Raw genomic sequence first — 144,179 nt, 5'->3', positions numbered from 1 at the left:
AAATGTCAGGTTAGAGTATGACTGTTTGTCATCAAATTTCAGATTAGTGTATGACTGTTTGTCATTAAATGTCAGATTACAGTATGACTGTTTGTCATCAAATGTCAGATTACAGTATGACTGTTTGCCATCAAATGTCAGATTACAGTATGACTGTTTGTCATCAAATGTCAGATTACAGTATGACTGTTTGTCATCAATTGTCAGATTAGAGTATGACTGTTTGTCATCAAATGTCAGGTTAGAGTATGACTGTTTGTCATCAAATGTCAGATAAGGGATTAACTGGGCAAAGTTTGAGGGTCAATTTAATCACAGATTACGATCTTAATCACCTGAACTTTGCTCACATTGAGTCAGATTCGTCAGATTATAATCTGAAATCCCCCCTGACAGATTAAAAATTTGGCGGCAAATCCTGAGTAATCTGAGTTTTAGTACCTTTTTGCGCAAAAACACAGGTTTCGTCATATTACAATCTGATGAAATGTAATCAAATGTCAGAGTTGATTGATGAGGGGCGGGCAGATTAAAACCTGAGGAAAACCTGTCAAAACTCAGATTAGACAAGGTTTTGTCACTACTTGTCAGATTTAAAAACTACTAGGGTGTACATATAAACAGATTTTCCCTAGTAGCAACATAAGGACAGTGATAATGCACCCAAAGAATAAAGAATATTTACCTTATACCATTTTGCCCCTCAATTTATCGGTATGGCTTGGACACAAAAATTTTTTTTTCAAGTATGGCTACGAAACCGATTTATATCCGGTGGACTAGAACAGGACCTCAGCCATACTTGTATAGCAGCAAATTCAACAACTCATAAAAATATTACCAGTTTTGTCAGTCCTGGACTCCTGCCCTTCGGGATTAACAAAACAGTATTTAATTTTATAATTTTTAATTTTGATATCCGCGGCAAGCTGTCTATAATACTATGCAATAAATAACTATTCTACACTGCACTGTCTTAAAATATTAAGTAGTAAGGTTTTTTTGTACCCAAAGATCTCATAAAAAATTTAATTGATTGAATTCTCTATTTTCGAGAAACTTTTTAAAAGTCCTATTAGGATTTTTATAAAGCAGCTTATAGTGTCTAATATAGAATTACATCATACAATACAAATGACCAATAATAGGCCAGTATACATTGTAATTGGCCAATGGTAAAATTTATATCATTGGTCATTTGTATTGTATGGTGTCATTCAGGCACTTTAAGCGGCTTCGGTTTTGATGCGAGTAAAAGTAACATTTTAAGGCAAACAAAATTCCTTTTAGATGCAATATCCACATCCCTGCCCTAACTCCTTTGTAGAGGAGGCATCGTACACACCGCCTAGCGCACATATTTTGTCCTGAAAAGCTACTACACTACTTTTTTAGGACGCATGAATGCATTAAAGAAAAAAAAATATCTTTCTTCCAGTCTTACAACTTCCTCGGGACAACTAAGAACATGGAGGATAACGAAGAGTATGAATATTATACAGACGAGGAGGATCATAATAATGTAGCAGTGACAGATGATGATCAGCCTGTAACAAAGGCCTGGCGAGTAAAGTTTGATGCTGAACTGGATTTTGATTCTGGCCGCGAGTCTTTGACAGAATCTTCGTCTTGTGACGAGTCTGAAAATGTGAGACAAAGCACAGATCTACACTTTGCTGTTCTTAAGAATGATATACTCAAGGTGAATTCTTTGCTTGATGCTCGCTACGACCCAAATGCTCAGGATGAAAATGGCATGACTCCATTGCATATTGCCTGCAGGGATAATCTTCAACATCTTGTGCTTATTTTGTTGGCACGGGGCGGGGATGGTTCTGTGGTGGATGACAGCAGACGCTCTCCACTTCACTATGCTGTACAAGGTGGAGTTACTAAGATTGTCCAAAGCTTGCTGGATTATGATATCTACATGGAGGGAAAGGATAGGCTCGGACAAACAGTACTCCACCATGCGGCCCTTAATGAACTATCTGCCACAATGAATTTATTATTGGCTAGAAGAAAAATGTATGGCACGGAGGAAGATTTGATTAGATTTACAAATATTCAAAACAGGGACAAACAAACAGCTCTGCACATAGCAGCGGAGCATGGCTGTTGTGATTGTGTCAAAATATTGCTCAAGTATAAGTGCAATCTTGATCTAGCAGATATTGATGGAAAAACAGCCATGCACCTGGCCTGTGGCTCAAACATTCCTTCAGTCACAGAAATGCAATCAATCAATGTTATTTCAAACCTCCTAAACAAGGGTTGCAGCCTGACGGCTAAGGACGAGAACGGCTACACACCATTGTTGAGCTCAGCTGTTGCTGGCCGGGCCGACACAGCCAGGATTCTTTTGCAAGAGTCAGCCGAGATGCTAGCTAGAGATCCACAGGGGTTAACAGCTATGCATGTAGCAGCTAGATTAAATCACACTAAATTTATCAAAATGCTGTGCAAAGCTAGCTTTCCTGTTGATATTAGAGATCACAAAGGATTAACTTCCTTGCACCACGCTATTGCTTCTGACTCATTGGATGCTGTAAAGGCTTTGGTTGAGTGTGGTGCAGATATAACAGCCGAGGATAGTGACGGCAGAAAATACACAGAATTTGCTTGTTTTCTAGAAAAGCAAAATATTCTCATATGGCTGGCTAAAAAGTTTCCAGATCTTTACCTGAATGACCAAACACAGGAAAATATTGTTCACTACCTGGCCGGTCAGGATGGAACCTGTTCCATCCTGCAGGAGTTATTCAGCTCAGGTTATTATAGTGTAGATTCTCGAGATGCTACTCATCAGACACCACTCCACTACGCAGCTATCAGCAACAAAGGAGAATTATTCCAGTTTCTTGTAGATGTTGCAGGGGGCGATATTGATGCCAGAGACAATGTTGGTGCAACCCCACTTCATTTTGCTGTTCGCTGGGGCAGCGAATCCATCGTTAAATTTATCCTGCGAAAGAAGGGTGCCAAGGCGGCAAGTGTTCTAAATCTTGGAGACCGTTTAGGCAGAACTCCAATACATTATGCTGCCACTCAGAAGACAGGCCAGAGTTTGATTAGCAACCTGTTGCGGGCAGGCGCGGCCATTGATCACGTGGACAACAGCGGGATGACTCCGCTGCACCTGGCCGCAAGGTTTGGCAACATCAGCCTTGTTAGGATTCTTATTGACGAGGGTGCCAACACTGGGGTGAAGGACAGACAGGGAATGAGCCCCGTGGACCATGCCAGGGAAAAGGATTGCAGTGTTATTCTGGGGATGCTTAGCAAATCAGGAGCAAAAGAATGTTCGAACAGAGTAAATTGTTAGTTCTTAAATATTAACATTAACATAGAAAAACTAACATCCTAACATTAATCTAACAAACAGCCTATTTCATCGTTTTTTTTATATAAATGCAATATTTGTTTTATATTATAAACTTGTTATAAATTGTAATTAATATTGTATATTTTATCCCATAGTATTTTAGACAGTTTTCCACGGTGGGGAAAATTAAGAATTATTAGATTAATTCATCTCGGTTTGTTAGCCAACAAATCAGGCATTTCTTTGATTTTTGTCTTTTTTTTCGTAGAAAATTGTGTATAATACGATACATGTTTTTCTGTATGGCTCATATTCGGTTTTAATCCGGTGAAAATAAATCGATTGAAAGCCATGCTGGAAAACCCAATTATTACATTGCCTAACATACAGAACTTAATAATGCTTTTATTTTGTATTACATTTATTTATTATATAAGTTATGTAACAATAAAAAATATTTTTTTTATAGAAATTGTTTTCTTTGTTAAATTGAAGAAAATATTTTCCACGTCTGTTGAAAATGATAAGGAAATGTTTAATATTTGTCAGGGAGGAGATTTAATAATATCAAACTTAAGTTTGTCATTTTTTAAACGCGAAGCTTTTCTATAATAAGGCTCGGTCTGTTCATCAGTCCGAAACGGTTAGCTCTTTTCGTTTGTTTAGATATGTTAGAATTGTCGTATTTAAACTTTGCATAATGATTCTTATAACAGTTAGGTATGATTTAGAAAGCGAAGCAACTCTATAATCAATACTAGAATGCCCGTACGTCATTTTTAAACATGTTAATATATAAACTTTGTGAGTTAAGTGTCATTGTTCGTTTGAACATTGTTTCAGAGCTTCGCTTTTATGGATATTGTCATCCTTAAATAAATATAAAAATATAATTAAGAACGGGGGGGAAATATCAATTTGTCATCTATTGATCTATCCCCGATTGCTTGAGAATTAGTGGAATAACCAATATTTGGAGGGGACACTGGGGTGTTTATTACACTAGTCCCCAAAGTTTTATATTATCGTTTTCTTATTCGTTGGCTTAACAACTTTGGAGACTTTTACTGAATTTTGATTTGTTGATTTATTAAGTTAAGTGTCCAAACGTTTCAACCTCCAATTTTAATCTACAGAAAAGGGTAATTTGGTGTATCATCATTGGGTATGTATGTACATCAATTTACCGGCCATTGTCTCATCCCTTCAGATTCCTGGGAACAACCAATATTTTGAATGTATTGAAATATATTCTTCACTTGGATTTAAATGGATTTAATTCCGTGGTCAATTATTTACTAAATTGCGCATTAATAGATTTTTAAGGAAAAATGAGAATATGTAAAAAGTGAAGCTTTCTAAAATTAGGGTGTATCTGTTGGTATATTATGGATTCCTTTAATCTAAAATCTAGGAAAATTAGAATCGATTTTACACCTTACATGATGAATAGGATCCCTGTATACTCTAACAAGGATGACAACATCCATAAAAGCGAAGCTCTGAAACGATATGACAGACGAACATTAACTTTTGTTGAGTGTCAGAACTGAATATACAAAATATGAAAATAAAAGGTTTGACAAAATTATACGTAAATTTGTTGCAAAACTTGTTAAATACAGAGTTCTGTTTAAGGACATACTGACATTTTTAATGCTTGATTATAGAGATGCTTCGCTCATAATATTGTACCTTATTGTAATAGGAATCAGTAATCAAAAAATCAGATCGATCGGATGATTTTATCACATAAAAAATTGTTATTAAAAAAGTACAAAAGTCAACATGTTTAAAATGGACGTACAGACATTCTGGTAACGATTATAGAGTTGCTACGCTTTTTAAGTCGTACCTAGCTACTACAGGAATCACCATGCAAAGTTTGAAATCGATAGGACAATTTTAATATGCCTAAATTAACCAATAAAAGCTAACTATCTCGGACGGACGTACGGGCCGACCCTAATTATAGAAAAGCTTCGCTTTTAAAACATAGCAACTCTACAATCATAAGTGTAACATCTCTGTATTTTTGTACTATAAATTTATACGTCTAGATTTTTGTAGACAGACAGACAGACAAAAACACTTATAAAGTACTTTCTGGTAAGACCCTTATTTTTGCCTGGTAAGGCCCCTAACAATCGATCAGGGGGTTCAACCTCATTTATCATTTTTTTCATGGGGAGGTTGGGGTTACAAAATTGTAAGGAAAAGCAAAAGGGAGTGATAAATGCTGTATGAGTGTGCACGCCATGGTTTCTACTTAATATGTGGAGTTAAGCTAACTAAAAAAGACGTGACATATGATTCTAAAACTTATAATCTGGTTTAGATATTGTATAAAGTTTAATATCATGACTCGGCAGCCAAGCGTCTGCCGCCTGTAAGCCTCAGGGAAATCAACCTTTAACTGTTTTAAAAATCGGCTAGAAGTCTAAACATAACTTCAATATGGTAGTTCCTCTTTTCAAAAAAATTTAAGCATCCAAACGGGTTAAAATTTGTGGCTTAGTCCTGGCTGACGAGCGGCGAAGAGCGTCCAAGCTTTTTCATTCGGCTTAAAAATTCTAAATTCTAAATTTTGCACCCCCAAATTCATTTGGGGGTAGGGTAATTTTTATACCATATAAGCAAGGACGTCCAAGCCTTAACGTAATCACCCCTTCACCCCCCCCCCCCCATTGGACGTCCTTGCCGAGCCCTGGTTAATTTGTCTACGTAAGAGATGTATGATATGTTATCTGAAGAGTCTCTCTCTCTCTTCTGAGATGTCAGGAATTACTCAAGTACCACTCTTTGTAATTAGAGAAGAATTATATATTATTTTTATTCAAATTACATATATACATGTTTTATTTGATTTTTTATTATACTAGCGGCTTCGCCCCTAGCCTCTAGGGGCTTTGCCCCAAGAGGTAATTAGAAAGTACCCCCACTAAGGTGCCCCCACTACTTTCTAATTAAACAAGGATGACAACATCCATAAAAGCGAAGCACTGAAACGGTAGGACAAACGGACCTTAACACTTGTATAGTATCTGTACTGAAAAATCGGAACATAAATGTAAATATGTCGAATCAAAATTGTAGGTAAATTTGTTGAAAAAACTTCTTAAAAACAGGATAATGTTTATGGACATACACTTTTTTGGACTTGATTATAGAGTTACTTCGCTTATAATATTGTTCTTTGTTGTCCCAGGAATCAATATACCAAAAATCAGATCAAACGGATAATTAAAACACTTGAAAATTTGTTGTTAAAAAAGTAGAAAAATCAACATGTTTAAAATGGACGTATGGACATTCTGGTAATGATTATAGAGTTGCTACGCTTTCTAAATCGTACCCAACTACTACAGGAATCATCATGCAAAGTTTGAAATCGATAGGACAATTCTAACATGCCTAAATTAACGAATAAAAGCTATCTATCTCGGACGGACGTACGGACGGACGGACGGACGGACGGACGTACGGACGGACGGACCGACCCTAATTATAGAAAAGCTTCGCTTTTAAAAATAAAAATGGGGAGTGATTTTTTTTGCTTTTGGGGGGGTTGGGGGTGTCCCACCCCCCAAGAAAATAGCCTAAAACCACCACAGGACCAGTAGGTATATACCCTTAAGAGTAGAATCCGATCGGTTCAGTGGTTACTGAGATCTTAAGGGACAGACAGACGGACAGACGGTCAGACGGACAGACATCAAGCTACTTTGTATTATAGATTTTAAGAACCACGCAAAAAGCTTTGGATGCCGATTATATTTTTGGATCATAAGGGATAAAAAAAAAAAAATTCAAATGTAAGCTAAAATGCTTTCAATATTGAACAAAAATTAACAGTTTGGAATGACTCTTTGTTAACAAGCGTTTAATCGATTCTAAAATACCTAAATTTACGATGAAATATATCCGTTACAGACGGACACACAACATATGTAGAAAGGATCAGCCTCAAATAGCTTTAAGAGGCTGGAATGCAGCACGAGACCTTACTTATTTTTGTACCTCCAAACATCTTACTTAATGATGTTCTTCATGATCAAATGGTCAAACGCTCTTTAGGCAACCATGCAACCCTTTGATTGCATTGTCTTTGTCTGAAATTTCTATGTTTGCATGGTAATGAGATGCGCCTTTATTAGTCTAAGGCATTCAAACTGCTCTAACTATTTATGTCACGCACCTACCACAGCAGTGGTTGGAACTGGAACGTCTTTAGCTATGACGCGGTTTTGGACAAAGATTTGAACCTGACACCTTCATGACAGCGAAAGGATGCGCTACTTGTTATTCCATATAGTCGCGGGTTATTCCGAAAAGATTAGATATCAAAAGGAAAATATTATATCCTATATTATAAAGTGGTAAGTTTTTTTTGTCTGAAGCGAAGGATCTTACTAACCTTTGATATGGTTCTCCTTTACAGTGGAGCTTCTTATAGGTTTAAGATGGTCTTTTTTTATAAATAGGTCTTGGTATGGTTTTATGCTATTTTCTGTCCTTCTATAATCCTTTGAATATAGAGCCCCTATATGCTAGAGGCGCATCCGCTAGTCTGTAATACAAAGTAGAACGGTGTCTGTCTGTCTGAAGCTTAAGATCTCAGTAACCACTGTGTGTCTTAACCTCTTTTCGAGGAAGCTTTGAGTTTATCAAGTTCGAAATTAATTCCTTATCATTATCCTAAACTAAGCGCAAATGTCGTCTTTTTTGACTTTCCTTTCATAAAGTGACGCGGCATGGATTGTTTATATATTTTGATGCGCACGTTCGTTACTTTTGAATGAGATATGAGTGTGTGAAGATTTCGGAGAACAAAATTGGGCCTATCATTGGTCTCATAGTGCGTGAACGACCCTAGTATACCAGGGATTTGAAACCATAAGAACTTTAGGTAGAATTTGTTAATTTTATTAAGAAGAATGGTGTATAGGACGATTATATGTAGTTTTAAAAAGGCTTTAGCCAGCTAAACATGAAACTTAATAATGATTAATATATGTTTTAGTATTTTTTATGTGCCTTTATTTTTGCATTTAACAATGATTTATTAAACCAAATAATTTTCCTTTAAAGCCAAAGTTTCCAAAGATTCTTAACCGTAGAGAAAAATGATTTTTAAAAAGCAATTAAGATTACGTGGTTATAAATAACTGGAATTATGAACTAATTGATTTTGTAATTTCAGGACTTTGAAATAATTTCATCAATAAATCTATATTCAAACCTGCTGTTGAAACTTGATGGTTCCTGGTATTGGGGGTTTGTATGTTCGCCAACAGATCTCGAGAACTTCCCGCTAATTCGGAAGTCATACTCAACCAAAGTGTCATGGTTGAGACAATTTCAAAGTATCTGATGAATAGGCGTTAGCATTCATCAAGAGATCAATAGCATCCAGTGAATTATTGATGCAATAAACTGTGACAATTTTTTTTGTGAAATAAGTACCTAGTGAATCAATATGCCACTAACCAAAAAGCAGAAAATTGAGCGAGCTATCGCTATTGGCAGTGAAAGGCTAGAGGTGTTTGACGAACAGTTAAAAGTGTTTTATGACAATCTAAAAGCCTGCCAAAGTTTTAGTTCATGTGAAAATGTGAATGTAAAATCAATTCGTGACATTTTTAGTGAGGTCAAGGACCAATCTGACCTAATAAAAAGTCTAAAACCTGCCGTGGAGACTAGTGAGCTGCGCGAGTTCAAGCGTGATTTGGATGAAGCTAGTGAGCAGAAAACTGTTGCAGATAAAGTTTATGCGTCGTTGGAGCAGTGTACAAAAATTCTGTACTGGCTTGACAATGATTCAGACGACGCGAGGTCAAGCACTGTCGCCAGGAACCTCGACGTCATTGAGAAGGTGAAGATGGACATGGGAGTGCTTAAAATTTCCGTGGAGTTGCGCCAAGAAGTACGTGATATGTACCGAAGGCTTAGAGAGATGGAACGTCGTTCATCTAACTTGGATGAGAGTGGGACACCTGCCATGCTCTCCAGAAGTATGTCTGCCGTGGATATTCGGAGTTCCAACCCGCAGTATGGGCGCTGGGACAACAATTTGCTGCCGTCTTTCGACGGTACTGACACGGATTACCCAAACTTTAAACAGGTCTTTAAGGATCTATGCTCTGGATACGGATTTGCTGACCAGAGGTTAAGTCTGATGCTGTGTATGGAGAAGGTGATAACCAACCCGGAACTACGCAAGCAAGTGTCAGCGATTAGAGATCATAATGAACAATGGTCGTTTCTCGATCAGATGTTTTTATCAAACACTCGCCGGTTCATGAGGATTTTAACTAAGCTGAACAAGATGAAACCTGTGGATAAACCTGTGGACGTGGTTAGCGCAATTGCTACCCTCAAGAGCATGATGCAGGAGGTAGAAGCCATCGTTGGTTCTGCAGCTAAGGATTACAACCACCTAACTCTTATTCATATTTTCAAAGACAAGTGCCCTGAAAATTTGAGAGAGAAAATTATGATGGAGCTAGGTAGCATGAACCAACCAAACATCCAGAAGATTGTAGAACTGCTGGAGAGGACCAGGGGAGCATTGTTGGCCGGTGATATGTCCTATGACACTAGCGCCGGCAAGAGAAATCGTGACAGAGCTGCCGCCGCGCAAGTATCTGGCCGCAGCGACAATAAGAATGGAAAGGCTGGAAAGGACAAGGCTTCCAAGTGGAACAGTGCATGTCCTGTGGAGAGCTGCAAGGAGAAACACCCAATTTTCCGTTGCCTCACGTTTAAGAAGATGGATGTGGTTGACCGAAAGAAAGTTGTCCAGCAGAAGAAGTTATGTGAACTCTGCCTGTGTGACGGCCATGCTGCTGACAAGTGTAATAAATCGGATAAGCTTGGTGTTTGTGGCACCAATAATTGCGACAGATATCATTCTAGGTTGCTCCATGAGGCTAGTGCTGGTGTGAATACAGTCTACAAGTCAAGTTCTGCACCCAGCCCCTGCACCTTCTTACTTCAGTTAGTTCCTGTTGTAGCACCTGGCGGCGGCACCTGCCACGCCACTGTCATGTTTGACTCTGGTGCAAATTTGCCGCTTGTGTCTGAGAAGTTATCCAACAAGTTGAAGCTGAAATCTACCGGCAGATATACAACTATTTCTGTAGCTGACGGCAGTGAGTCTTCCTGCCGCAATGTTGTGTTTTATCTGAAGGATAGGGACGGTAATTTGAGGGAGTTTGAGGCAGCTGTCATGCCTACCCTCGGCGGGGCCAACGAGATAAGCTCGGTCCACCCCGAAACTGCCGCCGAGATATTTAAAATGCCGCCAGAAAGATTTACATATATTAGTGGAGGCTTAGATATCATCATTGGAAATACACATCCTGACGTGTTTCCATCAACCTACCAGAAAGTGGGCCAGTCTATGTTGTGGCGAACCATTTTTGGTAGTGGTTTTATCTGTACGAGTGCTGACGGTGGAGCTGGAGATCAAAAGTCGGCATATAAGGCTGTCAGTGTCAGTGGAGGCACCTTGCCAGACTTTCTGACGTCTGAATCGTTTGGCGTACAGCCGCAGGCACTTTGTCCAGGATGTACTGCCTGTCAAGAGTGCAAGGCTATGGCCGACGGCACTACCTGGGACCAGCGTGAGAGGCAGAGGATAATTGAGGCAGGTTTAACACTAGACTTGCAGTCCAACAAGTGGACAGGTCAATATGCTTATATTGAAGATCCTCACACTTTACCCTACAATGAGAGTTTAGCCCGCAAAATTGCTGAAAAGGATCGTGCCAAGATGGTCAAGGAAGGTACCTATGGAATGTATGTGGAGGTATTCAACGACGCCATATCCAGAGGCGTGTTTAAAAAAGCCACGCCTGAAGAATTGCAGTATGAAGGGCCTAAGTCTTGTTCATCAATAGTGGTTGCTTTCAAGGAGGATTCAAGTTCCACACCCATGAGATTGTGTGCAAATAGTTCTCTGACGTTCAAAGGTACCAGTTTTAATAACATAATGCTGGGAGGTCCGCCGCCAATGCAGAAGATTTTTTATCATTTGTTGCTTTTCCGCGGTTACAAGGTTGGTTTAACCGCGGATATTTCCAAGTTTTATAACTCCATCCTGGCCACAGAGTTCGACAGCCAGATGAAGAGAGTTTTATTTTCCCCGACGCCAGACGGTCCACTTGAAATTTACCTGACTAAGGTTGTGAATTTTGGCGAGTTGGCTGCGGGAAATTTGGCAGTTACAGCCCTGAAGTTGACGTCCCGCCTGTTCGGCGGAAAGAGTGAAGCAGAGGTCAAGGAGATGTATGGAGAGGGGCAGATAAACGGTAGTGAAATTGTTGCTAAGCCTGAATTATGGAAGGAGCCACAAATACCTACCTACCCTGAGGAAGATTTCAAGTTACCTCAGATTCCAGTTGCAGTCAAGCTTGAAAAGCACAGCTTCATAGATGACGTTATTTCGGGAGCAGGATCGAAGCCAGAAGCCAAGGAGATGATGAAAGAGGCCGACAGAATTATCGGCAAAGGTAGTTTTTCCTTCAAACAAGTCATTTATTCTGGAGATGATTGCCAACCAACCAAGGTTCTCGGGCTGATATGGAAGCCAGCCACCGATGTGTTATCCATCGCCACAAGAGTCAACCAAGATGGTAAAGTCAAGGGAAAGAAGGTGAAAGAGGATGCTGATTTGTACAACCTCCAGGACGCCTTGGACGAGAATCTGACAAAGAAGATGGTCCACAGGTTCGCCGCCCAGACCTTCGACCCGATCGGGCTTTGCAGCCCTATTCTGTTGAGAATTAAACTTGTCCTGCGGAAAACATGTTTGCTGAATTTGGGCTGGCAAGATTTCATTCCAAAAAGTCTACGGGATGAACTTGTTAAGTCGCTGGAGGACAGAGCTGAGGTCGCTAAATTGGAGTTTGACCGCTGTGTGGTCCCGGAGGAACCAACTGGCCTTCCATCCTTGATGATGTTTTCGGATGGGTCATCAGAGGCTTATGCATGTATGGCATATTTGAGGTGGCCAACTAGACAAGGATTTGAAACGTTTCTGCTAGCCACCAAGTCAAGAGTTGCGCCGGTCAAGTGTGAATCAATTCCACGCCTTGAATTGATGGGTTGCCAGATGTCCACAAGGTTGTCAAAGTCCATCAGAGATGCCCTGCCCTTTGATGTTATCAGAGTGATGTACTTTACTGATTCATCGTGTGTTTTATCACAAATAGTTTCCAACAGTGCTATGTTGAACACATTTAATTCTCATCGCATTGGAGAAATTCAATCTGCAACCAACAAGGATGACTGGAGGTGGGTCCCGGGGACACACAATGTTGCAGATTTGGGCACCAGAAGCACCTGCAAGGTATCAGATTTGGGACCAGGTTCCAGGTACAGATTGGGCCCAGAATGGTTGCGCCAGGATGAAAGTGCGTGGCCGGTGAAAACTGCCGAACAAGTCAAGCAGGATTTACCACCAGAGGAGTTGAATACCAAAATGGTTAAGTTATGTTCAATGAAAGTTGCCGGAGAAGCCGCTGAAGATGTCTTTAGGTTTAAGCACAGGAGATCATTTGGACAGGCCAAACGTATTATGGCAGCTGTCCTGCAAGTAGCGAACACCTGGTTGAAGAAGCTAAAGAGCAGACAAGAAGGTAAGACTACAGCCGCTGGTAGTCATGTAGCAGCCGCAGATTCTGTGTACAAGCCGTCTTTGTACAATTTTATGGCGGCGGCGGAACTTTTCATTGTGTCATGTAGCCAACAGGATGAGTGGATAAATGACGCTAAAGGCAATTATGCGTCATTGAATCCATTAGTGCATGAAGTATCATTGACCTGGCCTGTCGTTGGTCCCGGAGGAAATTATGTGACCAGGGAGATGAGAATTCTTAAAATGGTTGGTCGTGGAGAGCCCGTCATTGACGCCATTACTGGTGGCCGTAAAATGATATTTGAAGACATGCCAGGTTTAATAATTTTGGAGCCTGGTAATTGGTTAGCTGCTGTTTTTATGAGAGAAGCGCATGTTGAGCTTCACTCTGGTGTCCGTGGAACTTTAGCTGAGAGCCGCCGTTGGTGCTGGATTGTGAAGGCAAGGAGGTTGTCCATCATGGAAGTGAAGAAGTGTTGGCCCTGCAGTGTTGAGAGGGCCAAGGAATGTCGTACTACCATGAAGGATGTGTTACCTGACAAGTTGGTCCCGAGCAGGCCTTTTGAAGCTGTGCAAGTCGACCTGATGGGTCCGCTGGTTGCGAGGAGAGCTGCCGCCAAAACGAGGAGTCAGACAGCAACGAAGAAAGTGTGGGTGTTCGTGGTGGTCTGCAGGTTCTCAGGGGCGTTATGGTTAGATGCCTTGGAAAAGTATGATACCAGCAGTATCCTGTTGTCCCTGCGCAAGTTGGAGGCTGTTCATTGTCTGCCGAAGGTTATAGTAAGCGACATGGGCACACAATTATCCGGTGCTCGCAAGGTTTTAGAGCAGAAGTTGGGCAGCCAGGTAGAGTTTTCTTGGTCTCAGATCCCGGCCCGAGCCCACCATTTCATTGGGCAAGCTGAGAAAATGGTGGGATTAACCAAGAGATTGCTGTCCAAGAAGTTGGTGAATAGTTCTGTTAATTTCAACGAGCTCCTGGTGCTGTTGGCAGAGGTTAGCAAGTTGATGAATAGCAGACCATTGACGATAGAAGCTGCGAACGACGTGGAGAATTGGCGGCTGATTACCCCTGGCCAGCTGCTGGGAAATGTTGACCGCCAGCCGTTGTGCAATGTGGCGATGAAACCGGAGGACCAAATTTCCTCCAGGTTGATGTTGTTAGAAGATTTGTCTGCCCAGTTTTGGACTGCCTACCGCCAGGAGATCCTACCGAAGATATTACGGATGTCCAAGTGGAAGGATGAGATGGCGGAGCCACTAGCCGACGGAGATATAGTTCTGGTTACGAGTACCAATCCGCTGATGAGATGTTTGCGGATGGGCCGAGTGACGAGGATTGAGGATGGGAGAAAGACTGCAAGAGTCTTGTTCAGGCTGTCAGATAAATCTCCCCTGGAAGAACATGCTGTATCAGTCAGGCAGTTGTTAAAAATTATGATTAATAATTGATTCTTATTTTATGGAAATTGAGATTTTTTTTTAGAAAAAAAAGCCACATTTTTCATATGCCTATTTTTATGCCTAAAATAAGAATCAAATGAAATGCGATTAAATTTTATTCTATTTCATATGCTCAAATTTGATTTTATTGAGTTTAATTTCTTTTCAAAAGTACAATTCATTATAAAACTTACCTGAAAAGTTTACAAAAAAAAGAATAAATGTGTCGAGGTTGCGTGATTCGATATTTATTCTAAGAAAAAAATCAAGTATTTTTTAGCAAATTTTTTTTAAATTATATATGAATTTCAATCAAGTAAAACATTTTATTCAGATCAAGGAATGATTGAAAATTCATATTTAAAGTCTCATATTTTTTTTACAAAGAAAAATTGGTATTTTTTTTCATAATTTTTTTTTTCATAATTTCGATGAAAATTCTAACGAAGATATTATTATTTGCCATTCTTTAAGTATTAAAAAGTTTTATTGTTGATTAAGATAGTACAGTTCTTATTCATTAAGTTTGAAAAACTTTCTGCCCAAGGATTTTGAAATATTTTTTCTTACTACTCTTTTTGATGCTTAACAAATTTAATTTTAAGTACCTATAAATCTTAATTTTCTTGTCTAAGATTTATTTCGTTTTATTTTACCATTATTGTTTACATTTCAACCTGATTTCGTAGGTACTTATTGATTTATTAATAATGATTTATTACCTATTGATTATGAAATGATTATTATTTAGTATAAGTTGTTATATTTACAACATCATGATTAATAGGATTATCCATTTTAGGATTTGTGTATGTGATCTTGTGAGTGTCATGTGCATGGAATATTGTATGGTACAAACCAATCCCCATCCTTCTATCCTAAATGTGAGGTATTATGAGTCCTAGTGAGGAGTATAATATTGTGTATGCATTTCACGGGGTTTCATTTAGTTAGGAGCAAAAATTGTCACGGTTTTCGGGATGTGGCCATTCTCATGTGATTATGGTGGGTTGAGTTTAGTGAGAAATGTTGCTAGTGCTCAGCGCAAAAAAAACCTTGAATCTCGTTAAGGAAGTTAATTTGACTTTCAAACGGGGGGTGTGTCTTAACCTCTTTTCGAGGAAGCTTTGAGTTTATCAAGTTCGAAATTAATTCCTTATCATTATCCTAAACTAAGCGCAAATGTCGTCTTTTTTGACTTTCCTTTCATAAAGTGACGCGGCATGGATTGTTTATATATTTTGATGCGCACGTTCGTTACTTTTGAATGAGATATGAGTGTGTGAAGATTTCGGAGAACAAAATTGGGCCTATCATTGGTCTCATAGTGCGTGAACGACCCTAGTATACCAGGGATTTGAAACCATAAGAACTTCAGGTAGAATTTGTTAATTTTATTAAGAAGAATGGTGTATAGGACGATTATATGTAGTTTTAAAAAGGCTTTAGCCAGCTAAACATGAAACTTAATAATGATTAATATATGTTTTAGTATTTTTTATGTGCCTTTATTTTTGCATTTAACAATGATTTATTAAACCAAATAATTTTCCTTTAAAGCCAAAGTTTCCAAAGATTCTTAACCGTAGAGAAAAATGATTTTTAAAAAGCAATTAAGATTACGTGGTTATAAATAACTGGAATTATGAACTAATTGATTTTGTAATTTCAGGACTTTGAAATAATTTCATCAATAAATCTATATTCAAACCTGCTGTTGAAACTTGATGGTTCCTGGTATTGGGGGTTTGTATGTTCGCCAACAGATCTCGAGAACTTCCCGCTAATTCGGAAGTCATACTCAACCAAAGTGTCATGGTTGAGACACACTGAACCGATTGGACTCTACTCTTCAGGGAATATACCTACTGGTCTTGTGATGGTTTTAAGCTATTTTTGGGGGGAAGGGGGTGAGACACTCACAATCCCCCCCCCAAAGAAAAAAAATTTATTTTAAAACTAAAATTAAAAAAAGAGGGTCGACTATTCCCCCCCAAAAAAAAATTTTTAAATTTTTTTTCTTTCAAAATGTAAAATGCGAAAAATTAGGTTGATTAAAAATGTCTATCTGCCTCTCTGTCCGTCATAAGCTTAAGATCTTGGTAACCGCTGAACCGTTTGGACTTCACTCTTCAGAAAATATTGTTTCTGGTTCTTTGGTGGCTTCTAACAAATTTGGGGGGTGGGGGAACCCACTAAACACACATTCGGGAGAAACCCCAATAAACAAAATGGTACATTTTCTCCAAAAAATGTTGGTTTATTTCGACCATGCAAGTTAATATCTTACGAAAATAAAACTGGTAAGAAGGAAGAGATTAAATATTTTTAAAGAAGGTTTGGTGATTTTAATATTTTTTAAAATCTAAATTTGGTTGACTAATAAAACTTTTATTTATGCTTTATAAAGAATTTAACATTGATTTTAATGTTAGCACACCTAAGGAGTATGACCCTAAAAATATTAAATTCAAAACAATCCGTTTATTAAAGAAAAAGTAAACCAAAACATAGCCACTTATAGCATAAACCAACCTCAGCAGCAACTGCAGCCGCACTGCTACCAAGTTCTGCTCAATCTAAAACATTTTGCAGTTTGATTTTTGATAAAGTCATCGTAGTTAAATTATATTCTTTAAATTTAGAATCTCTGCCAAAGTTAGTAGGAATCAACGTAGACTTTCGCTCGTGGACACATATCATAGTTCCTCCAAAATCAATCAATTTAATAGAAAAGACAATACTTGGAAGAGAAAAGACACATCTTATAAGATAGTATTGATAATGTATTTTTGGTTTGTTAAATATCGTTATTGATGATGAAAAATAAGTTTTTTTTTAAATATTTCCAAACATTTTAGAGAATCATATTTGTTAGAAATATCCCAGTATTTAAGATTTCAAATGTCGTCGTTTTGTGGCTTAAAACGAAATATTTTGTTATAATGATTGGTTTCAATTGGATCAAGTTGCCTCCGTACGCTGCAGCCATCCTAGCCTTGGCAAAGCTGGAGTTGCAACCGAAATAATTCAAGAAAGCGGCTTTGAGGAAAATCTGCCGCAGCCAACCTCAGTCACAATCTGTTTACCCCCTCAAACTTTGAAACCCCTAATTTTACCCCCTTAAAAATTTTTTAAAAATATATTAGATAACCCCCCCTAAAGCCTTCAAAACCCCTCATTTTAACCCCCTTTTTTTAAATATGGTGATATTTTACAGTCTTCTGTCCTCGTACCTATGTTTTTTTTACCCACCTTCAGCCGTGCCTCAGCGTCTTAATCCAAATTATGCAGCTGTAGATAAGTTTGGCCTATGCATTCAAAATCTGCAGGGATCTAAAGGGATAAGACAATGACGGATAAATTAATAAGATCCACAATTTTGATACATAGAATTACCCATTCTGTAGATTGAAATTAGTGGTTGAAACGTTTAAACAATCAACTTAATGAGCCAACTAATCAGCGAATAGGAAAACGTTATTATAAAACTTTAGGGACTATTGTAACAAATAGCCCAATGTCCCCTCCCTCCCTGATTATTCATAAACAATTAAGTGTTGTTTTAAATTACACTGCTAACAAATAAAAAAATTAAGATATTGATAAATTTATCTGAACGGCTCCAAATCCCAGAGTTTAATTGAATAAAAATATGTCCCAGATGCATGACAAATTAATTCAACAATCGAATAAAGATTGTAAGCATTTATGTACATATACTATGTATGTTAGTTAGACTGTACCAAAATATAGAAGTAAAAGTTTAATGCAGGAACACTTAGAAAGTCATGGAGAGAGAAATCATCAACCAAGCAACCTTATACCACTCTAAAAGAATTCTCCCTGTGGCGTATCTTTGACCCTACCTCCTCCCTACATGTAGAGAGCACAAAGAGGGACTACCTATAGGCACTATATAAAGTTTCACCCATAGGGTTTTTTCCCCAAAACTTATCAGCGTCCCGAAACCCAATTTCAATTATAACAAGGATGACAACATCCATAAAAGCGAAGCACTTAAACAGTAGGACAAACGGACATAAACACTTATATAGTGTCAGAACTGAATAATCATAATATAAATGTATAAGAGTCAAAGCAAAATTGTAAGTAAAATGTGTTGAAAAACTGCTTGATTCAGGATGATGTTTATGGACATACTTACATTTCTAGGACTTGATTATAGAGTTGCTTCGTTTATTACATTATACTTTGTTGTCCCAGGAATCAATATACCAAAAATCAGATCAATCGGATGATTAGATCACATAAAAATTTGTTGTTAAAAAAGTAAAAAAATCAACATGTTTAAAATGGACGTACGGACATTTTGGTGATGATTATAGAGTTGCTACGCTTTCTAAATCGTACCTAACTATTAAAGGAATCACCATGCAAAATTTGAAATCGATAGGACAATTCTAACATGCCTAAATTAACGAAAAAAGCTATCCGTTACGGACGTACGGACGGACGGACGGACGTACGGACGTGCGGACGTACGGACGGACCGACCCTAATTATAGAAAAGCTTCGCTTTTAAAAATTGGATGGATTGCACCTTGTTCTCTCAAAATTACTAACTTTAAAAGCCCTAATTTTACACATGAAAATTTAACCGTTTTATCAAAGACCTAGAGTTTTTTGTTGGAAAGGCTAAAACACACACATCGGATCACAAACACATACAGACTACAAACACACAGAGTCATACACTACACATACTTATATATAACACAGACACAAGCACAAATTGTCATTCTACATGAAGCGGTTTGTGGACGTAAAAAAGGAGTTTCAAACAGTCACAGATAAACATTAATTAAATTATTTTATCTTTTAATATTTTGAACGATTGAACCGATTAATCTCTCATTTTCAAGAAATCGGTCTACAATACTTATTAGCAAAGCTTTTCTGTAATTTACTTGATCTGTCTGATCGTCAGTCGAAATGGGGGAAATGTAATTTTATCGGCTGCTATTAAAGATCTGCTTTATAACTCAATTTGACCATCCATGGTTTTTTTTTGTGCTACGCTACTTACTGATGTTGCCTTTGTTGTTTAATATTTAGGATCTGAGGAAATGACCGTCGAAAACCAGAGAGGGGACAATGGGCTGTATATTACACTAGCCAAAGGTTTATAATAACGTTTTCTTATTCGTTAAACTAACAAATGAAAGGACTTTAATTGAATTTTGATTGTTAGGTTCATTAAGTTGAGTGTTGTAACGTTACAACCACTAATTTTAATCTACAGAAGGGGTAATTTTGTTTATTATCATTGGGTATGTACATCAATTAATCGGCCATTGTCTTACTCTTATTCTTTCAAATATACTCTCACCATAATGGTGACGAGTTAAAGAATTCATCGGCCCTTCTGAGAACATTTTGCTTAGATCCAAAATTGAATTATCAACCAAATTACATATCTTTTTATCTCCTAATATGACACACAATTCATATAGGCACACACGCGCCGTGTCATGTACATTCACACACTTAATTATCTTATCATCACTGCCCACCCATATATGTAATTTAAACCAGGATGACAGCATCTACAAAAGCGAAGCTCTGAAAAAGTAGAACATACAAACATTAAAGCTTGTAAAGTGTCAGAATATAAATGAATATGAGTCGAAACAAAATTAAATTTGATAAAAATTGCTGAAATACAGGATACTGTTTAAGGGCATACTTGCATTTTTAGGACTTGATTAAAGAGATTCTTCGCTTATAAAACGAATAATTATAACACATAAAAATTTGTTGTTAAAAATTTAAAAATCGACATGTTTTAAATGGACTTAAGGACATTCTGCCGCAACTGTCGAGTGAATTACTGACCTACTGAAAAACAAACCAAATAGACGTTGTTTACTGAAAATAATGTTATTTTTTTACAGATTAAAAATTAGGCGCTAACAAGTTTTAAAATTAAGATAAATCTTATAATAAACCACGCGATGTAACCACATAAAATTTAAGTAGCGTAGCAACTATAATACTATAAAGCGTATTATGTAACAAAAATAACTTAAAATTCAATGCATAACATCAATATTAAGGTTTTAATGTTTACAAATATAGAATATTTAGATATATACATATACTAGCGGTTGTGCCCCTAGTAGCTAAGGGTTTCTGTATTGAAATTGTAAGAAAAGGACATAAAATAGCAAAAAAATGTAAGGTGTGAAACTAAAAATTAATTAGCCTATATCCATCCAAGGATTACTTACTAATCTTACTAGGACTAGTTACTTGGTCCCTAGTCACTAAGGAGGCGTGGGGATGTCAATAAATAGGATAAAACTGACCCAAGGCATTTTATTAGAGCCTACCGAAAAAGTACAACCAATTTAAAATCTTTAGCTTCTTACAAAAACAAGGATGACAACATCCATAAAAGCGAAGCACTGAAACGGTAGGACAAACGGACATTAATACTTGTATAGTATTAGAACTTAATTATCATAATATAAATTTATAAGAGTCAAAGCAAAATTGTAAGTAAATTTGTTGAAAAACTGCTTGATACAGGATAATTTTAATGGACATAATTACATTTTTAGGACTTGATTATAGAGTTGCTTCGCTTATTACATTATACTTTGTTGTCCCAGGAATCAATATACCAAAAATGAGATCAATCCGATGATTAGATCAAATAAAAATTTGTTGTTAAAAAAGTTACAAAATCAACATGTTTAAAATGGACGTACGGACATTTTAGTAATAATTATAGAGTTGCCACGCTTTCTAAATCGTACCTAACTACTAAAGGAATCACCATGCAAAATTTTAAATTGATAGGACAATTCTAACATGCCTAAATAAACGAAAAAAGCTATCCGTTACGGACGTACGGACGGACGGACGAACTGACCCTAATTATAGAAAAGCTTCGCTTTTAAAAACCTTACTACTTTATATTGTAGAATATGGACATTTTGTGTCTTTTTATTGTTGAGCTACTTGTGAACATAATTTTCCTTGTTTTGTTGATAAATAAATGAAGACTAATATATCTTTTTGTTAACAGTATTTTTTGAAACAGAGTCTTTTCCCTTTTATGGCGTGTACGTTGAATTAAAATTCGACATGGTAAAATTTTTACATTTTTTACTATTTGCTTTAGGACATGGCAAATACTTTTCATGAATTTTCAGAGAAAATGTTATTTTTCATAATTGATACAAACAAACTTAGAAGTAAAATAAACAAGGATGACAAAAAACGAAGCTCTAAAATCACAAAGGCTGGACATTAACCCTGTAGAGTGTCAGAACTTAATAAGCAGAACATTATTTTGTGAGTCTAAATAGAATTGTGCAAAAATACGTAAATACAGGATACAGTAAATCCTTTCATTTCAGGTTTTGATTACAAAGATGCATCTGTTATAAAAATTGCATCTTGTTGACCTTATTCCAAAAATCAGATTAATATGATAATTATATCACATGAAAATTTTTTTTGTTATAAACTGTTATAGGAATTATCATGCAAAGTTTGAAATAGATAGGACAATTCTAACATGTCTAAATTAACAGAAAAAATCTAACCGTTACGAATGGACCTACCCCAATTATGAAAAAAAGCTGGCTACCAATGTTATTAACTATTGAAATCTTCACTAAAATAATCATACCTTAATATCTTTTAACTTCTGTGAAAATGTTAACTTACTTAGCGGACGTACACACCAACCCTGGATAAAGCGTAGCTTGTGTCACTAAAATGATAACGATTTAAATGGTTTAAGTATTTATGCGATGAAATTAGTGATTTTAATTTTCTAATATAATTATCTCATATGTAGTAAGTAATGTAAAAAAGAAAATTTGCATAGATTTTTCGATTTCGGATTATGTACTCAGAAAGGCCTCGCGCCTTTATAGAAAGGCAGTTTAAAATACGTATTTTATGCCTATGTATGTGTGTCTGTATGTTTGTGTGTATATTTATGTGTGGGTGTGAGTGTGTGTGTGTTTTAATGCCGCCACCGTTCTGAAACTCTGCGAGAAAGGACATTTGCTGAGCGCATCAGAGAGCTTGCAAAGAGATGATACGTCCGTCCGTCCGTATATTTTTTCTTTAATCTTATATGTGCTCTCTCTCTCTCTCTCTCTCTCTCTCTCTCTCTCTCTCTCTCTCTCACTCACTCTCTCTCTCTCTCTCTTTTGCATTATACTTAGTTTTGCATTGATTGTCCCTCTGATGTGATAAATGACTAAAAAGATTGCAATTTTTATATAAATTTCAAAAACTAATATCTTTAATTTTGATTTAAGAAACTAAGTAAGTCAGTGATAAATCAGTAGTAATAGGCATACAGGGAGGAAGGGGACATTTGTCTGTTCATAAAACTAGTCCCCTTAGTCTTATAAGAACTTTTCACAACATTGGGGACTTTTATTGAATTTGATTGGTTGGTTTATTAATTTAGTATCCAAACGTTTCAACCACTGATTGTAACCTACATATTTTCTGTATTATCATCGGGATGTATAACAATTTTTCGGCCGTTGTTTTATCCCTTTAGATCCTTGAGTAATAGGTAATTGGTTCTACTGGAATTGAAACCATGCTTCTAATCTTGCAGGGTGATTAACCCTTGCGGGAGCATAACTTAACTTTATTTAGCAGTAAAAAAGGTTGAAACATTCATATTAATTACGTAATTATTGTAAAATCTGGCTTCATAATAAAATCCTTTAATCTTTTACGTTTGTTTATTCCTAAAGTAATGTACAGCTTTTGTTTTATTTTCGAGTTTTTGTTTACATAATGTAATAAAATTATATGATGCCTAACTCACTTCTTTTCAATTTGAAATAAACAGGATAAAACAATTTTTATAATTGCAGCTACTCTTCAAACAGGACAATTTGTCCTAAAGGCGCGACCTTAGTTCATAATACTCTCATAGACAAAACATGTAATGCTACGCTATTTATGATAACAATTTTCCTTGTTAAAAGCAAAGATTTTCTACAATTAGGGTCGGCTCGGACGTCCATTGAGGAAATCTTTGGTTGTTAATCTTTTAAATGCCAATTTTAATCAAGTCTTTAAAAGTAAGTTGTACGTTCTGTATTTTATCATTTTAACAACATGTTAACATTAATTTTTTATAAGAGTTAAAAAGTTACTTTGTGCTTTCACTCTATGTTTGTCTGTCTGGTTTGTGGTTTGTTGTTATCCTTGTTTTTCTAAAATAAAGTTTAAAGCTATTAAGTGACATGTCAGATCATAGGTAAAAATCTAATATCCTAGGTTTTAGAGCTTATGGTTTAAAACGGTAATAGGGGCTAAAAAATAGGTTAAAACATCCGACTGAGCCCAAGTCTTAAATCTGAAAATAGAATGGTCTAAAACCGTTCGTTTCGTTTTAATATAATTTATTTCGAGTTAAACATGAAACAAACTATGAATATATGTATTTTTAAATGTTTATAATAGATACGAATTACGAATTTAAGAATATTAATCATGTACATTTGAAGTATAAGATATTATTTTTTGTATAGAGGGGGCGGGGGGCTCTTGGAGCCCCCCCCCTCCCCCCCCCCACCCCGATCTATTAAGGTGGGAATTGGGGCCCGATCTGTAAGGGTTAAGAGAAACTCAAGAAAATCATTTAGAAAATCAGAATTTAGACCCATATTATTTAAAATTGTTAAAGCAGATATTACAACAAACAATGATTGAGAGAAACAAATTAAAATAGTCCAGCTTGGTAAACATTCATCTTTACTAATTTTTGATGAGCGAACGAAAGAATGGTCTAAAACCATCACAGGGACATGTTATGCATATCTAATAAAAGTCAATCGGTTTAGTCGTTTTTGAGATATCAAGCTTCAGACAAAAAAGACCTGACAACTTTCAATAAGGGGATATCCAATATAATTATCACATATATGTTCTATTTTTTTATTTGCGTATCATTTAAAATATAGAATATTTATGATAACTTTGATTAGATTAAGTAATTACGAAATGTTCAAAAATTTGTCATCAAAAAGTTTGAAGTTTTTAAATGGGTTGATTTTCCAATTTGATTTACGACTTTGGTTACCGCCTTAATCTAAATTGATTGACATTGGATGCTTAAAAAATATGTAATTGATTTACTTTGAAAAAAAATTATTTGCATATTCATAAGTACTCTACACTTTGGGCTTGTTGGCAGTTGTTTTTTTCCCATAATTATTCTTCCAGTATGGCTTCGAAACCTATCAATATCCTTGTTGTCCGTATTAAACCCCTCCAAAGCTAACACCACTTCGATTTCAGTTGAAGAGGGTGTTAAAATTTTCGCCCATCCCCACCTCCCTGACAAAACTAGCTAAAACCAAAAATTCTACCATTTAAAATGATCATCCTTGTTTTAGATAAGAAAATGTGTATGTGTTTGATGACAACATTTTGTAATGGTTACACACTGTAAAAGATACAGATAGAGAAAAAGTATATTTTTAAAATTGATTATATCCTTATATTATAAATATAACAACATATCTGCCTGTATGTCTGTCTGTCTTTGTGTAATGAAGGATCGCGCTAACCACCGAACTGTTATGTTTCTCCTTTACAGTGTAGCTTCTAAGGTCCTGTAAAGGTTTTTAACTGTTTTATAGAAAATACCACAACTCTACCATGAGAAATCGCCGATAGAAAAAATTCATTTTAAAACTAAAATTGAAATTCCACCAAATCAAGTACCAGTAGAGGCCACTTGCCAACTCATAGGATGTCTTACTGACCATGTTCCTGACTGTCCCATTAAATTTTGTAAATCGCTGGATTGTTTTCGTTCTGTTTTTTAGCCATAAACGTTTTGTTAATTATTTCCCATAATTACTTGTATTGGTCAAACAAACTAATTGTCTATCAAATAGTTGCAAATTGCGAGCTATGTGGATAGATATGTTCATAATTATATAATTAGCTGTATGGGCGTTAATGAGGGAATTGAAATATGTACACTCCCCCCCCCCCCTCCCTCCATCCCTCCTGTAATTAAGGATCTGCTGTGTTTTTTTCTGGGGTTAAGCAGCTAAACCCCAAACTTATGGAGCCGCAATAAAGGGGTATTTATCTACAATAAATAGCTTAAAACCATCCCAAGATGAAAATCAAAGCTTCCCTAAAAATCGCATATCAATAGATTAAGACATTATTTTAGTTATCACAAGTTTCATGGGCGTTTAGCCATTTTAAAGATCTTTAGTATAACATTCTTATTATAAACTAATTTATGTTAAAATCTTAAAATTAAATTAAATTTATCAGATACCAGATAAACCTATTAATAATATTATGAACAAAATTATTTTAATGTATTGCAATTTGAAAACGTTTAATAAATCAATCATTCCAATAAAACTCTTAACAACTCTTAGTTGATATGTCACTAGCGGCTACGCCCTTAGCATCTAAGGGCGCTGTAAGCAAAGGGGCAGAAATGGACTAGAAAAATAGCTTAAAACCATCCTTAAAATTTAATCTTGAAATCTAAACGCCTAAATCCATCATGGGACCTATGTGAATATTAGAGTTTCTACTTTTATAAGATTATTCAATAAGAACCCCTTAAACAAGGTTTTAAACCTATAGGAGTATTCTAAATTTACATAATGACAGACAAGCCCTTAATGCGAAAAATCATTGCTTGTAAAAATATCTCCTAGATTGTGATACTTTTTAAGTTTAATTATCTCAATGCTTGAAGCCATGAAGATAAAAGTAATACGTGATGCTTTTAATTTTTCATGATATAATATTAAGAGTACTTGCGAATACGCCCCTATATAGAGACATCTAGAGGAACTTAACCCATTAGTGTCGAGCGCCACTTTTATGGGCCGATCGAGCTGAAAATCTCAGGGAAGCTTTATAATGGTCAAAACGGAATTCCAATTTTTTTGTTTTGCTCTAGTGGCGTTCACAGGAAAGTTGCAAAAAAAAGTTGCTTTAAAACCCGGTTCGGCACTAATGGGTGTAGGGGGGGGGGGGGAGTCGATTCACACCCTATTTTTAATTGTAGTTATAAAAAGATATTGTAAATACTTGTAAATAGCTAAAAACCTCACATTCATAAAAAAGAATTACCCCTTCTCCATTTTTTTAAAGCAAAGAAAAAAGGTTAAACATGTTTTTCATTCTCCATCACTCCTGGGGCAGAGCAACAAGTATCGTATAAAATATTGTTAAAAAAAAAAAAACGTCATATTTAAATTGAACATTTCTGGTAATGGTTATAGAATTGCTTTACTTCCTAAATCAAGCTTAACTGTTATTGGAAATTCTAACAGGCCTAAATTAAGGACAGGAACCATCCGTTACGGACGGGCATGCGGACACAGAGTCCTACTGACAGACCTTAAGTGTAGAAAAGCTTTCAAAAATTGTGTGAAATCATTTTCTCATAACCTATTCAATTCAGGTATGTCTGATTTTACCAGCAACGGAGGACAGCTTAGCAGGCAGAATGCAACAGAAACCAATCCAGCTACCATCAATACTCAAAATAAACAGGTTGGGTAATAATTTATTACAATATCGCTTCGAAACCGATTAATATCTGGTGAATTAGAATCGGTTCTCAACCATACTGAAAAATCATGTATAGTATCGTATTATATTCGACATTTTACGGATATAAATATGTACAATTATATTATTAAAACCAATTTTGTTACCATGTGCCTTTCGCATCCGGGGCCAACAAAAGTGGTTTTAATATTAAGATTGTACATTTTTATATCCGCGGAAAGCTGTTTATAATACATTGCAATCAATAACTATTATAGCATTTTGTTTTAATTCAAGACTTGTCGATGAGCGAGAGGTATAAAAAATAAGAAATTGAGTAGGACTGCCTCAAACTTTTTTACATTTCAACAAAGCTTCACACCCACCTGGTGACTTCCTGTGCACGCCTTTGAACTGATATAAAATGTTTGAAATGTTTATAGGAACCAAATTACATTGACAAGCTTAAAGTTTTCGAGCCAACGTATTATAAAATTATATATACCAATGCAAATGATATTTAAGAAAAAAAAACTAATATAAATATATAAACAGGTAGTTGAGGAGGATGGTGTTGACTCTGCTGACGAGCCCCTGCTGGACAGACAGGACTCCGTGTCCACCCTAAGCGTGACTGCCTCTGTCTGCAGCAACGCTACTACGGAGTCATTGAACCGGAGCCGGAGCCGGATGTTGAACAGAAATAATGATTCTGTAATGAGCAGAAGTAGATCAGCGCATCTGGCCAAAACAAGGAACAAGAGTAGTAATAATAAAATTTCAAATTAAAGGATGATTCCTGTTACAATTGGGGTAAGTTTAAAAGAAAACCTTCAAACCTATTGGTTCTATAATTTTATAAAATAAGCTTATATGAGTTAATTAATCGATTAACTTGACTTTTTACATGATGCTTCTTAGGACGATTAAGAATAATTCAGATCAACATCGAATTTGTCTTATTTCAAATTGTACCTAGGTTTTAAAGGAATTCTCATTCAAGGATTGAAATCTATGGGACAAAACTAACATTATTATATCTACGTACTACAGTCCCTTACGGACATACGGACGTTTCAGAGGGAATTTAGAGGACACAACCAAAATGTAGAATATGTTTGATGCCCTTTTAATTATATTATCAAAAAAAGAGAAACATAAAAAGCTTGCAAAACACGTAAAGAAAAGTTAAAAGTGTTTGTTTGTAGTTTTTGCGGCAGATTTTATTTTAGAATTTAAATGTGAGTATGATGTTAGGATCATGTTAAAGGATTAGATTGTTGTTTTGCGAGTTTTTGTGTCACATATCTCCATCTGTTTCCCCCAGCAGGCATTTCATTTCAGGGATCGAAAGGGGTAAGACAATGACCGATAAGTTGATCTACATCCCTAATAACAATATACAAAATAACCCCTTTGTAGATTACCATTAGTGGTTAAAACGCTAGGACACTCCACTAAATGTTCTGACCAATCAAAATTTAATAAAAGTTCCCAAGGTTCTTCAGCCAACAACTAATATTAAAACGTGGGTATAGCCGTGGCAACGCTCCTTAAGGGGCGATTCTTCGTTTTTTTCACAATAGCTTTTCTCCTATTTCTAGCACCTGCGGGGCCAATTGCCTAACCCTGTGGGGCAATCACCTAACCCAATATAACCTAACCTAACTTAAAATAACCTATCAAAAGCCATTTTAAAAATACGATGAATTGCCCCTAATGGGGCGTTGCCATGAAAGTATTCCCGAAAACATTAACATAAAACTTTGGGGACTAGTGTAATAAACAGCCCCTCATGTCCCCTCCATCTCTGATTTCATATGCACAATTAGAGCATCCCACAAATGTTAGAATAACATATCTCCCACCACCTTACAGATGGATACATAGAGGGATTCTATGTTTTCTTTCCAGGTTTTCTGCACAATTACATCAAATATGAAATTAATCCGGGAAAGCTTGTGGTGCACGTATTCTCAAGGATCTAAAGGGATAAGACAATGGCCGATAAATTGATGTACATTCCCAATGTTGATAGAAAAAATTACCAATTTTTAGATTAAAATTAATGATACATCTAATCAAAATTCAAACGTTTTGGGCAATCAACTACATAAACCAACCAAACAAAATACAGTAAAAGTCCCCACAGTTGTTAAGCCAACGAATAAGAAAACGTTATTATAAAACTTTGGGGAATAGTGAAATTAACAGCCCATTGTCCCCTTTCTCTCTCTGGTTTGTTCTGCATTTTGAAGTAACTTAACTAAATATTCCTTAAATAAATCATTTCAAAATGTAAATAAATGTTAATATTAACTGCTTTTGATGAACAGACGAAGACAGGCCCACACCCTGTTTCACGAGAACGGTGGCATGGAGGCCATGTACGATGTTGAAGCTGTCAAGCTGGATCATGCCAGGTAAGACAAGTTCACCTGTGTAATGGCCACCAGTTGGCAATAACTGATAGATTGGACATTATAGTGGAATATACAAAGACTAGGGGTCAAGTTGAACTGTAAGGGAAGCTTTTTATAGTGCCAATAAAAATGACATCATACTGGCCTACCTGGTTTGTTTATTGACCCATCTTTAGTCATTTGAATTTTATGACGTCTTTTTTGTGTAAGCACTATAAAGAGCTTCCTGTAATGGCTTAATCCTGCAATGCAGGACAGGTAAACCTTGATCATCTTGTATAATGTATATAGTTCAGGTATAACTGTATCAAATCATGAAAGACATTGAACAGGTAAGGCTTTATCTTGCAATAAAGTAAAGTTATGGCTGGATTTTAGCAGGAAGGACAGGTCACTTTGAAACCTGCTAGATAGACAGGACTAACTGACAACATTTTACATGCATTTTAAGCTTATAGCAGTCAATATTCTAAAAATTAGGTAAATAATTAGGATCGGCTCCAAATGTAGAAAACCTTCGCTTTTAAAAATGTTAAATAGCTAATTGTAAATACTTTTGTATATCAATTCTTATAGTTTTTGATAAAATAAACATAATCAAAATGAACTCTCAGATAGTTTGATTTTACACAAAATAATATAAATAAATAGAGAAATTTTGCAAGCAAATTTATCAAAACATTATATCAATCAAACTGTTGCGTTTCAACATTGATTCATATCTATGATACACAGTTAAAATGAAGCAGCTTTTAGTGCCTAATGAAAAATGTCGTCATACAATACAAGCAACCAACGATAGGCCAGTAATCATTTACCTGCATTGCATTGGTTAAATAAAATGTGTACTGGCTTATCATTAGTCATTTGTATTGTAAGACGTCATTTTTTATTACACTATAAGCTGCTTCAGTTAAAAAGATAGTTTACTTATAATGTAATTTTTAATGGATCAGCTGCAATGTAAATAGCTAAATACGCAGCGCTTTTTCTTATCATTTTTCAAGATTTACTTTCTTCTATTAGAATTGCTTTAGATTTTACGGGGGGAAAATTGAAAAGATTGTAATTAAGCAACGATGGGACATGATTAAAACATTTTATTGTGATAATCTTTAGGAACCTGAAGGGATAAGACAATGGATCATAATTAAATGTACAACACCAGTTATGATAGACAAAACTATCCCTTCTAAAGATAAATATTATTTCCAGAAAAATTAGGATATTGTTTGATTTTACAACCCAAAAGTGTTTAAGATTATAAAAAGAAACGGAATAGTTTTGATAAAACTTTGGGGTACATTATAACTAACATTCTAATGACCCCTCCCTTCCTGGTTAACTTTGGACATTATTTTCCTTGTCAGTTTTTGTATAATTGATTATAAAACATGTATATATAAATTTTGCATACGACAAGAACAGGTGACGGGTAAGAAAATGCCGTTTCTAAAAGACGTACACGGTCATACGCAATATTTGAAGGGTGACACAAATTTCAGATATCTGTTTTCTCTTTGCATTTTATATCCAAGTGAATTTAAAACTCATTTAAGCATTGCTTTTATCTTAAAGAGAAAATAAGTAAATCAAATAATATCTTAACAATTAAACTGGGATCTGAAATTTGGTATTGGGACAAAGTGACTTAAAAATCAGCCATGTGACGTCATAGAACTGATGGAGATAGGAGGAGAAGTGGGAAAGAAAACCCCTAAAAAAGAGATGGATAAACCCTCATTTTTATGACGTCAAATGGCTGGTTTTTTAGTCACTTTGTCCCACCACGAAACTTGCGTCAACCTTCCAGCATTATGTATGGCCGCGTATGACTACGAGAAAAGCCATTTTCTTACCCTTCACCACAAGAACAAATATACGCAGTGACTCTAGACTTGACCCCTACACAAACAACACAAACTTCTCACTTTCATCTTCAATTATCCTGTCATAGATTATTTGGTTTTCTAAAACCTCAGAGAGAGATGGGACAATAGTCTTATTATTACACTAGTCTTCGAAGTTTTATAATAATGTTTTCTTATTCGTTGGCTTAACAACTTTGGGGACTTAGATATTTGTTGTTTCATTAAGTTGACTGTCCAAATGTTTCGACCACTAATTTAATACATAAGGGATAATTTTGTGTAGCATCATTGGGGATGTACATCATTTTTTCGGCCATTGTCTTATCCCTTTAGATCTCTGCCTGTCATAGATTATTTGAGAAGATGTGTCTGAAACCGACATGTTTATAATGAAGATATTGGTTGACACTGAAACCCTATCCTTTATTTTCAAAATAACGAGGGGAGGGGGTTCTGTGCTCGCTAAGCAATATGAGGCAAAGTACCGATGTATAGTTAAGCATTGCTACGAATTATTCCAACGACCTGAATTGAATTCTATTTATATTTTCTTTGGTGACACGAGAAAAATAGGTACACAATAATGTATTGTTTACCAGCAAGATAGGAATAAGAAACAATGCTTAAAATCATTCCAGTGTGGGTTCAAAACCGATTGAAATATGCTGGATAAGAACCGGTTCTCAGCCGTTCTAAAAAAATGTGTATATAATCGTATTGCAGACAATTTTCCACGAATAAAAACATCATAAGATTAATACGAGTTTGTGTTAGCCTGGACCTACGACTACTCTGGTTTGGCAAAACTTGTTTTAATTAATCTTACATTTTTCCATTCCAATATCCGCGGAAAGCTGTCTATAATACGATGATATAAATAACTATTTTTAACCTTTCCTCCCCCAATGTTAACAAGTTGGAAAAAAAAACATATTCTTTTAAGGATTAATAATTTATCATCCATTGTATTATCTCTATATTCCTGATTTTAACAAAGATAGAAAAAAATTGGACAAGATTTAAAAGGAAGAAATATAAACTGTACAATTTTTACAATCTGGTATCTTCAGATTATGATTTATTTAAAAAAAAAAAATTTAGATACAAAGAAATTTTCTGTTTAAAACTATGCATAGTTGTTGGATTATTACGTTATCTAAACAATTAGAACAACGAAAAAACTGTGGTAAAACATGAATTAATGTGTCCATGGAAGAGTAGATAGGAAAAACAATAGGCTAGGTTCGAAGAGTTAATTCAAGGGACGATTTTTTCACCCCAAAATGGTTTTGTTTCCCATAGTTAAATCGCTGTGCAAGCCACTGATCCCAGAAATTAAATCTTAAATTGAAGAAATAGTCTATAACCATCAAAGGACCTATGTAAACCTTGCCTGTAAAAGGGAAACCAATTGGTTTAGTAGTTATCGCGAAGTTTAAGACATAGAATGAAACATGTTCTTCTCGCTTTTAAAAAAAATATGAGAAGAGGAATTACAGAGACGCTACGCTCTTAAAAATATTAGGATGCGGGTCTAGCCAGGCACTGTGGTTGTAGGATGTGTCATCATTCATTTCTGTAATCGATATATTATTACTTGGATGTTGAACCAGAGTTTCATGTACTCTGATAAAGTGATGCTTGTAGCTGGCTAAAATAATGATATTCCCCATCCACCGCTTTACCAAATCCCCTCCCCTCCTACTGGATGAATGAACAAAATGACCAATAATGTGGTCCATAATAGAAAGCTAAATTGGCAACAATTTTTCCCTTCTCAATATATACACTTATATCATATATCCATTTTTGTGTTTATCTTGCAAGGAGTAAAGCTACTCCTATTCTAAACTAGCTATCTTTAATTAAATGGAGAAAGGGGACATTGGTTTAAAACATAAAATGGTATCCAAAGTTAATCTTGTCATTTAACTAAAAAACTTTGGTAGTTCTATTGAAATTTCATTTGTTGATTTTTAAACTTGAAGTGTAGAAGCTTTTTATCCAATGATTTTGATCTTCGGAAGGTTTAATTTTGTTTAATATCAGAATTTCAGAAACAAGGTCCCCCAAAAATATTTAAAAGCTATGTTTACTTCTTATCTTATCCCAAAAATTCTATATAAATTCCTCTATTTTTACTAAACTAAAAAACTTTTTAAAGGGCACTTTTCATTTTCTAAAAATTATTTCTTTTGATGTTAGAGTAAAATGTATTTATATGTAAAGTTAAAAGAGAGAAAGAGATAACAATGTTGTTATAAGACCAATTAACTTCCTAACAATATTTAAATAAGTCATTCAAAGAAAAGATAAAGAGCCTTGACTTACATTCTATCCAGGGAGGGAGGGGACATTAGGCTGTTTATTTCACCAGTCCTCAAAGTCTTATATTAACGTTTTCATATTTGTTGGCTTAACAACCTTGGGAACTTTTATTAGATTTTGATTGGTTGGTTTATTTAGTTGAGAGTACAAAAGTTTCAACCACTACTTGTAATGTACGGAAGGGGTATCTTCAATAGATGTATATCAATTTATCGGCCATTGTCTTATCCTTTTAGATCCCTGCATTCTATGAGAACTAAGCAAGCCTAAAAAAAATAAGGATAAATTAGTTTGTTTAACATACTAGTCCAAAATAAGCAGGGAGGGAGGTGACATTGGATTGTAAATTATTAAGGTAACCATAGATTTATAGACACTTTCTTTCATTTGCTGGTTTAACATTTGAAACTTTATTAAATCTTTTTTAGTTGTTTCTAACTCTTTTTCTATAATTTGATCTAGATGAGAAATAATTTTGTTTAATTTCAATAGAGATGTACATTGTACATAAATTTATCGTCGTTTGCCTTATCCCTTTAGATCCCCTAAAATAAGAGTTTTTTGAAACTTTTTAAAGAAATAGCGCACTTTAATATTTTCATATTTTTATGAAACTTTACAAAGAATATTCTTAAAATATTTTAAAAGGACATACTAACATAATCTATATTTTGAAATGAAAACATAATATGATAAACAAAAATAGTTGTTTATCGCATTGTTTATAGACTGCTGTCCGTGGATATTAGATTGAAAATTTATAAGATTAAAACCAGTTTTGTTAGCCCCGAGAAAAAATATCTGATATTCAATGCATTACAAGATTTTTCAGTATGGTTAAGAACCGGGTTTGAAGCAATACGGGAAATAATATTACAGTTTTTCGTTCTCGGAAAATTATTCTTAATGTGTCCAAATAAGGTCAAATAAATTGTTACTGAAATGTTTTATCCATTGCGAGCAAAAATTTTCTTGGAAGAATAAGATCTTTCAAGTTCTAAATTCCCGAATGCATTTGCTCTAGAGAGAGAAAGAGGGTTCAATAGCTGTTAATTACACTAGTCCCCAAAGTTTTATGACAACGTTTTCTCAATCGTTAGCTTAACAACTTTGAGGACAACAGTGAATAATGATTGGTTGTTTCATTAAGTTGCACTAATTTTAATCTACAAAAGGGGTAATTTTGTTTTTTATCATTGGGAATGTACGGCAACTTCGTTTTCTTTCCATTATCCTAATTTAATTTTAGAAAAGTTTGGAGGCAAGAGGAGAAACGGCCCAGCATCTCCAGTGAGGAGAGTCTCAGTGATTATGAAGAGGCTGGAGGTATTCCACAGGGAAATAGACATAATATATCTAGATAATCTATCTGACCCCATTTTTCGTCAAACTTAAAAAGGGATATTTAGCAGACGAAGTTCAAAATACATAACTTTTGCACCACGTCGTCTTCCTGTGACGTCATAAAATAAGGAGATGAGAGGAGAAGTGGGAAAGAAAATCCCTAAAAAAGATATGGAGAATATGACGTCACAGGAAGACGACGTGGTAAAAAAGTTATGTATTTTGGGCTTCGTCTATTTAGCAGAAAAAAAACTTTGTTTATTTGTTATTTACAGATCCATTCAAGAAATAGTACGACGAATTTTTTGACGATATAATTTTTAGAAAGCTAACTTTATCCTAAGAAATTTAACTATTCATAACTAACTTATTATTTGTCTTGTCATATGCTTCACATTATACGAGGGAAGAAAGTTTTACACGAAATAATTTAGCCAAGAAAAGCTTTATCCTAAGATATGCGATAATTTATACCTGACTCATAATGCAAACGAAATGAAGAAAATAATAATAATGTTGAAAAATCTGTAAAATGTTTCAACTAATGACATGTCTGGTAACTGTGTTTAGTGCCCAAGGAAAATGGGGATAGATGTCACCGATTTTGGCCTACCTATTCTATTGACGTCATATGAGAGGGAAAGAGAAAGCGAAGGGGTATAGGGTATTTCCTGAGTTAATATAATAGGTAGGCCTAAAGCAGTAACATCTATCCCTATTTTGTAGGGCACTATAGACAGCTACACATGTCTAAAATGTAACTTCACTGTTATCCTATTGGCTGATGAAGAGAGTGTGTCTCTAGATTATCTCTATTGCCTGTGCAGGGAGGAGGCCTAACTGGAGCCTCAGCATACGCCAGAGGACTTGTCAGAGAGGAGGACAGGGGAGCTCAGATATGGCAAGAGGATGAAGTTCGAGCTGCTCTCAAGTAAGATTTCCGAAGCTCTTTGTAGTGTCTATAAAAATTAATTTATTTAATACAAATGACCAATGTTAGGCCAAATACACAAACTAAATTAACAATGGCAGACCAGCATACATTTTAATTGACCAGTGGTAGGCCAATATAACATAATTTTATATAAGCTCTATAAAAAACTTCAAGATTTTCTCAAAACAACATTGTTTTTGAACAACTTTGGGGGCTTCAGTAAATTTTAATTGGTTTGTTTATTAAAGTGAATGTTTAAACGTTTCAACTTTCAAGCACTAATTCTTATCTAAAGAAGGGGTAATTTTGTGTGTCATCATAAACATCAATTTATCGGCAATTGTCTTATCCGTTTAGATCCCTGAAAATTACATAGGGAAATAATTCTAAATTTCTTCAAGGCAAAAATAACTCTTCATAAAATAGTATAAAAAAAACTATTCTTAAAATAAAAATTGTTAATTCTAAACTCGTTAAAAATAATAAATACATCATATTGAAGGTGTCAAAGTAACTAATGATGGCTATTTTAATGTATTCGACAGTCAACCCCACCAAAACTATCCTTCATTAATTTAGCCAAGGTTTTTTTAGTCAAAAGTTGTTAATTATTGAGCCTCCGTGAATTGTCGAAACCACAAAAAAAAACTTGAAGTAAATTGTTATAATCAAGCTTATACAAACTACGAAATTAATTCGAAAAAAAAAAAGAAAACCTATACATTTTAAGCTATCGTAGGGGGGCAACGCTTAGTAAAATTAACGACCTTTTAATCTGCCGACCAAGTATTATTTTAGATTTATTTCGCTTGTTGGTTATACCCTGTACCAGGGTATGTCTCTACATCCAAACTTTAATCTGTTATATTCAAACGTCATGAAGGAAAAACAAAGTATCTCGGGGCTTTATTTTTGCATCATTATGTACAGACGGACACACAAGAAATATAGTAAAGGTTCGTTTTTATAGCATAGAGTCTTTTATTTGTATTCTTACTTATGCTATAAAAATTATATTAATGCCATTTATAGAATAAAACACGTTATGGGTAATCCTACAAATATGTACAGACACACAGATACAGGGCCCTGAAACAATAGAATCTGTATTTTTAGATATATGTATATGTTTATTTTTAAATAAATAAAGAAAATCGAATTTTTACCTCTCATTCATAATCTTGTTATGCAGAGAAGATTTATGCAAAATTTGAGCTGAATTTTAAACAGCCATTATATTTTTAAGAAAAAGAATAGCTATTTTTTATATTTATTGCATTCAATACTTTTATACTATACTATACAATTCAAATTTTAACTATATCCAATAATGATGGTCAGATTGCTACATTTTACCATTACTCACTTAAAATGTATACTGGCCTATCATTGGTCATTTTTATACTGTGACGTCATTTTTTATAGGCTGCTTTGATTCCAATAAATAATAAAGGAAAAAAAATTTAATACCAATTTGAATTTTGTGATAACTTGAGTAATGTAAATAAATGTCGGATACAATTTATTTGTCTCACCCTGTAGTTCGGTTATAATACTATAAATATGTAGATAGTAAAACCATGCTGTATTCATCAAATTTAATTTTTAACCATTTGTATTCAGGAAAAATATACAATAATTATGGATCATATTTCACAAAAAAAAACAAGCATAACAACACCCAAGATAAGGCAATCAAAATACAACCATTGTGTATTTATTTAATTACCAAAATAAGTCATATAAATATGCACCCAAATGCATAGCCTCATTGTCCTAGGAATCATAGTTCAAATGCATATCATTGGTGCCTCAATACATGGATAAGGCAATGGCCGATTAGTGATTGAAACGTTTGAACACTCAACTTAATGAATTAACCAATTAAAATTCACTAAAGTCCCCAAAGTTGATAAGCCAAGAAAATGTTATTATAAAACTTTGGGGACTAGAGTAATAAACACAATTCATTGTCCCCACTGCCTCTAGCCTCAATAGAAAAAGTCAAAATGTTGATTAATGTAACAGTTGCTACGCTTCATATATAAAACTTCTTATTACAGGAATTTTAAAAGAAAATTTTAGACTGATAGAACAATTATACCATACCCAAACAAATATGCTATCAATACAGACGTACGAACATACACAAATTTTAGAACAACTTTGTCTCTAAAAATTACTAAACATTCTGCTTATTTCATACATACGCCTGCTAGGTTCCAGGGATCCAAAGGGATAAGACAATGGCCGATAAATTGATGTACATCCCAAATGATGATACAGTAAATACCCCTTCTGTAGATTACAATTAGTGGTTGAAACGTCTGGACACTCAACTTAATAAACCAACCAATCAAAATTCAATAAAACTCCCCAAAGTTGTTAAGCCAACAAATAAGAAAACTTTAATATATAACTTTTTTGACTAGTGTAATAAAAAGCCCAATGTCCCTTCCCTCCCTGGCTGGGTTCCCATAGTTAAGTATAATATCTGGTAATAGAAGAAATTTGAATCTCGTGATAAACCTATATACACACAGGGATATAGGGCTAGGCCAATTGCGTCTTTAAATGTCTAACACATTAATCTACATCTCCCTTTTACCCATAACACCATGAGTTACCAAAATAAGCTTGTATAAATATTTTGATGGACAAATTATTTTTTCGTCTGTTGATATGTCATTCTATCCCTGAATACATAAATGCTGAACTTTTTAAGTTTTGCAAAAATCTTTGATTTGCTCAAAAAGTCCTCAATATTCCTCTTTTACAGAAAATAAACATTTAATTCCATTGGCCGATCCATAAATACCCGCGCTTTTATGTATGAATAAAAAAAATAAAACTTCCAAATATTCCATAATAAAATCTTTTTTTAGATGAAACCTTAAAAATTTGCAGCAATATCCATAATATTTTTAAATTTGATTTTTTTTTAGAGTACCACCTCTCAAATCCTTTCCTCTTATGAAAAATGTGTACATCACTCACAATGTTTTTGTAGCTATTCTACTCTACATGTTAATTTGTCAATACAAAATACCCATAGCATCTTAGGTTAATAATAGTTATTTCTCGCATCGTATTATAAACGGCTTTCCGACGATGCTAGACATAGTTTTTTTCGTATGGATGAGAACTCGTTCCTATCCACCGGATTCGAATGAATACGAGAAATGATATTATCATTGTCTAAATAACATGTACGTAATTATTTCTAAATCAACTGAATTTTTAAAGCATGTTTACAATGTCGCTACTATAGAGCCAATATTCTATTAGAAAAAATTATCTATTTTCTGTAATAATAAATAAAAATAGAAAACTGTTTCATGCATAAAAAAACCGTTTATGAAACATTTAGTTGAAACATACAAAATCGAATTATAGAAAAGCATCGTTGTAAAAACAAGGATGACAACATATGTAAGTAGCGGAACAAAAAAGTATTGATGGACAAAGTGAGTTGTAAAGCAGATGTTTAGTGCTCATTTGTAAAAGGAATCTACACATAAAATTGCAGCTGTCTCAGTGTCTATCTTAAATAAGAGGCAACAAAATTTGTCAACAGGCAGACGGACTTTCCGAAATATAGATTGACTTCGTTGCTAAAAATGTGAAGTATGTATTTTAAGAACATTATGTACAATAACAGAAATTACTTGCGTCGGTAATAATTCAAAGCAATTTCCTTAGTTGCAGTGGTTAGGGTTTGACAAGAGAGGGGGTTTGGGGGCTTTTTTAAATCACAAAACATTACTTAAGTATAACAATTAAGTCGCTTTTCTTAAGAATCTTGATTAAATTGTCGATTTGTCAAAAAGTATAAGTACCGTCTAAAATTTTACTCTGCACAGCAGACGAATATTGTGAACAGGGAGGGAGAGGACATTGGATTGTTTGTTAACTAATCCTCCAAAGTTTATAATAGCGTTTTCATAACAACTTTGGGGACTTTTCTTGAATTTTGATTGGTTGCTTCACTTAGTTGAGTGTCCAAACGTTTCAAACACTACTTGTGATGTACAGAAGGTGTAACTTTGTGTATCTTCAACGGGGATGTACAGTTCATCAATTTATCGGACAATGTCTTATATCTTTAGATCACTGTGAATTATTTGACCTCAGTAATTTAGTAGGCAGAATCAAATGAGATATAACGCAAATATGGAAAAATATATGGTAAATATATAGGAAAAAAATATGGGTGGTGGAAAGAATTCGGTCCCCTGCCCCCCCCCCCCCCCCTCAATAAAAAAGCTTATATGTCTTTGCAAGAAGACCTTCCAATCTTAAAAAATTTTTTTTAATTTTTGATTAGTTCATTGACCCATTAAAAATAACTTCATAACTTCATGAGAATCCAAAGAAAAGCCTGATAGTTATTTATCGCATCTTATTATAAACAGCTTTCCGCGGATATAAATATGTACAATTTATTGGTTTTGAAGCGACACTGGAATTAATTAATCCTATATTTGCCCCATTTGCATTGTTATTAAAATATAGGATGTTTACAAGAAACTTTTTTTGTATAATCTATGCATTTTTGGTATTCAAATTGATTAAAAACAAAAATGCATCATAAAATTATGTCTTCTCGATGCAAAATTTTGAAATTTGATGGAAAGATGAAAAAACATTCTTCATTCTTATTTATGCAAATTCTGATTTTGATAAATCAACTTCAGTTGTTCAGTTTATTTTTTCTAAAAATATTTAGGATAACAATGAAGTATCGAAGCTTAAAACAATAGCATATAGAATTTGCAGGTCGGGCGAATTTAGTAACAGAGTAATGGATGTAGAACAAACGATTTTATTATGACAGTAGCACAATTGTCGTTAATTTAGCTTCCTAACATGGAACTCATTTATTGGTCACTTTCGGTCATCCAGTAGGAGGTAAGGGGATGGAATAAAGGGGTTGGAAGGCGGGAATCGTTGCTTTAGTGTTTAACTTTAATAGAGAACATGAAAATCTGGTGTCAGATCCAAATGATAATATCCATTAATAGAGTATTACCAAAACCTTTCTTTTTCAGGGAGGGAGAGTGAATTGGACTATTATTTACAATTGTGTCCAAAGTTTTATGACTATGTTGTCTTTTTCATTAGTTACTTTTCATCGAATTCCAAAGTGTCAAAACTTTTAAACCAATAATTTAAATCTACAACTTTATTTAATATTATTGGGAATGTTTTTAAATGTATAGACTATAAATTGTCTTATTCCTTACAATCTCTGGACAAAGTATGGACAGGTGTGATTACAGTCAAAATGAGTTTAAGAGTAGGTACTCTTTGGCGGGGATCAAAGGGTTAAGACAATGGCTGATAGATTAATATACACATTCCAAATAATCATACATAAAATTACCCCTTCTGTAGATTACAATCAATGCTTAAAACATTTGACCACTCAACATAATTATGAACCAGCAATTAAAATTCTTAAAGTCCCAAAGAAGTCCCAAAGTTGTAAAGTCAAAAAAACTGTTATTAAAGACTTTGGAGACTAAATTGCTGTAGTTTATCTCAAATAGAAGTTGAGAATTTTTAATTTTCACAAATGTTAAGGAAACTGTGAAAATAAACCAATATTTTTGATTAAATGCATAATGAATGAAATTATTAACATTTAAAATAAAAATCTAGGCAATGTTTTTGATTCAAAATAGAATTTTTTTGAAATGTTTATAGTAAAATGTCAGGGGAATTTTTTTAGTTGCAAATCGATTCTATGATGCTACTAGTTGTCAGTCAACTATACTTCCTTACTTTATCCTATTACAAAGCGTTTTTTGTCTGTCCCGAAGGATCTCGCTAACCGCTGAACCGATATTGTTCTCCTTTACAGTGAAGCTTCTTATAGGTCCTGGGAAGGTTTTAAACTATTTTTGGAAAGGGTGTCTTCACCCCCCCCCACTCCCCCCCCCAAAAAAAAAATATTTTTAAAACTCTTTTGAAACTCAAATTTAAAATGGGATGAAGTCGACTTTTCCCCCCTCCTACCAGTGCCCTTAGAGGCTTCTAGGGGCGTAGCCGCTAGTTATAATATAAAGCAGTAAGGTTTTTTATTGTCTGAAGCTAAAGATCCCGGAAATTCCTGGTCCGAACAGTTTGTACTTTTTAGGGAAGCTTTATATTTATCCTTGGGTGTATTGTGTTATTTATCCTGATTCTCCCCGAGGCAAGGGGCGAATCAACTAGTGTTTTAAAAAAGGAACAATACAGTACTATGCAGTTACAAAAAAAAACATTTCTCGCATATACATATATTGTCAATAAATCCTTTAAATTACATATTTGGTGATCTATAGACAAAAAGAATGCATCTGTTTTTGTGAATATATTAGCTTTGCTATTAAATATCAGAAGTTAGGTAAATAATCTGTCCCATCCTGATGACCAAAATCGTTCTTGTTGAAAATAATTTGTAAAAATTGTGATGTTTGAAATGTGTAATAATCATTCATCTTGTCATAAACAACAAATTAATAGAAATTCTAAACAAGATAAAGTCATTGCAAAAGTGGAAAGCGCAACATTTTATTCATAGGGAAATAAATCAGGGGAGGGAGGGGACATTGGGCTGTTCATTACACTAGTCCCCAAAGTTTTATTACAACGTTACTTATTTGTTGGCTTAACAACTTTAGGGACTTTTATTGAATTTTTATTGGTTGGTTATTTCAGTTAAGTGTCTAAATGTTTCAACTACTAAATATAATTTACAGAAGAGGTAATTTGTGTATCATCATTGGGGATGCCATCAAATTATCGGCCATTGTCTTATCCCTTTAGATCCCTAGAAAATAGAAATATATAATCATGGTGTTACATATTATAAATCTATTTCATTTAAACCCAAACAAACGTTTTAATTAACCTCAGATTGGCAAACAGAGCAAACATAGGCTGACAGATAACTGAACTTAATTGCAGAGAAGTTTTGCTTCCTCTACTTTATGAGTTACCTCTGTATTTGCTTTCATCGAATGTCTGTCTGATTATTTGTAGAGCTGCTACTCTATAGTGTTGCTGTCCGTCAATACGATTGTTAATATTAAATCGAAAGCTTTGAAATTATCAGAACACATGGATCTTTAGGGATAAGACAATATACGATAAATAGTAGTTTCTGTGGTGGTAAATTAAATTTGCTAAAAGTTTGCACAGTCCTGCTACAAAAGACCAAATTGCAAAAGACCTATTTACAAAAGACCTAATCCTACAGCAGACCTAATTCAACAACAACAAAACACATATGCGCCTCAACATATGCACAAATTTATATCCAACAATCCTAACCTAACCTAATTAGGTCTTATGTCATTTCTTTCTTTTGTATACAGGATTAGGTCAATTGTAGCAATGTTGTTTAAACACTAGTAGTTTGGAACAAACCAATCAAAATTCAACAAAAAAAAACAAAGTTTTTGAGCCAACGAATAAGATAATGCAGTTATAAAACTTTTGGTGCAGGTTTAATTTATAGTTTAATGTCCCCTCCCTAAAATATTAATTCATCGCTCCAAAGGATGCTGTCATCCTTGTTTGAACATTTAATTAATTCAAAAAATAGTTTGTCACATTTTGGAATTCCAGGCATTTTTTATTTTCAATTTCTATGTTCTTTGCAAGATTGAAATATATTTTTTATATATTGATATACACATCAAAGAGGCAGGATGTCTGTCTGTGTGTCCGAATATCAAGATCTCGCCAACTGCTGGAGAGATTGGGATCTCCTGAACAGGATTGTTTAAAGCTATTTTTGGGATGGGTCGATAAAACTTTGTGCGTTAATATAATGTCATCTATAAATAATATTAAATTAATCACATTCGATGTAACGCAAGCTCTTGAAAGTGCCTAAAAAATTACGTCTACAAAAGACCAATGATAGGCCAATACACAGACCATACTATCGATTGCAGGCCAGTATTCATTTTAACTGACTAATGGTGGGCCAGTATGACGTCATTTCTTAAAGGAAAATGTCCAAAATCGAATCATATATATCTTACGTGGTAAAATTACCAAGTAAGTAGTGTGTCCTATTTAAGGCAACTTTGCGGCCCATTGTGCCCCTACTTACCTTTGACCCAAGAAGGGTTAACTGTCTTGTGACAATAACGCATTTATAACGAATTTTATCTCTATAATATAAAGTTAGCTTATTATTTATATTATTCTTTGAAATGATTATGTTTTTTATTTGTATTTATGATATGATCCTTTTAATTAAATTTTTTTGTATTTTTATTATTTTATTATGTATGATTTTTCCATAAGACGAATAAATCATTTAAACACACCAAGTAAGTAGTGTTTCAATGTTTTGTTTTTCTGGGAAAAATGGGCAGGGCTATTGTATATTGAATATGTACATATTTTTAACCTTTTTTGCAGCTTTAGTCATAATTATGCTTTTCCCTTCCATAGAAAGTTATATATAAAGAATGGTCAGTTTCATATTTAGACTTTGAAATGACCAGCAGATGAAATAAAGGAAATTTAATAATGAAATCTCATTATATAAATATCTAAGATTTTTTGTCTGTAGATTAATATATCAGAAAATACTGAACCGATTGGCTACTCCAATTTAGCTTAGATTCACATAGGTCCTGGATAGTTGTAGGACATTTTATTTTTATATTCAAGTATTGGTAAGTTTTTTGTTATTTTTTGCGGATTTATTTTCCTTCGAATACGGATTACCTAGATGCTAGGGGCACAACCACTAGTTGTATTAAAAAGGCCCTTCATATTTTAATAGAATTATGTTTTTCAAAATCCTATTTATTTATTACATGTAATTATTTTCAATCAGAGTGTTTTCCGCTTTATATAAGAAGTCTTAATAGTAGTATTCTATGGTTGTTTCTCTGACTCAAAAATAGCTTGGCCAAAAAAAGCCGTTTTGAAAGATAAAATTCTGAATATTTTTAGAAAGATTTTATTATAAACTAAATGATTTATATTCACACATAAAGTTTTTAATATTTTATATTCTCCCATTAGGTTTAAAATGCAATCCTTAATTAAAGTTTATAATCAATTGTTTAAAAATATTTTTAGATCAACAAGCTATATTTTTGTTTGAGACAGTCTACTACTCATAATGTATCCCTTTAATTTTGTAATGTATATTCTAGTGCGGCATCACTACAGGGATCTAAAGGGATAAGACAATGACCAATAAAATTATGTACATCTCAATGATGATACCCTTTTGTAGATTAAATTAGTGGTTGAAGCATTTGGACATGCTGTTAAAACGTTTGGACACTTAACTTGAACCAATCACTCAAAATTCAATAAAAGTCCTCAAAGTAAATAAGCCAAAGAATAAGAAAACTTTATTATAAAACTTTGGGGACCAGTATAAAAAACAACCCATTGTCCCCTCCCTCCCTGGGCATCACCAGGATATTAAGCAACAAAAACTAAACATTAGCTCAACATGTTAATTACATACACAGACAGGGACAATTCATAGGAGAAAAAAATGCCAACAAATTTTATGCAAGTTCAGAATGAGTTTCGTGTAAATATTTAGTTGTGAAGCTAAAAAGTTTTATGAAAAATATTTTTGCTTTGGGTTCTTGAGACTTTCTTAAAGTTGTTGGGATGGGAGATATGGAAAGTGTCATGTTTGACGTCATAAAAATACGTCTAAAAATGAGAGTAGTAGTGAGAAAGGAAACCCTTAAAAAGAGATGGATTTAAACGTATTTTATGATGTCACACATGACACTTTACGTATCGACAAGTTGTTGTAATTATGTCTGTAATTGTCTGTGCGTCAAGCGGTTTTAACATGTTTCTAGTATTCATTCGAATCCGGTGGATTAGAACCGGTTCTCATTCATACGAAAAAACTATGTCTAGCATCGTATTATATCCAGTTTTCTACGAATATAGAAATGTACTGTAATAAGATTAAAACCATTTTCTTCGGCACCTCGGGGCTAAAAAACCGGTTTTAATCTAATAATTGTACATTCTATATCCACGGAAAGCTGTTTATAATACGATGCGAGAAATAATTATCAAAGCTTTTAATGTAACTCGACTGAATGATATTTTCTCTTTAACGCTCTCCCTCTTCGAACCGAAAAAAGCCAGAAAAAAACTCTGTCATTATGAAAAGAAGTCTATTTTGTCATCTTTTTCCTTACTGCTGTGCAGCGTATAATATATTCAATTTTCTATTAAATTAATTATCATGTCCCGTAATCAATTATCACATAAATATTTTTTCACGCGAAGCTTTTCTTTAATTATGATCGGACCGTCCGTAATAGATTGCTCATATCGTTAGAATCGTCCTATCGATTTTAAATTTGGCATAGTGATTCCTGTAGTAGTTAGGTACAATTTAATAAGTGTAGCAATTCTACCATTGTTATCAGAATTTCCGTGCATCTGATTAAAACATTTTGGCAACAATTTTATATGATATAACTATCCTATTCGTCTGATTTTTAGAATAATTATTTCTAGGACAGAAATATTTTAAGCGAAGCATCTCTATAAACAAGTCTTAATATGTAAGTATGTCCTTAAATAGTATCCTGCATTTAAGCAGTTTGGCAACAGATTTACTTACAATTTTATTTAGACTTTTGTTTTTTTTTAAATCTAATCTACTTATTCAATTCTGATACTCTACAAATGTTATTGTACGTTTGTCCCATTGTTGTCATCTTTGTTCGACTGTAAAGGATAGCTCTTATCGTAAATTTAGGCATGTTAAAATTGGTACGTCGATGTCAATCGTGGCCTAATGATTCCTGTAACAGTAGGGTATAATTAAAAAAGCATATTATCTCTATAATTCTCACTAGAAAGTCCATATGTACACTTAAAAATTATATATTATAATTACCCTTTTTGATTTTATGATTCTTAAGACGATGAAACAATATCTTATGAAGAAGGATCCTCTGTATTCAAGTCTTTTTTATGATATTTAGAAGTCTATGTTAACAGACTTACCAGAAGTATATTTATTATAATATTTATAAGTCTATGTTACCAGACATACCAGAAGTATATTTATTATAATATTTAGAAGTCTTTGTTACCAGACTTACCAGAGTATATTCATAATTATATTTAGAAGTCTATGTTACCAGACATACCAGAAGTATATTTATTATAATATTTAGAAGTCTATGTTACCAGACTTACCAGAAGTATATTTATAATTATATTTAGAAGTCTATGTTACCAGACTTACCAGAAGTATATTTATTATAATATTTAGAAGTCTATGTTACCAGACATACCAGAAGTATATTTATTATAATATTTAGAAGTCTATGTTACCAGACTTACCAGAATTATATTTATAATTATATTTAGAAGTCTATGTTACCAGACTTACCAGAAGTATATTTATAATTATATTTAGAAGTCTATGTTACCAGACTTACCAGAATTATATTTATAATTATATTTAGAAGTCTATGTTACCAGACTTACCAGAAGTATATTTATAATTATATTTAGAAGTCTATGTTACCAGACATACCGGAAGTATATTATAATTATATTTAGAAGTCTATGTTACCAGACTTACCAGAAGTATATTTATAATTATATTTAGAAGTCTATGTTACCAGACATACCAGAAGGAAGATGTTCTTAGTATTATGGATATGGAAGAAGAGATCAACATTATACAAGCAATTACAGGTTGAAAGTCTAGCTTATTTTCCATGCTATTATTAACTGTTTTATTGGTTACTTATTATAATGAATCTAATTATTGGAGAGAGCTCAAAACTTGCACTTTTATTGAAAGGTAGTCACTAAAAGCTATCATCAAAATTATTATAAATAAAGTGAAAATTTTATATTATGGGAAACTGGGATTATCAAATGAAAAAATACTCAAAATGCACCGCTAAGCTTTTAAACAAAAAATAATACTAAAATGAGTATAAAATGAGTTAAAAACTTGTCTCGGTTTAATTTAAAGAAAAAAATAAGCGGCGTATTATGAGTATTTTAGTCGCTTTATAGACCTAGTTTACCATTTCCTTCATGAGCTTAAACGTTTTACTTAAATTTATAATTATTTTGCTCCTTGTTTTCTATTTATTTACAAAATGTTTAGATCTTATGAAACCTGACTCAAATCTCGGGCCCATTTTACTTGTGGCAGTCTGGCAACAGAAAGAACAAGTTGTTAAATTCCTTTTACAGGTAATATGATACTTATAACTTGGAGTAATGTGATATTTATATCTTGTAAACTAGAGCAAAACAATTTTTATTAAACTCAATATGCATTTAAATTAAAATTAATTCCTCAAACTTTTTCTTGTTTTTAATAAAAATTAAGTTGCCTATGTTTTTTTTTAAATTTGAATTTAATTTGTTCCTTAATTACAAAATGCATGTTTTAAATGTTATTTTTTGGGGCCTAGAAATTCTTTAAATAGTTCAGTAATTATATCTCTTTATAGTGCCTATAAAAAATGACAAGCCTACCATTGGTCAATTAAAATGTATACTGTCCTGTCTATGTATTGGCCTATCATTGGTCATTTGTATTGTATGACGTCATTTTAAAAAATGCTTTTACCTTCTGTTTTAGAAAGGAGTAGATGCCAACAGTCGTGACTTAGATGGTAGAACATGTCTCCATCTGGCGGCCATGCGGGATAATGCTACTCTGGTCCAACTTCTTATACAGTTCCAGGTAAGACATGTCTCCATCTGGCAGCCATGCAGGACAATGCTACTCTGGTCCATTTTATTATACAGTTCCAGGTAAGAACATGTCTCCATCTGGCGGCCATGCGGGATAATGCTACTCTGGTCCAACTTCGTTTACAGTTCCAGGTAAGACATGTCTCCATCTCGCAGCCATGCATGACAATGCTACTCTGGTCCATTTTATTATACAGTTCCAAGTAAGAACATGTCTCCATCTGGCGGCCATGCGGGACAATGCTACTCTGGTCCAACTTCTTATACAGTTCCAGGTAAGAACATGTCTCCATCTGGCGGCCATGCGGGACAATGCTATTTTAGTCCCACTACTTATACAGTTCCAGGTCAGAACAAGTCTCCATCTGGCGACCATGAGCGACAGTAAATTTAAACTTTATTCGTGAGTTGGATTGTCAGATTCTTACTTTTTTTCTGGTAAACTATTATCGGAGTTTTTTCATTTATCGATCCCTCTAAAGAAATAGCCTAAAAGTTTCATAGGTCACAGACAATAATCATACTTCATCAATTTTAAAAATCTTAAAATTAAAACACGTACATATAAACACAAAACTATTTTATTAAGAGTTTCTCAATTACGTAGGTAAATGTTATTTAGATAAAAGAAAAACATAAAGATTTGAAAGATTTATCCTGAACTTATCTCTAGAGCGTTTCAGAGATCAGAGATACTGGGCTGTTTATTGCATCAGTCCCCAAAGTTTTATATTAACGTTCTTATTCTTCGGCATTACAACTTTGGAGACTTTTAATGAAATTCGATTGGTTGGTTAAGTTAAGTTGATAATTCAAACGTTTCAACCACTATTTTTAATCTACAGAAGTGGTAATTTTATGCATCAATATTGGGGATGTACATCAATTCATCAGCCATTATCTTATCCCTTTAGACCCCTGAGTGGGTGTACTGTAGCCTCAAAATTTCACACCTCCTCACCCTTCGAAGTTTTAGAAAAAAAGTTAAATGCCAAAAAACAAATATCATATCATCGTTTAGAGGGATTTAGGGATAGGTAAATGGAATATGAATATTCAAAACATTAAGTATTTTATCAAAGCTGGATTGTAAAACTGTAAATTTTAGAATAATTAAGAAGCAAGACGTTTAAAATAGACTCAAACAAATATATTTAGAACATTTTTAAAATTCTGTTATTGTAAAACAAACTAATGTAAAAAAAACTATTAATGATGAAAAAAGGGAAAAAAGATTTTAAACCTTAAGAAACACGTATTTATTTAAGAGTCGATTTACAACTTAAAATTTTCTTTGTTTTGGTGAAAGTAAAACAAAAGTTATTTTTTTTTTTCTTTGATGTAGAGTTAGTACATTATGTATATTAGAAAACTATTTTCACTTTAAAATCCATTTTTAAGTACACAAAGGGACTTTCCTAAATATAAATCAACCTCAACACAAATATTTTTTATCTTTTTTTACAGATTTTAGAATTAAATTAGGACCATTAATATTTTCCATTGCATTGATAAAAAGGGATGACAACATCCATAAGTAGCGAAGCACAATAACATAATGGATGGGATACGGACAAGGGTATTTAAAGAGCATTTGTTAATTGCAAGAATAGATTTATTGGAGGAAAAATCTATCTCACGTATTTTCATTTTTCAATATTTATATTTTGTAGCATAACTGACAGACCGACGGACAAATTAAATTACGTACTGGATGCTCAATGATATGGGGAATCTTCATCCACAAAAAATTCAGCCGTCTTTCTTGATTAGCAGCTGTGAAAAAAAAAAAGATTTTCCCTACACAGTGTTACTGACAGACGGACGAACAAAAAAAGAGAATTACAGAGTAGATCCGCTACTAAAAATTCATTCGAGTCAATTTTTTGTTTGTCAGGGGGACGTGAATGCCTGGTCAGATGGAAAACGAGCCACCCCATTGTTTTGTGCAGCTTCCAGAGAAAATTCCAAGTGCCTTCCTGTTCTCCTTAGCCACGGAGCTGACATCAATCTGGTAAGTATTTTTCCAGAATGGCTTGGAATCCGATTAATATCCGCTGGATTAGAACCGGTTATAATCCGTTTTTCTGAGCAGCTGCCAGGGAAAATTCAAAGTGCCTTCCTGTCCTCCTTAGTCACGGGGCTGACATCAATCTGGTAAGTATTGCTCCTGTGGGGCTTCAAAACCGATTAATGTCCACTGGATTAGAACCGGTTATGATCCGTTGTTCTGCGCAGCTTCTAGAGAAAATTCCAAGTGCCTCCCAGTCCTCCTGAGCCACGGGGCTGATATCAATCTGGTAAGTATTTTTAAGTATGGCTTCGAAACCGATCAATATCCCCAGGATTAGAATAACAGAAAATTCATGTATCCTTGGTTTTATAGACAATTTACGCGAATATTGAAATGAATTAATACCAGTTTTGTTGACCCCGATTATCATATCGAGTTTTACTATCCATGGAAAGCTGTCTATAACAACAAGGAGGCATGGACATTTACTCTGATGTACAGTTAATTGCCTCCAAAAGATTATACACACTCTTTTAATTGTTGGCATAAAAGTATCGACGACTTGATTGGGTTGTACAAACTAGCAGTGTCCAAATTTTTCTACTTATAATTTCAATCTACAAAAGGGGTAGTTTTGTTTGTTATTTGGGGTTTACAACATTAATCGTCCTTACCTCACCCATCTGAAGCAAAGTATAAAAGTCCATACCATCTCGTGCAAGACTTATTACAAACAAGGATGACAACATCCATAAAAGCGAAGCTCTGAAACGGTAGGACAAACGAAAATGGTTATTAAAAAAAGTTAAAAATCAGCATGTAAAAAATGGACTTCTGATATTCTGATACTCTTGTAACGATTATTTGAGTTGCTACACTTTCTAAATCGTACCTAGCTACTACAGAAATCACCATGCAAAGTTTGAAATCGATAGGACAATTCTAACATGCATAAATTGAGGAAAAAACAATATGTTCCAGACTTACGGACCAACCCGAATTATGGAAAAGCTTAGCTTTTCATTAGTGTCCAGTAGAACGATGTAGGGGGGATCAACAACCCCCTCAAAAATGATAATAAGAAGGGTTGCCTTCCCCTTTTTTCATCCCCTTGATCAATTTCTGTTCACGCCGTTGGTTGGGGCTTCTGCCCTAGCCTCTAGGATCTTCACCTGAAAGGGTAGTGTTATTAATCCTCACTTCTTTTTAAATTTTTGTTTTCAAACTCACAGATTTATTTTTTTTTTTGGGGGGGTGGGGTGGAAGGGGGATGATTTTTCTAGAGGGGTATTTTGTCTACTAAAATAAATATTTTGTCTACTAAAATAAATTTGAAAACTTACCTTCGATTTATATGAAGATTCCCTACCAAAAGAAACACAATAATGATTCTATGAAAAAATGGAATCTGAGTTATGGACTGACTGATGGATTAAGAGACAGAGCAAATTTTGCGATTTTGTCAAAAGATTAAAAAAAATTATAATTTTAAATTTTGTTGGCTGCACTTGATAAGAATTTTTTTTATAATGTATTTTTCATGGTTTATGCACATTGAACTAAAACAAGATCGAAAACAGTTGTTGATGCATAGATAGCATAGATTAATTCTAAATTAACACCAACCTATGCATTTTTTTAATTAGATCCTAAGGGATAAGAACGATGAATTAATGTATACTACCTATTTCTCCTTATTTATATGAAACTAGCGGCTACGCTCCTAGAGGCCTCGGGGGAACTTGAGGAGAGGAGAATCGAATTTGTTAACCAAATTTCTTATTTTAGATTTTTAAAGAAAAAGTAAAAAAAAAAATTTTGGGGACGGGCTGTTTTCCCCATCTTTAATTTAAGTTAATAAAAAAGTTTTTTTTTGTGTTGTGGTAATTTTTTTCTAGGGGCAATTTCTCTTGGGAGGGTGGTTGTACCCTCCCCAAAAATATTTATAAACCTTCCAAGGACCTATGAGAAGCTACCCTGTTAAGGAGAACCCAAACGGTTCAGACAAACTAACACACAGACAAACATCCTTTTACTTTATTATAAGGATTTATAGGTGGGAAACGTTTATGCATTATTTTTTCTAACGATTTCTTTGCCTGATAACATATAGGCTTTTCTAAATGTAGATTATTGATATTTTATAAGACTTTCTGAAAATAATAAAAAAAAAATAGTAGAGGCGCTAAGAATAGGCGTACTCTCTCGATCAGTTCTTCCAAATAAAGACACTTCCCAGCTAGACACCTCTAGTAGAAGATGATGAAAGTCACTCAACAGATTATGACGTCATTCGATAAAATAATCAGGGAGCCAAGGCACGGAAAAGAAAGGCGGACGAAACAGGACTTGAAGTTGGCATTAGCTACTGCTGGATCCCAGGTAGCACTTTTCCCAGCCATAGCTGGCAAGAAAAAAGAGCTGGAACAAGGAGTTCAGGAAACAAAGAAATTATGAACAAGTTTGAAGAACGGAATAACGACGACAAAGAAGAACTAAACTTTGGAAGAGAGGACAGCAGCAAAATTAGGATGCTAGGCTGCTACATGGGAGAGACTGAGGACACTAAACAGAGAATAAAGAGAGCCGGAGCTACATGGTTCAAGGTCAAAAATAGACTGAAAGGATCTAAGTTATCCCAAACCATGCAGGCAAGGGTTATAGAGGCTTGCGTCGAATCAACCTTATTATTTGACTGCCAAGCTAGAACCTGGCAGGTGACGGAGATTAACAGATTGCAGCGGACAATGGACAAGAAATACAGATGGCTTTGGAGTAAGAAGATAAAACCCCCACGTATCCAAATGCAGGAGGATGGTTACAACATGCAGGATGTCAGAAATGAGCTAAACGTAAAGTCAGTCAGATGGAAAATTGAAAAAAGAATTTTTGAGAGAATTGGGCATGTGTTCAGAATGGACGACGACAGGACAGTGAAAGCTGTAGTTCTAGGCTGGATGGAGGATCTGGAGAGCTATGAGAAAGTCCCAGGTAGGAAAAGAAAGACGATCCTTTACTGGAAAAGACTATTGAGAGAGGCTGGGATTGACTGGACACAGATAGGCCAGTTAACAGAGGACAGATCTTACTGGAAAGCAACTGTCACGGAGAGAATGAACCACTTACATGCTTGGGAGAGGAGCAGAGGACAGAGGACATCCCAGGCCAGAGAAATGTTGAAAGGGATCCAGAGGAAGAGTTTATTTGCAGCTACGAAGACTGTGGATTAAAGTGTGAAAGCAAAACAGGTCTCATCATCCACAGAAAACGAGTCCATGATAAATCTAACCACAAAAACTTATTCTCCTGTGAGAAATGTGGGGAAAATTTTGATTTCAAAGGATACCTGAAAAATCACATAAAGGTCTGTACGGGTATCAGGTCAGTAAATCCAGAGACAAGAACATGTGACAAGTGTAACAGGACAATTTCAAAGAAAATTTTTAGCCGACACAGAAAGAGCTGTAATCCAGAGCCGGAGGTTGCAGCAGCAGGTCAGAGAACAGAGAGAATTCCTTGCGAATATTGTGGTGGAAATATATCAAAACCGAATATAGCAAGACACAGAAAGGAGTGCAGAAATGGTGACGGGTAGTGTCTTACGAGACAGAAAACCCTATCAAGATCAAGATCAAAATCAAGACGTCATTCGATAAAATAATCAATGAGAGGCCAGCATAAATTTTACCATTGGTCAATTACAGTGTATACTGGCCTCTCATTGGCTATTCTATCGTATGACGTCATAATTTGTTGAGGGACTTTAATCATCTTCCCTCTAGTAGTCAACTTGTACACTTATTATTTTGTGATTACGTTTCGAACGTTGAAAAATTGAATACTCAATCCATAAAAGCGAAGCACTGAAACGGTAGGACAAACGGACATTAACACTTGTATGGTATCTGAACTGAATAATCAGAATTTAAAAGTATTAGAGTCGAAGCAAAATTGTAAGTAAATTTGTTGAAAGAACTGCTTGAAGCAGGATAATGTTTATGGACATACTTACATTTTTGGACTTGGAGTTGCTTTGCTTATAATATTGTTCGTTGTTGTCCCAGGAATCAATATACCAAAAATCAGATCAAACGGATAATTAGAACAAACGGACATTAACACTTGTATGGTATCTGAACTGAATAATCAGAATTTAAAAGTATTAGAGTCGAAGCAAAATTGTAAGTAAATTTGTTGAAAGAACTGCTTGAAGCAGGATAATGTTTATGGACATACTTACATTTTTGGACTTGGAGTTGCTTTGCTTATAATATTGTTCGTTGTTGTCCCAGGAATCAATATACCAAAAATCAGATCAAACGGATAATTAGAACACTTGAAAATTTGTTGTTAAAAAAGCAGAAAAATCAACATTTTTAAAATGGACGTACGGACATTCTGGTAATGATTATAGAGTTGCTACGCTTTCTAAATCGTGCCCAACTACTACAGGAATCATCATGCAAAGTTTGAAATCGATAGGACAATTCTAACATGCCTAAATTAACGAATAAAAGCTATCTATCTCGGACGGACGGACGGACGGACGTACGTACGGACGGACGGACGGACCGACCCTAATTATAGAAAAGCTTCGCTTTTAAAAAAGCTTCGCTTTTAAAAAAACATTTCGATTTATTTAAGTTCCTTTCTCAATGAATTCTTTCTGACAAGAAATTACTTCATTTGGTCCGACTCTGTAAATAATCATTATTAATATCTATCTATCTAATCTATCTTCAGGGTGTTCATGATCTTGGCATATCAGCTGTTCATTGTGCAACAAACAGTAATGCAGTCAATAATCTGAAACATCTACTTGGCCAGGGAGCTGAACCTAACAGTGTTCTTCTATTCAGGTAAGTGACGTTTATGTCTTATATTTATAGTTGGTCTTTTATTTGGGCTGGTTTAATGCCATCTTTTTAAAAGCGGAAATTTTCTATAATTAAGAATGTATGTCTGTATATCCGTACGTTTGTACTTAATGGATAGCCCTTTTCGTTAATTATTCCTATCTATTGATTTTAAACTTAGCATGATGATTCCTGTACAGTTGGATATGATTTAGAAAGCGTAGCAACTCTATAATTGCTATCAGAAAGTCCAGATTTCCATTTATTACATGCTGATTTTAACTATTTTTGTATGATGTAGGTAATTTTTCTATTTATCTAAGTTTTGGAATATTGATTCATTTGACAAGAAGGAACAATATGTTAAGCGAATCATCTCTAAAATAAAGTATCCTATCTAAATTTCAATCAATAATAAAAGTAAATCAACACAGAGCTTCGAGTAAAATACTATTGAAATTTGAAATTTGTATTTGCATCGTATTTTAACAGAGGGAGAGGGGACATTGGGCTTTTTATTACACTAGTCCCCAAAGATTTATAATGACGTTTTCTTATTCGTTGACTTAAAAACTTTGGAGACTATAGTAATTTTGATTGGTTGGAAAATTAAGTTGAGTGTTCAAACGTTCAACCTTTAATTTTAATCTTCAGAAAAGGTAATTTTGTGTATCATCATTGGGGATGTGCATCAATTAATCGGCCATTGTCTTATCCCTTCAGATCTCTGGATAAACAAGAGATACTTTATTATGGGTTGATATGAGTTATAGAGGAAATCAAAGACAATTGTTGAGATGATGATTTATACATCCACAAAATATACCCACCCCCCTCTTACTAGTAGTAAGAATTTAGGCTTCTCGTGGTTATTAGATCTTTTCATGAAAATACACTTTTTCGAATATTAGTCTTCTGCTAACCTAAAAAGTTACTTTAGGAGCCCAGAAATACATGTACAAAATTTCAGCTCTCTATCTCTACAGGCGACCTAGCGCCAGGCATGTAAAATTTCAACAGATAACGGTAGCACGGCGGTTTTAACAATATCTCAGCAATGTGCAGGTTTTAAGCTCTTCTGCATATTTCAATTTAAACACATGAGGACAAAGGTATATTATCCCAAAAATCTTTTGTCAAAGTCTACTCTACACCTAGCGCCAGTCAGTTTTCTAAAATCATGCATTTTATACCTGTGAAAATAGAAATCGCCAGCGCTAGGTGTAGAGTAGACCATGACAAAAGATTTTTGGGATATTATATCCTTGGCCTTATGTGTTTAAATTGAAATATGCAGAACACCTAAATTCATCTTCCAAGCCATTCTCTAAGCATTTTAATTTTTTTTATGAAATAACGGTATTTCAAAACTGCCCTTTGAAAAGGCCTAAAAAATATCTTTTTTTGTCACTTTTTTCACTGCTTATAGTTACAACTTATTAAGATATTATGCTCAGTTAAAAAAAATTGGCGCCTCCAGCATCAAAACCGGCAAAAACTGGCAGTTAAACTTCTGTGCCCCTACTTGCCCCCCTCATCGGCCATCAGTAGTTATCTCAAGAAGTAAAAGAGATATCACACAGAAAGATGACTTTTTAAATAAAACTGAACTAAGTAACCATTACAGATTTCATTTTGGGACTTTCCTTCTAGGGGCTTGTGGAGCAAAAGACCCCCCAAAACACTAAAAATATGAGTTCTGAGCTTTTTTTAAAAGATATCAACCTGTTTTTTTTTAAAACTTTGTTAACATAATGGAACTCAGTAACATTTACAGATTTCATTTTGGGACTTTCCTTCTAGGGGCTTATTTGGCAAAAGACCCCCAAAAACTAAAAATATGAGTTCTGGACTTATTTTTAAAGATAACAACCTAATTTTTTTTAGAAAACTTTTTTCACATAACCAAACTCAGCAACCTATACAGATTTCATTTTGGGACTTTCCTTCTAGGTGCTAGTGGAGCAAAAGACCCCCCAAAACACAAAAAATATGAGTTCTGAGCTTATTTTTAAAGATATCAACCTGATTTTTTTATAGAAAACTTTTTAAATAAAACTGATCTCAGTAATATTTACACATTTCATTTTGGGCCTTTCCTTTGATGGGCTTGTGGAGCAAAAGACCCCCAAAACACTAAAAATATGAGTTCTGAGCTTATTTTTAAAGATATCAACCTATTTTTTTTTTGAAAACTTTGTTAACATAATGGAACTCAGTAAAATTTACAGATTTCATTTTGGGACTTTCCTTCTAGGGGCTTGTTTGGCAAAAGACCCCCAAAAACTAAAAATATGAGTTCTGGACTTATTTTTAAAGATATCAACCTAATTTTTTTTAGAAAACTTTTTTTACATAACCAAACTCAGCAACCTATACAGATTTCATTTTGGGACTTTCCTTCTAGGTGCTAGTGGAGCAAAAGACCCCCCAAAACACAAAAAGTATGAGTTCTGAGCTTATTTTTAAAGATATCAACCTGATTTTTTTATATAAAACTTTTTAAATAAAACTGAACTCAGTAATATTTACACATTTCATTTTGGGACTTTCCTTTGATGGGCTTGTGGAGCAAAAGACCCCCAAAAATACAAAAAGTATGAGTTCAGAGCTGATATATAAAGATATCAACCTTATTTTTTTAAAGAAAACTTTTTTAACATAACCAAACTCAGTAATGTTTACTGATTTCGTTTTAGGATTTTCCTACTAGGGGCTAGTTGGGCAAAAGACCCCCAAAAACTAAAAATATGAGTTCTGGACTTATCTTTAAAAATACCAACCTAATTTTTTTGAGAAAACTTTTTTCACATAACTGAACTCAGTAACCTTTACAGATTTCATTTTTGGACTTTCCTTCTAGGGGCTAGTGGATCAAAAGACCCCCCAAGACACAAAAATATGAGTTCTGAGCTTATATTTAAAAATATCAACCTGATTTTTTTAAAGAAAACTTTTTTAATATAACCAAACTCAGTAATATTTACAGATTGTTGTGGAGCAAAAGACCTCTCATATTTTAGTGTTTTGGAGGGTCTTTTGCTCCACAAGCCCCTAGAAGGAAAGTCCCAAAATTAAATATGTAATGGGTACTGAGGTTGGTTATGTTTTCATAAAAAACCAGCTCAATATCTCTAAAAATAAGCTCAAAACTCATATTTTTATTGTTTTGGGGGTCTTTTGTCTCACCTGCCCCAGAAGGAATAAAAGTGTTAAAGAAGTCTTTTGCTCCACAAGCCCCTAGAAGGAAAGTCCCAAAATTAAATCTGCAATGGTTACTGAGGTTGGTTATGTTAACAAAGTTTTCAACAAAAAAATGAGGTTGATATCTTTAAAAATAAGCTCAGAACTCATATTTTTAGTTTTGGGGGGTCTTTTGCCCAACTAGCCTCTAGAAGGAAAGTCCTAAAATGAAATCTGTAAACATTACTGAGTTTGGTTATGTTAAAAAAGTTTTCTTTAAAAAAAATCAGGTTGATATCTTTATATAACAGCTCAGAAATCATATTTTTTTGTGTTTTTGGGGTTCTTTTGCTCCACAAGCCCCTCAAAGCAAAGTCTCAAATTGAAATGTGAAAACATTACCAAGTTCAGTTTTATTTAAAAAGTTTTCTTTAAAAAAATCAGGTTGATATTTTTAAAAATAAGCTCAGAACTCATATTTTTTGTGTTTTTGGGGGTCTTTTGATCCACTAGCTCCTGGAAGGAAAGTCCCAAAAATTAAATCTGTATAGGTTGCTGAGTTTGGTTATGTGAAAAAAGTTTTCTCAAAAATAATTAGGTTAATTTTTAATAATAAGTCCAGAACTCATATTTTTAGTTTTTGGAGGTCTTTTGCCAAACAAGCCCCTAGAAGGAAAGTCCCAAAATGAAATCTGTAAATGTTATTGAGTTCCATTATGTTAACAAAGTTTTCAAAAAAAAATCAGGTTGATATCTTTAAAAATAAGCTCAGAACTTATATATTTTAGTATTTTGGGGGGTCTTTTGCTCCACAAGCCCCTGGAAGGAAAGTCCCAAAATGAAATCTGTAATGGTTACTTAGTTCAGTTTTATTTAAAAAGTCATCTTTCTGTGTGATATCTCTTTTACTTCTTGAGATAACTACTGATGGCCGAAGAGGGGGGCAAGTAGGGGCACAGAAGTTTAACTGCCAGTTTTTGCCGGTTTTGGTGCTGGAGGCGCCAATTTTTTTTAACTGAGCACAATATCTTAATAAGTTGTAACTATAAGCAGTGAAAAAAGTTAAAAAAAAAGATATTTTTTAGGCCTTTTCAAAGGGCAGTTTTGAAATACCGTTATTTCATAAAAAAATTAAAATGCTTAGAGAATGGCTTGGAAGATGAATTTAGGTGTTCTGCATATTTCAATTTAAACACATAAGGCCAAAGATATAATATCCCAAAAATCTTTTGTCAGGGTCTACTCTACACCTAGCGCTGGCGATTTCTATTTTCACAGGTATAAAATGCATGATTTTAGAAAACTGACTGGCGCTAGGTGTAGAGTAGACTTTGACAAAAGATTTTTGGGATAATATACCTTTGTCCTTATGTGTTTAAATTGAAATATGCAGAAGAGCTAAAAACCTGCACATTGCTGAGATATTGTTAAAACCGCCGTGCTACCGTTATCTGTTGAAATTTTACATGCCTGGCGCTAGGTCGCCAGTAGAGATAGAGAGCTGAAATTTTGTACATGTATTTCTGGGCTCCTAAAGTAACTTTTTAGGTTAGCAGAAGACTAAAATTCGAAAAAGTGTATTTTCATGAAAAGATCTAGTGGTTATATTCAAATATCAAAAATTGTAATCATTGTGTTATATTTTTAAGAAAAAAAAATATTTAGTCAAAAGGATTAATATTAATTAAAAATTTTTGTTTGTTTTTCCGATTTTAATTACTCCATCCCCACCCTCCGAACACAGTAATAGTGTCTGACTGATTATGACGTAACAAAAAAAATTAGCCAATGAGAGGCCGTTATTGACCAATGGTAAAATTTATAGTGACCTCTCATTGGCTAATTTTTTTTGTTACGTCATAATCAGTCAGACACTATTACTGTGTTCCACCCTCCTAGTCTCCTTTTGCATGGATGAACTGAAAAAAAAGTGACCTCCATGTTAGCAAGCTAAATTGATGACAAATTTTCCCGTGTTTTAATATCCACGTATATCATATATCCATTATCCATTCCCTTTCTTGTAATGAAATAAGCATAAAGAAGAAAATGTTTGTTGTCCATTTTCTTTTGAACTGAAACATTATTTTATAAAAATTTGAAATATTGTTCTAGTTATAGATTAAAATGTCCATAAGATTGTTTCTTCGTGATTATAGTTAGACAAAACGAATATATAAATGGTTTTCGTGTAAAGCCTAACAACTAACTTATTGTAAAGTGCAATAACTCATGTTGTATCTCAAACCTTTTGTCACATCCCCTAGATTTATGATTCTATATTTTGTTTAAACCAAGAATCTAAAGGGATAAGACATAGGCCGTTAAATTGATGTACATCTCCAAAATAACCCCGTTTGTCGATTACAATTAGTGGTTGAAACGTTTGGACACATAACTGAAGGAACCAACCAATTAAAATTCACTTAAAGTATCCAAAGTCTCTAAGCTAACGAATCAGAAAACATCACTAAAAACTTTGGGGGCTAGTGTAATGAATATTCCAATGTCCTCTCCCTCCATGGTTAAAACTAGCCTTTTAATTAAGGTACATGCGTCGATCTTCCTTTGTCTGTAACGTATATTATTTCAGAAAGTTGAAGCGTAGTAAATTAGTAATTTCAAAATTCATAAGATACACATATCATAAAACATGCATGTTTTTTATGATCACATGTAAAAGCTATTATTTATATCAAAAGTATCTTACATTTGACGCAATTTTACAACAGTCAAACATAAAATTTTTGTTTAATCTCTTGGAAATGTTATCCTCTAAAATATTAATAGTTATTTATTGCATTTTAGTATATACAGTTGTCCGCTGATATTTAAATAAAGAAGGGCCGGGCTAACAAAATTGGCTTTAATTCTATGGTTTTTATTTTAATAAAATTGTCTGTAATGTATGACATGTTTTAGAATATAAAAGTGTAATGAATAGATAGGTACATGTTAATGATTTTATTATCCATTAATAAAAAATAAATATTATCGGCACGAAATATTGCTTAATTTTTTAATCAGCAATTTGAATTATCCCAAAATATGTTAAGTGTTAATTCTATTTCTATATTTAAGTGAAACTCCTCTACATATAGCGGCAAGTATGGGATATTCAGATTGTGTCAGAACCTTGTTGGAACATGGCGCAGGTAACAGGTTTTTCTTTCACCGTCAGTAAAAGTTATGTCTCGCATGGTTGTTTTAAAATTAGATTAAAACAATAGAGGGGGCAGGGGTTAAATAACTTTATGTCTCCACCCCGAAGACCCTGTGCCAACTTTCAATTGGGTCTTTGAAAATGTCATAAACTCATACTTACAGAATGATGACAGTTTTTACTATTTAACGAGTACACTTGTCATTGTTTACTTAAAATTAGTATTTAGGGGCTCTGTATTCAAGGGGTAGGAAAGGGCAGGAAAATAGCCAAAAACCATCCAGGTATCTATGTGAAGCTTCCATTAAATGGAGAACTCAATCGGCTCAACAAAAAAAACTTGATACTTATATAACAGGATAATTTATTGTTTATAGGAACAGAGATGTTGCTGGGCAGTATGAGGATGTCAGCCCTGCAGCTAGCAGCACAGGAGGCAAACTTGGAGTGTGCTGCGCTCCTGCTGACCCACGGAGCTGACCCGCATGTGAAGAATGCGCGGGGCCAGAGCCCGCTGCACCTAGCCGCCCTCGCACAGTCTCCGGAAACTGTTGAACTTCTTCTGGCTAAAGGTCAGTTTATTTACAAGTATTAGCAGGGAGGGAGTGGACATTGTTGTCCTGTTTATTACACAAGTCCCCAAAGTCAACGTTTTCTAATTCGTAGGCTTAGCAACTTTGGAGACTTTTATTGAATATTGATAGGTTGGTTTAATAAGTTGAAAGTTCAAACATTTCAACCGCTAGTTGTAATCTATAGAACGAGTAATTTTGTGCATCATCATTATAGATTCATCAATTTATCGGTCATTGTCTTATACTTTTAGATCCCCGAGTTTTACCCTAATTTTTGTAATTAAACTTCCCATAAAATATCATTTAAAAACTAACAAATTGTATTTTCTTTTGAAAATTATATTGCTTTGTTAAATTGAATTTTGAATATTGAGACATTTAGGACCAGTAAACAGGTCAACTTTGCTTTTAAATGTACCAAACACTTGTGTCTTCAAGACTATCCATCATATTTATTTAAATATAATACCTGCTATAAAATTAGATAGATGGACACAAACCATTATTGTCTTAGACATAAAAAAACTGACCAATTAAATTATCTATAGTTTGATATTCACTATAAGCAAAGAAGAATATTTGAATTGTTTCAAGCTGTGCTAAACAGACATAAAATAGCACGCGCTGTTTATGGTAAGTTTATAAATCCGCGCCTGCGTGTTCTATAAGGATTAGTAGAAATTACAATGACCATGTTACCAATGTTAGTTAGTTAGTAAGATTATTATAAAGTGTCATGTGTGACGTCATAAAAATACGTCTAAAAAGGAGGGATGAAAGGAGAAGTGGGAAAAGAAACCACTAAAAAAGAGATGCGCGCTTCATCCTTTTTAAAAGTTTTTGCAAACGACTTATATCTTATTCTTTTTTACGATCAAGGAAGTTCAAGGGGCTTACCCACCCACCCCTCCCCCCCTTCCTCGCCAAATTTTTGAGGGTTCCACAGGCACACCAAAATATTTTTTAGAGGCCCCCCCCCCCAAAAAAAAAAGCTTGTACGTCCTTGTTAAATATGTTTAGTTTCTTTTATTTTTGTTAGTCCTGGACATTTCGTTCTTGTTTTTGTTGGTTAATGTTATCCTTCTTAATTTAGTTGTGCTTAGTTTATCCTAATAAATATTCTAAACAGACATAGCTACAGTCTTGGATGTTGGACACAGATAGTGTATTTGAAAAAAAAATTGCTTTGAATTTTTTTTTTCTATATAGTAAAAATTTTAGGATTTTGTACCATTTATCTCGAAATCATATATTTTATTGAAAAAATATTTCCCCTCATATTTGGACCACTATCTACCCCTCCCCCCTCCTCACCCCCTTAACTCTTTCTATTTTGGGTTTTTGAAAAAATATTTTTATAATCCTTGCGGAAGGCTCTTTTAACCCTTATTTAAACACAATCTATTCTAAAGAAAGCAAGAAAATTAATCATTTTTTCATTTTAGTTTTGGTCCATATATATGTAGAAGGGAAAATCTCCAATTATAATCTTTCATTTTAATATCACTTTCCTAGTAAGAGATACTGATCAATCCTACCTCCAATTATACTTTCGGACAAGGATTTTCTATGATTAGGATATTTGGGTCTAGATTGTTTTATCATGCAAAGTATACTGTATAGTGCTATTATACAAGCGACATAGGAAAGGGGCGAAAGTCAAAAACGTCAAAGAAAGGGGGTTGAGGTAAAGTGGAAACACCCATAAAAATGAAGGTTCCTTGGTTTTGGGCTCTTAAATTTTACAAATCATTCCACAAAAAATTAAAAGCTTGAACGTTCTTAGTGAGGGTAATCCTCAGATTTGAATTTAGAAAATTTTAAAAAGAAATGGTGGGCGGGTGTTAAATAAATTCTCCTCAAGAGACATACCCTTCCCCAAGATGGGTAAAAAAAACAACCCTAGATTTTTATGAGGGTTTCCATAAGGATAAAGATTTCTAAATATTACTATTGAAATTAAAAGATCTGCAAACATTTTGTGTAAGATGAAGAGAATTTGTACATGAAAAGAAACCATCATTTAAAACTTAAACAAGCAGAACAAGCAAAATACATACGCACACACACACACACACACAAAAAAAGCACTTTTCACACACAAACACATACCAACAAGGAAATTTATACCCATTACATGCGCAGAAATTTTAAGCTGGCAATTATAATTTTACATCAATAGAATCTTTATATTAAAGTGTATAACTTATGTGGATAGCATGACTAATGAACTTATTGACAAACCATTAGTATATAATAACTGCAATTCTAACTCTAACACATTAACTCAAGGGAGGGATGGGACATTGGGCTGTTTATTACATTAGTCCCCAAAGTTTTATTATAACGTTTTCTTATTCGTTGGCTTAACAACTTTGGAGACTTTTATTAAATTATGATTGTTAGGTTCATAAGGCATAGTGTCCAAGCGTTTCAACCACTAATTGTAATCTACAGATGGGGTAATTGTGTGAATCATTATTGGGTATGTACATGAATTTATCGGCCATCGTCTTATCCCTTTACATCCCTGCATTGCATTCACTCACACACATATATACCATACACATACACATACTATTTGGTTGCATGTTACACACGAATAAGATATCCAATGGTGGTTGTGTTATCCTATTTCAATGCTTTGTACTTGTGGCATGAGTAAACATTACACCACGGACAACAAAGGATACACCCATGATAGATAAAATTAGATGTGGTCAAACTTTATTAAACAAGGATAATTTGTTTCAAGACCCTTCTGGTAGTGCTGCTGAATTAATTCGCCCATCCATCTCAGTTAGAGAGATAGACAAAGATACGGTATAGAGAAATTATATCCTCTCTCTATATACATCTATCTCTTTTTCAATCTATCCAACTTCCTATCTAATAATACATCTATCTTTCTATCCATTTATTTATCTATCTTCAGAATTTTCTTTCGTCCAACTTAATCCTGTATCTCCAGAGGATGCATGATTTGAATATAAACATCATCACAGATTATATGTACACAGTGTTGCAGTCAGGATCACATGTTTTGCAAACTTTATTTTAAGAATTACATTAGAAATTGCTCAAATGACATGAAAACCAGACTAAAGTAATTTTTAACAACAATCGAATCAAAATCATTAATGATTCTTTTTTTAAAATCGGTTGTATTTGAGAAAAACAAAATTATTCAGTTTTTAATTAACCACAGTTACTATCAATCTTTTTATGCTCCTTGACCATGAATTAATCATCTCTTTAAATCTTATGGGTTAATTGGTAACAGGTTTAAGATTTTTTTTGTTTGGTGAGGGGGGGGGTGGTGGTTGACAATCCAAGTTGTCATGACAATCAGGTATCTAAAAGGATAAGACAATGGCCAATAATTGATGAAACTCCCTAATTATGATACAAAAATTTACCTCTTCTATAAATTAAAATTAGTAGTTGAAATGTGTGAACACTCAACTAAAGACCAAACAATTAAAACTCACTGAAGTCCTTAAGGTTGTTAAGCCAACGAATAAGAAACTATTATTATAAAACATTGGAAACCAGGGTATTAAACAGCCCATACTCTCTCTTTGCATGCCAACACTTGCATGTCATTTTTTAAACCATTATTTAGTTTAGGGGAGGTGTGGCAATGCAGATACATGTATTCAATCCTTTTATTTTCATTCATTTATTTATTCTACAAGAGTTGATGTTATAAAGTAAATATATTATAATATTATACATCATAATATTTATATTTTGATACATTACATTGTTTACCAAGCAAATAAATTATACATTTTTTACATAACATTTCTATATATTTTTCGGGTGATTTTAAGGTTATGGGAGCATAAATATTAGGTAAAGGGATTTTTTATAACTCGTAGAACCGATCTTTCAAGATGGGTTTCTAAACCTGATGGACTGTACTACTTAATATTTATCATATTAGGAGCAGATGCAGAGAGTGAGGACTAGGACTGTACTATTTAATATTTATTATATTAGGAGCAGATCCAGAGAGTAAGGACCAGGACTGTACTATTTAATATTTATTATATTAAGAGCAGATCCAGAGAGTGAGGACCAGGACTGTACTATTTAATATTTATTATATCAGGAGCAGATCCAGAGAGTGAGGACTAGGACTGTACTATTTAATATTTATTATATTAGGAGCAGATCCAGAGAGTGAGGACCAGGACTGTACTATTTAATATTTATTATATTAAGAGCAGATCCAGAGAGTGAGGACCAGGACTGTACTATTTAATATTTATTATATTAGGAGCAGATCCAAAGAGTGAGGACCAAGACTGTACTATTTAATATTTATTATATTAGGAGCAGATCCAGAGAGTGAGGACCAGGACTCTACTATTTAATATTTATTATATTAGGAGCAGATCCAGAGAGTGGGGACCAGGACTGTACTATTTAGTATTTATTATATTAGGAGCAGATCCAGAGAGTGAGGACCAGGACTGTACTATTTAGTATTTATTATATTAGGAGCAGATCCAGAGAGTGAGGACCAGGACTGTACTATTTAATATTTATTATATCAGGAGCAGATCCAGAGAGTGAGGACTAGGACTGTACTATTTAATATTTATTATATTAGGAGCAGATCCAGAGAGTGAGGACCAGGACTGTTCTATTTAATATTTATTATATCAGGAGCAGATCCAGAGAGTGAGGACTAGGACTGTACTATTTAATATTTATTATATTAGGAGCAGATCCAGAGAGTGAGGACCAGGACTGTACTATTTAATATTTATTATATCAGGAGCAGATCCAGAGAGTGAGGACCAGGACTGTAGGACACCTCTACATTCTGCTATTGTTAAAGGTTCCAGGTAAATAAATGTAAATTATTTTTTTTACAGATTAGCTGGGTAATATCATTAAGGGTACTAGGACAAACGTCAGAGCGACAACCGTCAGAGAGACAAACGTCAGAGCGACAAACATCAGAGAGACAAACGTCAGACTGGACAAACGTCAGACTATACAAACATCAGAGTGGTACAAAGGTCAGACAAATTAAGCTTTTTGTAAAAGTCTGAAGTTTTATAAAAAAAAACTTTAAAAATTATGTTTTGTACCTATTCATTGTTTTTGAGGATTAATCAATTATAAAAAGATAAAAAATGGTTTTGACTTATCACAGACTTGCTACATATGTTTGTTTGACATCCATTTGAACAATATGTTTGAAACTAATTTATAATAGTATTTGTAAAAAATATTTAACAAAAAATTTGTATTCATTTCTAATTTCAATAAATTTGAAGATTTTAGTTGCAAAGATACTCTATAATTCACTTTGTATGTCCATCCGTCAGTAAGTCCGTCCATCAGTCAGTAATTCCGTAACGCTATAAGGAAAATGGGATTTACTCAGCTCCTTTAAAAGATAGAAAGCTGAAACTTTTGGACAACATTTCCATCTTTAAGGAGCACAATTAATTATAAAACACTCAATACGGTAGGACCGCTTTCTAGCAGGTTTTTGGCTATTTTTATATTTTCCACATTTTCCCCCATATATTTGGTGTTTTTGGTCCGATTTTCAAAATTTTTTCAGTAAAGATATCAAAATTAAATTTCTCGTCGTTTGAAGAAAACAGCAATGACAGTCATACTGCCTTTTTGCAGGTTATTGGCTTTTTTTTTACATGTTTTACATATTTCCCCATATCTTTGGTATTTTTGGTCCGATTTTCAATATTTTTTGAGATGACAGTATAATTATATATTTTCCATTGTTATGCAAAATAAATACACTTTAAATCTACTTAGAAGTATTCCCATCCACGAATTTTTGTGCTTCGCTACTTATGGATGTTGTCATCCTTATTTTTTATATGGATAGAGCTTATTTATAAAAACAGAGTTAAAATCTAATTACATTGTTTTACATATTACTATTGACAAATAAAATAGAATTTGACACACCCTAACACATACTTTAATTTTATAAATTATATGTATATATACTTTTACTTATCCCAAAAAAACCTAATATAAGGTATAGTTGTCTACTATAGTGTTATTTTTAATGTGCAAGAGCAAGGTTTAAAGCAGTACTAAATCTAGATTGAAAAAACAAACCCAAGAAAAAGACTAATTGTGTATTATAATTCAAAATGATTTTGAAATACTCTAATAATACTTTAATCACATAAAAAATACACACTTTTACTTATCCTTTAAAAAATAACAAAAGATTTAGCATTTACAGTCTTATTTTACAATGCAAGAGCTAGGTTTAAAGCAGTACCAAATCTAAATGAACACTATCTAAGCCTCTAAAATCCTGTTCTTTAAACAAAAATATCTTATACTTGACTTCCTTCACCAAAACAATGAATACAAACATAGTTTATAAGGTTTATAAAAAACGTCAGACTTTTACAAAAAGCTAAATTTGTCTGACCTTTGTACCACTCTGATGTTTGTATAGTCTGACGTTTGTCCAGTCTGACATTTGTCTCTCTGACGTTTTTCGCTCTGACGTTTGTCTCTCTGACGTTTGTCGCTCTGACGTTTGTCCTAGTACCTCATTAAGGTTTTATATGGAAAATTACAGAATTTTTTTCTGATTTTAAAGAACCCAGACAAAAAAAAATGAATTGATTAATCTGCAATAATGTTCATAATGGTATAATTATTAGGGCATGGCATTTAGCCGCATATTTAATAAAGCTGTTTCATATAATGGGATGTGAAAGAAAATTTTAAATAGGATTAAAAGCATAAATTATTAATTATTTTTATGATATTCCACACTTGATTTTGGCTTAGTGGCAGCTCAACGGCGGTTACGGGTCACTATTAATTGTTATTATTAAATGACATATTCATATTTTTAGATCATATGATTGTGTCCGACTTCTACTTGATGCCAGAGCAGATGTTAATCATCAGGTAGAACACATTTTTTATTCAATACAAAAAAAGTTTCATGGATTTTTTAATTTTAATTTTCATGGATCACAGAGGTTCTTGTCGTATTGTCACAGTAGCTTTTCTCCTATTTCTAGCACCTGTGGGGATATTCCCTAGCCTTGTGGGGCAATTAATAACATTTACCTAACCAAAAAATTCTATCAAAAGCTACTGTGAAAATACGACGAAATCCACTACTTCGTTTGCTTTCCATGATCTAATAATTAAGACACTCTTTTGAAGTATAATTTTCTAATACTTTAAAGGATAGGTTACTGATCTTTTATGTTGATTCTTATAATTTAGTAACTTTAAACATTTAAGGTTTGCTTCTTCTACAATTTTCTTCATTAGGTGGACTTAAGTATTTAGATTGCCTTATTTATATATATTTCGAACTTATCATAAAAATCTTTTCTGGTAGGACCTATTTGGCTACGCTCCTCTGCATATTGCCGCGCTGAATGAATATTCCTACTGTGCCAGCCTCCTACTAACCTATGGTGCTGATGTTACTATTAGAACTAATGGAGGAACTTCTGCTTTGTCTATGATAGTCAGGTTAGTCATATTAATCTACTATACTTCTATACGGGACAGCGGAAAGTGTCATGTGTGACGTCATAAAAAACGTCTAAAAAGGAAGGATGAGAAAAGGAGTGGGAAAGGAACCCTAAAAAATAGACGAATAGATGTATTTTTATGACGTCATACATGGCACTCACCGCTGTCCCCTTGTATACTAATTACGGATTCGCCAAGCCGTTCTTTTTATATTACTAAACATCCTTATACTATTGTACAAAAAACAAAAACATTTGAACTTTTGCTTTACAAAAAGTTAAGAATATAAAAACTGTCATATGTCTTTAAATTCGTTTTTTTCTCTGAAACTAAAGAAAAATATTAATTTTGGCTCACCATCAAGCTTTATACTAATCCTAGAGTTTTTATGGCCATTTAAGGAAGTTACAAAAGTAATATAATTCAGGGCTCGGCAGCCACTCAACAGCCGCGCCTAAGCCTCAAATTTAAACCAATTAATGTTTTAAAAAAAAGGGAATGCCGAATATGGGTCAGTTTAAACTTCCAGCTGATTTTTAAAATTTAAAAGGTTTATTTCACTGAGGCTTACAGGCGGCTGCAGAGCCCTCATAAAATTCCTTTCAAATTCAGACTAATATTTTCAATACAATTTTAAAATCTGTTTAGAAAGATTCCTAGTGTACTGCCTAAGTTTGAAGATATGCTTGACGATGCCATTACTCTTGCTGAACATGATATCAATGATGTTGACTGTGAAATTAAATTAGATTACAAGGAATCTTTCAATCATGAATATTGGTTGGAGATTTTGTGTAGTAAATTATTTTCTTTAGTAGATTTATTGCATTTTTTTTGCCTGTTTAAGGACAAAGCATTACTCATACTCCATAACTATTGATGTTGCGCACCCGACATGGCAGCTATAGGAAACCATTCTTAACTCTTTAGTTAAAACGCAGTGTTGGGCCGAAATGCAAACCTAGCCCTTATCCAAAAACGAGCGGATATATGTGCCACGTATTATGCTACAATCGTTCGCATTTGGAAAGTTTGCATACGTTTTAATTTAAGGATTTTTAGTATTAGATGTTTTTTATTTAGTAGCGAAGCAACTCTATAATTTCAAATGTCCGTCCGTTCGTCTGTCCGTCTGTCAATAATTAATGAATTGGGGGAAACGTGATTTTCTCGGCTCCTATTTAAGATAGACAGCTGAAATTTTTAGTGAAGATTCCTATGCCATATGCCCTTCTAATCTATACATTGTTTTCAGAGATTAAATATGCTCATATTTTACATATTTCTATCAAGTTTCAGTAAGATTTGTTTATTCATTGCGGTGCTAGATCGATTCCAAGATTTTAAGCTTTCATGATTTAAAGGTTGCGTGATTTTAAAAGTTTCGTGATTTCTCTATTTTATCAAGTTTAATGATTTTTGTATGACACTGCTCTATAATACATTTTTTCCAGATATCCATTCATAATTTTTGAGCTTCGCTACTTATGGATGTTGTCATCCTTGTTTTGTATTACATCTAAAGGTTGAAATTCTTGATTGATTGATTGTTTGTTTGAAAAGGTTTTGATACCTAAGAAGGCAAGAGGAGAATCTGCAATGTTTATCACTTTTATTGAAACAGGTTAAACGCAGGGAGGGATGGTACAATTGGCTGTTTATGAAACTAGTCCCCAAAGTTTTATAATAACGTTTTCTTATTCGTCTGGTTACTAAATTTGAGGACTTTTATTGAATTCTGATTGGTTGGCTCATTTTGTTGAGTGTCCAAACGTTTGAACCACTGTCTTATACCTTTAATCCCTTGGTAAACAAGAATTACCAGGAATACGGCACATTAAGACAATTTTGTTCTACATTTATCTCAAATTTTAACGGTATAAAGCAGGGCTCGGCAGCCGCTACACTGCTTCAAATTTAAATTCGCTTTTTGAAGAAAAAAAAGAAATTCCGAAAAGATGGATTGTCTGTTTAGAGACAGGTTTAGACATCCAGATGACTTTAAAAGTTATCAAATGATTATTTAGGCCTACGCGGGGCTGCCCTTGTATAGAAAAATGTTTTTTTTCTCTTTTTATTAGCTTGTTTATGACGTATAGTCGATGCACAGACGGACGAGTGTCTTATTGTAGACACTTTGTCTTTAAAAAATTATATTACTTTTAGATTAACATACATTTTTATACTTTTAAAAGGACTCTCCACAGAAAAATCAACTTTGGATTTTTGAAAATCTAACCTGAAATTATTATTCTCTGTTCAATTTTAGGCATTTTTTGTTTTTGTGGCATCGCGATCGAAGCCCTTTGAAATTTTTTACCTCCTTTAAGTGAATCCTCCCGCCATTTAATTTGTGCTGCTTTAGTGATTTTTAGCTTCTATTTTTGCCGCCGTTGCCGCATTCATCGCCCTTCTCCGCCGCTACTCCGCTGTTCATCGCTTTTTAATACATGCTCCCCTCTCCCTTGTTCAGAAATTAAATGGAGGCTGGGGGTGTTGTGTATAGCGACGTACGCAATGTATAGCGGAGTAGCGGCGGAGAAGGGCGATGAATGCGGCAACTGCGGCAAAAGATGGTTATATTTGGCGGAGGCGAACACAAAATGGAGGCGGCAGGATTGTCCAGTCAAGGAAGAGGATAAATCGTAGAGCGGCCAGTTGCAATGGAGCAAATGTTCTTTAGCGGCAAACATATATTGAGTGGAGGAAAGTGTAGTATATATTGTTATATTGGCAGTACAAATAGGCAGCGGACAAAATTTTCAAAGGGCTTCGATCGCGATGCCACAAAAACAAAAAATGCCTAAAATTGAACAGAGAATAATAGTTTCAGGTTAGATTTTCAAAAATCCAAAGTTGATTTTTCTGTGGAGAGTCCTTTTAAAACGTGTTGATATTTTACCTTTTATCCTAAAAACGTAATTAGGAAATATTTATTTTTTTAACTCTAATATATAATTTTTACAAATATTATGTGATGAATTGATTCTAATAGATTTTCTGATAATTTAGGTCATAACCATCTGCTAAAGCATCCTCTGTGTGAAAGCTTTCTTCATCTTAAGGAACATTTTTATTCAAATTATTATCAACTAGTGACTGCGCTGACGCTCCTAGCATCTAGGAAATCTGTGAGAAAAATAGGAAAATAGCCTAAAACCTATATATAAAAAACAAATAGCTAAACCCAACCAAAAATAAGAATTTTCTATAAATGGAGAACTCGATCGGTTTGGTAGCTACAGACAAAAAATATTGTTACCTTTGATGATAGGATAATTCATAATTAAGACATTAGAAATAACGCTCTCAAATGCCAGGTTATTGAGATTATAATGTGATTATTAGGAATCCTTTGGTTAATAAACAGACAAAACTATTAATAGTAGATAGATTCAGCTAAGTAAATATGTTATCATTTTTAAGACAATATATTTGTTGCAAAAATTCATGACTTACTCTATGTTTCTTTAATTTTGAATTTAGTTTTTTTAAAGTAAATTTTTCTAAATTATCTGATCGAATGTTAAGATTTTCTTACGGTTTATATCAGACATATGTCTACTTGAAATCAATCCAATATATCTTTGACGATGGAAATTTGAAACCCACGGGTCAATATTTCTCAGATATTCCCCCTATTTACGAACTGTCCAAAGTCGTTGATAATAATTAGGGAAAGGGTTGAATTTGGACATGAAACAGAAATATTAAAATCTTTTCTAAATTTTTACGATCCTGAAAGTTAATATTTACTGATATTTTCCAATAAATTTTTTCGTTCCGTCAAAATTTGGAAAAATAGCCAATATAGCTGTCTAGAAAGAACACGAAACCTCTACACCTAATATTTTCTCAGTGTTTTTTTTTACTTTTTATACAATTTTTTTTTAAAAATTAAATATTGATGAGTTTTTTATTTTTATAGAATGAATTATAAAAAAAAATAATATTGGTTGATTGGTTTTTGTGATATCAGAACCATATTTTGTATCATTGTTGGGGATGTACATCAATTTATTGGCTATTGTCTTATCTCTTAAGATCCCTGATTTTTCTTACTTTTAATTTTTATTGCAAGATATTTTGACTTTTAGACTGACATAACCTAAAACATAAAAAGGGAGGCGGAAAAATTAATATCCAGGGAGGGAGGGGACAATGAGCTGTTGATCACACTATTCCTATGTTCAACCCCTTCCTTTCTTTCCCCCCACCCCCCATTAATTATTTATGATGATGATAATCCCATTTTATGGGGGGGGGGGGAAATGTATGACATGTATATACTCAGTCATGGAAAATTTTAGAAAGGATTACAAGATCCATAAAAGCGAAGCACTGATACAGTAGGACAAACGGATATTAACACTTGTATAGTGTCAGAAGAGTCGAAGCAAAATTGTAAGTCAATTTGTTAAAAAACTGCTTGATATCTCAAACATGCCTAAATTAACAAAAAAAGCTATCCATTTGTGACGGATGGAAGGACCAACCCTAATTATAGAAAAGCCTCGCCTTTAAAATGTCTAAGCTATGATGAACATAAGCCTCCCCCCTCCCCCCCCCCCAAAAAAAAAAAACAAACCTAATAATAGACTTCAGATGGACAACTCATATCATATTACCTTAGATGGGGGGGGAAGGGGTTGGAGGGGCTGTAGTCCTGTATTCTTTATATGAGATCTAAAGGGATAAGACAATGGCAGATAAATTGATTCACATCCCCAATGATCATACACAACCCCTTCTGTAAATTACAATTTTTAAAGTTTAATAATTATAAGTTTAACACATAATACATCTTAAGACAAAGATAATAAAAAAAACATGTATAGAGTCATGAAAAATTAAAAGTATATTTCTGTTTTCAATATCTATTAAAATGTTTAAGTTTTTAACCATGCATAATATTAGTAATGTTATAAGCGAAGCATCTCCCTAATCAAGTCCTAAAAATCTTATATGTCCTTATATCTATTTATATTCTGCCCTCAGTTCTAACACTCTACAACTTACAAGTAATTATAAAGTTTATTTGTCCTACCATTACAGAGGTTCGCTTTGATATATGTTGTCATTCTTGTATTAGTTCTAATTTTTCTAAATGTTAGCGCCTCTTCTTATTGTAGAAACTAGAAATCTTTCTCATTTGTATTTTGAAGCTAGGGAAATCAGAAAATTGCTTCAAAACATCCCAAGACCTAAACAATAAATTGAATTTTGATTGGTTGATTCATTTAATTTAGTGTCAAAATGTTTTAAACACCAATTGTAATCTACATTTGCCTATTGTAGAAAAGGATATATACGTGGATATTATGACAAGGGAGAAATAGTGGTCTATTTAGATTGCTAACAGTGAACTCCCTTGGTGGTTAGTTCGATAATTCATTAGGAGGGGAGGGGATGGGGTAGGGAAGGGAAGGGGAAGGGAGAAATCATTACTTAGACTGCTGCGTAATTGCAACCTAAATTCAAATTAAAAAGCTGAAATGTTATATGAGTCATTATAAAAGGCTTGAAACAAGAAGGACGTGTCTATCACCCTAAAAATTAATCTGTTATGGGCTTTATGGACAAACAAAATTATATATAGAAACAAGGATGACAACATCCACAAAAGCGAAGCACTGAAAGTGTAGGACAAACGGACATTAACACTGATATAGTGTCAGAACTGAATAATCAGAGTATAAATGTATAAGAGTAAAAGCAAAATTGTAATTAAATTTGTTGAAAAACTGTTTGATACAGGATAATGTTTATAGACATACTCAGATTTTTAGGAGGACCTCATTATAGTGTTGTTTCTCTTATAATATTGTACTTTGTTGTCCCAGGAATCATTATACCAAAAATCAGATCAATCGTATAATTAAATCACATTTGTTGTTAAAAAGTAGAAGAATTAACATGTTTGAAATGGACGTACTTACATTCTGGTAATGATTATAGAGTTTCTCAATCTTAACTAACTACTACAGAAATCACCATGCAAGAAATATATAGGACAATTCTAACATGCCTAAATTAACGGAAAAAGCTATCTGTCTCGGACAAATGGACCGATTCTAATTATAGAAAAGCTTCGCTTTTAAAAATCAACTGATGTTTAACATTATATTAAATTATATGAAAATAATTTTGTCTTTAAAGAAAATGAACAATAATAGTTATTTCTCGTATCGTATTATAAACGGCTTTCCGCGGTTATAGAATGTACAATTATAAGATTAAAACTCGGGGCTAGTTTTAATCTTATGATTGTACATTTCTATATTCGTAGAAAACTGGATATAATACGATGCTAGACATAGTTTTTTCGTATGGATGAGAACCGGTTCCTATCCACCGGATTCGAATGAATACAAGAAATTATATTAAACTAACTAAGAAGCATGGAAAAATAATCATGGTGATAACTTTAGTAGTTAGGTACGATTTAGAAAGCGTAGCAACTCTATAATCATTACCAAAATGTCCGTACGTCCATTTTAACCATGTTGATTTTTTTACTTTTTTAACAACAAATTTTTATGTGATCTAATCATCTGATTGATCTGATTTTTGGTATTTTGATTTCTGATTTTGATTAATGAAAAAAGCTATCCATCTCAGACGTACGGACGGACGGACGTACGGTTCAACCCTAATTATAGAAAAGCTTCGCTTTTAAAAATTTAAACTTATAAAATCATTAGATTAATTTAATATCCCTCCCATATTTCTTTACTAATACAACAACAGGAAGTTGAGGTTTTGATATGAGCAAGGGGTCCAACCTTACTTTTTATAAAGCAGGGCTTTTCTATACTTAGGGTCGGTAGGTCTGTCCTTTTAACATTATTCTGTATTTAACAGTTTTACAAAAAAAATAACGTATAATTTTGTCAAAAATAATCCAAAAATATTATGCTTAATTTGTTCTGACACTCTACAAAAGTTAATATCAGTCATTCCATTTTAGAGCTTCGCTTTTATGGATGTTGTTATCCTTGTAATTTTCTCAAAGTAGATAGTGTAAAAAGTAATGATAAATAATTGGAGGGGGGGGAGCAGTATTTTTAATTATCCTATTATATAAAGTAGTAAGCGTTTTTGTCTGTCCCGAAGGATCTCGCTAACCGCTGAACCGGTATTGTTCTCTTTTACAGTAAAGCTTCTTACAGGTCCTGGGAAGGTTTTAAACTTCCCCCCCAAAATATTATTTTTTTACTCTTTCAAAACTTAATATTAAAATGGGATGAGGTCGACTTTTTCCCCTTCTACCTTAAGTACCCCTAGAGGCTTCTAGGGGCGTAACCGCTAGTATATGTATATTGTAAAACTACAAAAACATGTGTTAGGTGTGATTGGGAGAAGGTTGGAACTTGCCCTGATTAGTTCTGCTAACAAAATATCACATAGGTTTTGGGGGTTGTTGATGGTGTCCCCCCCCCCCCCACACAATACAAATAGCCTATAACCACCACAGGACCAGTAGGTATATTCCCTGAAGAGTAGAATCCAGCAGTTACAAAGATCTTAAGGGACAGACAGACAGACATCATTCTACTTTGTATTGTAGATTGTGGGGGAGGAAAACTTTTACTTTTATTTATTATCCCTTCATTCTTCTGGGTTAGACTTAGGAGTTGACTTTCCAAACTTTCGAAGCTACTCTATATTTTGAAATGTCCTTCTGTCTTTCTATTTTTGGTGTTTATGGTCGGAATATCAAAATAAGCATAATTTAAATGTACAAGTGTACATCTAAATCACATTAAATGACCCGTGTATACATGTCATTCCCCCCCCCCCCCCCCCCCCAAATAGACGTCATATTGTAATTTGATAATTATAACATGACCTCCCCTCCCCTCCCCCATCCTTTCATGCAATAATAAAAACAAGGTTGACTAGATCCAAAATCATTGATAGAAATACATACAACAAGATTATTTGTGTATTGTAGTTTAAGTTATTTAATCTAGAGAGTGACATATTCATAGAAGGTAATTTTGTGTATCATTGTTGAGGATGTACATCAATTTATTGGCCATTGTCTTATCTCTTAAGAACCCTGATTTTTCTTAATATTGATTGCAAGATATTTTGACTTTTAGACTGACCTAACCTAGTTATAGAGCAGCTGTGCCACTAAAAAAGGGGAAAACAATTAGTGAGCAAAACTTAAAAGGATTTTGTTTCTTGTAACTAAAATTTGTTAGGGGAAGGAGGGGAAACTTTCTAACTTACTAGTAGCTTCGTCCCATGTTCCTAGGGATATCTTATATTTTATAGAGAAACTAGCTTAAAACCTGACCATTGATATTATTTATCTTCTCAATATTTCAACTACATACTACTTAACTTTTTAATAGCAAAGCTATTCTACAATTCTATAATGTATAACTCCTAACATTCGTCTATAAAAAGGTTACTATTAAAGATTTATGTCGGATTTTTTTACGAAGATTTTCATCAAATATACTTTTCAAAGTTCAAAGAGATAGGGGACAATGGGATGTTTATTACACTAATCCCAAAAGTTTTATAATATTTTCTTATTTGATGGCTTAACAACATGTTACTTGTAAGTGCAGCGCTGCATCTACAAGTTACATGATCCGAAGTTTTCAATAGGAAGACAATATCATTAATGATCAGTCTACAATTTTCTGGTCTGAATTATTGCTCTATCCCTGTATCTTAGGAATGCAATCTTAGCATTTCTTGGGGGGGGGGGGGGGGGAGGAGTTAAATAAACACTCACTCTCTCTGACTTCATACATCCCCCCCCCCCTAATAATTCTTCCTATAGGACAATTTTGTCAATTCAAAGTTTTATGATAACGTTTACTTATTCATTGGCTTAACAACTTTGGGGACTTTAATGGTTTGTTCATTAAGTTGAGCATCAATCTTTGGGGATGTAAATAAATTTATCGCTCATTGTCTTATCCCTTATGGTTTCCCTTAAACTATACGGGGACCTATATGAAGCTTACCTAAGATGGATAACTTAATTTTAAGGAAGCTGTTTAATGATTAACTGGCTAAACCTAATTATAGAGGAGCTTCGCTTCTATGAACTATATAAATGTAATATTTTAGATTTTATTGGCCTTGTTAGAAACTCTATAATCGTTACCAGAATGTCCGTATGTCCATTTAAAACATGATGATTTTACTTTTTGCCAATTTTTTTATTTGTGAAATGATAACTAAAATAGACATGTTACAATTATACTATCGATTTTAAACTTTACATGATGATTCCAATAATAGTTAGGTATAATTTATGAAGTGTAGCAACTCTATAATCATTACCAGAATCACATCCATTTAAAAACATGCTGGTTCCTTTTCAAAAATTCAAACAATGTTCAATATTATAAGCGAAGCATCTGTATAATCAAGTGTTTTCTTTCTTTATCTTTTATATTCATTTTATCTCTTTTTCTCTTTCTTTCTCTCTCTTTCTCTTTTGTTGGTTCTTTTCGTTAATTTAGGCATGTTAGAATTGTCCTAATGATTTCAAACTGTGCATGATGATTCCTATGACAGTTAGGTACAATTTAGAAAGCATAGCAACACTATAATCGTTACCAGAAAGTCCGTATATCCATTTAAAACATGCTGATTTTCTTGACACTTTGACAAAACAATTTTGTATGACATAATTATCTTATTCATCTGATTTTTTAAATAATGATTCTTAGTACAACAAGGTAAAGTATTATAATCAAATCCTAAAATTGAAAGTAAATATTAGAGAAAGGGAACAATGGGCTATTTATATCACATGTCCCCAAAGTTTTATAAAAAGCATTTTCTTATTTGTTGGCTTAACAACTTTGGGGACTTTTCCTGAATTTTAATTGGTTGGGATGTACATGAATTTAACAGCCATTGTCTTATCCTTTTAGATCCCTTCCTAACCTAAAAGTATAAAAGTCTGGGACTATAAATTAATAACTGAAATATCTTTAAAATGATGTTTCTTAGTTAGGGAAATTGATGGGTGCTTTCACACAAAGTACCTGTTAAGCACAAATACACCCCCCCATCCTCCTTTACTTATCATTTCTATAAATATGAATAAGGACCTAAAGAAATTAACAAACAGACATGGGGGTTTATCATTAATACACTTTCAGTGATAAATCTATTTATATAAATCAGGGATCAGAAGGAATATGACGATGGCCTTTAAATTAACACACATCCCTAATGTAGATCACAGTTAGTGGTTGAAACGTTTTGACACAACTAAATGAACCAATCAAAATTCCCAAAGTTGTTAAGCCAACGAATAAGAAATTTAAAACCCTAGAGACTAGTGTAATAAACAGCCCAATGTCCACTTCCTCCCTGCCAAATATTTATTTGAAATTGCCGTGGTTAAAACGGTCATGAGTGTATCTTAACGGTCATTGGAATGTGTGTTAATCCCCGCCCCATATTAAAACGGACATTAATCTCCGCCCATTTATTTCCTAAAAAACGAAACGGTCAGGTATTAATCTCTATTAGAATACGGTCATAGACTATTGTCTCCGCCCATTTATTTTTATTTAATGGTTATGAGTTAATCTGTACTTGATTTTTAAAAATTGGGGTTAAACTACCCTCCCCCCCCCCCTCTCTACAATCAAACCAGGAGAGGTTAAAAGCCTGCCCAGGATTTATATAATACATAATTATTTTAATAGAGATTTTGAACATTGTTGTCATAGGAATCAATATTCCAAAATTCAGATGAATATCACACAAAAAAATGTTGCAAAAAAAACGTTAAAAATCACCCTATTTTAAATGGACATTCGGATTTTCATAGAGTTGCTATGCTTTCTAAATCGTACCTAACTGTTATTGGAATCATCGTACCTAACTGTTATTGGAATCATCATGCAAAGTTTGAAAACAATAGAACAATTCTAACCCATCCAAATTACAAACTGATGACCGTGCAGACAGAATTAGAAAAAAATCTTGTCTAAAAAAAGGTTTTCAAGAAAGAAATTTAAACAGTATAATGTAATAATGGAGCATGTATGAGATCTAAAGGGATATGACAATGGCAGATATATTGATGTACAACCCCAAAGATGATACACAAAATTACCCCTTCTGTAGATTACAATTGGTGGTTGAAACGTTAAGACACTTATTGAACTAACCAACCATTATTCTTCAAAAGTCCCCAAAGTTGTTCGACAAAAAAACTTTGTGGACAAGTGTAATAAACAGCCCAATGTCGTCTCCCTCCCTGGTATAATATAATAAGGGAAGATGTATGTAGCCTTGATGTGCATAGGTCTTACAAGTTTTCACCAAAAATTTTAGCTTTCCATTTTAAATAGTAGTCAGGAAATTTATGTTTCCCCTTAGCCATACAGATGGACAGACGCACTAAGTTATTTCTAGAGTAGCTTTGCTAAAAAAAATATAACATTAAATGATATTTAAAGATTTTTTCATAACAAATTGTTATAATTTAACGAGGGCTCTAAAGGGATAAGATAATGGCAGATATATTGATGTACAACCCCAAAGATGATACACAAAATTACCCCTTCTATAGATTACAATTAGTAGTTGAAACGTTAGGACACTTATTGAACTAACCAATCATTATTCTTTGAAAGTCCCCAAAGTTGTTAGACAAAAAAACTTTGTGGACAAGTGTAATAAACAGCCCAATGTCGTCTCCCTCCCTGGTATAATATAATAAGGAAAGACAAATGTAGCCTTGATGTGCATAGGTCTTACAAGTTTTCACCAAAAATTTTAGCTTTCTACATTAAATAGTAGTCAAGAAATTCATGTTTCCCCTTAGCCATACAGATGGACAGACGCACCAAGTTATCTCTAGAGTAGTTTTGCTGCTATAAATATAACATAAGATGCTATTTAAAGGTTTTTGTATAACAAATTGTTATAATATAACGAGGGATCTAAAGAGATGAGACAATGGCCGATAAATTGATGAATATCCCAATTTATGATACAAAATGTAGATAACAAATAGTGGTTGAAACAGATGGACACTCAATTTAATCACCCAACCAATCACCCAATTCATTAAAAGTCCCCAAAGTTGCTAAGCTAACGAAAAGAAAATGTTATTATAAACTTTAGGGACTTTGGTTTACCTCGTAATTACCTCGTACGGGCGGAATTACAGTCAAGGACCTTATCAACTTGATGTACTGTCCAGGTCCTGGTCCAGCAATCCAGGAGAACTAAGGATGACTTTAACGCACCCTTCTCTGTCCAAACAATATTAGGTTAAGTAACATCCATCAGACAACCAACTCTCTGTGGTGCATGACCTTTTTCTGAGAAGTCCCAACTGTGCATGGTAACAAGTTGCGCCTGTTTTATATAAAAAATAAAAAACCTTCATTTTATCATAAAACGAGCAAAAATCGAGCTATCTGGCTAATTTTTTAATATGTTAGAGATTTTTTCATGCTTAGCAACTTTGCTTTTATATTTTGTTTTGAAAAAATCATTTTAAAACCGGTTTATTTGGGCTTGAAAATTGATGTACCTAAAATCGCATATTTTTTTGTCCAAAAATTTAAATCTAGCCTAAAACCTGCCCAAATTGATTTCCTCTGATGGTATATGATAACCAAACATAAAAATATAGTTTTTAAAAAAATCGAAGGCTATGAAAATTTTAAGAAGAAAAAAAGCACAGTACCCTACCTTAACATTTAAAAAAATCAATTTTTGACCAACTTACGTAAGAGATAAAACAATAACCAATAATCCTAGAAGGCTAATTTTTTTATATGTTGTACTCAAAGCAATTCCTAACAACTTTGCTTTTCTATAAAAGTTGAAAAAAATCACGCTAAATATCATTTTTTTCCTTCGTAAGTTCGTATGGTTTATAAATTTCTTTAAAATGCAAAAATCTAATATTTTTTTATTTAGCGCCTTTATGAATGCTCATCTGTCATTGGTTAATTTGTTTACCGCTGAAATTTTCTATTGGTTAATATAGTTTAGTGTGAGTGAGTTTCTCCGTCAAAAGTTATGCTAACTCTCTCTCTCTATCTCTCTCTCTCTCTTTCCTTCTAACTCTCTCTCCATCTTTCTCTCTTTATGTTATTCTCTCTCTCTCTCTCTCTGACTCTCTCTTTCTCTTATTATCTCTCTCTCTCTCTGTCTGTCTCTTTCTCTCTGACTCTCTCTCTATCTCTCTCTGTCTGTCTCTTTCTCTCTCTCTCTCTTACTCTCTCTCTTACTCTCTCTCTCTCTGAATCTATCTTTCTCTTATTCTCTCTCTCTCTCTCTCTCTCTCTCTCTCTCTCTTTCTCTCTTTATGTTATTCTCTCTCTCTCTCTCTCTCTCTCTCTCTCTCTCTCTCTCTCTCTCTCTTTCTCTCTCTCTCTCTCTCTTTCTTTCTCTCTCTTTCTCTCATTCTCTCTCTTTCTCTCTTTCTCTGACTCTCTCTTTCTCTCTCTCTCTCTCGTTCTCTCTCATATTCTCTCTTTCTCTCTCTCTCTCTTAATTGCTTAACTACTCAATATTAAATTGTTAGGGAAGCTAAGTATTGTTGTATGGACAGGTTTCAGGCTATTTCTTTTTATTCGATTCTATCTATCTATGGGTTTATCTATCTATCTAAAAAGAACCTAAAAGTCTAATATATTTAGTAAATTTTATTTCGGAATTGTTTAACGAACATACTTCATTTAAGATTGCGTGATTTATTTCGAAATAGAAATATAAAACGTAAAAATTTATTATTTTTCAAAATCTTCTATTTATTTACGAAGTACTTCGTAAATAAATATTAAGAAATTTGAATATTTAGAAAAATAGAAATAGGGAGGTATTTGTGAACGAACGGAGAGGGGAATAAATATCATATTTTTGAAATAGAATTCTTGCCGACGTTAATTAATATTCCCCAATTTCAATATTTTCATGTCTCTAAATTCCCTTTTGATTTTTCTCGAAATACGATACGTTTAGGGTTTGGAATACTTAATATTTTAAATATGTAGTAGACACATCATTGGTTTATATTATGCAATATTGGCTCAACTGGTCAGAATTTTTAATAAACAACATGTCTTTTATGTTTAGTTTAGCATTATTTTCATCAGAATGAAATGCAGTTAGGTAAAAATAAATAAGGCCATATCTATAAAAGTAAAGATCAAACCACACAAAAAAAATAAGGATGACAACATCCATAAAAGCTAAGTTCTAAATTCAATCAGAAGAACAAATGAACATGAACATTTGATAAGCAAATTTTAATCTATAAGTCTAAACAAAATTTATGTACAGTTGTTGCCAAAAAAATAATAAAATAAGCAATTTTTAAATGGATTTACAGAGTTTATGGTATTGATTGTAGTTGCTAAATTTTTATATCGTACCTAATTGTTACAGTAATCATCACCTAAAGTTTGAAAACGATAGGATTCTTAGATGTCTAAATAAACGAAAAGAATAAAGTTGTTAAGCTTAAAGATAACATAATGTAAGTTAACAATATAATCGTCCCAATAATCACCGCTAGAGCATAAGTTAAAACGTAACAGGAATCTTATCAAAGTTTGAAACCAAACGTTCTGGACAGAAATACGTTCAGACAGACAATAAATTCAGAAAAACCTTTATTTTTTTAAAGAATAAAAATGTATGCTTGGCAGTGGTTGAAAGTTAGAAAATTTTTCTTTGTAAGTTTGGCTTTCCATCTGGTGTTCACTATGCTACATACCATCTTTGTTATCCAGGCAAATTTTATTTTCTGAAGCTTTTTATAGTGCCTATAAAAAAACGACGCAATACTGGCCTATCATTGGTCAATTAAAATGTATACTGGTCTGTCTGTGTTTCGGCCTATCATTGGTCATTTGTATTGTATGTATTGCACTATAAAGAGCTTCTCATTTTCTCTATCAGAAATTTAATTGGGTGTGTTTGACTACTTTAATATCTCTTAAAAGGGAACTGCTTTTCAAGGAAGCTACATACAAGTGATACTGGGAGCTTTTACACGTCATACTAAAGAGGTTAATAAATGCTAATATGTAATGAGTTTTAAGTATATGATTAAATGAAGGTAAAATGCTTTGACCCATGATCAGGCGTATCTTACTTTCCATATATTTACCTTCAGACAAAGGTCGTTGTAGATATCCTTATATAAAAGTAGCAGGATGTGTTTGTTTGCGAATCTGTCTGTGTTTTTTTTACCGAAAGTTCTTGCAGACCGATATCTTGGCAACTATTGATCTAATTAGCCCCGGAATATTTTTTTTCAATTTTTTTAATGATTTGGGAGGGGTACCATTTATCTCAAGAAAATCACTATAAGAAAAAAAATCTTCGTCTTTAGAATCAACTAAAATTTAAGATGGTCGGGCAATTCCCCCTCCCCCTATCTCACTTTAAAATACCCCTCGAAGCATCTAGGTGCATAGCCGCTAGTAAATGATTAAGTTTAAATATTTTTGTTTAATATTCAGGTGTATACAAGCCAGTGTGTGCTAAAGGAATGTTGAAATATAGTTATAATAAATAAAAAGAAGTCTTTACGGACAAGGGATAATTTTTCATTTTTTGAAGTCCTGGAAAGTGTCTAATCATAAAAATACGTCTTTCATACATTTCTTTTTTATAGGTTTCCTTTTCCACTTCTCCTTTAATCCCTCCTTTTTAGACGAATTTTTATGACGTCACAAATGACACTTTCCAGCGCTTCTCATTATTTTATTTAAAATATTAAAGGCACAGACACTCTACAAGTCACAAGTATCTTTGTGTCTTTATCTTGTTATCCACTTCTTTTTATGTGTTATGCAATATTATATTACATATTCTTGTAATTTAGCTGTGTTTTTGGAGCTTTCTTAATCTTAAGTTACCCCTTTTTTATTGGCACCTTGCGTTAATAAAATCATTAGATTGACTGTTTTAAGGGTTGCGATCGGCTAATTCAAATAGAAATTGACTAAGGTAAAAGATAGGAATCAAACATTTTATAATGTTTAGCAAGAGCAACGCCGCCCATACCTTATCCGTGCGTTTGTCCATGTATCGAAAGATGAAAGAAGTAAAACAACATTCCCCCTGTGCATGCCAGGGAGGGAGAGGACATTGGGCTGTTTATTACACTAGTCCCCAAAGTCTTGTAATAATGTTTTCTTTTTCGTTGGCTTAACAACATTTGGGACTTTTATTGTAATTGATTGGTTGGCTCATTTAGGTGAGTGTCTTAACGTTTCAACAACTAATACAATCTACAGAAGGGATAATTTTGTGTATTATCATTGAGGATGTACATCAATTTATCAGCCATTGTCTTATCCCCTTAGATCCCTGCATTCATGCACCTTCCACTTTCCTTTTTTATTGATTTGTTTAGCTCAAGTTTGTTTTGATAAGAATTATTTCTATCTTTCATATCTGACACAAATTTCTCCAGATTTTGTATGAATCATTTAAATTTTGATAAACAACTTCTGTCTTTTTTCCTCGCCCGCTCATAACAGTCGGGGACTTGAAATATATGAAGTACATACATAAACTTTTCTCTAGAAAGTTTGATATGGTAAAAACACCTCACTTTTGTTGGTTTTAGTATATTGTAAAAAATCAATATTCAAAAACTCCAAAAAAAAAGTTATTTGAAAATCATAGGCACCCCCAATTGTTTAGGAAGGTATTGTTGCAAAGCTATAGGACAATTTGCAAATGTCTTGTATAATTTTTGTAAATAAAATAACGATTTTTTTTATTCTAAGCATAATTAGAGACGGTCTGTTCGTCCGTCCGTCCGTTATCAAAAAAATAATATCTAATAGACTGTTAAAGGAAAAGGTTTGATTTTTCTAGTTCTAGTCTATTTCAACTGATTGATAGAACCATTGTGAGGAGGGTAGAAATATGACAGACAATGTTAATGTACCTCATATTAATTATCAAGGTAAGAATTTTTGGTGGAGGAACTGGGAGGGGGTGGGGGGGGGGGTAAAAGACTCTCCAGAGCCATTGCCTTTTCAAGGAGGGTATAGAGACAGTTTTTTTTCAATTTAAAGAAAAAGGGTTTTTTTTAAGAAGAGCTTCGAGTACTGAAAATCCTTTCTAAAAATTGAATAATGCCCTCAAATACCACCAATACTCAATACCCATTAATACATATCTCAATAATGCTTGTCTTTGCCTTCATTTTTAAATTATTCAATTATTCATAAGTATACATTTATGGCTTTTAATTCAAATCCCACTCCTCTTTTATTTGAAATGAATTGGAAATAAAGAAAGTAGTTTTTTTGTGTTTGTCACCTAAGACTATGTTAGGTTAGGTTATATTGGGTACAGGGTAGCACCACATTGTGATGGGAAATGAGGGTATAGGACCCAGTGTTAGTAGGTCGTTACGTAAGACAAAACAAGCTTAGATAAGGGGGGGTGGGGGGTATTCTATGATTGCAAGGCAATTAATGTTAAGCACCCATTTATCATTGAATATTAAGATGTAGCTCCCGCTCCTGTTCCTGGCATAAGTGTACCTAGCAACTGTTTTATTGTTGAATATTCAGGTGTAGCTCCAGCTTCTGTGCCTGGCATAACTGTACCTGGAAACTGTTTTATTGTTAAATATTAAGGTGTAGCTCCAGCTCCTGTTCCTGGCATGAGTGTACCTGGCAAGTGTTTTATTGTTAAATATTAGGGTGTAGCTCTAGCTCCTGTTCCTGGCATAAGTGAACCTGGAAACTGTTTTCTCGTATTCATTTGAATCCGGTGGATAGGAACCGGTTCTCATGAATACGAAAAAACTATGTCTAGCATCGTATTATATCCAGTTTTCTACGAATATAGAAATGTACAATCATAAGATTAAAACTAGTTTTTTTAGCCGGTGCCTTCGGCACCACGGGGCTAAAAAAACTAGTTTTAATCTTATAATTGTACATTCTATATCCGCGGAAAGCCGTATATAATACGATACGAGAAATAACTATTATTGTTTAATACTAAGGTGTAGCTCCAGCTCCTGTTCCTGGCATAAGTGTACCTGGAAACTGTTTTATTCCATACATAGAAAACTGTAGGTAATTATGACCAAATTAATACGTCGTACCAGAAAGCTCTTTATAGTGCCTATAAAAAAATTACGTCATACAATACAAATGACTAATAATAGGCCGATACACAGACTAAATTAAAAATGGTAGGCTAGTATGCGTTTTATTTGACCAATGGTAGGCCAGTACGACGTAATTTTTTATAGACATTGTAAAAAGCTTCTCGTACCAGAACTCGACAACTGCAATGGAAAGGGTCATTATAGACGGAACAGGCTTGTTAAAGTGCAAGACGAACAAGATTTTTACCTCGGGAGTAAAGTATACATGAGGGGTTAGGGGACGGGTGTAATTATGTAGCAAAAAAATGATGATGGATAAACAGACCATGGTCGAGTTATAGAGTAGTGGTCAGTAGTAATAAAGAAAGAAAGAAAGAGATTGACATGATAAATTGTAAATAATCGCGAAACCTTTAAATAGGCATTGACATAAATATGCTTTTTGTAATATGATCTACAGACCGACGGACAAAGTAAGTAATATACTGGATACTCTTTGGTAGAAGTTAAAAACATAAAAATAATCAGTCTAGCGTTACGGACTGATGAATTAACAGACCTACGGAAGGACAGACACAGTGAACTACACATAAAAGGGATATTTTTTAGGGTTACAATGCCAACAGTTGTGGTTTGGATACTTCTCATTGTTTCTACATTACGTTGCGGACTGACAAAATGAGAGACTGACGGACAGACAGACAGACAAAATGAACTACATATAGAGTATTAAAGTGATATTTTGCAGGGTTACAATGCCAACAGTTGTGGTGTGGATACTTTTCATTGTTTCTACATTACGTTGCGGACTGACAAAATGAGAGACTGACGGACAGACAGACAGACAAAGTGAACTACATATAAAAGTGATATTTTTTAGGGTTACAATGCCAACAGTTGTGGTTTGGATACTTCTCATTGTTTCTACATTTGTTCTGTCTGCTAAGGTTAAAATTTAAATACTTAAATAAATTTAGAAGTATAGATGTAATAATCTAGACAACTACCTGGATCCAGTTTTTGGAACTTTTTTCATATTTAACCCCTTCCCCCTCTATTGTTTTACTCTAATGGTTAAATATATATTTTGTGAAGCTAAGCCACTATATAACTATATCAAGTTGGTCTCTCTGTAGAAAGAGCTTTCTATTGTCATGTTGAATGGAACCATGGAATATGTTGCTTAAAATTTGCCGACCAATGCAAATCTACTCTAACGATTACATTTTCTGTCAGTCTAATTGTATCATAGTGTAAATAGCATTGCTAATACCATACTATTTATTTATTTATTTGTTCTAATTAAACCTATTTATATGTTATATGTATATATCCAATATAATTATCTTATTAAAATTCGATGTAGCTAGAAACCATTTAAAATTTATTTGAATATGTTTGTCCTAAATATGTTTTTCAGCTTATGCAACGGCCAACCCAGGTTATGAAAGTACCAAACTATGCATTAAAATATGTGAATATGTGTAATAATTTTAATATTATTATTTTTTGAAATACATATCTATCTATCTAATGCTCTGTAATTTACCAAATCTTAGTTTTTTTAAGCTGTCACCAAAAGTAAATTGCTGAAAATTTGTGTTGAGCATCTAACTTCACTCGTTAATATGTGCGTCTGTATGACTTATATGCTCCATTTTTTCTTCCATTTGCTTGGCTGTTAACTTTATATTTTCGTGCTTTGCTATTTATGGATGTTGTCATCTATGTTTATTCCTAAATAATTGTCTTACTACAAAATTATTTTCAGGAAATATTTCAAATGATGCATTCACAGAAGTTATACTTCTGTAACTGGGAGAACTGGGTGCAGTGGGGCATCATCATCAACGTGGTCACCGTCAGCTTCCACAAGAACCCTCTCCCCAACCTGGTGGTGTTTGCGCCCCTCGTGGAGCGGTGGCAGCACCACGCGGCCGCCATTGGCGTGTTCCTGGTCTGGGGCGAGCTGATGCTCATGGTGGGCAGGCTACCCACCTTTGGGATCTATGTTCAGGAACTTTACGTCATTTACAAGCAATTAAACTTATACATTACTTAAACAAATAATCCCATTTATTACCAAAAACATAATATACGTTTAGTTGAGTTTTTTTTGACTTAATCTTAAAAGGTTTATGTCCCAAATAGGGAAAAAAATAAGGAAAACCCTAATTAACAATTTACATTTAAATGCAAGGAAAGGTTGTGTGATTTTTTTCAAGTCAATTAAAGTTAATTTCTGGTGTTTAAACTTATATATTTGAAATTTAAATTATTTACTCTATAGTCTTAGAATTTTTTAAAAATTTCGCCTAAGTTTTAGTGAGAAATAGAAGAAAAACGACAAAATCCGCCATTATTTAAATGATGTAAAAAATACTTTAGATGTTTACAACCGTGGCTAAAAATTTCTTCAAATTTCTAACAGCATATTTTTGTCTTCTGGTCGCTTTTGCCCTCAGGAAATTATTCAATTTAAAAATTGATAAATAAGAATCAAAATAAAAAAATAAAAAAAGATATGTCTATTTGGGTGTTTTTTTTGTGTGTAAATTGTTGCATAACCGAAAATTATTCCATAAAATTGCCATGCCCCTTAAATTAATTTTATCGACCCACAATTAATTTAATGAATTTAATATACACAAAATGTATAATTTTACAAATAGGTATCTATATTTAATGGTGTCATATCTCTCATACTTTCAAGACATATCGACATGAAATAAAGACTTCAAAATACAAAAAAAAATATCCTTATACTATATTTTCTTTCTTCTTTGAATCTTGGAAAAAAAAATTCCTTTTCCTTAAATGTTTAAATTCAAAATCTAAATTGAACATTGTGTGACAGTTTTACAGTTTTATTTCCAAACTACCAGAGCTTCAATTCAAATGCAGGTCACTGAAACCTTTTCTTTCTTTTACAGGATAAATAAAACCTGGCATACTCTGCAGTTAAGGGCGTATACGTCATTTTTATTTGGTTTAGGTTGGAAGCTGTTTACAATGCCTTTAAAAAAAATACGTCATACAATTATAGGCCGATACACAGACTAAATTACCAATGACAGAACAGATACATTTCAGTCGACCAATGGTAGGCCAGTATGATGGCCTTTTTTATAGGCACTATAAAAAGTATTTTAATAACCCCTTGATCTATTAGTATATAGTTTTTAGAAGAGTTATAACTTTTCAAGAACTTCTGTAAACATCTTTCACATTTTCCTAAAAAGCATTTGAGGTGGGTGGGGGGCAGCTACCAACCCGCATACTACAACCTTGCTCTATATGTATACTTTTATAGCTAATGTATTCAGTTCACGTTCCTTTATTTCTTCAATTTTACTTCAATTTTATTTGCGAAATATATTGCCAATTAAATCTATTTTAATTTAATTTTTAAGCATAAAAAGAGGATTTATTTTAGAGTAATTTTGTAAGTTGATCGTTTTGCATGAATTGTCTTAAAATCAGAAGAAAAGTTTGGTAAACAATACTTGTGTTTTTTTTGTCTCATTGCATCCTATCAGGCTGCCTGTGCAGTGGTTTAGAACATGCCTTACTCCGTCGGATGCTAATCGGATTGGGCAGCCAATTACTGGGAGTGAAATAAAATTTCTAAATGAGTTTTACATAAGTTAAATGTTACTAAAATTTTCGGGTTTTTTTATTCTTTAGGGAAAACAGAGAGAGAGAGAGAGAGAGAGAGAGAGCTTCTAAGGAAGCTTTTTATAGTGCGTATAAACATGACGTCATACTGGCCTATCATTGGTCGATTAAAATTTATACTGGCCTGCCATTGGTAATATAGTCTGTGTATTGACCTATCATTGGTGATAAGTATTGTATGACGACATTTACAATTTTAAGTAAATGCGTAAGTTTTTATGATAACAAAGCTTATTTAAATTATAGTCTCTGCGGTGGTGAAGAGCCTGGTGATGATGGCTGGGGAGCTGGAGTACGAGGACTTCATCTACGAGAACGGTACAGCCCTGTACCCCATGACTGGTCACCTGATGATCCTTCTGTTTGTGGTTCTCATCAGTATTATTCTCATGAACCTTCTGGTCGGTCTCGCTGTCTCAGATATACAGGTTTTTAAAAGCTAAGATTTTCTATAATTAGGATAAGTCAGTATATTATGTACGTCTGTACGCCCTCACGTAACGGATAGCTCTTATAATATATGTTAATTAATGTTAGAATTTCCCTTTAGATTCTAAACTTTGCATGGTGATTCCTGTAACAAATAGGTAGAATATAGAAAGCGTAGCAACTCTGTAATTGTTACCATAATGTCCATACGTCCAATTAAAACATGCTGATTAATAATATTGGTTGACAGGTTGGGACACTCTTAGCTTAAACTAATCAGAATTTAATTAAAGTATCCAACTTTTTAAAGCCAACCAAAGAAATAGTTGTGTTTAGAAAACTTTTGATAAGGGTATATTATTCATTCAAATATCCCCTCCTTCTCTGTATTTAAGCTTATTTAGAATTAAGGTTACTTTTTAGATTTTGGCCTAGCAAAATTCATGAATAAAAGTAACAGGAAATGTGTGTGTCTGTCTGTAGCAAAGGATCTCTATAACAGCTGACCCGATATGGTTCTCCTTTTGAATGTAGCTTCTCATAGGTCTTGAGAAGGACTATAACTTTTTATGGGAGGGTACCCACAACCCTCCCATGAGAAATAGCCATTAAAAAAATATGACTCCCTCCCCAAAAAAAAATTACTTTTTCTTTTTTAACTAAAATAAAAACGGGGAGTCGAATTCAACCCCCCAACATCTCAAGTTCATATAGAGGTATTCAAGGGGTGTAGCTACAAGTTACATTATAAAGTTGAAAATATGTTTAGGGATTGCAAAAATGCGCTGGTTTGGACCGTCTCGTGCGACAGACAGAACTAATATCTCATATAGAATCTATGCTCTTCACGCGGCTTCTTCATTTTCTACCTACAAAGTTTCTGGATGTCCTACACCAGGTATGTTAGGGATCTAAAGGGATAAGACAATGGCGAATAAATTGATGTACATCCCCAAATATGATACACACAATTACCCCTTATGTAGGTTACAAATAGTGGTTGAAACGTTTGGACAAACAACTAAATTACAAACCAATCAAAATTCTATAAAAGAACCCAAGGTTTTAAGACAACGAATAAGAAACTTTGGGGACTGGTGTAATAAACAGCCCATTGTCCCCTCCCTTTCTTGGATCGAGCGCAGCTAATCTATGTTTCAGTTCTGTTGTATCCGTATGTCTGTATAATTTTATAATTTTTTAGCCGATTAATAACCGTTGGATTAAAACCGGTTCCGAGTCAAACTGAAAAATCATGTATCGTGTCGTATTATAGACAGCTTTCTACGAATAATAAAAAAAATCTTAAAATCAATAACAGTTAAGTCGGACTAGGCCAACTAAATTAGTATTAATCTTATAATATTTGTTTTACTATCCGCGGAAAATTGTATTATGGGCGGTAGTGCTAAAAATACTTTCTGCGAAAATCAGGTTATGATACTATGCAAGAAATATACATTATCATGTTTGAAAAATTATTATCATACAGATAGATAAAAAGATTAATATGTTTCTGTTTTCTTTTTTTCTGTAAAGAATAATATATCAAGAATATTGCGATATCATTATATTTTATAATATTTCATCTTTGCTAGAAGAGCTACTTTATAACAATGGGATGTCCGTGTTGGTCAGTGATATGATTCAAACACAGAAACAAGACAAACAAAATAGATAAATGACGCAAATAATATTTTTCTAAACTTTGTATAAGGGAGTGATTTTTATCACGGAATTTCCGTTAAGGTATGTGTTCTAAGACTTTAAAACAGGTGTAGAACGCTAAAAAATGGCATGGTAGATGCTTTAATGTTGTATTTTCGGCGGTTCCGCTGTCATTTTTCACAAATCCACGTGATACGCAACTGCTATGCCAAATTTTAGAGTTACTCCTGTAACTGTTTTATAGACTGTCTCCATTTTAGCCAATTTTTTTTCCTTTTTTTAACATTTGATAAAGCATTTCATTTGATGCTTCGCTACTTTCAGATATTATTGTCCTCTGTATAATGGAAATATTATTTATTTCATATCCGTAGTTATTAAACTAATGATAATAAATTATGTATTTTTTTTTTTTTCATGCCTAGCTGGGAAACTTTATCAAAGGTAATACAATTTGTGTCCTCCAGTCTGTAACTCTCTGGAGAATTGTGATTTTCTCGGGTTCTATTCAAGATAGACGGTTGAAAATTTTCTTTATGAAGACTCCCAGAACAAATGAACATCCAGTATATAATTAACTTTGTCCCCTGACTGAATATCTTCTACTCCTCTGATTCATTTTTTCTGTATTTCCATTCAGGATTTTTTTGTGTTTCGCTGCTTATGGATGTTATCATTCATGTTTCTAAATATAAGCAAGCATAATCGATAAATAACTACTTGGGTGTTGCACACGATTTTCATGTACTCTAAGAAAGTGATACTTCCAGCTGGCTTAAATAACGATACCTCCCCAACCACTTCCTTTACATCATCCCCTCCCCTCCTACGAGATGAACGATGTCCAAAATAGCATCCAAAATTTACGACAAATTTTCCCCCGTTAATATATCCACGTATTTTCTACATTCAATAACACAACATATTTTAGAATGCGTTGGTGGTACCCCATGCGTATAACTGGAGCTTCACCATCCGTCCCAATGATCTGAGAGAGGACAGATTATCCAGAGATATCACCGAGAGTGTCCATGCTCTGGTTGCAAGAAGGTTAGACTTGTAGAAAATATTTTCCAGTATGGCTTTAAAACCGACTCATATCCGGTGGATAAGAACTGGTTTTCAGTCACACTGAAAAATTATGTTCGTATTGTTTTATATTCAGTAAGCCCGTGCATTCGGATCTCGGGGCTTGCAAAACTTGTTTTAATATTATAATTGTATATCTTTATATCCGCAGAAAGCTGTTTATAATACGTTGCGATAAATAACTTTTTTTGGACCGACATAGTTCTCCTTTACAGAGTAGCTTCTCATTGGTCCTGGGTAGGATTATAAGTTTTTTGGGAAAGAATACATTCACCCTCCCAAGAGAAATCGCCCCTAAAGAAATTATCCCCCCTCCCCCCACCAATAAATGGGTTATCGAATTCAATGATTTTTGGTTTAAAGTTTGTGATCTATGGAAATACTGGTCAGAATCAGAAGAACTTTTAAGGAAAGCTTAATTGTCTTGGGGTAGTTCTAAAACATTTTCCTGATCTCCTGCACCCTTCTTTAGAGGCTTGGACCGAAGCATGTCATAGGTTGTGGGAAGGTTTTTATTTGTTTGTAGGGTATCTCCATCCTCCAAAGTTAAGAGAAATCGCCCTGAAAAAAAATATCCCACCCCAATTCTAAAAGAAATTCAACTAATAATATCTGACTTATTATATTTTGTTATATGCTTCACATTATACGAGAAAAGAATTATTTACATGATGTAATTTACAAAAGAAAAACTTTATTCTAGGAAATATTATTTATTCTTTCCAGCTGAATCGTCATTCGAACGAAATCAAACAAAAACTGCACTTTCTTAACAATATATGTACATTTTCTAACCAATAAGATGGCTGGATTGTTCCTCTCTTGTTTTCTTATAGGCTGATTTAGAGAATATGCATCTAGATTATATCTAAATATTTGTAGACACCAGTCAAGAAAACGACGACCTTTCTCTCGGTACACAGCACGCGCTGGCAAAGTTAGGAGGGAGAAAAGTTTTGCTGGACCTGAGGAATCTGTTTCTACCAATCACATTCAGGTTATTTTAGGGATCTTAGGGAACAAGACAATGGATGATAAATTGATGCACTGCCCCCCATGCCCCCTTAAATTTAAGCCATTTCATAGGAGTAGGCTTTTCTTACCTTTTTGAATCTGTATAACTTTCATTCAATGTCTTCCACCCTCCCAGGGTTATTTAACAGAGCTGGATCTTTAAATCATTTTAGTGGTGAGCCAACTTTTCACCAATGAGAGCACAGCATTTTATAAAATGCCGCGCTGTGATTGGCGGAAATTCGGCGCACCCAGATCTGGCTCACCAATAAAATGATTTAAAGATCCAGTTCTGTTTTTATGATAATCCTGAAATTAATAAAAGAATCTTTCGTAATTTTGGTAGCGAAGCTACTCTATAATTCCAAATTTCATTCTGACTGTCAGACAGCTCCTTTTAGAGAGAAACGCGATACTTTACCAATATTTAGGATTTAATGTGAAGATTGTATAACATCAATGAGTATCCAGTACATAATTTACTTGGTCCGTCAGTCTGTCAGTAATGCTCTGATGGTCATTTTATATATTTATCTAACTAATTCTAATATTTCATTTTACTATCCGCGGAAACTGACTATACTATGTGATAAATAACTATTAAATTATTACAGGAGCAAATATTAGATATAAGATCCGGTCTGACTCTAATCAAAGGACAAAACAGTTCTATCAGAAGAAATTTAGATGTTATAAAAGGTAAATGGTTTATATTGATTTGCGGAAAGTGTCATGCGTGACGTCATAAAAATACGTCTTTTATCCTTCCCTTTTTTAGGAGTTTACTTTCCCACTTCTCCTCTCATCCATCCTTCATTTTTAGACGTATTTTTATGACGTCACTTATGAACCCTTTCCGCATAGCCGTTCATGTCCTCCTGACATGCAGCTATAAATTAAAGTAGTAATCATTGACATATTACCGACGATATTATGGCTACTTAAGATGATTAATGGGACTTTAATAATACTATCTTTCAATCAAGAGAAAACAAACGAATAAATGTATCTAATTCCAAAGACTTTATTATGTTAAACTGGCACATTGAATAAAGGCTACATGTCTATTGAAAATACACCAATGCTTTTTAGGGAATCATTTAAATTTAATTACTAAAAATGTTTTACCATATTCTCTAATCTTCGTTTTATCAAGAACATTTATGTTCATGATTTTTTTAGTATGACTTTATAACCTGTTCTTCGGGCATACTGAAAAATCATGTATAGCTTTGTATTACAACAATTTTCTCGACTATTAAAATAAAAATCATAAAATTGATCCCAGTTTCGTTAGCCGAGGCCTTCGAAGCTAACATAAATGGTGTTAATCTTATAATTTTTCATTTTAATATCCGTGGAAAGCTGTCTATAATACGATGCGATAAAATAACTATTCTTTTATTCTTTGTTTAGCTAATGTGCAGCTACTAGTAAGCAGTGGAAAAACCAAATATGAAAGCCTGGACGAGCAGGGAAAAGAACCTGGTGAACCCGTGACCATTAATAAGAGGAACAGAATTTCAAGAAGATTGCACAAATCTTTAAAGGTCCAGATTATTTTAATATTATTGAGCTTTTATTAAAAACTAAGTGTTTCTACTGTTAGGTGGAAGCTCTTAATAGTTCCTTCAGAAAAAGACGTCATACAATATAATGACCAATAATAAGCCAATATACAGACAAAATTACCAATGGCAGGCAATTATACATATTAATTGACCAATGGTAGGCCAGTATGACGTGATTTTTTTCAGGCACTATAAAAAGCTTCTGTCGGAACGTAACATCTGTTACGTATAGCTCTGATTGCTGATTTAGGTATGCTAGAAACGTCTAACCTCCCACAAGGATTTCTGTAATAGTTAGGTATAATCTGGATAGCGTAGCATCTTTATAATTATTACAGATGGTCATCACGCTCATTTTAAACTTGTTAAATGGGGTTGTATAAGAACCTTAGCTTTTCTCTGTATTTATGAATTTCTCAACGTGTCCTTATTAAGCATCCTAATTTTAGACTAGGTAGATTAAGATTTTTAACTTTCAAATTTTCAGGGAATATTCCCTAGTACAGACACCCTGTCTATGAAGCAGGACAACGAGAGCTTGCGTGACCTGGTGAACAACCTGACCAACCTGGCCCTGGCCATCACAGAGGACAGAAAGGAGTACAACAAGCTTAATAACAACAACAGTATCAAGAAGAAGAAAACTGGCGAGGATATTGAGCCTGGAGGGCTGGAAAGAAATAAAACTGAAGGTATTTACAAGAAGCTTTTATAGTGCCTTTAAAAAATTACGTCATACTTGATTGATTGATTAGCCATAGTCTCTTAGGGTTTGGACCTAAGTAGTCATACTGCCTGTCATTGGTAATTTAGTCTTTCTATCGGCCTGTCATTGGTCATTTGTATTGTATGACGTCATTTATTATAGTCACTATAAATAGCTTCTATTTACAAAAATAAAGTTAATTAATTGGCGCTTTGCCTCTAAGTGCCTTATTTCATTTGTTTATTAATTTAGTTCAGGTTATATTGGTTACTAGGTGGCCCCGCAATATAAAAGCACCGTAGAGGTAGGGAGTACCGTCGAGGTTTGGCATAAAAAAAACTACGTAGCAACCAAAAGAAACTCATTTTGACGTTACATGTTCCATTAGTTAATAGTTATTTATCATATTTTCGTAATATTGTGAATGCTAGAAAGGATATTAAAATTATTTCAACAATTTTGGTCATGTGATCAAAATTTGAATTTTCCTTCTACTAATGCCCCCTCTGGGGGCGAAGTAGGTGGAAATTTAAATTTTTGTCACTTGACCTTAATATTGGTGAAATAATTTTGAATGACCTTTCTTGTATAAGCAATATTAATAAAATATGATACTTGGTTTTGTCTCATTCTCTATCTTTTTCCTAAATTCAAAAAAGTCTATCAAAAAATTTACATCATCTAAGGGTGAACAATAAATATCTCTGTCTATTTTTCTCTATATTTCTTCCCCCTCCCCCCTCCCTCACTTTTCTGTCTATTTCCTTCTCTCTCTCCTCCTCTTTTGTACAGTCATTTATACAATAGAGATATCCTAGAGACAGCACAAGGGAATTTTGTTTACATTATGTATTATTTATAAATTGTTGAATATCTTAGGTTAAAGCTTTCCTTGGGTGAAATATTTGAAGAAAATATTTCTTCCATCATATAATGTGAAGCGTATGACACAACATATAATAAGTTAGTTATAAATAATTTAATTTCTTATAATAAAGTTAGCTTTCTAAAAATTATATCATTGCAAAATTTAGTTGCAAATAATGTTGCCTATAGGGCTGTATTTCATATACAACAAAAAGTGAACAAAGGTTTCTTTTTAAGAAAAAAATGGGGTCAGATTGACCATCTATGTCTAATGTTTATACCCACATCAAATATTAAATTATAACAATGTACAGTAGAGTGGATCAATTTTGGACATTGAATTTGTAATCAACATCTACAGTTTAAACGTCATATAAGAAACCTAAATATAAAAAATTGATTTTGTCCTTGAGGGGAAATGGGGGGAAGGTGTTTCCATGCATTAAAAATTTTAGAAGTTTATTCTGGAGGTGCAACTTTTTTTCTTTCAAAGTATTGCTTTATGCATCTTTTTGAATTTGTCTTGTTGATTAATATAAGAATATCAAATTGGTTTTAAAAAATATTCATCCAAGCATGAAAAATCTTAAATTAAATGTAAAATCTCTTGGTTTTTAAATTTATTTATGGATTTTTCTTGCTAGGATCAATAGTTTTAAAAACAGATTTTTTATTTTTATTCTACTCTTCAAGACAAAATTGGGAAGGTGCATAAAGCTATACTTTGAAAGAAAAATAATTGCCCCCCCCCCAAAAAAAAAAAAAAAAATTCTCCCCACAAGTGTCTTTCTAAAAGTTTACATGCATCAGCAAGCCTCCCCATTATCCAAAATATTTTCTTTTCATTTTTTAGTCTCTTTTATGATGTTCAGACAGAAAGTGTATGTAGCACATTTAAAATTAGAAAATCATTGAAAATCAAGCCACTCTAATGTACAGCATTTATTTCTTCAATTCCACAGTACATAATTATTCCTGTATTTAAATTTAACATATAATATAGGAAAAAATATTCTTGTATTTAAAATTAAAAATCATGTTGGAATTTTTTTTACAATTTTTAAATTTTTTAATAATGTACAGCAAATTATTTCCTTTTTATCTCATGTTTTGAAATTTATAAGATAGTTAGAATAAATTACAGAAATAATGAAAGTTTTAAAGAAGAGAGCGTCAGGGGGGGGGGGTTGAGGGGGGTTTCTTCCTCAGAAAAAGCTTGGGCTTAAATCTTCAACAAATAAAGAAAACAAAATTATTTTAAAAATTTCTTTTTTATGTTAAATATTATTATTTTTGTGACACTTGATTTTGAATGACAAAAAATGTTGAAATAAATATTACCCACTGTATGAAATGTTAAATTAGAAATCAATAATGATGTTGGAAAATTTATTCTCATTTTATACTCTGAAAAAAGGAATTGACAAAAAATAATAATTTTTATTCCAAACTTTTAAAACAGCATGCCTATTTCTTATTGGTTGACACTCGAATTAAAATAAAATAATGAATATTATTTCAAGACCAGAAATAAATTTGAAATAAATAATTTTCTTTTCCCTATATTTTTTATTCCAAAATGCCAAGAATTAATTTTGAAATAAAATAATTTTCTTTCCAATATTTTCATTCCTTTTTCTTATTGGACGTCATTTTGTGTCCAATGAGAAACTAGTGTTTAAATATTTTAAAGCTTATTACAGCATTTATTTTGAATATGATAATAGCAACATTCTTTCATTAAATGTGATAAAAGTCATTTTTGCAATTTTTTCTTTTGGTGTTGTTTTTAGAGGCAGAAATTTTAATGAAATATATGTACTTCTAATCAGGGATCTAAAGGGATAAGACAATGACTTATAAATCTATTTACATCCCCAATGATGATACACGAAATTATCTCTCCTGTAGATTACAATTGGTTGAAACGTTTGGACCAAAGTTGTTGAGCCAACAAATAAGAAAACTTAATATAAAACTATAGACTAGACAGCCCAATGTCCTCTCCCTCCATGATTTCTATTTCATTTATGCTTACTATTTTTATTAGACACTATATTATCAAATGTTGAATTAAGTTATTAATTATTTAGAAGATGTTGAATCACTTGATAGCAATGTTGAAATAATTGATGCTGCAACCGACTCTGCCGTTCTAGCAGAAGATGAACCTGACAACACACAAGATGATATTCAGGTTCTTGCACAAATTCCAAGGTAGTGAATATGCCCACATGGGGGAATTTATCGGTTCGAATCTCGGCTTAATACCAAGTCATGAATAGAGGCGTTAAAAATGTACCTACTGTCGATATGACAGATGCGCGACATTAATAGTCAGAGTAGGTGGATGCCTTGACCCAAAACAGGCGTATCTTATTCTACAAGGGTCGTGCAATCAAAGGATTGGTTGTTTTTAAGAGGATTGCCCGTTTAATCAAGCATTAACTTAATCTTAATTATATCTGATGGTTTTTATATTGGCCCAGAGGGACCAAAGGCCTCTGCCAATCTAACAGGGATTAAATCTATGATTCTTATTTTATTTTTTCATAAAAAAATGTCTATGGCATATATGATATGCTACACGAATTTTTAGTAAGACTCTTAACCAGTTCTAATCAATTAATCAGATTTTTTTTCAAATTTTAGATCAAGCCGGCAGGTTGGTAGTCTAGACAAGAAGCTGAAAAGAACGAACATAATGCGAAGGCGGGAGAGCCAGGCAATACTAAATGGTCTCCGCAAGACTCGTTCATCCTCCGGTATTATCGAGACTTTTGCTGCTAAATTATGACATCTGTCTCATGTATATTCAACAATATGCAAATATGCATAAATTTGTAGTTTTAGAAATATAAAAGGTTTGGATCTAGTTAAGTTCACTTTAAAATGTTTTTCTGGTAACGACTATATCCAAAAATCTATGAACTTTAAAGGCTGATAGCTGTCAAACGGCTGGACGTACATGTCATGTCCGCGCACCTTTTTAAGCGGCATAACAAGGCCTATAAATTATCTGGAACAGCCAAGATCAAAATAAAGCACAGGAAAAGCTTCACTAAAGAAAAACGCGTAAATTTGACTATTCCAGATTATTTGTAGGCCTTATTTTGTCGGTTGAATTTTTTTGCGAGCATAATCTTTAAGTTCAAACTTAAGAACGTTAGCAACTTTTAAAGTTCAAGATTTTGGAGATAATCGTTACCAGGAACGTTCCACCATGACTTACACTAAAGTCTTTAGTAACAAATCTACTCTACAATTCTATTTATTTTTTAATGTTATCCCTAAATTAGATGTTTTTATTTTAAGTACAAATAAGAAAAAAATGCTTTCATTATTAAAAGCGAAGCTTTTCTACATGTAGGATCGGTCATCATTCCGTAACGGAAAGCTTTAATAGTTAATTTGGGCAAGTTTGAATTATTCCTATCGATTTCAACTTGAGATGACGATTCCTGTAACTGGTACAATTTAAAATGCGTTGCAGAAAATCCGTAAGTCCATATTAAACATGATAATTTTTTTAGCTTTTTAAGAAATCAAAATAATTATTTGATTATCCCACCCATTTATTTGATTTTTAGTATGATTATACGGGTATAATCAATGTCATAAGCATAGCATCTCTATAAATAAGGCATAAAACGTATTTAGTAAGTATGTGAATGTCTTTATATATTATCCTGCTTCAATTTATGTTGGGATAGACTTCCAAATATGTAATGTTTAATATCAAATTTGTTGCTACTCTGTGTAAATGTTCGTTTGTTTAATTGTCTGAATTGTTAAACTTTGCTTTTATGGATGTAGTCACTCTTGTTCTAATTTGCATAGAAATAAAACAATTTTGTATTATTTTGGAGTTATGTGGTAATTGTAGCCAAAATTTCAAATTTAAATTATTTGAATTAATTTATCGTTAATAAAATCAAATATTAATGTTACTATTTATTATATATTGTGTTTTTTATTATTTCATCAATGTTTAATGTAATAATATGAAAATGTTGATTATTTATTATAAATATAACAGATTTTTAATAAAATATATGAAATAATCTTATTTTTATGTTAGTTATTGTTCTCTGTTGATTAGTCTTTTTTTGAAAATACAGTATGACCAAAGCTAAAGTGAAATTCTTTAGTACACCCTTACATAATTGGTTTACTAATATAGGTTAGGTCAAAATTACTTGATCTTTCAAACAAAATTTAATAAAAAACATGCTTATTTGTTTAGAGTTTCCTACATATATGTTTTTACTCGCTATAATTTTATTTTTAATACAGTTTGTGGGCCAAAAAATTCTTATTTATATGGATCTAGTCTATTTGTCTATTAAACTGAAACCTGAGATTTCCGATTACGTCCAAGCCTTTTTTGAGGGGAGGGCAATTTAATGAATTCTTTCTAAATTTAGGGGGTAATATGAGAGATTGAATTGGGTAATTATACAACAATATACCCACCCCCTCCTGCCCCTATTGGACGTCTAAGGACACATCCAAAATTTTGGTTTGCCAAATTAAATTTTGATCATACTGTATAACGAACATTATTATATTAAAATATTAGGATCAAGTGCAGTTCACGGTAAAAAAAAGTTCCTGGTAACGAATATCTCTAAAAAATATAAGAATTTTAAAGGCTGCTAGCTGCCAAACGGCTGAACGTACATCACACACCGTTTTAAGCTGCATAAGAAGGCCTACAAATAAATAATAAACACCGTTTGGCCATTAGAAGCCTTTAAACTTCATAGGTTTTGGAAATATTCGTTACCAGGAACATTTTACCGTGAACTGCACTTGACCCAAATATTCCTTAAGTTACCATACTTTACATTTATCTTCTGGGTTCATTTTATCTTTTGCTTTACAGTTAAAAACTCGCTGGAAATCTTCAGAATTTGACAGCGTTCCTAGCACTCTAAAAAAATATAAAAAATTATTTAAAGATTAAATTTAAATTTAATTCGTATAGGCCAATAAATGAATATAGAATGTCTAGATGGTCATTCTGTTTAGACCGATAGCAACCGTGAAGGTACCATCTGACCAGATTATTGTCTAAAAGGTGTTAATTTAGATCTTAGTACACTAAAGGGGATTTTTTCACTTCAACCACTACTTAAAATAAGTTGCCTATAAGCATAAATTCTTGTAATTATGTTTGTGATAAGTCATGTAACAGTAAAGTCAGAGAAATTATTTGTGTATAATTTCCTGCTTCTAAACAGACATAGCGAGAGTGATAAATAATTGGTAACCAAGTTATTCTTGGAGCGGCAAGTAGGAGCCCTAGCCACTTAAACACAAAACAAAATGGCGGCATCACACGTCTGCTTTAAGCAAAAAAAGTGCAAACATATGCTTGATGAATTTCTTATTGAATGCTAATTTTATTTACTGTAGATTTATAAATTTAAAATCATACCTGTATTTGCCAGGAGCATGTACAGCAGTCTTCAGTTTGCTCCTGATATAATTAACATTTACTTGTAATAATTTTAGGAAAGGTTGGATTATTTGTAATTTAAATCTTCTATAGGCAAAAACAAATGTATAAGTTCCGATGATTTAAAAAAAAAAAACATAAAAAGTTATAATGTCAATCTAGTATCACTGAAAATTGATTTAATCCAGCGTAAATTAATCAGAGCCATACTGTAATAGTCATTTTTCGCATATTGTTATGGACAGCATTCTGCGAATAGAAAAATTGAAATTTATAGGATGAATTATTCAACCTATTTTTTTTGGCTCCGAAGGATTTTTTTTATTTTCATGGAACGTTATCAATAATACCATGAATTACATGATCTTTGGGGATGGATCAGAGACGCTGGTTCGAAGCAGCTTTTAGTTCTTCCTATATAAAATGACGTTATACAATACAAATAACAATGTTAGGCCAGTATACATTTTAATTAACCAATGGTAAAATGTATACTAGCCTATCATGAGTCATTTGTATTGTATAACGTCCTTTTTAATAGGAATTTTAAGCTGCTTCCGATAATTCTAAACTAGAAGATGATAATTGATTCGGAGGCATAATAAACGTTACCTTAATGCCTCTGGTCTGGCTGTACCACACCACACTTGAGCAAAATTAAGAAAGAACAGTTGGTCTGGATTCAACTAAAAAACAGTTTTAGGTGCTATCACAAAAGCTCTCTCTTGAACAATGATAACCCCTTCCCCTCTTTATTTTAAAAGAAATGGAAAACAAGGTGGAGGGGGTTCGTTTGTTTGTCTATTACTTTAGGCTCAACATGTCACATCATGGCTTAGTAAGTCAGGTTAGTGTAGAATTATTGGTTACTAGGAAGCCCCGTAGGTTTAGGGCACCACAGGTATAGTCCCAACTAACCTCAACCATTGCTCAACCAGCCACTTGTAAGCTATCACTTAATTTCATATAACACTAGTTCTTTTTGTACAAAAATAGATTAGGATTTTAACTTACAATGACACATTTTAAAATTCGTAATTTCTAAATTTTCTCAAATAATCCAATAACATGTCTCATTTTAAACATACAGCGTATTATTAGATGTACTTTCACATGACACATGATTAATTTTTAAATTAAAATTTTGGAAATTGAAAGTTGATCACCTATATTTCATATTAAATTTTTAAATGTTTTTTATCTGGGTGCGTTAGGTTAACCTTTAAAAAACCTAGAGGAAGCTAAAGGAGAGCTCAGCGTTTAACGAGATCTTTCAGTACACAACGACAAACAGAAAGACGTTAATGTACTTTAATTTAACTAGCGGAGGCGTTCCTAGCATATAGAGGATTGTTGTTTGAAGGGGTAGAAAAAAACAAAAATATAATTAAATCTGAAAATTCAATGACCTAAAGCCATCCCAGGACCTATGTGAACTTTCCCTACAATGGATAACTCAATTGGTTTATACTTTATAGCTATGTAATCTTTAGAAAAAAAACCTTATTGCTTCATATTATACATAGGATTACCTCTAGATGAGACATTTTTTCATTGGTGTTGTCTGAATTTTGCTTCTCTATCCAATTTCTAAAAATAAAATAATTATTAGTTTCTCTTTAAAATAGAAATTATCTCATTTATGCTGTAAAAATATAATTTTGTTAGGATTAAGTAATCTTATCAGATTAATTGATTAATACCTCAATTATCACCTACATTATCACCCTAGAATTATCTATACCTGAATACTCCATTATGAGGTATATTCCCACCCTAGAATTATCTATACCTGAATACTCCATTATCGAAGCTATATTCCCACCCTAGAATTAACTTTACCTGAATGCTTTGTATGCCTGTTTAATACCTCCATTATCAGCTATATTCCCTCCCTAGGATTCAATATACCTGAATGCTTTGAATGCCTGTTTAATACCTCCATTATCAGCTATATTCTCACCCTAGAATCAATCCTTAATTTGTTTCAATTAAACTTAAAATCTTTAAAAATGCCCAGAGGGGTCGGGTTTGAGTTTGCCCTACAGGGCGTCATCAAAAAGTTTTAAGTGGATTTAAAAGTTGTAGGTCATGTGAAACAGAAATAAAAGCACTGTTACCACAAAGTAAGGGTCTTGAAATCTAAGGATCAGTCTCATGATTGGGTCTCTTGAATGGGTCTATCCACTCTTTACCAATCTTTATTTTTCATAATAAAAAAGGTATTTTCCCCTATGCCTAATGCCTTGCCGCTGAAAGGTTCCTAACCCTGTAAGACTACCCAGTACCCTAATAACCCAACCTAATTTGACCTAAAGCATGAAACAAACAAATTAATAACTACCACTCTTTTATTTTCATTTATAAGATTATAGGGGAAGGTGGTTTGTTCTCGACTTTGATGGAAAAGTTATTACTCAACTTTTTTGAGAATGCTTATAACATTTATTTTGGTAATTAAGGATGTTTTCCTGTGTGTTCATTCCATTCAGATGTGCGCTCACCTCTGTAACTCTGAACCTACTGTACTGATCTGAAAGCAGAAGTGTTCATAGAGATTCATACTTAAAACTTTTTTGTCTGCGGCCTAATTTAAAAATCTCATTTTAACATTTTTTGGTCTTGTTAAATGTATATTTTACCCAGAAAAATTTGATTCAGAATTTTAAATTCCTAAAATTGTTTATAAACTGTTACAAATCAGGCAAATTTCAGACATTTTCTGCACAATATTTTTTTCTAAATTTTTTTTGAAATCCCAGGTAAATCAGGTGAGAATTATACACCATAATTGGTCATTAAAGAGGGGGGCAAAATTACATAAAGTCTTTGTTCTAAAAAGTTATAATTTTTACCTATTATGCATTGAGCTTTATCTGCAAATTTAGAACTTGAATCTTCATCCCACCACTAGAAATTAAATTATATTTACTATTATTTTCTAGTCTTTTTTTATTTGGTTTCTCTATCTATCTTTCTATTTATCTATGTGCCTCTCTCTTTTCTCTCCTTCTCATTCTTCTCTTTATCTATCTATTCATCTTTCTCTACCTCTATCTATTTATCCCCCTCTCTCTCTCTCTCTCTCATCCTATCTATTTTTGTCTTGTTACCTGATGAATATTTCCAAGCTCATCAAACTGTTTACCCTGAATATTAAAGTTGGTTTTCAAATTAGTTTTGATTGAAAAAATGCATAATGTGAATCACTTTGTTGTTCAATGTAAGCCACGACCTTGACCCTTTTCTTTTGAATATGTTTTTTTTAAGTTAAATAAACTTGGGGGGGGGGGGTGCTTTCCTGGACATATGAGAAGCTTTACTGTTAAGGAGAACCCTCTACTTTCAAATTTAGTGTTAAAAATAAAAAGTATTTATTTACATTCTTCGGCTTCGCTACTTATGGGTGATGTTGGACCTTTTTGTTAAATAATATTCAAAATTTTTATGTTGTCTTATTTTATTTACTAACCTTATCATCAAATCCATGGGTGATTTCATGCCCAATAACAACTCCAATGCCTCCATAATTCAGAGCTTTAGGGAAATGCTTATGGTAAAATGGAGGCTGCAAAATTCCGGCGGGAAACACTGAAATAATTTTTTTTTTGTATTTTTAGTTGAGCTATTCAATAATTTATATTGTTTGTCTTTCCGTCCATCCTTCCGACAGTCCGTCCATAAGACTGTCATTACCAAACTCTATAGAACATTTTTTTCCTTCTCTTTTTTTATGAACAATTAATATCTGCTTTATAACTTACTTTGTTTAAGTAGATGTTATATGAAACTGTAGTCAACTCAAAATACTTAACTGTGGACTGATAAGCAAATTATTCACTATCAAATTAGTTAAGATAGAATATTTCATAGATTAAAATATTTTATTTTAATTCTTACTTATTTGATTTCTGTTCCTGCTATAGTAAGCATTCACCACTGCCGGGGTTGTTGTCCATATGGTTCGGTTTACACTCTGAAAATAATTAGGTCAAAAAAGTTGAAGCAGCTTATAGTGCCTAATAAAAAATGACGTCATACAATACACATGACCAATGATAGGCCATTGGTCAATTGTATTTATTGACGTCATTTTTTATTAGGCCCTGTAAGATCTTTCAAAAAGTTTTTTCATAGAAATTATTTAATTTAATAAAAGAAATTAAAAATTTTGACAAACAGGCTAATTAAATTAAATCTTCTTTAATGGTTTTTTATATTTTTAAATTTGATTGACTTTTATTAAGATATTATTTTATTTTTTAATAATTTCCCAAATTATCTGTATATGATACAGGGTGTTTTTTTTTAATGGAACAAAAGTATTGCTTAATATAACCCACTTGCCATTGACAGAAATTAATAATCTATATCTTAATTTCTTCATTGGGTTGGGGCATTTTGTATAAGAAAAAAATATTTAGCGGTTTTCAACAAATTATGCCTTAAAAACCGGTTTTTTCAAAGTACCTATTTTTGGATCATGACCAATTTAAAGAGTGTGCAAAAATGCGTACATTTTTAAAAATCAAATTGTGTGGCTTGTGTTAATAGTAGAAAAATGTTATGCATACCGTTAGAATTGTCATAAACTCTAGTTTTTGGAAATAAAGGGTAAGCAAAAAAAATGCGTACCTTTTTAAAATTGAAATTGCGCGGCTTGTGTTAATAGTAGAAAAACGTTATGCATACCATTAGAACCGCTATAAAGTATATTTTTGGAAATATAAAAACGATTCCTGTGCTATGTATAATTTATGAGCTATGTGCTAGAATGTGCCCACTGAATTAAAACTTGACTTGCGAGTAAATCATTAAAGATTAAATTTTTCCCCTTTTCTCACATTTATCAATACAGCTCCTAAACTAAAAATAGCACAAAAATTGTACTTATATTTCCAAAAAATAGAGCTTATGACGGTTCTAACGATATACATAGCATTTTTCTACTATTCACACAAGCCAAGCAATTTGAATTTTAAAAATGTCCGCATTTTTGCACACACTTTTTTTTCTCTTTAATGATTTACTCTCAAGTCAAGTTTTAATTCAGTTGGGACATTCTTCTACGTAGCTCCTAAACTATAAGATGCACAGTAATGGTTCTCATATTTCCAAAAAATTGACTTCATAGTGGTTCTAACGATATGCATTTCTACTATTAACACAAGCCGTGCAATCTCAACTTTAAAAAGGTACATATTTTTTTGTATGCTTTAATCTTTAATGATTTACTCGCAAGTCAAGTTTTAAGCCAGTTGGGACATTTTACCACATAGCTCCTAAACTATACGTAGCACAGGAATCGTTTTTATATTTCCAAAAAATAGACTTCCTAACGGTTCTAACGATATGCGTTACATTTTTCTACTATTAACACAAGCCGCGCAATTTCAATTTTAAAAAGGTACGCATTTTTTTTGCTCACCCTTTATATGTATCTTATTCATGCAATTTGTAGTATAGAAGCTACGTTGAAAAATGTGAGAAAGGTTGAAAAGTTTTAAGTAAGTTGGGACATTTTACCACGTAGCTCCTAAACTATAGGTAGCACAGGAATAGTTCTTAAACACCCAAAAAATAGAGTTTATGACGATTCTAACGATATGCATAACATTTATCTACTATTAACACAAGCCGCGCAATTTGAATTTTAAAAATGTACGCATTTTTGCACACTCTTTAAATTGGTCATGATCCAAAAATCTTCCAAAAATAGGTACTTTGGAAAAACCGGTTTTTAAGCATAATTTGTTGAAAATAGCTAAATATTTTTTTCTTACACAAAATGCCCCAACCCAATGAAGAAATTAAGATATAGATTATTAATTTCTGTCAATGGCAAGTGGGTTATATTAAGCAATACTTTTGTTCCATTAAAAAAAAACACCCTGTATTTAAGAATGTCTTTGCCAACTGAAAAATTTTGTAAAAAAAAAGAAAGCTACTAAAAGTTTAACGAAGAACAATTTGCTGTGTTAGTAATTTATTTTTTAAACCCTTATACTTCTAAAAAGCTAAGCCTAAAGGTATATTATTTTCAGTAAAACTTCTTGATATCTTTAAGTTCAAATAAAAATTGAAGGGAAATACTAAATGTTAATGCTTGACCAATTATACAAAAACAACTTTACCTTTCCTAACATTGACATTTCTTTAAATGTTCTTCCTTTTAGATTTTGTAAAACATTTTCAAAAAACTTTTTCTCGCTGTAGGAAACCTATAAGAAAATATATTTAAGATAAGCTATGTCCAATATAATATCAAAGCATTTTGAGCAATTTAAAATACCCTCTGAATACAAAGTATCCTACCTACCCCCTGAATACAAAGTATGCCTACTACCCCCTGAATACAAAGTATCCTCACTACCCCCTGAATACAAAGTATCCTACCTACCCCCTGAATACAAAGTAACCTCACTACCCCCTGAATACAAAGTATCCTACCTACCCCCTGAATACAAAGTATCCTCACTACCCCCTGAATACAAAGTATCCTCACTACCCCCTGAATACAAAGTATCCTACCTACCCCCTGAATACAAAGTAACCTCACTACCCCCTGAATACAAAGTATCCTACCTACCCCATAAATACAAAGTATCCTCACTACCCCCTGAATACAAAGTATCCTCACTACCCCCTGAATACAAAGTATCCAAACTACCCCCTGAATACAAAGTATCCTACCTACCCCCTAAATACAAAGTATCCTCACTACCCCCTGAATACAAAGTATCCTCACTACCCCCTGAATACAAAATATCCTACCTACCCCCTGAATACAAAGTATCCTACCTACCCCCTGAATACAAAGTATCCTCCTCACTACCCCCTGAATACAAAGTATCCAAACTACCCCCTGAATACAAAGTATCCTACCTACCCCCTAAATACAAAGTATCCTCACTACCCCCTGAATACAAAGTATCCTCACTACCCCCTGAATACAAAGTATCCTACCTACCCCCTGAATACAAAGTATCCTACCTACCCCCTGAATACAAAGTATCCTACCTACCCCCTGAATACAAAGTATCCTCCTCACTACCCCCTGAATACAAAGTATCCTACCTACCCCCTGAATACAAAGTATCCTCACTACCCCCTGAATACAAAGTATCCTACCTACCCCCTGAATCTCCTCCTTAAGTTGTTCTTGATCTTCTACAAGGTCAGGATAACCAATGTTATGAATCATAGCATCAAGCTTCTTACTAGAACAAAGAGAGGATTAAAATTGTTCTATACAATTTGACACATTTACGAGCTTAATAAGATAATCTGCAACAATGTATGTTTATTTAAATCTAACAATAGAATAATTTTAGAATATTATCTGACGGATTGGTGAACTCGTATTATTTCAAAGCGTACAACTTTACTAATTTTACCTGGCTGTTTGTTTTGTAGAATTAGACAGCCAAGTCGAGGCCTCCAGCAAAACTTGGAATTGATCTTGAATTTCTCGTGTAAGGTTTAACATCTGAAAAACAACTTTCTAAAAAAAATTCATGGTAAACAAAATTAACCCCTCTCCAAAATAAAGTCATTGGTTGAAAAGTTTAGACAATACTCGTTTGCAAGAAAGAAATCAAATTCAACAATGGCACCCAAAGTTTTTTGGGCCAACTAATAATAACCTTATTTAGTTGCGTGCCTAGGAAAGTGTAAAGGGTGTGTCTAAGACTTGAATGGTTTTAAAACGGGGAAAGCAGTTCTTTTTATTAAATTTTTTTTTTAGAATGCTGATTATAACCCCCTAGCCTCCCACATGCCCCTTTTCTTAATACTTACATCCTGTTTAGACTGTCTATCAAAGTATTTTTCAACAAATAGAGCCCCAACCGCCATACCCAGGTTACCATTGACATAGGCTATACAGAACTTCCACCTGGGTGGCATCTCCTCACGACCATATAACAGTCTGCACATTATCAATTGAAAATTTTTACAAAATCGCGTTTTCAAAATTTTTAAATGCAATCAAGATTTCCATTATAATTCGGTAAAATATTAGAATTTGTGAAATAAAATTCAATTTTTCAGTGTTCTTAACTAAAAACTTTTTAGTAGCGAAGCTCTCTATAATTTACCTTGTCTCTCATTCTTTCGGTCCGTCAGTCCGTCTCTAATATTATAGGAGAAATGTGATTTTCTCTTTTGTTCTCTTTACTTTCTCTTTTTATTTCAGTCACTTTTCTGTTAAACTTGTTACTTATAGTAGTAGTTAGGCTACGCCCTACGATAATTAAAGCTGGTAAGGAACAGTACAAAGCTTTCCTGAAAATTGTAGACCTCTTATTCTTTTTCTAGAGTAGGTAATTACTAAAAATACACAGAATTTAGTACTAGTATTATATTTTTTAAATTGGTTTTCAATTTCCCTGTATATTTCATTCTGAATTCGTTCAAACCTAAAAAAAACAAGGATGATAATATCAATAAAAGCAAAGCTCTTAAATTAGATAATAGGACAAAAGAACATGAACGCATTTAGAGTATCAGAACTTAATAGGCAATATATTAGTTCTTAAAGTTGAAACACAATTGTATGTAATTGTATAGCAAAATTTCACAAATAAAGAATACTGTATTATAGAGATGCTTCGCTTAAAATATTATAAAATAGTCATAGGAATCATTGTTCCAATAATTAAATAATGAAAAATTTTATGAAATAAATTAAAAATTAGAATGTTTAAAATGAACGCACTAACTTTCTATTAACGATTACAGAGTTGCCACGCTTTCTTAATAGTACCCAGCTGTTACGGGAATCATTGTGCGAAGTTTAAGCAGGCCTAAATTAACCATGAGAGCTATCTAATACGTGCGGACGCTCGAACACTATTCATACAAAAAAGTGTATACCCAACCCGCCCCCCCCCCCAAAAAAAAAAGCTTTGGCATCCTTGAGTGCTTACCTTCTGTCTAGATTATTTATTCTATGTCTGATAAACCTCATGAGAATATAGTTTCCAAGTGTCCGAGCATCTGTATCATCGATTAATTCTGTCAACTTAAAGAAAACAGCATTATTAATATCCTATTATATAAAGTAGTAGGGTTTTTTCATCTGAAGCTTGAGATCTCAATGACTACTGAACCGATTGGGTTCTCTATTTTAGGGAAGTTTCACATAGGTCCAGTGATTTTTTTAGGCCATTTCATTATCAAATTTAAGTCTTAGGATGGTTTTAAGCTATTATTATTCCCTTAGCTTTGATTACAGAGCACCTAAATGTAATGAGCGCATCCGCTAGTATCTTTATATATAAGTAATAGGATGTATCATGTCACTGTGCGCTAGAATTGAATCAAGACAAAAGTAAGTGCCGAGCCATGGGACCTATGTATGGTGAAAATAGACATAAAACCATGATGATTCCAGGTAAAACTAAAATATTTCAGCGGGGTCTTTTTGTTTTATTTCAATTTTAAGTTCTGAAAAAAAATTGAAAAAAATATGAAAATCTTTAATAAAAAACAAACAAAAACTGTTTTTTAAAATTTTTTTTCACTAAAAGATACAAACAACTTATATACATACTATAAGCTTTATAAAAATCAAAATTTTCAAATTTAGGACTGCCTTTCCAAGGTTAGAAGAAAAATCCTAACAACGAATTCTAACATATTTCTGATCAACATAGCAATAAAACGTCTTTTGCTAAATATTTAACATCAAAATTAAATAGCACTTACTAAAGACTTTTTTTCATTTAAACTTATACTTTTTACATTATTTAACTTTTAAGATTGTTTTTTTTTAAAGAAAGGTTGCGTGATTTTTTTTCTCATAATTAATTTATCTTAATATGCTGCATTATAAGTGACTGACATTGTAGGCTGTGATGGCTTAGAAAACTCAATACCAGTTTTGTTAGCCCAGGCCACCGGCCCCTCGGGGCCTACAAAACTAGTTTTAATCTTTTTATTTTTATTTTACTATCTGCTAAAAGCTGTCTATAATCCCATACAATAAATAACTATTAAACATACCAATTAAAGTGAAACAGGGATCTTAAGGGATAAGACAAAGGATGATAAATTGATTACTCCTTAAGTAGATTAATATTATTGGTTAAAAAGTTTGGACTTTGCATGTTTGAACCATCAAATCATTAATCAATTCATAAATTATCAAAAGGATGAGAAACTGTGTTTATAAAACTTTGGATATGATTTACAATTCTATGTCCTGTTCACTCCCTCCCTCCTTCGTTAAACATACACTTATATATAGACAGAAAGACATCCTGTTACTTTTTGTCTAGAGTTTTAGGATCTTTTGTTCTATCATACAAATTATTTAAATATCCTGTTTTGAAAACCAGAATGCCGTTTTAAAATTTATTTTGCTAATTATAAGAGGGAGGGGACATTGGGATGTAAATCACACCAGTACCCACGTTAGCTCAAAAAAATTGTGTACTTTTACTAAAATTAATGGAATGGTTTCAAACTAATATTTTACAAACATATAATCAAACAATAATTTTACATAAGAAATGGTTAGTTTCCTTGTCATAATTTGTGGAAATCTACATGTATCACTTTATTGTCCTTTGTCTTATCCCTTAAGATCCCTGAAAGAAAGAAACAAGGATGACAACATCAATAACATGGATGAGATGGGAATATGGACAAGCAGTTTTAAAAAGAATTTCTTTAAATCCTGAAACCTTTCTTGCGTATTTTATGATTTTAATATTTATAGACCTTGACTGATATACAAAGTAAATTGTTTAGGGAATCTTCACAAAAATGCAGCCGTCTGTCTTGAATAGCTGCTATACAAATTAAATTTCCCCTGAAAACAGACAAAAACAAAACTATTCAAAAGTACCCATAGTTGTTAAGTCAAAGAATAAGAAATGTCTTTATAAAGTTTGGATACTAGTGTATTAAACAGTCAATTGTCCTCTCTATTTCTGGGACACATTCCATATAAGTTTCATTTTAAAAAAACCTAGAATAAACAAAACAAAATATTTTTACTAAAATATAAGCCAATGAATAATAAATTATTATTATAGAACATTTTAGACTAGTGTTATAAACAGTCCAAAGCCCCCTACCTCCCAATGTATGATAAATAATTCATTTTATACATGATAAATACATGCAAATCGGCAAGAAGGGAGGAAAAATGTGACTGTTTATTTGTTTGTGTAGCCATTGTTTCTTAGTGTTTGGACCTAAGTAGTAATGAAGAAGGATGAAATACTTTTGTTTAGCCACTAGGGCTATTAAGCTCCACGCTCAAGTATATTATACCTTGACCCGCTGTCACAAGTGAGCTACTCTTTATTACCTTACCCTCGCCGAGTATGGCATGTGACTATAAATCATACTGGTACCAAAAGTTTTTATAGACACGTTATCTAATTAGTTAACTGGTCTTTTGTTAAATCTTAATTGGATGGTTCAAACTAGCAGTGTCCACACAAAAGAAAACTTTTCCTATTTCTAAGAATCTTTACAGTTCTTATGTCCCCTTCTTCCCTGTTGTTTTGTTGTTTACAATTAAATTATACTGATAAATAAATCCTTCAATTTATGAAATGGTAGATTTAATATGGATCAAGGGGACATTGGAATGTAAAATTTGCTGGTACCCAAAGTTCTTTATAAATATTTTCTCATTCATTGGTTCAAAAACTTTGGGAACTTTATTTTTCATCTTGATTGTTTGATTTATACTATTAGTCTTGGTATGTTTTATTGATAATTTATGAATTGATTAATGATTTGATGGTTCAAACATGCAAAGTCCAAACTTTTTAACCAATAATATTAATCTACAGAAGGAGTAATCAATTTATCATCCTTTGTCTTATCCCTTAAGATCCCTGTTTCACTTTAATTGGTATGTTTAATAGTTATTTATTGTATGGGATTGTAGACAGCTTTTAGCAGATAGTAAAATAAAAATAAAAAGATTAAAACTAGTTTTGTAGGCCCCGAGGGGCCGGTGGCCTGGGCTAACAAAACTGGTATTGAGTTTTCTAAGCCATCACAGCCTACAATGTCAGTCACTTATAATGCAGCATATTAAGATAAATTAATTATGAGAAAAAAAATCACGCAACCTTTCTTTAAAAAAACACAATCTTAAAAGTTAAATAATGTAAAAAGTATAAGTTTAAATGAAAAAAAGTCTTTTGTAAGTGCTATTTAATTTTGATGTTAAAGATTTAGCAAAAGACGTTTTATTGCTATGTTGATCAGAAATATGTTAGAATTCGTTGTTAGGATTTTTCTTCTAACCTTGGAAAGGCAGTCCTAAATTTGAAAATTTTGATTTTTTTAAAGCTTATAGTATGTATATAAGTTGTTTGTATCTTTTAGTGAAAAAAAATTTTAAAAAACAGTTTTTGTTTGTTTTTTATTAAAGATTTTCATATTTTTTTCAATTTTTTTTCAGAACTTAAAATTGAAATAAAACAAAAAGACCCCGCTGAAATATTTTAGTTTTACCTGGAATCATCATGGTTTTATGTCTATTTTCACCATACATAGGTCCCATGGCTCGGCACTTACTTTTGTCTTGATTCAATTCTAGCCCACAGTGATGTCTGTTTCCCTCTCTGTAAGATCTCACTAAACACTAGACCAATATTGCTTTCTTTTACAGTGAAGCTTCTAGATCCCAGGTAAAATTTTTTTGTTAGAGGCCGTACAGATAGATTGAAAATGTAAAAAAGCTTCGTTTTTAAGAGATATGTAGATTTGTAACCTTAGCAAAGTATTTGTTAGCGTAGATAACAACATCCAGATCATGTTCCTGTACATCTGGCAACACAATGTTCAGGTACTAAAACAAAGAACACAATATTCAGATACTAAAACCAGGGATAAGGGATGGGAAACGTAGGAAAATATTATTTCAGGCCTATTTCAAGCCTAGGCCTATTTCTAGCCTAATAAACCAGTTTTGGGATAGCGCAGTGGTTCGTATAAAATGCTAATGAAAAAGCTGTGTGTGTGTGTGTAGATAAAGTATAGAATCAAATTCAGGTAGCTAGTTTAAAGTAAAAAACATAACTTTTTATAAACCTATATATTAATGGCTTTTGTTAAAATGAAGTTTTTTCTCTCCCAAAATTTTTTATCTTTTACTTTGGTAATTTGAACTGTCAGAAAGCTATCGTTGGGTTTTCCTCAGACAGATTTTAGTTTGTATTATTTGCATTTTTATTAATGAGTAAAAATTTTATTTGAAAATTTCATTGCTAATTAAAATTCAAAATAAATAAATATGCACTTGGGTAACATTCTATCAAGTTCTTTGGATACTATACTGGATATAATGTAATGATATATCACGTATGGTCCCTCAGATGTCAAAACTTTATTTTAGTGTTTGGCCAAAATGACTTAGCAATTGTATCTGTAAGTACGTCTAATAACATCCTTTGCTATTTTTAAAATCCTAGAAAATTTTTTTTGCAAGAAAATTGCATAAATTCGCAACCTTTTTTAGAACCACTACATAACTCGAGTTTTAAAACTTTTTATATAAAATCCTTTTTACAAAAAATATCAATAATTACTTAAAATTAAACCTGAAAGAAAAAAAATCTCATTACACGTGTTAATTTGCATGTTTTAGGTCTTTTTTTGAGGAAAGTATAACTTCCACATTTTTGACAATAATATATTTTTTTAACATTTCAAAGTAAAATATAATAAAACTTAAACGATTTTTCTTGAATTATCAGTTGAAAATTTCATCAAACATGCAATTTAAGTGATGAAAATTTAATAAAATCATTTTTAGAATGTTTAGAATTACCAATTTTCTACATTTAAAACAAAATGTTAACATAATTTAAAAACATTTTAACATATAACTTCAAAAATCATTAACATTTTATAAAAAGATGTTTCAAAAAATAAATCATTAAAAGGTATTAAAATGCATTTGAAATTACTTAAAATTAAAACGAGAACATCTTTTTACACTGTATTCTATGTAATAGAGTTTAAATGACATGATTAGTGAATGAAATATTTCCTAAACCCATTAAGCCTTTTTGTGACTATATTAAAAATAATTTATTTTGTTTTATATTGCTTTTTTATTCAAATATTTGACAAAATTTTCCCTACGTCAATAAAATAAAGTCAGTTTTTTACTGTTTCCAGGTTTTTCTTTATAATTATAACAATTAAATATAATATAAATCTTCATTATCTTTTATTTGAATTATCATACACATTAAAATGTAAAGTATAAGCTAGAATAGCACTTTTTTCAACGAATATTTTAATGACATTATATCAAAATAATTCCTCTTAAATATCACACAACATATGATTGGGAAGTATAGCCATTTCTTGGAGGTATAATATTTACAAAAATACCATTAATTCTGTTTTTATCAGAAGTTAAAAAAATTGAACAATTCTAAAACAATGGTTGGCTGTCTAGATATTGAGTACACTAAGACTACGTCTCTGTTCTATTAAAATAACGTTGCAAAAAGAGGGGTTCTGAAAGTAATCTACCTAATTTTTTTTAAAGAACCAACAAGTACTGTCAGTATCTTTTTTCTTGTAATCTAGCAGACAATCAAATCATAACACAATTTTCATGATAAAATATTCAGGTTTCTACTTCACATTTTAAAAAATATACTGATCAATATAATGTTCAAAATTTTACTTTGTACTAATTGACAAAATATGTTGTAATTCTTATTTTAAAGTTACATTTTTATCCCTGACAAAATCATAGACGACTTTTAAAGGCATCTTATCTAAACTTTTTGAAGAAAAACTTAAAAACATTAATTAAGTATGAAAACTATTTTCTTCGATTTTTCTGAAGTTATTATCGCATTCTATGGGTTTTTTATTATCATTTACTTATATCGAAAGTGCCAAACATTGTACCCTAACTTATTCATTTAATAAAAAACCAGCCGTGATATCTGTACTGTGTTGTATTGTACAAAAATTAGGGTGAAGGTGTTGTATCATTTCCGTACTAAATTTTTAAAATTCAAAATACAACATCTAATTTATAAACTACCAAATGAAAATTCGTAGCTACCTTCTTTCCAAAAAAATAATCCCGTTATTTTTGTTTTTTCTATGTGGCCCTTTTTTAATGTTTAACTCTAAGCAGATTTAATAATTAAACTAATGTGATCTAACACCATTTATATTTATTTTTTCGTAGCAGACGAAATCATTATTTTTTCTATAATTGTCTGCTTCTAAAATTTCCGCCATCTGTGATTTGGGCTTGTTTTGTATCAACCAATCACCAATTGGCTCCGCCAATTGGTGATTGGTTGATACAAAACAAGCCCAAATCACAGAACACTATTGGTTTAGAGCGGTAGCCAATGTGAGCCGTCCGCCAGTAAGGTCATTAAATTAGGCAAATGGTAAAAGTTGCATGATCCCTTTCAAAACCAGGCCGAGACCTAATTTATGGCCAGGTTTCCTATCCCTTATCCCTGACTAAAACAAATATAATGTTCCTGTACATCTGGCAACACAATGTACAGATACTAAAACAAAGATAATGTTCCTGTACATCTGGCAACACAATGTTTATGTACTAAAACAAAATAATGTTCCTGTACATATTGCAACACAATGTTCAGGTACTAAAACAAATATAATGTTCCTGTACATCTGGCAACACAATGTACAGGTACTAAAACAAAGATAATGTTCCTCTACATCTGGCAACACAATGTTCAGGTACTAAAAGAAGGATTTTTGTTCAGTAAGACCTCTAAACTCGCCAGCTTGAAGGGTTTCGGAATTTCTTTTAAGATTTTAATAGGCAAAACAAAATAAGAACTATATAGCGAAACATAACAGCAATTAGCAATATTCAAACGTTTGGCTGTATTTGATACCGGTAATTGCTTGTTTCCAACTAAATATACTCCAAAATAATGTTTAACTGATTATATCATACAAAAAAAGGTTTCACTTGCAAAACATCAAAATAAAATTCTAACTAACCTTTGTAAAATTGAATTTAGGATGTTGGCTTGCAAGATCATTAAGACTCATTTTCTGGTACATCTTGGAGAAATTTCTCCTCTCATGGGGCGGAGTCATTATCTAAATAATAAGAATATATTTTCTAGTTAATCTTGGAGAAATTTCTCCTCTCATGGGGCGGATTCATTATCTAAATAATAAGAATATATTTTCTGGTACATCTTGGAGAAATTTCTCTTCTCATGGGGCGGAGTCATTATCTAAATAATAAGAATATATTTTCTGGTACATCGTTGAGAAATTTCTCCTCTAATGGGGTGGAGTCATTATCTAAATAATAAGAATATATTTTCTGGTACATCTTGGAAAAATTTCTCCACTCATGGGGCGGAGTCATTATCTAAATAATAAGAATATATTTTCTAGTTAATCTTGGAGAAATTTCTCCTCTCATGGGGCGGAGTCATTATCTAAATAATAAGAATATATTTTCTGGTACATCTTGGAGAAATTTCTCTTCTCATGGGGCGGAGTCATTATCTAAATAATAAGAATATATTTTCTAGTTAATCTTGGAGAAATTTCTCCTCTCATGGGGCGGAGTCATTATCTAAATAATAAGAATATATTTTCTGATACATCTTGGAGAAATTTCTCCACTCATGGGGCGGAGTCATTATCTAAATAATAAGAATATATTTTCTGATACATCTTGGAGAAATTTCTCTTCTCATGGGGCGGAGTCATTATCTAAATAATAAGAATATATTTTCTAGTTAATCTTGGAGAAATTTCTCTTCTCATGGGGCGGAGTCATTATCTAAATTATAATAATAAATTTTCTGGTACATCTTGGAGAAATTTCATTTTTTAAATGATAATGATTATATTTTCTGGTACAACTTGGAGTAATTTTTCATCGTATGGGGCAGAGTCATTATCTAAATAATAAGGCCTATGTTCATAAATGAAAGGACATGTAGCTTTATTTATGATTTTCACATATTTTGAATTTTCTCTGCTGCTATTGAAAATAACATTAAACGTTTGCTTGATAATTCACTTTGTTCATTTGTCTATCCATGGTTTTTTACCCTTTGCTCCATATGGATGTTGTCTTCCTTTCAATTAAAAAAAATATAAAAATCAATTGATTACCTCTGCAAGTTTGATTTCAAAGTCTATCACACTTTGCATTTCCTCGTCAGCTAAAGTTGGATCAGCTCCCAGGAGGACAGCTATATTTACCAATATTTTCTAAAATAATATTATAATAACCTAATATTCATTGTAAAAAAATTATATAATAAGTTTAGTAACACCCATCAGACAACCAACTCTTTGATTGCACGACCTTTGTCTGGAAGTTTTAACTGTGCAGTGTGCATGGTAATGAGTTGCGCCTGTTTTGGGCTAAGGAATTCATCCTATTTTAACTATTAATGTCGGGAACCTGACACCAGCAGGAACTATTTAACATCTTAAATTATGACACGGTGTTAAACCCTTCACCTTCCCGACGACGAGCGAATGCGCTAATTGCTGAGCATCGGTTGTAGGTTGATAGTTTACCTTATAAGCCTTCATAATTGGATGTTTGATTCCCTGGTGGTAATATTCTGAGCTTGGCAACACGAGATCTGATTGGTCAAACTAAAATATTTTGTTTAGTAAAAGAGGGGTTTACTCAGAGATTTGCTAGAAATAAATTTTCACTTTGGGTATTGGGTCAGTTAAAAACCTACTTCTTTTACATCTGTTTAGAATTCAAATTTTACAAGAACAATAATCATCTAGGATTTTCTGTCTAGGTTAAATATAAGCCAGCTATGATCATTTAAATATGTATAGGCAGACATAAGTAAAAATGCCAAAGTCTCTAAAAGCGCTTATTTGAAGTAATATTTTTCTTTAAGTTAGGTAAGATTATTTGTTACAGGGTGGGATTAGGGCACCACATAAAAACTGTACCCCAAGTTAATTTAATGTTTTTCAAAAAATGTAGAGGGTTCAGTGCTCGCTATGCAAAATGAGGGAAACAACCAAATAATCTATCTGTCACAAACCTTTCATTCCTGATTACCTGGACAACATATTGATCAGAATTTTTTCCATCAGGTCCCACCCAGAGGGATATTAGGATATCATTGTTGTACAGTCGCAGTTCTCCTGCAGGGGTTGCAATAGTTTTTAGAGACGTGGAAAGAAGGGATATAGGGAATGTACTTATCCCTTCTGGTAAGATCAAGGGGGTTGGATCACTGGATATGCCCCCAAGGTGTCCAAACCTCTTCTCTTCATAATAGAATTTTAGGGAAGTGTACAGTTGGTTCTATGTATTTGTATGTTGAGTGGGAAGGGAAGGGGGGGGGCTCCTAGGTCACCAAATAGAGAAAAGATTCCAAATTTCTATTAAAATTACTACGTACCTAGCTTGTAGTTATAGAACTATTACTTAAAACTATGAATTCCCTATAAGTTTAATCCAGTCAAATTGTGTTTGATTCCAGTCCTGTCCATGAAGGACAGGCCAGCCCCCCAGCTCCTCCAGTAGCTCAACTAGGGGCTTCTCTCCTCTCTCCTCTATTTCATCTTAATAACATAACTTTTGTTAATAACAGCAAATAATAATCAGGAAGCCGAATTATAAATTAGATATCTCCTTATCTTAATTTTAAATTTTCTTTAATTTAGGCATGTTAGAATTGTCCTATAGATTTTAAACTTTGCATGATGATTCCTAAAACAGAATTAATTACTGATTTACTGACTGAATTAAGGTTCTAGAATAGTTTGAGTGTTGTCAAAAGCGAAGTTTTTCTATAATTAGGATGAGTCCTAAAAGTCATACTGTTTTAGAAATTCGCTTTTTTGGATGTTGTCATCCTTGTTTTTTTTTAATAATTTAGCTATTATTTATTTTGATAACGAGATCCCTACCTGTATTCATACAAGAACTGTACAGTGTTTTCACAGCTTTGGTAGTTTCAGAATCATCCTCTGTCAGTTCAGCCTAAACAAATATTTGTTCTTAGCAGCAAAGCCATTTTATAATTTGAATGTCCATCAGTCAGTCAGTCCGTAACTCTAAGAGTGAAATGTTATTTTCTTACATATGTAATATCTATTTGTTTTCTTTGTTATGACAACTAAACATCTGCTTTATAAATCACTTTGTCCGTTTGTACAATTACATTCCATGATTTTTTGGGCTTTCTAATAATGGATGATGTCATTTAGTCCATCCGTCACTCAAACGTAAGCTTAAGATTTCGGAAGACAATGAACTAATTGGGCTCTACTCTTCAGAGCTACTGATCCTGCGGTGGTTTTAAGCTTTTTTTCTGGAGGAAATGGGAAACCATTTCATATATTTTCAAAATACCCTCATATTATTTTAGCGTAACTACTTTATAAATTGAAATGTCCGTTTGTCTGCACGAAACATGAAAATAATCTTTACTGATGAGCATCCAGTATATACATAATTTACTTAGTCCGTCGATCAGAAGGTCATGCTACAAAAGATTACTATCCAGATATATATCTCTCATTAAACTGAATAACTATAACTATCTTTGTCCGTTTTGTGCTTCGCTTCTTTGTATAGGCTTTGTCATTCTTGTTATTAAATTATTATTATCATTTATTCATGAACAGATTTTGAATAAATGAAACCTGAAGAAGATTCTTTAATTTAAGATCCAGTCCTTCTCTGAGTATTTCAAATGTGTCATAGCCCCCTCTGTCCATAGGTATTGGATGATACAGGTCCCAATTACCTAAATGCAATTGTTAATTAAGATCTTAAAAACTGTCTAAACCTTCAGGAACAGCAAATTCCTCTGAAGATAAGTTTTGGAGAATATGCGAGGGGTACCAACATTAAATAGAAATATTATGGTGATTGAAGCATCAATGGGCCAAATCCTATTTCATTATCTGGGCTAGCCTTAAAGCTAAGGTTCCCCTTAGCTTTACACAGATATAAATGAAAAAGTAAGGTTTAAATAACTTTTAAGCTAACCTAAAATATTTTACAGGTCTTAGCCCTATAAGAACAGACAGAATTAGAGGGACAAAGTGACGTACAAAAATGTGTGATTATCCATCTCTTTTTTAGGGGGTTCTTTTCCTACTTCTCCTCTCATCTCCTCCATTTTTATGACGTCACATGGCTGATTTTTTAGTCTTTTTGTCCCTCTACCAGACAGAACCTCATTCTCGTCTTATTTTAAATAAATTGTTTGTTTATTACTTAAGGTTATGTTTACATTGGGGTATTTTGGGTACTGGTTAGCCAACGCAGGGTTAGGGCCCCTCTAAAATAAGGCGGTTGGGGTAAGAAAAAAAAGACAGAGAAGCTTCTATATAAAATAGAACGTACCACAAGCATAATCATAGAAATCTTCACAAGGATCTGTCTCATCGTTCATGTAACAGCTCATTCTAAATAAAACATTAATTTTAAAACAAGCAGTTAGAGAGGGGACAATGGGCTGTTTATTACACTAATCCCAGTAATCTTAATCATTAGCTTAACAATATGGGGATTTTTAATGAATTATTATTGCTTGGTTTATTAAGTTGAGTGTTCAAACGTTTCAACTACTAATCTTTATCTACAGTAGGGGTAATTTTGTGTGTCATCATTGGGGATGTACATCAATATATCGGCCATTGTCTTATCCCTTTAGATCCCTGTAAAACAAGACTGCATACGATCATTATACGCAGAGGGAAAAATAAAGATAAATCCTTAAATGAGATGTAATAAGATGATTGTCTGTCTGTTTGTGTGTGTAGTGTAGGGATCTCGTTAACCACTGAATCGATATGGTTCTCCTATAACGGGAAGCTTATTGCATATGCAGGGATGGTTTATAACTATATATTTATTTGGAGGGTAACTCCACTGTCCCGAGAGAAGTCGCTCCTAGAAAAAAATTGCCCTCAAACACTTTAGGGCGCTGTATTAAACTGGGTATATAGGAAAGGTGCAAAAAAAATTCTAAAATCATTTCATGACTAAAATCTAAAACTAATAATGTTTAAATCATTCCGGAGAACTCAATTGGATCAGTAAGTTAATCTTTTAGTAGTTAAATCTGGGGCTTAATTAAGACAAAAAAAAACCTTACTACTTTATATAATAGGATAAGTACCATGAGTAATATATTTTCTTTCTTTTTAGTAGCGAAGCTACTCTATAATTCGAAATGTCCGTCCGTCCGTCCGTCCGTCCGTCTGTCCGTCCGTCCGTGTAAGACAGAATAGGGGAAACGTGATTTTCTCGGCTCCTGTTTAAGATAGAAGGCTGAAATTTCTTGACAACATTCCCATTAATATGGAGCATAATTAAGTATAAAACATGGATTCCAGTCGGACCCCTTTTTAGCAGGTTTTAGGCTATTTTTATATTTTTCTCCATATCTTTGGTGTTTATGGTCCGATTTTCAAATTTTTTTCAGTTATAGATATCAAAATTAAATTTCCTGTCGATTAAAGAAAACAAGCATGACGGTCCGACTGCCTTTTTGCAGGTTCTAGGCTATTTTTATATTTTCTCATTTTTCTCCATATCTTTGGTGTTTATGGTCCGATTTTCAAAATTTTTTCAGTTATAGATATCAAAATTAAATTTCCTGTCGTTTTAAGAAAACAAATATGGCAGTCAGACTGCCTTTTAGCAGGTTTTGGGCTATTTTTATATGTTTTACAAATTTTCCCACATCTTTGGTGTTTTTGGTTCAATTTTCAAACTTTTTTGGGATATCAGTATCAAAATAATTTTTTCAATTGTTATGAGCATCTTTTATGCCGTCATCATACAAAATAAAACAAGGTTTCGTGTTTATTTTCTGTAATAAATCTATTCTTGATTTTAAAAATACACTTTAAATCTACTTATACACATTCCCATCCACGTTTTTGTGCTTCGCTACTTATGGATGTTGTCATCCTTGTTATATTCTATTCTCTCCCTCTTTTTTCTCCCCTCTTAGAATGAGTTGCCTATATGTGTAAAACTGTAGAATTTTTGTGCCATTACATTAAAGCTTCCCAGTGTCTAGGTCTACAGCTGTACAACATCACACTTTATTATTTGTACTTTTTGTCCGGTGTACTATTTACAAAACACAGAAATGTTTAGATCTTTGGATCATGGAAAGAAAATGAAGTAGTGTGTTTCGTCGTATTTTCACACACGCTTTTGATAAGTTATTTTATGTTAGTTTAATGTTAATAATTGCCCTGCAGGGTTAAAGTCCCGCCCGCAGGGTCTAGAAATAGGAGAAATGCCGCTACTTCGTTTTCTTTCCATGATCCATATCTTTTAGTAGAGAACCACTCGCCAAATAGCCTAAAACTTTCACTTTAACTGTGCGTAACATATTTTAGTCTTGGATTATTTTGCATTTTAAAAGAACAAATTGAAGCTTTTTATCGTTCCTATAAAAAAAATGACGTCGTACCTACCATTGGGCATTTGTATTGTATGACGTCAGTTTTGTAGGACTATAAATAGCATCGAACAAACTGTCTAAAATATCCCAACCCAGTATTGTTGATGTTATGCTGATGTAATTGCAAATTAGTTTTGTTTCATGACATAAGCAATATTATAGTGGAATGGGAAGGATTACATCAAATAAAAGCAAATAAGACACATGTATTAAACCTAATCCCACCCCGGCAATATAACAAGCACAATCAAGTACAACAGCAGCGAAGCTTTCTAGGAGAAATAGACAAGGATAGGACTCTAGGGGCACTTGAGGTGTGGGAAGGGAGTTTGACGTCGCCATCTCCCCCCTTTTTTTAATTTCAGTTTTTAAAAGAAAAAATTGGGAGGGGTTGTCATTTTTTTCTAGGGACTTTTTCTCTTGGGAGAGTAGTGGTACCCACACCTAAAAATGCTATAAACCTACCGATGACCTATTAGAAGCTATACTATACTGTAAAGAGGGACCATATCGGTTCAGTGGTTTGTCATATAATTCGGTACACATCACACTTACAAAGGCATACAGACAGACAGATACAGGCCCTGTTACTTTTATATAAGGATATATAATGAAAGACTGGTTAAATGAGTAATCTGTAGAGAAGCTATGCTAATAATAATGTTATATTTAGCAGGGAGGGAGGGGACATTGGGCTGTTTATTACATTAGACCCCAAAGTTTTAAAATAACGCTTTCTAATTCGTTGACTCAACAACTTTGGGGACTTTATTGAATTTACATAGGTTGATTCATTAAGATGATTCACCAAGCTTTTCAACAAATAATAGTCTACAGAAGGGGTAGTTTTGTATATCATTTTTGGGGATGTACTTCAATTTATCGGCCTTTATCTTGTCCCTTTAGATCCCTGTGTATTTAGATATTATAGTTCTCATACCATTTATAATTATACTCAACATGAAATAAATGTATTTTTACACCAAATTATTTTTATGCTAGCTAATGAATATTATCAAAAATATTACAAAGACGTGTTTTCTCGCTGAACAATATTTTGAGTCCTTTGTTTGCCGTATATAGTATAAATTTCAAGAAAGTCAAATAAGTCTTTAAAGGATCCATGCAACTTTATAATTAACGTAAAAGAATGTGCCATTTAGATTTACATACAATTGTTATTTATCGTATCTTTTTTCTGAGTATAGTAAAATAAGAAAATTAAATATTTTTTGGCAGTTTTAATGGCCCTCAGGAGCCGAACGCCGGGGCCAACACAAAGGGATTAATCCTAAATTTTTTGTGGAAAACTATCTATAAAAGGAATTTTCAGTATTGTTCTAGCGGATAAAACTTCGGAATCATACTGAAAAGTTATTTATCGCATCTTATTAAAGACAGCTTTCCATGGAAATTAAAATGAAAAATTATGAGGTTAAAACCAATTTGTTAGCCTCGTGGGCCAAGGTTCCAGGCTAACAAAACTGGTATCAATTTCATGAATTTATTTTGATGTTTGTGGAAAAATTTCTGTAATAAGAGCTTTACATGATTTTTCAATATTGCCAAGAACCGGTTCTAATCCAGCAGATGAAATCGGTTTCGAAGACATACTGTAAATGATTTACCTTTGTCCTTGTTTATCCCTGACGACCTCAGCTGTATCGTTTGCAAAAATATTCTCTGGGTCAAGGCATTCCTCCCGCACCTTTCTAGCAGCTTTCTTCTTCTTTAACATTGGATCCTAATAAGTTTTATTAAAGATTAGTACTAAAATGTTTACTTATGATTATACGGTGATACAAAATATATTTTGCAACATTATAAAGTATGCCTTCTTGCAAAATCTTATAATAAAGTAAAAAGTCCTGGGAAGGTTTATAACTATTTGGAGGAAGGGTACCACCACCCTCCCGAGAGAAATCGCCCAAAAAATACCCCTCTACCCTCAAAAAAATGTTTTTTAACTAAATTAAAATTGGCCCGCCCCCAAACGAATTTATTGAGACATTCTCCCCACAATATATAATTGTTGTATTATCTAATTATTAAAAAAATAGATCAAAACTAACCTCAATGACATTTTCATGTTGGCGGCTCATTTGTAAAATCTGCATGATAAACTTCATCATTTTCAGCTTTTCCTCTTCACCGTTCAGGTTCAAGCTAGTGTCATCATCATCACCACCAGCATTATCACCTCCATTATCACCACTAGAGTCTTTATCCGCAGTATTATTAGTGTCATTGTCTCCTTTTTCTGAAGCAGCTTATAGTGCCTAATAAAAAATGACGTCATACAATACAAATGACCAATTACAGGCAGGGATCTAGAGGGATAAGACAATGGCCGATAAATTGATGTACTTCCCCAAAAATGATACACATAATTTTAGTAGTTTAAAATTAGTGGTTGAAACGTTCGAACACTCTACTCAATTAATCAACCAATCAAATTCACTAAAGTCCCCAAAGTTGTTAAGCCAACGAATAAAAAACATTATCATAAAACTTTGAGGACTACTGTAATAAACAGACCATTGTCTCTCTCTGAATGAAAGGCCAGTATACGTTGTAATTGACCAATGGTAAAATGTATACTGGACTATCATTGGTCATTTGTATTGTATAACGTCATTTTTTATTCGGCACTATAATCTGCTTCCCTTTTTCTTGGCTTGGTGGCGGATTATCATCTATAGAGTTGTCAACTGATTCAATGATATCATTGCTGTCATTGGCACCGTCAACATCATTTTCTTTATCTTCTTCTGCTGATTTATTGTTGGGATCTTCAAATAAAATGTTGAATATATCTTTAGACGTAAAACTGCTCTATAATTAACTTTGTCTAACCTTCCGTTCGTCCGTCGGTCTCTAATGCTTTTGGAAAATGTTATTATCTCAGTTGTTATTTAAGATAGAATGCAAAGATGCTCCATACCAAACCAAGAATTAACTATGAAAATTTCTCATAAAGAATCTAAAAAATGTAGCGAGGCATTTTAGGATTTTATTAGCTTTAATCGATAATTTGATGGTTTTCTTTTTACTAAAGTAAATAAAAATGCAACTTATATAACATTCACATTATAAAGTAGGTTCGCATCAAGTAATTACCTTGCTCTAGAATTAGATCTGTTAAAAGTTTTGATCCTGCAGAGCCTAACCATTCCCTAAGCAAATTAAACTTTAATATTAATAGCAGCTCCACTACTCTATATACTGAGGATATATAATTTTTGCACCGTATTATAGACAGCTTTCCGCGGATATTAAATGAAGATATTAATATTAATTAAGTATTATTATTAATGAAGTATTAATCTTATGATTTTTTAATATTCGTGGAAAATTTTCTGTAATACGAAGATATGCATAATTTTTCAGTACGACTTAGAACCTGCTCTAATCCAGCGGATATTAATCGGTTTCAAAGGCATGCTGGAATAGATATTTCCTAGCCAAATTAAACTCTAAACCATTACTTTGAGCTTGTCTGTCAGTATGTCTGACGTTGAGAAACTTTATGTAGATCTGTATAGGGCTATAGCACTTACACATCCAGCAAATTTACAATTGATGTATTTTTGGCAAAATGTTTTTTTCCTTTTTCTCATGCCATAAATACATCCAACACTATGGACTAGCAAAGGGCAATCGTTGTAGAGAAAGTACTAGGTTCGAATCTCGGCTCAACACCGCGTCTTAAATAAAGACGTTAATGGTTAGATTAGGGGAAATAACTTGGCAAAAATATTTTAGACTAAGTCAAAGGTCGAGCAATCAAAGTGTTTGGTTGTCTGTACGACGTTTGGCCGCGTAATCATGCATTTCATTATAGCAGAGATACACCAGAAGTGATTCAGAATCACCATAAATTCTAGATTATGAAAATCTAACATATTGAATTTTCTTAACTCGATCTAAAGGTCTTTTCTGCGCAATTACATAGTTTCAAATTCTTAAAACTATTATAAGAATAATTTGAGGCACCCCCCCCCCCCCATCCCTTTCCTTCTTATTACCTGATAGTTGGGTTCTTTGCCAGAGCTTTTAATCTGTTGAGAAGATCCTCTGTTTGCACAATATCATCCTTGTTGTCTGTAGATCTAAAATATTTATCCATATAAGAATAGTTATTTATAGCATCGTATTATAGACTGCTTTCCGCGGATATTAAAATGAAAAATTATAATATTAATTCTGGATTAAAATATTCATATTTGTTGTCTTAAAAACTTAAGAGACTTAATCTTGATTGAATGGTACAAACTATTTTAAATCTACAGTAATTTTGTTTATCATAATTGGGATTTTATATGCGTTATCGGCCATCCCTTAAGATAACCTGGACGATAAATTAATAGAAATCTCCAATTATTTGAAACAAATTTACCTTCTTTGTACATTAAAGCTAGTGTTTGAAAAGGTTTAAAATGACGATTTCTTAAAGGTTGGCTTTTGAACTTTGGGAACTTTTATCGAATTTTGATTTGTAGGCTCATTAGTTGGTGTGTCCAAACGTTTCAGCAACTAATTTTAATATGCAGAAGGGGTTATTTGTGTATCATATTTTGGGTTGTACATTTATTTATCGGCTATTGTCTTATCCCTTTAGATCCCTGTAGAACTAATTAGTCTAATTCAAAACAGGTGACCTCTTTTGTTTCCTTGCCCAAGCATGTTGTGCAGGTAGAAAAGTGCTGTCAACATCAAGCATTCCCTCTATATCATCATTCTCTATGGTAGGATCTATATCATCATTCTCTAAGGTATGATCTATATCTTCACCAGCTAGAGAATGATCAAGGTCTTCAGAATTCAGTGGAAATCTTGCAAATATAAATATCATTAGTGTGAGAGAAGCAATATCAAGCAAAGTAATAGAGGGGGAAGGGGTTAAATAAGTCGATTGGGTCTTTAAAAATCAACCAATAGCGTCGGGAAATTTAACACAGCAAAGTCGCTACAAAAAGAGCATAAAGCAATTTGCTAGCAGAAGAAAAAGGTTCTATTTCATCTGTAATATCTTTAAATCAATTGTGATTAAGTTTTATCAACGGTAATCTTTAAAGAAATTTAGAAATTATCCAATTTATAAAACAAGGATGATATAAGGAGCGAAGCACATAAAATTACGGATGGACAAACGGACAAAATGAGTTATAGAGGAGATGTTCGGTGGTCATGTAAAAAGTAAGAGAGTCAACGCGTAATAATTTGTATTAATTTAATAATTAATATCACAATACATTTTTAAAAATAATTGTTTGTGTACTTTGTATCATGGCCGACATACTGACAGACCAAGTAAGTTGCAAGTCGAATGCTCGTTGAAAAGGGTTATCTGCAAAAAAAAATAGCAGGATTCTATTGTAAATTGCAACTGAGACAATAACAGACTGTCGGATGAAATATAGAGAATTTTCACTGCTAACAAAGTGATTTATAGAGAAGCTTTGCTACTAAAACAAGGATGACAACATCCATAAAAGCGAAGCACTGAAACAGTAGGACAAACGGACATTAACACTTGTATAGTATCTGAACTGAAAAATCGGAACATAAATGTATAAATGTCGAATCAAAATTGTAGGTAAATTTGTTGAAAAACTGCTTAAAAACAGGATAATGTTTATCATTTTATGGACATACTTACATTTTTGGACTTGATTATAGAGTTGCTTCGCTTATAATATTGTTCTTTGTTGTCCCAGGAATCAATATACCAAAAATCAGATCAAACGGATAATTAGAAAACTTGAAAATTTGTTGTTAAAAAAGTAAAAAAATCAACATGTATAAAATGGACGTACGGACATTCTGGTAATGATTATAGAGTTGCTACGCTTTCTAAATCGTACCCAACTACTACAGGAATCATCATGCAAAGTTTGAAATCGATAGGACAATTCTAACATGCCTAAATTAACGAATAAAAGCTATCTATCTCGGACGGACGGACGGACGGACCGACCCTAATTATAGAAAAGCTTCGCTTTTAAAAAGATTTTAACAAGTAAAAAAGTCCAATTTTACCAAGAGTTTTTTAAGTGTACCTACTATATAATTATTTTATATGTCAGTACTTTGTTGACTGTTTCACCTGTACTGTGTATCTTTAAGAAAGCTCTCCAGAAAGAAATCAGACTGTTCCAAAGTTTTTACTTCTTCTCTCACAAAATCATCCACTGAAGATAAAAATTTGCAATTATAAAAGTAAGGTAAATCCATATAGTACATGCATAGAAATTATGACCTCTTGGGGTCTTGGGGATGCTTCGGGTGCAAGTCATCTACACGCAACCTTGAACTGAACATACTCAGAGTTTGAATTGCAGTGTACCGCGCACAATCACCCAGGGCATTAGACAACCAACTCTTTGATTGCATGACCTTTGTTTAGAAATCCTATCTATGCATGGTAATGAGTTGCTCCTGTTTTGGTTCAAGGCATTTTTCCTCCCTACAATAACTATTTATGTCGCGCACCTAACATACCAGCAGTAGGAACCATTAACGTTTTTAGTTAGGACGAGGTGTAGGGCCGAGATTGGAACCTATCACCTCACCGACGACGTTGAGCCACAGTCGCGGTTTTATTCATATGCCTATGCAGTGATAATAATTACACTTATATATGATTCAAACTTTAACTATTGATTAACAGTACTGGTGCATTATTTGCCAAATGTACCACTTTTCTGCACTACCTCTCCGATTTTGTTAATACTCTATATTTTGGTCCGTTGGGTGATTCAAGGATGCTGGATGGCCAAAAAAAAGTTTCAGAGTCCCTGGATGTCTAGATATCTAGCTATCTATGAAGGTAGGTAACAAAAATTTCAAAAACACCCATTTTTTCACAATTTTAAAAATTAATTTTTTCATCAATCTTACATCCAACCTATACATTTTATACACCAAAATGATCGTTTATTCATGTAAAAAGCGCACATAATGCTATTTTGGCCAAAACTCCAATTTTACATGGTGTCCAACAAAAAGTGTATTTTGGATATCTAGCGTAATACCCAAATTACCTGTCCGAAAAAAATCATTTTTTTTTGCTTAAATCCTGTGTTTTATCTGTGGGCATATGTGGTATATAACGGTTCGGAGGACCCGGGACTTTAAGGTTGTCAAATTTCATTTTGGGACACCCTGTAAATGTGATTTTTTTGTCTGTAGAGCTAAAACTTGGTCCAAATTGGCTATTTTTATCAAATTACTCTAACATGTGTCTTAGTATGTTTGGCCATAGTGTTTTCTGACCAGATCCATATTTTCCTATTTTTTGGACACCCTGTATTTTCAAAAAAAGAGAAAAAAAAATTTAGTTTTTTTAAAAAAAATTTTTCTATTTTTAAGTTACTTAAAACTGTCATATAAATACAGATTTTGACTAATAACAATGATATTTGCCTATTTTACAAATTTTTACACTTTTGGGACACCCTGTGCATGTTTTTAAAAAATGATGGTTTTTGCCCATTTTTGGGAGGAAGGAGTCGTTTTAGGGCCATAGACTATTTCTTCATTTTTGTAGAACTTTTCAAGATACATCATTTGTTAATTATGCAAAAAGCGCGAAAACCGAACCGTTTTGCCGTTATTCACTGCCAAAGGCGGAATTTTTCACGTTTTTTGCCGTTCCCAGGGTTCTAATGGGCATTTGAGGTAGGAAGACGTTGATTTTTCAAGATAACTGTGAAATACTTTTATTTAGGCATTTTAATTTACTAAATTTCATGTGAAGTCAAATTTTTTGTGCAGCTAACCGTTTTTCGTCGAGATGGATTTCAATTGTTAAAACAAGAAAATGAAGTGAATATAATATAAATAATTGCTATAACATAAGTAATAAAAGAAACATAAACCATGTGCATTCGAAATTACTTTTGACAAAAATGGGTTGGATATACAAAAATTTTTACTTCACATGAAATTTAGTAAATTAAAATGCCTAAATAAAAGTATTTCACAGTTATCTTGAAAAATCAACGTCTTCCTACCTCAAATGCCCATTAGAACCTCGGGAACGGCAAAAAACGTGAAAAATTCCGCCTTTGGCAGTGAATAACGGCAAAACGGTTCGGTTTTCGCGCTTTTTGCATAATTAACAAATGATGTATCTTGAAAAGTTCTACAAAAATGAAGAAATAGTCTATGGCCCTAAAACGACTCCTTCCTCCCAAAAATGGGCAAAAACCATCATTTTTTAAAAACATGCACAGGGTGTCCCAAAAGTGTAAAAATTTGTAAAATAGGCAAATATCATTGTTATTAGTCAAAATCTGTATCTATATGACAGTTTTAAGTAACTTAAAAATAGAAAAAAAAATATAAAAAAAACAAAATTTTTTTTTCTCTTTTTTTGAAAATACAGGGTGTCCAAAAAATAGGAAAATATTGATCTGGTCAGAAAACACTATGGCCAAACATACTAAGACACATGTTAGAGTAATTTGAAAAAAATAGCCAATTTGGACCAAGTTTTAGCTCTACAGACACAAAAAATCACATTTACAGGGTGTCCCAAAATGAAATTTGACAACCTTAAAGTCCCGGGTCCTCCGAACCGTTATATACCACATATGCCCACAGATAAAACACAGGATTTAAGCAAAAAAAAATGATTTTTTTCGGACAGGTATTTTGGGTATTACGCTAGATATCCAAAATACACTTTTTGTTGGACACCATGTAAAATTGGAGTTTTGGCCAAAATAGCATTATGTGCACTTTTTACATGAATAAACGATCATTTTGGTGTATAAAATGTATAGGTTGGATGTAAGATTGATGAAAAAATTTATTTTTAAAATTGTGAAAAAATGGGTGTTTTTTAAATTTTTGTTACCTACCTTCATAGATAGCTAGATATCTAGACATCCAGGGACTCTGAAACTTTTTTTTGGCCATCCAGCATCCTTGAATCACCCAAAGGACCAAACTATAGAGTTTTAACAAAATCGGAGAGGTAGTGCAGAAAAGTGGTACATTTGGCAAATAATGCACCTACTAAATGAAAGTAGTTAAACTAATATTTTTTTTATTTCACCTGATCTTTTATGTCGAATATTTGTAAAATGATTTTGACGAAGCTGTTCGCTAGGTTGCTTTTCTTCTCTTCTGATAGAAACTGCCAACACTTTTAAACTTGTGGAAACTATTAATACTGATAAAACCCATCTCTGCCTAAAACAAAACAGAAACATTGAATTAAAATTATGGTTAAATAATTTTTAATATGTTTGATTCAATCTACATATATTAAATCAATGCAAATTTATGTGGGGTATAAAAGATCAAATGTTTTAGATTTTTGTCCAAAAAAAACAACGTTAAACTGAATAAAATATTTAATCCTTAGTTGCCCTGCCCATCCCTTACCCTCCTCCATCAGGGAAAGAGAGGAGGTGAGAGGAGGTAACAGAAACAACTTATCATCTTAGTTTCAAAAATTTTAAAAAGGCTAAGATTTGTTGTAAAAGATGTGATTTTTTATTGCCCCAGACGCTTCCCGGGAAATAAAAATGTTACAGAAGAGACATACATCCTTTCATCCCATAGATTCCTAGATTTTTAGACAAGCCACACATTATTACTTGTCATTTATGTAAGAAAAACATGTGACTAAAAAAATATGTTTTCTCAGGGAGGGAAGGGACATTGGACTGTAAATTTTACTGGTACCCAATGTTTAAAAAACCAATTATCCATTTGTTGGCTTAAAAACTTTAAAGTAGGGTTGGGCCGGATAACCGGCCGGATATCCGGTAATTTGCCGGATATTGAACGTTTGCCAGATATCCGGCCGAAACCGGATATCCGGCATTTGAAATAAGCCGGATATCCGGTATCCTGTATACGGCCAAAAAAGTATCCGGCCCAACCCTACTTTGAAGATTGTTTATTTGATTCAAACCCTTCAACCTATAATTTTAATCCAAATACAGGAGGCTTACTTTGTAAATCATCAATTTTATATCAATATCTCGTCCATTGTCTTATCCCTAAGGATCCCTGGGTTTGTCTAGAATTTTTGTCACCCATTTCAAAAATACTGAGCTGGATCTTTAAATCATTTAAGTGGTGAGCCAGATAAGGGAGAGCCGAATTTCAGCCAATCACAGCGCGGCATTTCATAAAATGCTGTACCCTCATTGGTGGAAAGTTGGCTCACCCCGATCTGGCTCACCACTAAATGATTTAAAGATCCAGCTCTGGTCTATTACTGGGAAACATCCCCTTATGTACATCTTTTGACCACTCATAAACTAAGCAAATATTTTATAAGAATGCATTGTTATTTCTATTGTTTTAAACTTACACCACAAATAACAATAAAATCTATTCTACATAATTCACTTTGTATGTCCGTGCGTTAGAAAGTGTGTCCGAAAAGCTAAAGGGAAAATAAGAATTTCTAGGTTATTGAATATAGACGTATATTTTTCGGGAGCATCCTGTATACAACTTACTTGGTCTGTAAGTCTACCGTTCATTTCAAAATAAAAGTGATTTCCTATTATTACTTTATTATCATTCTATTTCCTTTTCTCTCTCTTTCTCTTTATTTATGAGCATTTGCTCTTTAACTCACTTTGTTCGTTTGTCTATCAATAATTCTTTGTGCTTAGCTACTTTTTTTCATCTTTGTTATTGGTATTATATATTAAAACAAATGTACATGCATGAATTTGACTACTACAATTAAAGCAGAGACAATGGGCTATTTATTACACTTGTCCCCAAAGTTTTCGAATAATGTTTTTTTTATTCGTTGGCTTAACTACTTTGGGTACTTTTACTAAATTTTGATTGATTGGTTTATTAAGTTGACTGCTCAAAGCGATAATTTTCTGTTTGATCATTGGGTATGTACATCAATTTATCGGCCATTGTTTTGACTCTTATCCCTTTAGATCTGTGCTATAAAAAAAAGTAGGACATTTGTTCATGTTCGTTTGTAGAGTTTTCATGGATGTTATCATTCCTGTTTTTATATCACTATAGTCTTCTTATTTTACAAAATATTACTAATCACTTGATAATGATTTGTAGATGAAACAAAGATAAAACTTACATTTTAGTGTCAAGTGCTCGACTAAATATGAATCCCAAACTAGATTGTGTGTCAAGAATACAATCAAACAGAGACAGTTGTACCCATAGGTAACGCAGCAATAATTATTTTCCCTCAAAAACAAGTAACTACAATACAGTTATCATCCTTTTAATAAAGTAAAAGTATCTCTGTCTGTCTGTCTGTACCAAAGGATCTCACTAACCGCTAAACCGATATGGTTCTCCTCTACAGTGTAGCTTCTCATAGGTCCTAGGAAGGTTTATAGCTATTTATGGGGAGAGGGTACCGCCACAATCACGAGAGAAATCGCCGAAAATAAAATAAATGTACATAAATAACTTGGATTCAAATGTTCAGGTGTAGTAAATGTAAACAGCTGGTCTGATATTGGGCTTTACTTTTCAGTGAAGCTTAGTATTTTCCCCTTCCCTTCCCTCATCTCAACTTTAAATCAGAATAAGCCTTAAAGTATCTTAAGTCAAGTACCTAGAGAATAATATTTTTTAACCTTCTTTTATTCTGAGGTGAATTATTAAAAAACTTTTGCCTCACTAAAATTAGTGAGGCTCACTAAAAATTTAGAGGGGATAAGAATTTAAGAATTCACCTCTGTAATGTAAAGAATTTTTTTTATTTTTCTGTTAAGATGTTTTAAGGCTCTTAACTATTTGAATTTAAGTCTTGGTATGGTTTTAATCTATTCGCTATGGTACTTTCTTTCAACTTGTATTTGCTAGAGGCAAACTAATAGTGCTTTGTAATCAAACAGTAAAAACATAAAAGGAAAAGGAAGAAGAAAATGAACACACAAGCTCTAATGGTGACAGACAAACGGACGTTCCTTTGACATAGAGTAGGTGCGCTGCTTCAAAGAAAAAAAAACAAGATTGATCTTTAACCTCATTTTCTGAACATAGCACATTTAAAATAAAGTAATATGTTCTGTGTGTTTATATTACATGTCTTGTTTTTAATTTTATTTTCAATACAGTTATTCAACCTTCATTATGAGATAATAATAAATATACATATACACTTTTACCTTAAATTAAATTACTAGCGGTTGCGCCTCTAGCATCTAGGGGCTCTTTATGAGACGGTATATAGGGAGGCAGAAAGATAGCCTAAAACCACACCCAGACTTATTAATGAAAAATAAAATAGCCTAAAACCATTCCAGGACCTAAAAGATGCTTAACTCTAAAGGAGAACCATATCGGTTCAGCGAATAGCGAAATCCTTTGCTACAGACAAAAAAGCTTACTACTTTATACATTAGGATTAAACACAACATATTAGGATTACCTATCTCAGCGAATCTTCTCTTTATTTGATTTAGAAGATTCGATTTTTTCATCTACTGGCCATAAAGTCGAGCACTTTTATGCGATTTTGAATTACTGAAGTCCAAATTGGCAGAGAGAAAAAAACATACAAAATCGCTTAATCAAATTTTGAAATATCTATACTTTTTATCTCGCAAAACGTACTCCATAAAGCTAAGGTTCCCTCGGTATTTCTGTAACTTTTGTAACGCTAGCTTCTCTTTTTGATCTTTGATGAAAGTTTAATTATTAAATCTTACTATTTTTGTAATCCATCAAAATAAAATATTTACCTCCGCTTGAAATGTTAGAATAGTTGAAAATGTACAGAGCATTAACAGATGATTTTTTTCTAGAAGTTTTTTATTTGGCTGTAATTATGTAAAATTTTATATTCTCATGCCAGTTACATAGTAAAATTTAGTTTACTACATATATATAACATTGATAACCTCAAATCTGACAGCCATACATATCCAGCTGTGAACTCATATATGTAGGTTTGTCCTTCTGTTCAACATTTACCAGCTTGCATGTTAATACAGCATACGGTTTTGATATATAAATTATATATCCTAATATATAAAGTAGTAAGCTTTTTTTGTCTGTAGCGAAGGATCTTGCTAATCGCTGAACCGATATGGTCCTCCTTTACAGTGAAGCTACTTATAGGCCTCGGGGTGGTTTAGGCTATTTTATTTTTATGAATAGTTTAAGTATGTATGGTTTTAGGCTATTTTTCTTCCCTTACACATTTCTTAGAATAGAAAGCCCCTAGGTGCTAGGGGCGCAGCCGCTAGTAATACAAAATAGAATTATGTATGTCCGTATGAAATGACTAGTTTCTACTGTCTCGCTGTGAGAAATTACCTGCGGCGTGCAGAGAGTTTTGATTTCTCCATAAACCCAAATCTGGGAGTTTTGATTTGTAGGTATATTAAGTTGTGTTTCCAAATGTTTTGACCACTAATCTTAATCTACAGAAGTGGTAATTTTGTGTATCATCATTAAGGATGTACATTATTTTAATGGTCATTGTCTAATTCCTTTAGATGGGGTGGTAAGTGAATTGGATTTGGAAGACAATCCCTATAATAAAGTAACAGGATCTTTGTATGTATGTCTGTCTGTACCGACGAATCTCACTAACCGCTGAACCGATATGGACTCCTTTACAGGGTAGCTTCTCAGAGGTCCTAGGAATGTTTATAAATATTTTGTGGGAGGGTACCACTAACCTCCCAAGAGAAGTCGTTCCCAGAGAAAAATTAACATCTCCAAAAAAATCATTTTTAAACTTAAATAAAAAAAGAAGGGGGGAATAGACCCCCTCCAACCAAATGAATCCCCCCCCCCCCGAATTTTTTTTCTATTTTTTTAAAATCTAAAATACAAAAAAATTATGTTATCGAAATTAATTGAATTATAAAGTAAAGTCAAAATAGAGGATGGAAAAATAGGTTATGAGTGGAGTAGATGTGCATTAATCAAAAAAAAATTTAATAAGGTATAAATAATAAAATTTGCTAATCAAAATAGAATAAAAAAAGATGTCTATGAGATTACTAAGAGCATTGCAGGTAAAGTACACAAATCAGGATCACACATCAGGAACAAGGATGGTTCACTCCTTAAAACTGATGAGGATATTCTAAAAAGATGGGTAGAGCATTTAACTGAACTGCTGAATCTTCCAGTTCCAGAGGAAGAAACTGAGATTCCACCCTCAGATGCACTTGACATTGACTGTCGAGCGCCAAATCTATTGGAAATCAAAGAGGCCATTAAAAGTTTGAAAAATAACAAGGCCGCTGGACCTGATAACATCCCAGCTGAGGTCATGAAAGCAGACCTAGACACATCTGCTGAGGCATTCCTACCTTTGATCACTAAGATATGGAATGATGAGTTATGCCCAGAGGACTGGAAAAATGGACATATCTCAATACTGGCCAAAAAAGGAGACTTGACCCAATGTGGAAACTACAGAGTGATAATGCTTCTTTCAGTACCTGGCCGTATCCTTAGTAAGATTCTTCTTAATAGAATAAAGAAGAAGGTTAATGAAAAGCTAAGACCTAATTAGGCTGGATTTAGACCAAACCGTTCCACTATTGATCAGATAACCTCTCTAAGAATCATCATAGAGCAATCCAAGGAATGGAACTCTGAGCTTTTTGTAAACTTTATTGACTACAAAAAAGCATTTGATTCTTTAGACAGGAAATCTCTCTGGAAGATCTGCCGACACTATGGCATTCCAGAAAAAATAATCAATATCATTAAAGCTATCTATAATACAAAGTAGAACGATGTCTGTCTGTCTGTTTGTTTGTAGCGAAAGATCTCGCTTACCGCTGAACCGATCGGGTTCTTCTTTACAGGGTAGCTTCTCATAGGTCCTGGGAAGGTTTGTAACTATTTTTTGGGGGGTGGGACACCCCTAACCCCCCAAAAACTAAAAAAATACCCCCCCTAGAATTTTTTTTTTAAATTTTTTTCACGAAAAATTAGTTTGATAAAACCTCTTGGGGCAAAGCCCCTAGAGGCTAGGGGCGAAGCCGCTAGTCTATCATAAAGGAGGTGGAAATGTTATGTATAAAGGTAAACTATCAACCTTTTTTGAGATTGTAACAGGTGTCAGACAAGGATGCCTTCTCTCTCCCTTCCTTTTCCTCCTTGCCATTGACTGGATCATGAAGAACTGTGAAAGCAATGATGGCATTCGCTGGCAGTTATTTGGCAATCCCAAATATTTGGGAGATCTGGACTTTGCTGATGATATTGCTTTGTTAACAAGCAATAGAAGTCAAATGCAAAGAAGGACTAACATGATAGCTGAAACTTCCAAGAAAGTTGGACTTGAAATAAATGTTCCAAAAACTAAAATACTCAGATTAAATGCAAACTCCCAAGAACCAATAACTATTGGAAACTAAATTCTTGAGGATGTTAACTGCTTTGAGTATCTTGGAAGTAAAATTGATGAAGCTGGAGGCACTTTGGCAGATGTTAAAACTTGAATTAACAAATCTAGAACAGCCTTTGCCAGCTTGAACAAAATTTGGAATTCTAACAACATCTCCATAAAGACCAAGTTAAGACTTTTCAAGTCAAATGTTCTCTCTGTTTTGCTGTATAGGGCCGAAACTTGGTTCCTAAATACAGCAGTGGTCTCCAAGCTACAGACATATGTCAACAAATGTCTTAGGAGAATCCACAAGATCTTTTGGCCAAACAAGATCACAAATGCTGAGCCTTTAGAGCGCAGTGATATGTCAGACATCAAACTGACAATAAAACAGAGAAAATGGAGATGGTTGGGGCACACTCTAAGGAAAGGGCATGATGATTTAACCAATCAAGCCTTGACTTGGGACCCCTTTACAGGAAAAAGGAAACCAGGTAGACGAAAAACAACCTGGAGGAGGGAATTCCTTGAAGAACTGAGGGAAGAGAATTTTTCATCTTTCAGTGGAGCCTTTACTGAGGCCCAATTCAAAGATAAATGGAGAACCATTGTGCGTGGCCTACGCTCTGAAAAGAAGAGATAAATGGCGATGATGATGATAAATAATAAAAAGACTGTAGACACCAGTCTTGTGTTTTTAATTGTGCAAAAATCATTTTTTAAGAAGAATGAATAAAACAAATTTTAATAACTGATAAGAATGTTTGTTTTAAATTTTAGGTTCATGGGCCTTCAAATATTATACAAACAAGGATGACATCATCCATGAAAACAAAGCTCTAAAATAAGACGGTATGACAAACAAACATAAACACTTTTAGAGTGTTAAAATTTAATAAGCAGAATATTAATCTATATTAAGTCTAAACAAAATTGTATATAAATTTGATAAAATAATAGTTCAATACAGAATACACTTTATGGACAAACTTTCAGTTTTAGGACTTGATTATGGTTGTTTTGCTCTTAACATTTTACCTTGTTGTTCTAGGTATCAATATTCCAAAAATCTCATGAATAGAATAAAAATGTTTTAAATGGACGTACGGACGTACTGGTAACTATTACAGAATTGCTCCGTCTTCTACATCGTACCTATATCTTACAGGAATTATCTTGCATAGTTTAAAGTCGATTGGACCCCTCTAACATGCTTAAATTTACAGTTACATACGGACGGACGTTCAGACAGACCCTACATACAGAAACGTCTCGCTTTTAATAAAACTACTAAAATTACGTGTAGTAGCACAGTGAAGAAATTATGATTCAAAATTTGCTAAAGACCTAAAACAAATAATTCAAGCAGAGGTAACCGGCGTTATTTCCTCTATCTACCTCCTATATTTACAAGGAGGAAGGGAACATTGGACTGTAATTTATTCGATGGTACCCAATGTTTTATAACCACGAATTAGCTTTGGGTTCTTTATCGAATTTTGATAGGTTGGTTCCAAACTATTAGTTTTCAACCAATAATTAATTAGTTTACAGATGGTGCAATTTGGATGTGAATCAATTTATCGGCTATTGTCTTATCCTTAATGATCCCTGTATATTTCCCTTTTCATATTTCGTGTATCAAATAACCCTTAAACCCCCGCGCCCTCCCCCACCCCCCAAACTCCCAGTCCCCTTTTTTTGTAACAAGTAATGTGTTGTGCGCATGAGCACGGAATATATTTCAAACTTTGTTTACATTTACCTTTCTCTGAATATTACTCATACGGATAATATATGCAGACAATTTTACAAGAGTAAGTCTAGTGTAAATTAAAATTTAAAACATAATTTCGTAATACTTTATACTT

At 33.2% G+C, this 144,179-nt stretch overlaps 5 protein-coding genes across 5 annotated transcripts; 3 read left to right on the top strand and 2 right to left on the bottom strand.

Annotated features, from left to right (window-relative positions):
- The first annotated feature begins 1,426 nt into the window (after window positions 1–1,426).
- Window positions 1,427–3,785, top strand: LOC145317576 (uncharacterized). The gene has a single exon (XM_080158719.1). The coding sequence runs from the start codon at window positions 1,469–1,471 to the stop codon at window positions 3,323–3,325; it is 1,857 nt and encodes a 618-aa protein (XP_080014845.1). The 5' UTR covers window positions 1,427–1,468; the 3' UTR covers window positions 3,326–3,785.
- A 21,039-nt stretch (window positions 3,786–24,824) lies between these two features.
- On the top strand, window positions 24,825–27,758 carry LOC145315515 (uncharacterized). The gene is made up of 3 exons (XM_080155496.1): window positions 24,825–24,902; window positions 26,881–26,972; window positions 27,525–27,758. The coding sequence occupies exons 2-3, from the start codon at window positions 26,883–26,885 to the stop codon at window positions 27,756–27,758; spliced, it is 324 nt and encodes a 107-aa protein (XP_080011622.1). The 5' UTR covers window positions 24,825–24,902; window positions 26,881–26,882.
- A 7,721-nt stretch (window positions 27,759–35,479) lies between these two features.
- On the top strand, window positions 35,480–102,545 carry LOC145315514 (transient receptor potential channel pyrexia-like). The gene is made up of 31 exons (XM_080155495.1): window positions 35,480–35,491; window positions 35,763–35,866; window positions 47,502–47,590; window positions 48,015–48,103; window positions 48,498–48,602; window positions 50,511–50,627; window positions 55,371–55,486; window positions 61,748–61,821; window positions 62,207–62,401; window positions 67,194–67,263; window positions 69,283–69,337; window positions 69,783–69,919; window positions 70,571–70,736; window positions 71,486–71,546; window positions 72,935–72,987; window positions 84,595–84,678; window positions 86,810–86,873; window positions 87,930–88,002; window positions 88,918–88,984; window positions 89,809–90,063; window positions 90,426–90,502; window positions 90,895–90,941; window positions 91,962–92,143; window positions 92,914–93,042; window positions 94,744–94,862; window positions 95,784–95,898; window positions 96,530–96,614; window positions 97,332–97,465; window positions 97,974–98,178; window positions 101,153–101,276; window positions 101,712–102,545. Exons 1-31 carry the CDS (start codon window positions 35,480–35,482, stop codon window positions 101,854–101,856), a joined length of 3,348 nt encoding a protein of 1,115 aa, XP_080011621.1. The 3' UTR covers window positions 101,857–102,545.
- Window positions 102,546–103,006: 461 nt separating this feature from the next.
- On the bottom strand, window positions 103,007–129,274 carry LOC145317575 (neprilysin-4-like). Its single transcript, XM_080158717.1, has 27 exons — window positions 129,047–129,274; window positions 128,603–128,718; window positions 124,895–124,956; window positions 124,186–124,289; window positions 123,448–123,520; window positions 122,982–123,099; window positions 122,591–122,678; window positions 122,080–122,160; window positions 121,666–121,764; window positions 120,526–120,627; window positions 117,272–117,349; window positions 113,454–113,548; window positions 112,917–112,943; window positions 112,324–112,456; window positions 111,921–112,012; window positions 111,659–111,743; window positions 110,658–110,744; window positions 108,424–108,499; window positions 107,996–108,114; window positions 107,637–107,672; window positions 107,379–107,433; window positions 106,997–107,056; window positions 106,435–106,489; window positions 106,056–106,113; window positions 105,136–105,209; window positions 104,503–104,544; window positions 103,007–103,995 (listed from the first exon to the last, which is right to left on the bottom strand). The coding sequence occupies exons 1-27, from the start codon at window positions 129,104–129,106 to the stop codon at window positions 103,896–103,898; spliced, it is 2,175 nt and encodes a 724-aa protein (XP_080014843.1). The 5' UTR covers window positions 129,107–129,274; the 3' UTR covers window positions 103,007–103,895.
- A 307-nt stretch (window positions 129,275–129,581) lies between these two features.
- Window positions 129,582–138,104, bottom strand: LOC145317574 (uncharacterized). Its single transcript, XM_080158716.1, has 7 exons — window positions 138,070–138,104; window positions 136,042–136,178; window positions 133,084–133,168; window positions 131,636–131,809; window positions 131,003–131,086; window positions 130,095–130,150; window positions 129,582–129,766 (listed from the first exon to the last, which is right to left on the bottom strand). Coding segments are annotated over exons 1-7 (696 nt in total). The 5' UTR covers window positions 138,072–138,104; the 3' UTR covers window positions 129,582–129,608.
- Window positions 138,105–144,179: the final 6,075 nt, after the last annotated feature.

This window comes from Acartia tonsa, chromosome 4 (genome assembly GCF_053477335.1).
Source record: "Acartia tonsa isolate MP-2025a chromosome 4, ASM5347733v1, whole genome shotgun sequence".
Lineage (NCBI taxonomy): Eukaryota > Metazoa > Arthropoda > Copepoda > Calanoida > Acartiidae > Acartia > Acartia tonsa.
This window is presented reverse-complemented; position numbering and strand designations above follow the sequence as displayed.

Bases quoted from the DNA above. Each gene is read 5' to 3' on its own strand.
- LOC145317574 (XM_080158716.1), bottom strand. The intron at 131,810-133,083 runs GTGAAACAGTCA...TATATTTGCAAG, and splicing joins CTTAAAGATACACAGTACAG to ATTTCCACTGAATTCTGAAG. The intron at 130,151-131,002 runs GTAATAAGAAGG...TAATTTGCTTAG, and splicing joins GCAAAGAACCCAACTATCAG to GGAATGGTTAGGCTCTGCAG.
- LOC145317576 (XM_080158719.1), top strand. From the start codon at position 1,469: ATGGAGGATAACGAAGAGTATGAATATTATACAGACGAGGAGGATCAT.
- LOC145317575 (XM_080158717.1), bottom strand. From the start codon at position 129,106: ATGATGAAGTTTATCATGCAGATTTTACAAATGAGCCGCCAACATGAA. The intron at 128,719-129,046 runs GTTAGTTTTGAT...AAAACTTATTAG, and splicing joins AACATGAAAATGTCATTGAG to GATCCAATGTTAAAGAAGAA. The intron at 108,500-110,657 runs GTAAAGTTGTTT...AATTATTTTCAG, and splicing joins AAATGTCAATGTTAGGAAAG to AGTGTAAACCGAACCATATG.
- LOC145315515 (XM_080155496.1), top strand. From the start codon at position 26,883: ATGTCTGATTTTACCAGCAACGGAGGACAGCTTAGCAGGCAGAATGCA. The intron at 26,973-27,524 runs GTTGGGTAATAA...ATATATAAACAG, and splicing joins TCAATACTCAAAATAAACAG to GTAGTTGAGGAGGATGGTGT.
- LOC145315514 (XM_080155495.1), top strand. The intron at 48,104-48,497 runs GTAATATGATAC...CTTCTGTTTTAG, and splicing joins TTGTTAAATTCCTTTTACAG to AAAGGAGTAGATGCCAACAG. The intron at 88,985-89,808 runs GTTAAAATTTAA...AATTATTTTCAG, and splicing joins CATTTGTTCTGTCTGCTAAG to GAAATATTTCAAATGATGCA.